At 36.0% G+C, this 144179-nt stretch overlaps 1 protein-coding gene across 4 annotated transcripts; it reads left to right on the top strand.

Annotated features, from left to right (window-relative positions):
* The first annotated feature begins 32457 nt into the window (after positions 1–32457).
* LOC131038928 (uncharacterized) lies at positions 32458–120745 on the top strand. 4 transcript variants are annotated; one of them, XM_057971530.2, is made up of 8 exons: positions 32458–32862; positions 67727–68102; positions 68300–68434; positions 68690–68755; positions 68871–68924; positions 69031–69135; positions 90259–90343; positions 120367–120745. In XM_057971530.2, exons 2-8 carry the CDS (start codon positions 67755–67757, stop codon positions 120579–120581), a joined length of 1008 nt encoding a protein of 335 aa, XP_057827513.1. In that variant the 5' UTR covers positions 32458–32862; positions 67727–67754; the 3' UTR covers positions 120582–120745. The 4 variants fall into 4 exon arrangements, with proteins under 4 accessions (XP_057827513.1, XP_057827511.1, XP_059073017.1 ...); XM_057971528.2 differs by having other exon boundaries at positions 90259–90349; XM_059217034.1 differs by having other exon boundaries at positions 67727–68106; positions 68304–68434; positions 90259–90349.
* Positions 120746–144179: the final 23434 nt, after the last annotated feature.

Genomic DNA, 144179 nt, shown 5'->3' with positions numbered 1-144179 from the left:
CCTCATATTACAAAAATATCCAATAACATCATCCTCATGGGTTTGCTAAAGATTGGACAACAAGTCTTGTGGTTCCTCTTTTCAAAAGCAGCGATGTTAATCACCCCTCCAGTTATAGGACTGTAATGATCAATCCTTTGTTTGCTAAACTTTTTGGAAGCATGATAGAAAATAGAATCAGAAAATGGGTAGAAGAAAATCATAAACGTGCAAAGGGTCAAGCGGGTTTCAAACCTAAACATTCCACAGTTGACCATGGTATTACTTTGAGACACATCATTGAAAAATCTTGGGAGAAAAAAGAAAGAAATCTTTTGTCTCTTTGTTGATTTCAAGAAGGCTTTTGACACGGTTCCTAGAGATAAGCTTTGGCATAGAATGGAAGAATTCGGTATTCCGGTTCATCTTAAAGCTGGTGTTCATAGGCTTTATGAGGAGGTTAAAGTGAAAATCAGAACTTCAGATGGCATTTCAAATAGTTCTAGAAGTGATACTAGGGTCAAACAAGGGTATCCTCTATCTTCTACTTTGTTTGGCTTATACATTGACAAGCTTGAAGAATGGTTAAACATGCAGAATGGCGAAGGTACTCGACTGGGTGAATTTGTGATAAGGTTGTTCCTTTATGCAGATGACCTCATTTTGATTGCTAAATCTATCCTTGGTTTGCAAGAGCATTTATTTGCCCTTGAGCATTTTTGCAATATGGTAGGAATGCAAATTAACATCAACAAGACGACATTCATGGTTTTTTCAAATAGAAGGAAACAAAAGCAACATAAATTTTACTTTGAAGGAAGCATTCTTGAAGAGGTTACAGATTACAAATACCTTGGGATTGATCTTAACAAAAATCTTAGTTGGGAAGGCTGCAAGAAGAAAAGAACTTTAGGAGGTTGGAAGGCATTTTATGCTCTTCAAAATAAGTGCAGGGAGGTAGAGCTTTGGGACTGGGGTACCATCCAAATTCTTTTTGGGCTTTGGGTGGTGCCAGTTGTTTTTTATGGATGTGAAATTTGGGCCAACAGTACCTCTGTCTCTCAATGGAGGCAAATGGAGAGAATTCAAAAACGTTTAATCACAAGCAAGTTCAAAATTAAAAGTACAGTTCCATATGATATCATGTTAAGTGAAGTGGGAGCTGCCCCTATTGAAGCAATTGCTATGGTGCGTCTCATTAGTTATTTAAAAAGAAACAAGCAATTAGGCCTAAAATTGTTGTCAATGACTTACTGTGCAAAAGGAAAAAGACGTGGATGCAACAAAACATCAAATGGTTGAAAAAATGGAACATTTATTTGAGTGTGTGCCCCAAAAACAACAAGGAGATAAAGGTCTTCGTTATGGATAAGTTCTAAAAAAAAAATCTAGGGTATTGGGTTAGGAAGAAAGAAACAATACTATATCAATGAGTTCAACCCCAATTATGATCATCTTCAAAAAGTCTATATAGGGGCTAATATATCACAGAGAGCTAAAATTATCATTGCTTGGCTTAGAACCAACTCTCACCAACTTTGATGTGAGACTGAACAATGGAAAAGGCCAAAAGAGAATTGGGAAAAAAGAGTTTGCTCGTTTTGCAACACCGGGAGGGTGGAAACTAAAAAACATTTTTTTTTTGGAGGATGAAGCACTTAAAGACAACAGGGACAAGTTTGTCAATATCTTAGCTGATAGCACATGGTATAATTTATTTAGCAAGGACCATATCGAGATGTTGGGCACACTCATCATCAACTTGCATAGGCAAAGATCTAATCTTCATAAGCTAGTTCAGATTGGGCAGGTTGTCCCATAGGCTATTCTTGGCCTCGTGGACATTAAAATTCTTTCTTTCTTTCTTTCTTTCTTTCTTTCTTTCTTTTGTAACTACTCCACTCATATTTCGTAGCTTGAATTAATTTCCCCACTTAGTAGATGTATAATGAAAAATTAAAGAGAAACATAATATTAAATTTATGAAAGAAAATTTCATCTAGATTATTACTACTTGTCTTATTGCAATGAATTTTTTTTGGGTTGTTAACTAGTTATTAAAAATATCTATTTCAACCAATTGTAAAGAAATGTTTTCTTCTTTATGTCCTCTACTGACTATTTATTACAACCCTCTAAAATTTTCACATTAGAAGAGGATAATCTTTAGATGTTTTGCAAATGTTTAGAATTTATTTAGTTTTTTAATATTTTTAATACAAATTTTAGAAACTTTTGTTGATTCCAATATTTTTAAAGATTTATGGTAATTCCATGACCAATATATTTCGTGTTTTAATTTTAGTTTAGGCTTCTAAATGTTACCAATTATTTTTGAAGAATAGATTTAATGTGTTGGTAAACAAATTTGTCACTATGAATTCTCCTTCAAACTTGACCCTGTTCGCCCGAAGAGCAATGACAACCGTCCCAACAGTTGGAGAGATTGTGGTGAGGCCACAATCTTCCTCTGCATTTGAGAGGGGCATCTCCCTCATATGATGGGGGTATTTTTGGGATTTTTGTGTACTTTTAACCTGAAAGTACATAAAGGAAGGAAAACACAAAACTAATGAAAGTAGATAACAAAAACCTCAATGGCGGACATATGAATACACACTGAGATTCCACAATTGATAACTATTACAAGGGGGTTTGAGCACAAAATATGTTTGATATGTAAAGAAAAAAGAAGGATAACAAATCTCAACCTACAAGGAAACAAGTCATCTTATCACATTCAAACCAAGATACCAAGGTATGACTGTGTTTCATCAAATACATATATAATTTGAACTATAGATCAATTGATTGCACAAGTACATAAATGAATTATCAATTTAACATACGAGAAATTGATAACAATAATTGAGAAGTGTTGTGCTCTGTGAAGTGTACCTGTACCTGCAACCACAATGCACTCAATAAATCATTACAAGCAATGGTTAGTAAATTGAAACAATGAAAGACAAAACCATAGCTAATCGACTTATTGCTTCCTAGTAAATGCGAGTATGAAAATGCTCTCAGATCTGATTATGCAAATTCCAGTGACTTGACTACACTTAGATGGAGGATTTGAATGATGAAAATGCATGATCTTAGCAAGAATAGCATGATTAAGCTATATGATTTCATGATTATTCTAGAAAATGAGCTAAGATTAAGATACAATTAAGCTAAAATTGAGCATGATAACATTGATAAGAATGATAAACTAAAAGCTAGATGCCTATAGTAACAATGCTTGAATGCAAATGAGATGAATTAATCGATATGCAAAAATGATATGAAATTGGGACCCTTTGTGCTCCAAAATGAGGTCTATTTATAGGATTTCCAAGGCTAGGGGTGAGGTGGCAAGAATCAACGGTCAAGATTGATCTGAAGATATCAATGGTTAAATTGGAGGAGGATGGCAAAGGGGTTGGATTAAAGGGAACATTTGTCATCTCTATGGTGACAAGTGTCAAGAGGCTTCTAGAAGAAATTAGATGAAAGGGAACACTTAATGACAAGTGTCGCAAAGGTTCTAGAAGATATTGGATGAAAGGGGACATGGTGGTAGGTAGAATGGGTTAGGTTTATGAATGGTTAGGTTTAGGAGTGGTAGAAGCTAGGAGAATTTAAATTTAAAAATTCAAATAATAGGAAAAGGCTAAGTAATTTCAACAACTCATAAATTTGATTTCTTTTAATTAATTAGGGAATTAGAAGAAATGATTTGATGGGGGGAAATAATTAATTTGAATTAATTAATTAAAGGGGATTATTGAAATGAACCTATTAAATAAATCCTTAGATTTATTAATAAGTAGATGAAAAGGGGAATTTAATCAAATTGCTTAGTGAATTTAATTAAATTGGGGAGGAGGATTAATTAAATAATTGCTTATTCAATTAATTATCTTTAGACCATTTTTAGGTGTATACATTTTGCCCCTCTTTGAAGCGAGGTGTGATGACGCGTTGATTCAAAGAATAATCTCATTTTGATGATGGTATTGATTTGATAGGATGCCCCAGCTCTTGATTGCTAAATTCTAGTACGATGATGCCCCCTCGGGAGATCAATTGATATAATTGATCTTTGGAGTTTTGCGAAATTGATATCCCAATAGATTTGATTTGATTTCTACAACTGTGTTTGATGAAAATGTGAGTTCTTCGATTAGCTTGATTGCTTAGATTGATAAGATTGAAAAATCTTGATTGATTAGATTGATAAGATCGAGATTCAGTCTAGTTTCAGGAAGGATACATCCTGTATAAGACAATGATGATCAAAGCATCTTGTTTCGGGAAGGATTCATCCTATATAAGACATGATCGGAACGTCTGGTTTCAGGAAGGATACATCCTGTATAAGACATGAATCAGAATTAGATCGTCTGGTTTCAGGAAGGATACATCTTGTATAAGACATGATAGAATTGATTAGGTTTGATTGATTGATTTGATTTGATAAGTTTGATAGATAAAGAACTAACATTTTGTTGATAGCAAGTTGCTGAAATATTTGGATATGTTGATTGTTAATTTTGTTGAGGGAGATAGCATAAGATTTTCACTGGGTCAATAATATCATGAGAGAGATGAGTCATTAGTTTGATTGTGTATACACTTGTGATGATACTTTGATGATTCCTGCGATAGATTTAACCTTGGATAAAAGGAGCGTGCAGGATCCCATGCAAGAATGAAATGCAAGCTAAAATGCAATGGAATGCAAAGTATGACCGGACTAGTCACTGGATTATTTTGCGTTTTTGTCATCATTGAGCTTTTGAATTGTGGAAAGTGAGTGCAAACATCGCTGGTATAATTAAACCATGATGACTTGAGCACTCCTTTCCTGGATTTTGATATAGCAAGTTAGCACAAGCATCGAGGTATAATTGAACCGCAATGACTTGAGTGTTGCTTGCATAAAACAAGCAGTGTTAATCATTTCAATATACAAATCAGAAATGTCTTCCATGATATTCTGATGATCATGTCCTGAGACATATTTGTACATATTAATGATTAATTTTCAGACAATGGACAAGGAAAATATCATGTTTCTTCCTTGTTCCTCTAGTCAATGACATCCTAGAGTCACTCAGAAATCATGATAGCGAAAAGCAATTATAGAAAAGTTGAACAATCATGTTAAAATCATTATCCATTGTAAAGTGTGTGATGTGCTTGGATTGATTTTGTAATGATAGTTTGATCTCGTGTTCAATGTTGGATGCGTCTTAGTTTTCGCTTGATAAGAGTTGTCTAACTGTTTGTTCTACCTGTTTGATTAAGCTCAAGATGATCCAGAGTTTTTCCCCGGGCTAAGCGTAGGATTTTGCCCCAAGCCTAGAAACAAAGTCGTTATGATATACTCAATGATCCAAACCATGGTGAGAGAGCAGTTGCGTTGTCTGCATATGTACAAAGGCTTTATGATGGTCAGCGCTGATGGAAGATGAATGCAAGCAGAAAGAATGCATGAATTAATAGATGGAAGAGCTAGCTGACAGATAGCACCTGTTTGCTAGGTTTTCACCATCTATTTTTATTGCACTTTTTTTGATATTTGATTTTTTTCTTTCTTTTTCTTTTTCACTTTTTAGGATTTTTCTGTTTTTTCACTATTTTTTATTTTTCTGATTTTTCAGACATAGAATTTCTTCAAATGCACTATTGATAGGTTCCTCGAGCTGATCTTTGTCCTGTGTTGATAGCTGATATGCTCCTAATCCAAATACTGATGTGACCACAAATGGACCTAACCAATTTGGTTCAAATTTTCCTTTCTTTTCTCAATCTTTCTAGTTGTGTGGATTTTCCTTTAGCACTAGTTCTCTCATTTGAAAGATTTGTGGTTTAACCTTATGATTATAGTTCCGACACATTCTTTGTTGATATACCTTTAGATGATCAAAGGCATTGTGTCTTCATTCATGGATTAGTTCTAACTCTTGCAGTCTAGATACTCTTTGTTCTTCATCTGGGATGAGACCTTTTAGTGATACACATAGAGAGGGTATCTCTACTTCGATCAACAATATGGCTTTTGTTCCATATACAAGAGAGAAAGGTACGACACCTGTTGGTGTGCGGATATTGGTATAGTAAGCCCATAGAGCAGAATTCAGTTGAATATGCCAATCTTTCCCAACATCATTCACTGTCTTTTTGAGGATTTTCAGAATAGTTTTGTTAGATGCTTTTGCCTGCCCATTTCCCTGTGGATAATATGGTGTAGAGAATCTATGATGGATTTTAAACTTCTCACATAGCTCTTGTACATCTTGATTCTTGAATGATCGCCCATTATTAGTGATAATGGTCATTGGGATTCCATAGAGACAAATGATATAATTCGAGATAAATGTAGCAATTTCTTTTCCTGTGATGTTGATGAGAGGTACCGCCTCAATCCATTTTGTGAAATATTTTGTAGCTACTGGGATGAATTTGTGACCATTAGATGAAGAAGGATTTATCTTTCCTACCAGATCAAGTCTCCATTGACAAAAAGGCCAAGATGTTGCTAAAGCATGAAGTTCTTGTGCTGGTGCATGAATCAAATTCCCATGGATCTGACATTGTTTGCATGTTCTTGCTATCTTAAAAGAATCTCGTTCCATAGTCGACCAATAATAGCCCAAGCATATGAGTTTTTTTGAAAGGGTAAGACCACTTGAATGAGTGCCACAAATGCCATTATGGACTTCATGTAAGGCCTTCTCAGATTCTTCTTGTTCGAGACATCGTAAGAGAGTACCGTCTAGACCTCGTTTAAACAGGGTATCTGTGACGAGAGTAAAATGAGAGGATTGGTGAATAAAGTTTCTCTTTTGGTTTTTCGATAAGTCAAGAGGTAAGATATTATCTTTTAGGTATGTGTAAGTTTGGCCATAGCGGGAGGAATCGTGTCCAATAAGTTGACAGATGGTTTGGGAATCAGGACAATTATAGGCGGGATGAAACAACTCTTCAACCAGGAATTCATAACGGTGTTGATTTTCCTGTGTCTGCAATAGAGAAGCAAGTGTAGCCATGGCGTCTGCTGCTTTGTTATCATTTCTTGGAATATGTTTAAAAGTTATTTCTACAAAGTACTTCTTGAAATCATCCACCATCTTTTTGCAAGGCATGAGTTTGTCATCTTTTGTTTGATAGTCATCATTGATTTGATTAATGACGAGCTGAGAGTCTCCAAAGACTTGAAGTTGTTTAATGTTCCATTCTACAGCCATTTTGATACTTGTAACCAAAGCTTCATACTCTGCAGTGTTGTTTGTTCACGGAAAGCTTAATTTGTATGCTTTCGGGATTGTATGCCCTTGTGGTGTGATAAATAGAATACCTGCTCCCGATCCATGTTGTGTTCTATTATTGATATCTGCTCCTGGACTGATATTTGGGTGATGTATTGAAAGATATGGATCGAACCCTGGAATGTCTGTATATGAACAGGTAAAATTGACTTGCCATCTTTTGAATGGTTTCAAGTATTTTTATCTTGCTAGTTCTGATAGAGAGATTGCTGGATGTAGATCAGGTGTGCCAATGATAACTGCCTTTGTTGGTTCTATTAGGATAGATAACTTCTCTTGATAAAATTCAGGTAAGGTGTTACATCTCCCATCTTCCGGCGCCTCGAGGAGGTTTTCACCGTTAGATGCATCCTTTGTTTTTACTTTTTTCTGATCTAATGTTGCCAATAAATGGTTTTTAGCATTAGACCTGATATTGTTTTCTTTGTTTTCAATTTTGCGACTAGGAGATTTGACACCCATTTGACTCAAAGATACGTTAGCAGAATCCTTGGTGAAAGTTGTTGTGGGTTTGATTTCATCAAGATATAAGGATATGGCATGGTCATTAGGTAAGGTATCAATGTCAGTATGTTCTTCATTTTCCCAGTCCATAGGTTCAGGATAGCTTAAGGATAAAGGATCTTTAGGTTGAATAGTTTCAAATATATTAGGGGTCATGATAGAGATGTCAGAGCTTTCAGTATGTATTTCCATGTCTAGAATGATGCTCTCATCAGAATGACCTCGTATAAGAAAATCCTGATTGTCCTCGGTTAATTCCATGTCAATCGAATGTGATTCTGATTCAAGTAGGTTAGTTCCTGACGTTTGTTCTGCATACATGTGAACTATATCGACTTCTACATCTGCTTCTTCATTCCTCTCAATTTGAAGTTGCTCTTGTTTGTTTTTCCATGATAGAAAATATTCTCCGATCCCTTGATCTCTTAGTTGTATTTGTTTTTCCATGTTTGACAAAATTGATGCAAATGATTGTTCCTTAGATTGTGTGCTTGAAGCTGCTACCTCTCTGTTATGTGAAATAATGACCTCTTGAGCTGATTTCTGATTATTACAACACTGCAATGGATTTGAGTTTGCTGATATTGTGATTTCCTGTCTATTGTATGGAAACTTTAAGCAGTGATGACATGTTGATGTAATAGCTTGTATGTCCTGAATCCATGGTCTCCCCAAGAGTATATTGTATGGTAGGTCCAAGTCTAGAACTTGGCATGTTGTGTCTTTTTGCAAAGGTCCCACTCTGAGGGGTAATGTCACCATTCCTTTAGATGAATGCTCTTCTTCATTATGTGCTTTGATTTTTATCTTTTTTGGGGGATCAACTGCATCTTCTGAATAGCCTAGAGCACGGACAAGATTCATAGAGCAAATGTTCAAGCCAGCTCCCCCATCTATTAGGACTCGCTTAATAAGCGTTCTATGAATGAGGACTTCAATTTGCAAGAGAGCATTATGGGGATTTTGCAATGACTCGTTTAATAAGCGTTCTATGAATGAGGACTTCAATTTGCAAGAGAGCATTATGGGGATTTTGCAATGAATCAATGCTTGGACACGAAGGAGATGAGCTTTGAATAGGATCCTTTAAAATAGGTTTGATGGCAATTATGGATATCCCTTGGGGAACTTCATCTTTGGATGTATTCTTTGGTGATGATGTTATGGAAGATTCTTGCAAGCTTTCAAGAGGTGTAGGAATAGATGCCTTTGGAGTGTCAATTTGCTTATGGGGGGATGAGCCATTGCTAGATATAGGTGTGTGATTATGATCTTTCTCATCCAAATCTTTTAAGGATCTTTTGAATAGTTGCATAAAAGAGCCACTTTTCTTTGGATATGTGTTTTAATCCCTGTTAGGTTTTGACATGATTGGATTTTGATTTTGGACTTGTTTTATTTCTCTGATATGTTGGTTTGTTATGTGTTCTTGTCTTTGGTATGTCATGTTGATATGATATTCAACTATTTCAAATGTTTTTGTTTCTGTTTTAGGGGTTTGATTGTCTAAAAGTTGTTTTGATAAGTGATCAATTGTCAATTTCAAGGCAATAGAGTGATATGACACTAAAAGAAAATTCAAGTGTTTAAAAGTTTGCAATTTTTTTGATCTTCAGTTTTAGAGTGCAATGATGGTGATTTGATAAGAACCAAGTCCAGTAGGAATGATATATCCTACGATGTGGGACAAGATTATCCTAACCAAACGTTTTAGTTTCGTGATAAAGGATGATTGATCCTGATGAGAAAATATGTTTGAGTGATCAGTTTACCAAAGAGGGTGATAATGCACTTTGAGATGTTTAGATCTTGAACTTGTTGGGGGTGCGCACTTGAAAATCTTGAGGTGTATATTTTCTAAAGTCTGATTTTGACGGATGATAACTTGACCAAGTGAACCAAGGAGACAATCCAAGCACAGGCTGACAAATAACAGGTGTTTATGCTTACTACAAATTGATCAGGAAGAAATGACAAATCTGAAATAGGCATGTAGGACACAGCTCTAGACTGACAAATGTAGAGTTTCGTACGACATAAGATTCAACTAAGGACGACACAAGATACAGAGCCATATGATAGAACAAAATTTTTCATATAAACAGCAGTAACTTGTACGACTTGGGATTATAGACTATACGACAATACACCTATCTCGTATGACACATGATAGCAAATAGTATGACAAATGATTTTATACAAGTTAACTTGTATGACAGAGATTATGACTCATGTTACAGAGAATTAAAGCTCGTACGATAGGCTGTAGAGAATGGTAAAAAGTGTTTGTTTTGCTGATGTTTTCCAGTGTTTAGGTGTCTGATTTTCTCGTTTAGGGATGAATACATAGCAAACACATGATGTGATAATTGACTCCAATCAATATAAACCCTAAGGAAGTTGGCTGAGAATGAAAACCTTTGCTTGCTGACTTAGGTACACACCCAATAGTTAATCAGAATACGGTTGCTGAGTCTCACACAATGGATTCTCAACATCGTATTATCCGACTCCAAAAGCTAATGGGGGCACGATATGGCAAGTGTCTTGGGAGAGTTACTATCTCTCTTGCATAAAGATTATCACCCTTTCGGAGGTGAATCGGGTAGCTTCTATTTTAACTAGAACTAGTAAGGGATATGTTCGGTGTGTCGAGGTATAAACTCAATTAAGAGGTCTCCTAGCCTTGAAAACCAAGGTTTGATATACCCGAAGGTACAGAGGAGAGATATTCCCGAGCACTGTCGTTGCTTTGATTTTCATCAAAAACACATTTATTTTATAGTGGGTTGGATTACTTGTTGTTAGTCATTCCCACTTAGGTCATTCCCCTCTCACCGGCCTTAAGGGCTAAGAGTTAATAACTCCTCGGGAGGGCAGGCCTGCTAAAGAGATGCACTAATGAAAGCAAAAGATGAGTCTAGCTTTCTGATCACCTAAGAAAGGTGAGAGCATACTCGCCTATCATCAAAGACACATAAGACATGATAATTGTTCATTTCTTTAAGCCCAAATTGAAGTGTGCCTAAAAATCTTAAAGAATACACAAAGTTTTTGTTGAATCCTTAGGCAACCTGCAAAATAGATCCATTAGTAGTCATGATTGTGTTTTGAATTTGTCTTTGACAAGCTTCCTGCAGAAAAGAGTTAGGCTGCAAACATCTCATAAACATATTAGAGTTAGTGTTAGAAAATTTCGGATTAGAATCAGAAAACCCTAAAATGTTGTCTGTTAAAAAACATAGAGCCAGAGACTCGTACGACACAGATTTTCAGTTAGCACGACATAACTTTAGATTTCGTATAGTATCCAAAACAGGCTCATATGACACAGGATCAGCCTAGTACGAGTAAAGAATTTTCAAGAAATATACTCATACGACACAACTTTAGACCAAGTACGAATAAAGAATTTGCAACATAAAAGCTCATACGACACATAATTATACCTAGTACGAGTCAGGATGAGGTGTCATCCTAGACTAAAAGGAAGTTCGTACGATCTGAAAAGGCAACTCGTACAAATATATGAACCAGAGCTGAATAGAGAAGATGTTTGTTGAAGATTAAGAGGCCAAAAGTGATGATTCCAGCCCCACGGTGGGCGCCAAAATATCGTGCTTTGTGAAGTGTACCTGTACCTGCAACCACAATGCACTCAATAAATCATTACAAGCAATGGTTAGTAAATTGAAACAATGAAAGACAAAACCATAGCTAATCGACTTATTGCCTCCTAGTAAATGCGAGTATGAAAATGCTCTCAGATCTGATTATGCAAATTCCAGTGACTTGACTACACTTAGATGGAGGATTTGAATGATGAAAATGCATGATCTTAGCAAGAATAGCATGATTAAGCTATATGATTTCATGATTATTCTAGAAAATGAGCTAAGGTTAAGATACAATTAAGCTAAAATTGAGCATGATAACATTGATAAGAATGATAAACTAAAAGCTAGATGCCTATAGTAACAATGCTTGAATGCAAATGAGATGAATTAATCGATATGCAAAAATGATATGAAATTGGGACCCTTTGTGCTCCAAAATGAGGTCTATTTATAAGATTTCCAAGGCTAGGGGTGAGGTGGCAAGAATCAACGGTCAAGATTGATCTGAAGATATCAATGGTTAATTTGGAGGAGGATGGCAAAGGGGTTGGATTAAAGGGAACATTTGTCATCTCTATGGTGACAAGTGGCAAGAGGCTTCTAGAAGAAATTAGATGAAAGGGAACACTTAGTGACAAGTGTCGCAAAGGTTCTAGAAGATGTTAGATGAAAGGGGACATGGTGGTAGGTAGAATGGGTTAGGTTTAGGAATGGTTAGGTTTAGGAGTGGTAGAAGTTAGGAGAATTTGAATTTAAAAATTCAAATAATAGGAAAAGGCTAATTAATTTCAACAACTCATAAATTTGATTTGTTTTAATTAATTAGGGAATTAGAAGAAATGATTTGATGGGGGGAATTAATTAATTAATTAAAAGAGATTATTGAAATGAACCTATTAAATAAATCCTTAGATTTATTAATAAGTAGATGAAAAGGGGAATTTAATCAAATTGCTTAGTGAATTTAATTAAATTGGGGAGGAGGATCAATTAAATAATTGCTTATTCAATTAATTATCTTCATACCTTTTTTAGGTGTATACAAGAAGTACATTCAAGACACACAAATTAAATGCATTCTTGACTATTCTTTTGAAAGTATACAAGTTCAAAAGCTTTGAGTACAAAATACAAAATCCAAAAGTTCTCCAACATATCCCCTTTTGTAAGAGTCTCTCCCTTTACAAATGAAAAAGCCTTGTATTTATAGGCTTTCTGAATAACTACCTCATAACTACTTTTGTAACCACCTTAGGCAACTACTTTGTGTAACTACTTTAGGTAACTACTTAGAATGTCATAACCCTCCCTTATCACTTTTAATTTGATGCAATTTCTATTATATCTTCTTTTGGTTGAACTATTAAATATGGTTGAATAAATATTATAAAAGGTTAAATAATGGAACCACATACACACTTGGAGAATATAATTTAAATAGGCATTATTTATTTTTCCCATTCCCAATTATGGCACATGTTGTAGGAGAAATTAGAAGCTTCTAGAGGAATCTTCATTCTTTAATTCCCTTGCATGCAACTCCCCCACTAGGATATTAATCAATTTTGCATGGATCCAATATTGGAAAAAGAATCTCATTTTCAATTAATTCCTCTAGATAGTGGAGTTAAGCGGTTTTTCCTATATATTGTATGCAATTTTCAAAAAGAGGGAGTTGATTATTTTTTTGAAGAAAAGTTTTCTCAAGTAGTAGTTTTTTTTTGGTAGTCACATTTTTCATTTATAGAATTGTTAAGTTTGTTTTGAAGAAGTTTCACCAAGCTTGCAAGGAAGGATCAAGGAAGGCTAGCTTGAAGATTTGGAGGAGGATTCAACATCAAAAGGCTTCTCCAGGTTCCCTCCCTTTTTAAATTTGCTAATTGCTTATGTAAATTTCATATTTTCAAAAGGAAATATCTCCTCTTAGATTCTTTTATTTGTATATAATTTTCTGAAGGAAATTATTTCTTAATTGTTAGATAGATTAATTAGAAAGGAAAATCTATTTTTCTTTAAAGAAATGCATTGATAAAAGTACTTTTCAAACATGCAAATGCAGATTTCTTTTTATTTGTTAATTTCTTTAGAGAAAAGAAAGAAATCAGACTTCTACTTTTTTCTGCTTTTTGAAATCTAGAGAAAATCTTGAATCTGGAAAAATCGTGCTTTTCAACATCTCTATTTTTTTTTTGAAACCTCAAGATTCTTTTATCTCTATAAATAGTTTCTTTCTCTATGCATATAATCATTTGTATCGAGAAATCTCGCTATGTGAAATAGTATTTCAAATATGAATTTTTTTTCTCAATATTGTTGTATAAACTCCCTGTGAAAATATTATCTTTGTTATTTATTTTTTTATTTTTTTTCAAAAATCTCTCTTCTTGTGAATATTAATTTCTGACAAACTCATCATAAAAATTTATGTTTATCTCAACGTAAGGCAAATTTGTTGAATATGATCACTGTGAAATCGAAATTTATACTTTTACTTATCTCTGAGGTAATTCAGTCCTCTGTTGTATTGCTTGTCTCAACTTCAAGCACAAAGTATTTTTTTTTGGGGCAAACATCTTAAACAATTTTCTCTATTTCTTTCATACCTGTGAATAGATTCTTATTTTTATTTTTATAATAACATTTTTATATATCCCTCTTAAATTGTTAATAAAATTGGAATAATACCATATATATATATATTGCAATATTAAACTTATACGATAAAAATAAATAAAAAATAAAACAAAGTAGTTTCGAAAAATACTTTTTTTGCATTAAATAAATTTAATGAGGGGGGGTGGAGTTAATATCACCGTTGGGGAGTGGTACTCTCCACTACCCTTGCGGTCACTGTTACGACAGTTGCCGCAGAGGGAGTGGAGGGGCCCACGGTTGTCCCCTCATCACTGCGGGCCTACACCTGCAGGTCTGCAGTGGTGATGGGACCCGTGGCCCCCACTCCCCACTTGATAATAAAAGCATAGTTTCATATCATTTTTTTTTTAAATTTAGATTTTATTTTTTTTCATATTAATTTGCAAATTGGAATTTGCTAATATTCTCTTTAATTTAAATTTTAGTTTAGTAAGGTTAAACTTAGAAAAATTTATAAATAATTTGGATCATTGTTTAGTAAAATTATAATTGTAAATTAAAATATATCTAATTTTATAATTGGAATCTTTCAATCTATTTGAGATTTATTGGGTTACTTAGTTGGTATTTTAGATTCATTAAAAACATTTAATTCATATTATTATGATTTGATCCAAAATTTGTCTAATGTCTAAACTAATTGCTTATTTTGAACTAGTGACTCTATAATTAATTATTCTCGTGATAGAAATAAACATTGCTTAATCTTGCATGTGAATTACACTATTCTTGCATCATGCAAATTACTTATACATAATTTGCATTTATTGATGAGCGAGTTACATTTTCATCATCTTCATGCAAGTTACACGTTTAATTATCAATATGCGAGTTTCATAATTGTCATTATTGTGCAAGTTACATTACAAGTTTTGAATATTAAATAATTTAGTTGTAGAAGGATGGTATTTTTTTTCAAGTGGTTCATGAATCCCATAGAAGTAGTTATTTCAATTAATTAAGCTTTGCAATGTCTGGTTATGCACGTTCATTTCATAATTGTTTCAAGCATGATGCTAATTAAAAGTTTTCATAGCCTCTTAGTTAGAAAACTAAACAAAGGGAGTTGGAAAAAAAAACCTAGCAGCATTTGGTATTTACGGTGCCTCTGGATCACACTTACGGGTAATGCCATCGTGTTGAACTACTGCACTTAACGCCTAATAAAGCTGCATCAACGACGTCTATGGCATCGTCCCTATAAATTGTCGGGGAGTAATAAGGGACACTTGGAAGTTAAAATCCAAGGGGCGGGTAATCCCCCTTGGATCGATAATCTAATAAGATAATCCTTAAATGATTTTACACCCACTATGTTAAACCATAGTAAACCCCTTTAGGGTTGATTGAGTGAAATGCTTTTATAAATTTGACTTAATCTCGAAGAGTTATTGGTGATTGACAATTGGGTCAAGGGTGACGCTTATGATAGGATTAGGATCTAGTTGTTTTAGGCCACAAGCAATAGGCCATCTTGAGCCTTTGCTTAAGTGCTACCATCATGGGTAGCAACTGCAAAGAAACTGTCTGGGACATTGACCCTAGAAAGGGTTGTGTACCCAGCAAACGGTTTACATTAAACCATAGATTAGAAAATAGAACTACATACTTTACACCTTCATCCCGTGTCGAAACAGGTATGTAGGCAGTCTAGGGACGAAGTTGTCCCTAGTACTCAGGCGTTCGTGGATGGGGTCTAGGTTTGGTAAGAAGAAGGATTGTGAAGAATCCTAATTTGAAATATAAGTGTAATAAAAAAAAAAGTAATTCAATGCATACTCGGAAGGAATCCCGTATGGATTCGCTTGACTTCCTGAGGCTTTAAGCCAAATTCCGAGGCGGAATTCAAGCTTGCATTATGTTATTTTGATTTCTCCTAAGGACGGCGACCTTGCTGCACTCCTATTAGAGGAGTGTAGTGCTTAGTGAGTGGCTTAGGACCCGAATGGTCCCGATGAATCTAAGTCTCTGGCTAGAGTACCTCCTATCCCAATTGGATAGATGCCTACCCTGTACGGGTAGATGCCTATCCCGTATTGGATAGATGAAACCTTATGTTCCGTATGGACAGATGCCTAACCCGTATGGTTAGATGCTCATCCTGGATGGATGAATGCCTAATCCAAATGGATGGAAGCCCAGAGTATGCGATTGAATCAAACACAAATGATTAAATTAAATATTAAAAAAAAAAAGAAAAAAAAAAAAGAAAAAAGAAAAAGAGGTCAAAAATTTCTTGGGTTAAGTATAGTGGGTTATTACATACAATAACCACTTTTAGTAACCACTTAGGATAACCAACCACTTAGGATAACTACCTAAGTTAATACTTCTAGTAACTACCTTTTTTGAGACAAGTTAGGATTTACCTAACTTTTACAAAGTTAAATTCAAAAGGCTAACTTTAATTACAATAAGTGACATAAGTCACTTTTTCAAAAGGCAATTTGAAATCCATTACATTGAAGAAAGAAATCGATGTCGATTTTGTCGAGGTGACCTCCATGTCTTCATCCGCATCTTTTGTCTTTGTAACCATTTCATCATCAACTCTCTTCTTACAGTGCAGAGTGTAGCTACATGTTGGAAAATACTTGGCATATGTTTCTATATGATCTATCAACACCAAGCAAACATGTACACACAACCACCACTGGTTTCACTGATCAATCACATAAATGTTATAGATTATGTGATTAAAGCATCTTCAGCTCTCATCCACCGCTTATAACACAAACATAACTTATAATGTCGAGCTACATTAATTCAATGATTTTGAGAGCTTTCTTTGCAAAATGTATTTTGTGCACTCACTGCATTCATTGTGGTCCATGTGGTATCGTTTCTTTGAGGCGGACTATTAAACAGTTTGCTTGTGTCTCATCTACGCTTTGACGTGCAACTCAACAAAATGGCCGATCAACTTCATTTCTTCGGTGCTTGAAGGTATTTATGTTGAACAATTCATTTGTGTTGTTCTTTACAATTCCATATTGCATACATATCCATCACAAGCTATTGCAACTCAAACATTTGACAAAACTTCTTCACTCATATAAATTGTGTTTAAACTTCCATGTGGGAAATATGAAAGCTTAATCTGTGATCCTGGCACAACATGAGATGATCTCACTTTGTATCATTTTGACACGAAGCTCCCACACCGGCATAAGTTGTTATGATATTGGTAAGAGCCGTGTGGATGAATTTTGAAATAGTTCAAGAATCAATTATGATAACTAACTTTGCATGGATGCTTTTGTTATCATGAGTCGCGTACCATGCAAAATTTAATTCTTTTCAAGAAAGTTAAACTTGAACAAGCTACTTCAAATTAAGATGAATCGTTTTCATTTAAAACTCGCCCAAGTTGCCGATAAGAATGGATGGTGGAATGATTTGGCTTGTGAACTGATCCTCAAAAAGTACCTCAAGTTGCTGATATGTAGACTCTTACTTTGAAATGAAACCCAAGTGCATTGGCTCTTTTATTAACTTGGCCAACTTAATGCAATGGCCGATGGAAATTTAAAATTAAAATAAAACTTGTTGTTTTTGGTAAGTTATGAGTATTTGAAAATCACTGATTTGAATTGACTTGAAACTCATTATTCTCCTTGTTGGCATTCTGAACAACTTGAGCAACTATGCGAAAGGACCAATCATACATTTAGCAAGTGTTTCAACTCATTTACAAATTATGAGTGATTTGAAGAACATCCACAACTCCATCAATATTTTGATTGTTTGTTGAACTTAGTGAGATATCCTATTTGATGGCTCCTTCACTTTGGTGGAAACAAGAATATATGCAACTTTATTTAATTTGTTAAATAGCCTATGAGATAGGAGAATTAATATTTGAGAATTATAAGACACCTTTCAAATCAACAATTATTGTGCATGAGATTTTAAATACCAAAAAGTTAAATATTGCCAAGTTTAAAATAAGGGTAACATAATGTGACAATTTAAAAATAAAATATTAATACTAGAGTTTTATTTATATTTATATTAATATAAAATAGAATATACAATATTCATATATGGGAATAAATTTTGGCCACTTTAAAACTAAGCCTACATAAAATTCTCCTCTCAGCCCACAAAAAACATCAATCACATTATGCCCCTTACATCCTTATGAAATTCAATTTTAGAATATACTATGGCACTCTTTTACTACAAAATAGAAATACAATAGTATATGTAAAATAATATGGATTAGGGCTGTTGAGATTTATTTTTTTAAACAATATTTTGTTTTACATTGTATTCATGAAATACAATAGTATATGTAAAATATGCAATTTTTTTCTTAATAAATTTTATTTGTATAATATTAGTATATTGATATCTACCATATATTATATTGGCTTGTTTTTCTTTTGTGTGATTTTATGAAAGAATTTTTTTAAATAAAATAATTTTCATTCCATTTTACTTGTTTTATAATGAGTCATTTTTATCTTTTATTTTGAAAAGAGTAAAAAAATCAATAGATAATCGAAATTTATAATAAAGTAATTTTGATATAAAAACTAATGTAAAAAAGAAATAATTTTTCCAATAGATAATCTAAATTTAGTAAAGTAATTTTGATATAAAAGCCAATGTAAGAAATAAATAAATTTCATAAAAGTAGTTATTAATATTAAATTAGAAACAGTAACATATATAAAAGTATCATTGGTAATACAAATTTATTGAACAAATAAAATCAACCATCAATTTTAAATATGAATCTATTATTTTTTTCCAATAAATATGAGTCTATTATTATGTAAATGTTAAAAATTTAAATAATACAATACACTATTAAATATTAAATAGTTTAAACCTACAAAATAATAATGATACATATTATTGAACTTATTTCAAAATATTATATTAACTTCAAAGAAAACTTTCTAATAGATAAACTAAATTTACAATAAAATAATTTTGATATAAAAACTAATGTAAAAAACCAAATAAATTTCATGAAAAAATTACTTAACAGATAAGAATTAATGATTCATATTAAAATTGTTGAAATATTTACTCTTTTATAAACGAAAATAATTAGCTGATAGGCTTTTCTATGTGGGAACTCCCCACCGAAATTGTCTCACGTCAGAGTGTTTCACTTGTCAGGAAATTTTGTCGTTCGCCGGTTTTTTTGGTCACAAACGCTTGAGGACAACTGTCAAGATTGCCAATGTATCACTAATAGTTGAACAGCAAATATGTCTTGCATTGTGGCATTGGGACCGGTTCCCTTGTTTTGGGCTCCTGCAAGTCTCTTTCTATAGTGGTGGATCAAAAATGTTCTCCCGTCAGAAAGATTGTGGGGAAAAATTTGGCACACAACTCAACATCCTCCACTGCCATCGCCCACCGCCATCCTGCATTGCTCTTTCACCACGTGTTCTCAAGGAGAGACTTTTATTTGGGTAAAAAACTCCACTCTTTTATTCGAGCTCAACAAGCATTGTACATTCCACAATAGAAGTTCCAGCTTGTGCCAAATTAAGAGCTTTGGAATCAAGCATGGAAATACATTAGAGTATAATGGGAAGGAGATATTTGTCAGATGTTGTAGTTGCAAGTGCTCTTAGAGACATGTATGCGAAATGCGGAAGCATATATACGACACATGAAATATTCGACAATATACCTCAGAGAAATGTGATCTCTTGGAATGCTATAGTTGTTGAATATGCACAAAAATGGTTTTCTTGACAAGGCATTAAAAAATTGCAAATTTATGCCTAAAAGAGATGTGGAATTCAATGATTGCAGGATACGCACAAAATGGATATGCTGAGAATGGATGATATTGTTACCCTCCTCATTTTCCTGAGGCATTTTATTCTCACATTATTAAAAAAAATGAGTGTTTTATTTAGTCTGGGTTTGTGTAAGTCTTGGTTTTTGTTTTGTTGCAGTTTTTCTTGAACTGAACCTCTCACTTGAACCTCATCTAAGTTCAAGGTTCAAGTTCAAGCGGATTATGTTGTATCACGACCTTGTTTTTAAAAGAGTTAAAGGTTTTTGTAACAATTGTCATTGAACTTGAACTATTGAACCTTTTTCAAAAAGTTCAAGGTTGGGTTCAAAGTTAAAGTTAAAAGTTCAAGGTTCAGGTTCAAAGTTCAAAGTTCAAAGTTCAAGGTTCGGGTTCAAAGTTCAAAGTTCAAAGTTCAAAGTTCAAAGTTCAAAGTTCAAAGTTCAAGTTCAAAGTTCAAAGTTCAAGGTTCAAAGGTTCAACGCGTAGGAGAATGCAAAAAAAAAGTGATTAATGAAGCATACTATGGGCGATATCTATAATTTTGAACCTTTTGATTGAACCCCATGGTTCAAGGTTCAATGGTTCAACGGTTCAGTCTAATAATCTAATTCTGCACATATATCCGCCAACCAAAATACTGTTGCAAATTTTCAAAATCTAAAAACAACCCACCTAATATTTTGGTCTTAAATGCTCCCAGATTTAATTTTGTGACCATACAAGCTCATATGATATATTCTTTTAATATTTTCTTAGTGTAGCATTGTGGTTGGCAGGGTCAGTTTACAAAGGAAGTACCCTGATTTGTCGAGCTGTTCAGAAATGGTTAATTACCCATTTGTAATTTTAAATATCATAACTACTTGTAAATTTTCATGGCTCCAAGATGCTCAGTTAATCCGAGGTGAATTTAGTAAAAAGTGGTTGCAAGAAAAATTAAACTTTCTTATTTATTTATGTATAATATTTTAAAACATTTTAAGATGTATTTAATATATGTTTGAGAGAATCAATTTCATGGGAATGTGAATTTTATTCCATTTATCAAGAATTGGTTATTGATAACTGAAAGTCTCTTAAAAAAAGGAGGCTATATATATGTAATGAAAAGAAAGAGCTGAGGATTCTTCTTTTTTTTCTGCTGTAAAAAAAAAAGATAGCACCATAGTTTTCTGGACTACATAGTTTTATTTTACAGAGGTGTTGAGTCTGTGAGCCCACATTTTGGCATTGATGGAATGAAGAAGATTTTGTTGATCTATGCATTTGTCAATATTTTCTTTCGATTACAATGAGCTTTGTTTCTCTTGTGATTACCTTTCATTGTCTTTTCTGTTAAATTAAACTATGTATGCATTTAATTCTAAAACTTTGATTTCAAAAATAACTTGTATATTGGAAAGAAATATGTTGTTAGCTCTTTGCTTGGGCATTCTGATCCCCCTTGTCCTTTGAGGCATGAGAGAGACTCGATCAGAGTCCAGAACATTTTGATTATGTTGGAAAGGGTATTGTCGTGGGTGTGGGTAATTAAATAGTGTTTTCTTATCTTCATTCACTTCATTTTAAATCAGTTTTTCACATCTACTTTCATGGGTATGGGTAGATGTTAGTTTTCCTTTATTGCTTTCTGGTTAAAAGAATATTAAAAAAACATACATTTTATCCAACGAAGGGAGTTGTACCTTCATATCAAAAGTCAGAGAGCACTTGCACACACTATTGCAAGTGACTCAATTGTTGGTTCTTTTTTGTCTTTCAATTTGGGCATTTGTGAGTCATTTTTAAAAGGTATTTAAGAAGAACAAATCTATTAACCAACAGATACAAAACAAGGTATAGACATACATCAAGCCATAATCGAAACCAGATTTTTATCAACTGTTGCAGTTGCAAGTGCCCTTGTAGATATGTATGCAAAGTGTGGAAGCATACACATTGCACCTGAATTGTTTGACAAAATGCCATTCAAAATGGGTATTTCATGGAGTACTACGATTGGAGGATATATGCAAAATGGTGTTCTTGATGAGGCTTTAAAGATCTTATAAGGAATGCCTAACAGAGATGAGGTTTCCTGGACTGCTATAAGTGCAGGATATGCTCAAAATGGGTTTACCAAAAAATGCAATTGGCAAGTGTAAAGCCAGATTCAATAACCTTTGCTAGCACCCTCCCTACCGATGATAAAATGGGAGCCTTGGAATAGGGTATGAACATACATCAAAGCATGATGAAGGTAGATTTTTGTTAAGTATTATCGTTGGATATGCTTTGGTAGATGTGTATGTAAAATGTGGAAGCGAAGGTGATTTTTGTTAAATATTATCATTGGAGATGCTTTGGTAGAAATGTATGTAAAATGTGGAAGCACAAACAAGGCATGTGAATTGTTTGACAAAACGCCTCAAAAAGATGTTGTCTCATGGAATGAAATGATCACAATATTTACAAGAAATGGATGCCTTCAAAAGGGTTTAGAAAATTTCAAACAAATGCAATTCGCAGGTAAAGTTGCAAAAGTATTAAGGGGTGACTTTTAGGTTACCATCTATATTAGGAAGCATTTGCCTTCTCATCATCAATTATGGAAAAAAGACACTATCTCAGGAAAATCATTTATCCAGCTATTGTTGTGAGGGGGAGAGAAGAAGCCTGCTTAGACAATATATTGCTTTTGTGCCTTTTCTCTGAACATGTTGAATTTGAGAGCCTCAAAACTTTAAGAGGCAACTAAGAGCTTTAAAAAAATAAGCCTCAACTTCTAATTGTTTGGCATTGTCTTAAAAGGAAAAGGTTGAACCGAAAATTTTCATATTGGATGTATAACTTTTGTTAGGCAGCTTTAAATTGGTTGCTAAAGCCATCTTTCTATGTGGGGTCTCAACTTCTAATTTTTTCACATTGGATTAAGAGGAAAAGGTTGAACCTGAAATTTTTCATATTGGATGCAATAACTTTTGTTAGGAAGCAATAAAGCCATCCCTTTGTATGGGTAATGCTTTGTCGAAGGTTATTGGAGGCAATTCCTAGAATCCAACAAAAATTGAAAATAAGATATACTCATGGTTCAGTTTCATCTGGTTTGCTTTTTAGTTTAGTTGAATATGTGTTCTTGTTACTTTATGGATAACGCCTACATTTCACATTGGTATGGAGTGCTTACATAAGGCTTGATTCAATTGATACTTAAACATAAATGACATGAACATCTTTTCATCTTAAAAATCTTGTTCAAAAGTATAAGGCCCACTTTTAGTTTGAATGTAAACTTAAAAGAGTTGTATGGTAGAAATTTGTTTATATGAGGTGAAGTCTAATCAATTGAGTATCCAATTTATCAACCAAATGAATCATGTAATAGTTTTATTAAATTTTTATCTATTTTGACATGTTACTATGTAGTATTTACAACCTACAACCTAATGCAATGGACTACATGAAATTTTCTCATATATTCTCTTTAAACAAGAGCTTTAGAATAGGGATAGATATCCACCAAAGCATCATTTGAAGCAAATATTTGTCAAATGTGAATCTAAAAGAATCCTGTCACAAATGAGGTAGCATATCTATTCCACACTTATATAAATGGGAAAAATGTGGTTCCTCTATGAATAAACATAAAAACTCCTATTAGACATAGCAACAAATGCTATAAGTTTTAGCACTATTTAGAACCTTATTCATTTAATCATGTACATGTATTTCAAGTAGCTTCTTGTCTCTGTATTCATATATGGAGTATGGGGTAGTCCCATATTACTATAATCCATCAATAGACTAAGAATAGATTATACGTGACTATAAAGGGATCCACTTTTATTTCCATTTTATTAACCTTGAGTCCTCAAGTGTTATTGGTCCAAATGCACGAGGAAATGAACCTAGTTTAAAAGGAAGCCAAATGAAATATAAAATACAAACACCTAATACACCAAAAAGAAATATGCATATTTAGATGTGTGTTAAGCCAAGCTAAAACACATAAATATCTTCATTTTTTTAGAGAAGGCCCTCTAATTTTTTTGGCCATCGCTTAAAAAGATACTAAAATTATTGTTTTAATTATCACATTTTCCATTTTCATGAATTTTAGACTAAATTTCAAACTTGATAGTTGAATGTATTTAGAGACATAATTTTGAATTTTATAATCGTTCAACTTATAAAAAATCCAATTTTGCTAGCGTGTCTTTAAAAATTTTCAATATTATATGTTTTTGTTTTGGAAATCGTAGTAATCTATTTTTATTTTGTATGTTAAAAGTAGGAAATTATTCTCATAGTCTACTTCCATGTGGCTACTACTAATTAGCTTAATTTCATGAGCCTACCAAAGGAAGAGCCTAGTCCCATGTGTCTCGTCGGTGCTTCCATTATTTGGAAGCATGTCTATAGTGGATAATGCTAGCAAAGGTTGTAAAATTTGGCTTTACACATGCCAATATTATTATATTATTATTGACTATCAAAATAGATAAAATATTAATTTGTAATGTCAAACTTTAAGAAATGTTGCATGTAATTACACCCACATTAAGTATCAGTCATAACATTTAATTTACCTTATTAGGGTACTATGTTCTGCAATCTTTTGCAAGTTGCTTGCCTACAAAAACAAGTGAAGAAATTAATTGTGACTTAATCATTGACTCCTATGAGGGTGTTCATAGATGTTTAATTGTACATTTAATTTTAAGAATTTTGTTCGGTGAAACTCAAGGTGTGTCTGAACTAAGGTTCTTGTGTTGTGTGACAATTACTTTTTTTTTATTCATTCATCCTACTATGATATAGATCTGTAATTATACAATATTGTCGTATTTTTGTTTAAAATTAAGTTTATCAAAATTCATTTTTATATGTACAATTTTTTTTTACAACTTTTATTTTTGAAACGTGTTGGCACCACATGTTTTATACTGTGTGCTTGGTCTTTGCAGTAGTTTTATCTACAAATTATTAAAACTCTCTTTTCTTCTAATTAAGGAAGTTGTCCAAAAGGGTTGTTAGATAACAAAAACAAAGTTTTTCGAAATAGAATTTGTTACTCTCTTTTCTTCTAATTAAACATTCAGACATTTAAGGAAGCTGTCCAAAAGGGTTGGTACATAACAAAAGAAAAGTTTTTAGAAATAGAATTTGTTACTCTCTTTTCTTCTAATTAAACATTCAAACATTTAAGGAAGCTGTCCAAAAAGGTTGTTAAAGAACAAAAGAAAAGTTTTTAGAAATCGAATTTGTTTCCTTCTAGTATTATACTTAAGGAACGACTTAGACCTTTTCTTTGGGAATACTGAGGATAATAAGAACTAATAATTTAAGGTAAAAAATCAGTAAAAGATTTATACACAAAGTGGTTATGTAGCAATTTTTTAGAAAAAAAATTAAACATAATTTTTTTTTAAATCATTATAAACTACACAAAAGCAACCATTTTTCAAGCTATATATTTTACTTCTAATAAGAATTATATTACTTTAAAAGAATAACCAGTTGCAAACAACACACAAAAAGAATACATTGAGAATCAAAATGTATTTTTATTTTAATCTCTTTCCAATTAATATAGTTATATTTACTCTTTTCCATCTTACATTACGTTTTTAGACACCCCACCGTTAATAAATTGAATTATAAATACAAATATATAATCAATCCAATATATTATGGAATATTTGCAGCTCCATGACCATAAATTTGAAGATAAAACAATGACGAGTATTAAATATGATTCAAAGTCAAAACCATTATTACATTCTCCATACACAAAATTAGAATTCCCCTTCACCATTTTATGTAATGTTCTGCATATATCATTTGATAATTGCATCGAATATATTTATATATTTATAAATAGAATATAATTAATATTTGATTTTATTATATTGTATGAAATAGAATTTATAATAAATCATTAGCAATTTGTAAAGGTAATTCTGATGTTTACAAAAAATTGTAATAACCCACTTCACTTAATCCAAAAACTCAACTGATTTTTTTTTTTTTTAATATATATAAATATTGATTTCTTATTCTTACTTATTCTTATTTACTTTTTATTCAATCACATACTCAGGTACATCTATCCAAACGAGATAGGCATCCATCCAACCAGGATGGGCATCTAACCATACAGGTTAGGTATCTATCCATACGGGTTAGGCATCTAACCATACGAGTTAGGCATCTGTCCATACGGGACAGGAGGTTTCATCTATCCAATCCAGGATAGGCATCTACCCAAACAGAGTAGGCATCTATTCATAAGAATAGGATATGCTATGGCCAGAGAATTTAGACTCATCGGGACCATTCGGGTCTCGAGCCACTCTCTAAAGACCACACTCCCCTACTAGGAGTGCACCGAGGTTGCCGTCCTTAAGAGTATTAAAATAATTACATAAACAAGCTTGAGTTCCGCCTCATTCGGCCTAAAGCCTCGGGAAGTCAAGCGAATCCATACGAGACTCCTTCTGAGTATGCATTGAATTAATTTTAACCTTTCAATTAGTATTTGCACCATTTGAATAAAAGACCAAGGAGCTTCAAGAACCAACTACTCACCCAAAACCAAATCCTAATCCCCATCCCTGAACACCTGAGTACAAGGGACAACTCCATCCCTAGACTACCTACATACCCGTTTCGGCACGGGATCAAGGTGTAAAGTATATAGTTTTGGTTTCTAACTATGGTTTAATGTAAACTATTTGGTGGGTACACAATCCTTTCTAGGGTCAATGTCCCAGACAGTTTCTCTACGGTTGCTACCCACAATGGTAGCTCTATAGCAAAAAGGCTTATGGTGGCCTTCTGCTTATGTCCTAAAACAACTAAGTCCTATTTCCTATTAAATACATCACCCTTAATCCGTTATCATCCATTGAAATCATCAAGATAAAATAAATTTTAAAGATCTTCACACACATCCAAATGCTAATGGGGTTATCTAAAGTTCAACTGATCCGATGTAAATTCATTTAAAAATAATCTTTTTAGATTATCTATCCAAGGGGGATTACCCGCCCCTTGGATTTTAACTTCCAAATGACCCTTATTTCTCCCCGACGATTTAGAGGGACGATGCCACAAACGTCGTTATTGCAGCTTTATTAGGCATTAAGTGCAGTAGTTCAACACGATGACATTACTCGTAAGTGTGACCCAGAGGCACCATAGATATCGAACGTCGCTAATTTTTGGTTTCAACTCCTCTTGTTTAGTTATCTAACTAGGAATTTAGCTTTGAATTCATGAATCTTAAATGAAGCAATATACCAATACAATTATGAAAAAGAAACTATTACATACAAGGAATTATCGCTTGAATTTAAAAACTAAAGTATGAATTTTATGTAATTGAAAGGAACATAAACAAATCGACTTCTTTGAATAGTATTTCCTCCGAAGGAAAGTTATGATAATTAAAAATTCGAAAACTTGAACTAAATACATGAAATTACTAATTGCTTGGAAACCATGATACTTTCAAAGATAACTTATGAAAATGATTTGAATTACTTGCAAGTTATAATTGTTTTGGACAAACCATTACACAATAAGTGTGAATCCTAGTACTGATTTGCTTTAAAGAAAATTAAATGATTGAATAGCAAGAATTTGGAAATGAATTTTAACACCTGCTTGTTTGAAGTGAAAAGTACTTAATAATAATCCCAACTAATTCTTCCATATGAAGTAATACGAATTTCATCTACAAATGATAACACTGCTTTAAATGTGAATCCTAATACTTGAAAGGTACTAAATTGCTTGAAATAGAATTTAAATTATCAAATAATTATACTTTGGAAATGAATTTAATACTCACTTGTTAAAGGGAAAAGGAAACAACTATTCAACAATAAGCTTCAAATTAACCACATTATTCTTAGTTACTAATTGTTTGAAAAAGAGATCAGACAAGAGTGTAAACACTTGCTAGTTAACGAAGTAAATAATACTAAGTCTCCTAATAAACAATTCTAATCAATAAACTTTTAGTTTCTTTTGAACTAATACCTTTGCAAGATTATAAAGTGATATCTAATTACTCCTTCCACTTGAAGTAACGTTAACTTTATCGTTGGATAAATTCTACAAATAATAACTTTATCTATATCCTTTATTACGAAAGACAAAGATACTAGATTTGGAAATTAATATTTGGATGACTCTTTGACAATATCTATGATTAGATATTATATGAAATTTGATAAGTTATAATGACTCCCAAATCTTAAATATATAAACTTAGGTACATAATCCACACCATATAAATGTATAATATTTTTTTTTTCTTTTACATATATCTTACCTCTAATATTTCTTTTCCATTATATTTATAAAGTCATTATATTTATTTAAATGATATATTCCCTTGCCCACAAAAAATTACTCTTTTTTTTTTTTATTCTCTTTTTTTTAATCTTTAATGAGGAAATAAAGTAATAATAATATTCAATTCTATATATAAATAAATCAATTTCATAATCCCCACCCAATCATCATGATTTTTATTTTTAATGCAACCCTACATTACTTTTTCTTTGTGAAAAGGGGAAACATTTTAAAAGAGAAAAGTTTAAAAGAAAAGGGAATTTATTTATTAAAAAGGCAACTTTATTCTAACATGCCATGTGAGAAAGAATGTTTTTTTCTAATCTTAAAATTTATTTTGAAATTATCCCCACTTCACTCCCCTTAAATTTTATAAGATGAAAATAAATAAAGCCTTTAATCATTTAGTAAAAAAATAAAATAAAATAAAATAAAAAAGAATGTCATTCACAAAAAAGTCCAAGGAAATATTTAAAAAAGAAAAATAGCATTTCCTTAAAAGCCCTAAAAATCCTTAAGGATTTCCTTTACTTCCCCCTTTATTTTTCTTGTGAGAATTAGACAAGAGGCAGCAGCCAGGGTTCTATTGGTATTGATCACCATGACAGGAAGAATTTAGCTATTAAGAGGAGGCTATTTCCACAACATGGGTGCAAGGAAAAAAAAAGTATTGTTGTTTTCTTTGTGAGATTTTTTTTTTATATATAATTCCATTTGCCTTAACATTGTTTCTTTGTGTGTTTTTTTTTAAAAAAATTGGTTTATCATGATTTGCTCACTCAATGTAGATCTATAGCTCGCAAATCCAAAGATTGCACATTTTAGAGGCATGAGGGAGGACAACAGGAAGGAGGAGGGATGGTGCCGCTACAGGAATGACATCAATAGTAGGGTCAGAATAAAATAAAATAAGACTTCAGCCAGAGGACCCTCTTGTAACCTCCAGGAAGGAAAAGAAAGAAAAAGGAATTGGGTTTACTCTTGCATCTTCCTGTGGGTGATCAAAAAATTCCTAAAAGTAAAAGTATGCTTTATTTTTCAAGTAATATACAAATACCCACTTCATTCTTTCACCATTTACTATGTTCATACTAAGAACATATACATTTTTTTTTAATCTAATGTCTGTACTATCAGATGATCAATGCATAATACATTTTATTTAGCATCTATAATGACAGAGTTTTCATTACTGAATGTCACTATGAAATCTTATCCACAAAGATATAAGCATATGTATGTAGGGAACTACTAATGAAAATGTAACTTATTTTATCCTTTTTATTAAAAAAAAATCAATAAACAACTTGAAAGATTTTTCTCTTTATTCAAATTCTTTTCTAATACAGAAAAATAAGTGAAAGACTTGTAGTTCAGAACATGAGATTTTCTCACACATAATAAGTTCATAACTATTACATTAAGAAGTAAGTTTTCAAACCCATCTCATTCTGTATTTTCTATCAGCAATTGTCCATCTTACTACAGTCTTACATCCCTTTCGAAGATACATGACAAAATACTCTAACTATTTTTTTTGTTTTTACGAACATAGTTACATAGCATAGTATTTCCGCTTGACAAGGATATAAACATAGCTTTCTATTTCCTTCCACATACATGAGACCTTTGCCTTACTTTGTTTTCAACATGGCTTTCTTACAACATTTCACAAGGGCTTCTATTGAATTATAGTTTTAATGTAAGCTTTAATGTGTCACTCATATATATATATATATATATATATATATATATATATATATATATATATATATATATATATATATATATATATATATATATATATATATATATATATATATATATATATATATATATATATACTCTCTAATATTTAACTATAATGACGATTAATATTTTGTGTTTTATTATTTTATTTTATTCTACTATATATGTTTTATTAATCTATATTTTGTTTTGGAAACATAAAATAATTGGATTAAATCAAGGGAGATATTCTCATTTGTATACATTTTTTTTTTGGAAGGAACCCTACTAACCTATTAATTCAACATGAAGGCAAAATATACATATTTATTTCATACAGGCATGTAGATTTACTCTATTAAAAGTTGGAACATGGAATGATACATGCATATGTGTTTTTTCTCTATAAAAATCCAAGAGCATGCAATGTATTTCCTTTATCAAAATCTGAAAACAATGAAAGAGATTTCTTGAAGAGAGATGAGAATGCAATTTCCTATATTAATTAACCCACCCTCTTTCTGATTTAAATAAAATATCAAAACCTACATAAAGTTATTTCAAATAATAAGCTTGCAAATAAAAAGTAATCCTCCCGTTCTTTTCTCTACAAAAAAAAAAGAACATGCAAGTAAGTAGGGAAGGAGGAACCTGAATTTGTAATCAAATGAAGACTTTGTTGTTGATCACCTTCTCTTTTCCCAGCTATCCTTCTTCAATCCTTTCCTTGTAGACTGGTAAGGATTCTCCAAAACCTCTAAAATCCTGCAATACTTCTACGAAATTTCTCCTACAACTATCATGATATTGAAACCAATTTCTTAAGAAATCAAAGACTATTTTATCCCCCCCCCAAAAAAGAATGAACTTCCCCATTTCGAAAATCTAGTAGTCAATATATAGAAAAAGAGAAGTATTTCCCACTACCAAAGAATTAATTGATTTCCATATTCTTTTTCCCAAAATAATTCCATGCAAAAGTGGGGGTTACATGCATATTAAATTTGAATTTTCAATTCATTCATGCAAGACACATTCCTTACAACTTGTCATAGTGGCGGTTACATTCGACCATGCATTTGAAATTTGAATTTGAAATTCGTTTCTAGAATCTTCTTAGTTCTCCTACACCATGTGTTCAATTAGAATATTGAGAAAATAAATAATTTCCAAATAATTTTATGACCTCATGTGTCTCACGACATATTAATTCTTCTTTTTAAAATAAGTCCATCCTTATTCAATTTTTCATCTCTAACTAACATTACTCATAAGATTAATAATAATAATAATAACAATAGCTAGTCCTATCAAGAGGGTTATGACAAAAATAATTTCCTTAACGCAAATTTAAGTTAATAAAGTAAATATATTTTGTAAGTAATTATTAGATGTAGGTAAATGTAAATCTTAAATTAATTTGTAGTAATATTTAGGTAGATTTTGATGTTGAAGCAATGTGATAAATGTGAAAAGGTGTTTTAATAATATTACATGTATTTTTAATAATTTTGGATTGAGATTTTAGGTTAATGAAATTAATTTTATCACTCTTCTTTCTTAGTTGTCAATAGTGTAAGAGTACTTTATTATCTATTCTTCTCTAAATTGTAAGTTTTCTCTCTCTCATCATGGATTACCTTCTTGTCAAACTACCACAATGATCTTAAGAGAAAATAAAATACATCAATAGGCATGATATCTTAGAACAAATCTTATGATTTTGTTTTTGCAAGATATAGAGATACTCATGTATAGAAATGATAAAGTAGTTCTAGACTAAGAGTTTTGAAATTAGATAAACAAAGGTATGGAGAAGATTTAAAACAATGGAAGGATATCACCGTTGTTCCCATACAACATTGACATAAGCCCTTAAAGTTAATACTCAACTTAGGGACTGGAAGAGAAAACTTAAAAAAAGACATGGAAGCAATCCAATAGCGAGATAACAAGAATATTGTATCAGAGATTCTTGAATGCAATAATTATGATAACATTTGCTTTGGTTACACAAATTTCAACCTTTCTTAGTAATTAAATTCTATTTGAATCTAGATTCCCTTGGCAAAATTTAGAACTTCGAGTAAGATATAACCATTTTGATTGCAAATTTTAAATCTCTAAGTGTAATTTAATGTACATTTTAATTCCGCGTCAAAATTTCTTTTACAGAGTTTACAACTTTACATATAGCATAACACATATTTTGATCTATCATGTTTTTGAATGCTTCTAAATAAAATTTCTAATTTAGTATCAAAGATAATATAAGTTCTGTCCAAGTAGAATGCAATGTGATCAAACATAGATACCTTTGGTATAGCCCTTGAATTAGAATGAAAATAACATTTCTTTTTATGTTTTTTTTTTAATAATATATTATGTGCATATACATTAGGTATATAATATTTTCTACATTAATAAAGAAAATTTATACATTATGCAATTCTATAACCTACAAAATATTATTCAAAGTGTATAATACTATGGTTTTACATTGGACCTCCTTTGGATACAAGTGCTAATAGCCTATATATTACTATTAGCATAACCATTACACCTCTAGTATAGATTTTTTATTTAAGAATTAGCCGATTTAATTTGCTTCATTTAACTAACTTCCTTCTGGTTTCTTAATTTGTCTTCAAACTGCCTATTTTTTCTCACAGCAGCAACGCAGCATCTGTAGGGAGATTGATTTCGCAAATTTTGCTGCGGACTCTACCCTTTTTTTTCATTGGCGTAGTTTTGTTTGGAAAATCAGATTTCGTTTACTGTGTACAGATTGAAGGAGCAGCTGTAGTGAATTTGGTTTTGGTTCGTCTCATTTAAAAAAATTCTGCTGTGGTGGGTTTCGTAAATTCTTCTGCAAACTCTGCCCATTATTTTCATCCTCGTCGTTAACAACACGACGCAATTTGTGCACAATCTTGAGGTAAGTCACTTGCCATGGTTTAAGTGAATTTTATATTTTGAAATCTTTACGCGACAGGACCATTTCTCTGGTTGTCTTTAGTTTCATTCTAAAACAATTCTGTCGTTATTTCTCGGGAAAGTTGTCTCTCACTAGGAAAAAAACAACTTTTAGGCATTTGTAACATTCCTCGGTCCACGTCCGAAAACAAATATTAACTCACAACTAATATTATCGTTTAAAGGGCTTGATATTTTCAGATGCTTAATTGAGTGTTCAAAACTTGGGCGCATCGACATTTCGTTTCCCTCTGTTTTTTAGGGTTTGTAATCCTATGGTTTGAAATTCTATGATTTAATTTTTTTTGGATTTTGATCATGGGGTTTAAATTTTTTAGGATTTTACTAATGTGGCACTTTTCTTCTATTTTCTTTTAAATGTGATGGCAAATGAAATCTGAAAACCTAGGATTTTGGGTGGAAATATTGTAGGATTATCACGGCTCTTGGCGTGAATGTGTACTCTTGGCGTGAGTTTCCTCAATTACTGCTTTTCAATTTACCCATAGAGCTCATGCCTGCCCTAAATCCTGCTACAGCCAATCCAGCTAGGGTTCAAATTGTTATCAGGAAATACCCCTCGGTGTTGTTCCACTTAATTTGGTGAATAATGTTGCGGAGGCCCTTTTGTTTGGGATCCAATCTGTCTTTGCCCTGCGACGGATAAGGTTCTAAACCAATATTAAAAAAAGGATTTAGCAATTTATATTGTTTTGAAGATTTGTTATTTTTTTGCTGTTTTTGGGTTATGTAATATGAATCAACCCCTATCTTTGCCTATCAATTGAATGAGTGTTGTAGATAAAATTTGCTATGATCGTATTCAGCATCAAGGAGGTCCCAATGATGTTGTAGTCCATGGGGTACAATCTTTAGAAGCTTCTTAATGTGTGATTGCCAATAGGAGACGATTATTTCAAAGGGTTGAAAATTGTAGCTAGCTCGGATACCTGACTATTGAATTTTAATGTTGTCAATGACAATTAAAATTCCTATGTATTATCTCTCATGCAATCTGAATCATTTAGGGCTGGACCCAAACACATGTAACGTGAAGGCAAATGATGTAACTTAGGGCTGGGCCCAAACACATGTAACGTGAAGGCAAATGATGCAACTTAGGGCTGGGCTCAAATACATGTAACGTGTAGGCAAATAATGTAACTTATAAATAGCAATGTAATATAAACAAATTAATATGCATGCCGACTTTGGTGATTGGCGCCAAAGGATGGATAGATATAAAACAAACATCAAATGAAGTCATTATTCATCATCTTATGCGAATGTTATCTGCTCTCCAAACAACGATCTCTCCTTCACTTATGCGAACTTGTCCAAGTCTATTGTGCGAATTCATTAAGGCTGATTGTGTGGCGAAGTTGTCAAGATCATCATTCGAGTTTTATGAAGACTCTTCTTGTGCGAATCTGATCAAGTCTTCCTTAGCCATTTGCTGCTGATCTTCCTTAGCCATCTACTGATGATAAGGGCTGCAATCTTCATTGTTGTGTAAAGAAAGATTGTGATCTGCTAACTCACTGATTGGAGAACAATTTGAGATAAGTTCACTGCCTTGTAATTGCCTACATTTGAGATAATACATATTGAATTTTGAGGCTGGGTTTTTCACCTCCAAGAGGGAGGTTTTCCCAGGGTATTGGTGTATTCTTGTCTTGTGTTTTCATTGTTTATTTACAGTCTGTTATAATCTGATTGCTTAAAATTAACATGATTACAGTCTGTTATAATTTGATTGCTTAAAGTTAACATGGTATCAGAGCTTTATGTTCATTCTAAATAGTCAGATTATTAGTTGTCCTTCACTTTCAGTTTGCTGTTTTAGTTTTGCAAGATGGTTACAGGTCTGAAAGTAGAGGACAGACTTGAAGGTGCCCTCAATTTTACATCATGGAAGGTTCGTGTCCTCCTTGCTCTTGATGAATTAGAGCTGTTACAGTTTGTGGAAGACAAGGATCTGACTGAACCTTTGGATCCGAAAGAACTGAAGCAATTCAGGAAAAATGCTCTCAAGGCAAAGAAGTTCCTTATTGATTCCGCAAAGGATCATCTTGTTCCAGTTATCTCCAAATTGAAGTCAGCCCGAGAGATGTTTAAACATCTAGAACGGATGTATGAGATCAACAACATCAGCCGAGTACTTACATTGAGGCAGCAACTTCTTCAAGTCAAAATGAGCAAAGGAGATTCAGTCATGTCCTTCTTCATGAAGATTTCAAAATCAAAGGACCAACTCAGCGCCATTGGAAGCGAAGTTGTAGACAAAGATATTGTCAGGATTGCTTTGAATGGTCTTCTTGACTCTTGAGATCCATTTATTCAAAGCATAAGTGGAAGAGCTGAATTTCCTTCCTTCGATCGCCTCCGATCAGATTGCATTCAAGAGGAGTCATGCCTTGCTGCCAGAGGAATGCATAAAGGCTCTCATGGAGGAGATCAACATGTGCTTGCATCTCAACATGTCAAAAGAAAGGGAGGCCATTGGAAGAAGAACAACTTCAAAAGAGATAGAGACTTCAGACCTCCTGCTTATGATTCAAGGAAGAAGCCAAGGGATCTTTTACGTGTCCGTTGCTTCAAATGCGACAAGTTTGGACACTATGCTAAAGAATGTCAGAATCCGCCCATGCAAGGAGAGGCCAACCTGAATGAAGTTGCAAATTTAGAGGAGAATGAAGGCTACCTCTTCATTTCTGCCTTGTCCAGCAATGTGCCAACCGATAGCAACACTTGGTTGATAGACAGTGGTGCATCTAGACACATCACGGGATATCGAGAGCATCTCTCAAACTTGATGGAGAAAGAGTCCAACCTTCATGTGGTAATTGGTGATGATGCCCAATATTCGGTAAGAGGTTTTGGTAACACTTCTTTAAATTTGGAATATGGCATGTCCTTGCATCTTAGTGATATTTTATTTGTTCTTGGAATTAAGAGGAATTTAATTTTTATTTTTGCCCTAGAAGATAAAGGTTATCAAATAGCATTTTCTGAAGGTAAAGTACTTGCATGGCCTAAGAAATCTAGTATTAAATTTGCTCGTGTTATTGGAAATAGATATGATAGTTTGTATAAGCTTTCAGCTAACCCCATTCGAGCACTCATTCACAAAGCTTTTGAATCTAGCGAGCTATGGCATAGAAGGCTCGGCCATCTTCACTATTAGGCACTTCCCTCACTTGAAAAAATGGTTAAAGGTATGCCTAAAGTTAGTCAATTTCTGCCTAAAGTTAGTCAATTTCATGATGATACTTGCAAAGGTTGTGCATTAGGTAAAGTCCATTTCATAAAAGTGAAAGTAGAGCTAAGGAAAAATTAGCACTTGTTCATTCTGATCTATGTGGACCCATGTCTGTTCCTTCACCTAGCGGATTTCTATACTATGTTACATTTATAGATTATTTTTCTAGAAAGACTTGGATTTACTTTCTAAAATCTAAAGAATTTGATGAAGTGTTAAGTAGGTTTAAAGAATTTAAAGCCCTAGCTGAAATTGTCTGGTAAAATGATTAAAGTGTTAAGATCTGACAATGGACATGAATACACCTCAAGTGGCTTCAATGACTTTTGTGTAGAGACAGGAATTAAGAGGGAGTTCTGCATCCCCTACAACCCTCAGCAAAATGGTGTAGCTGAACGAAAGAATAGAGCCATTGTTGAAGCAGCCAAACCTATGATTCACGATCAAGACCTACAGACCTTCTTATGGGTTGAAGCATCCAAGACTGCAGTGTACATTCATAATAGATGCCCTCACCGTGTCCTGAAGAACATAACTCCCGAGGAAGCTTTCATTGGAGTCAAACCAGATACCAGCCACCTAAGGATCTTTGGAAGTCCTGTCTATGTTCATGTGCCAAAGGAAAAGAGGACTAAGTTAGAGCTTTCCGGGAGGAAGGGTATCCTTGTTGGATATAGTGAATCTTCCAAGGCATTTCGCATCTACATTCCCGATCAAAGGTATATTGAGGTAAGTAGGGATGTCACCTTTGAAGAAAATATTGCTTTCAAGAAATCTAAAGGTTCTCTTATTGATAATGATAAAGAAGTTAATGATAATCAAAATATGGATATTGATACTAACCCTGAGATTCAGAGGGAGTCTATTGAGCCTCCCGAACCTATTGAGCATGATGATTCTCCCGAGCCTCTGGTTCCAATCGATGGACCTAGAGATATTGCAATTAGCAAAAAAAGACCACTTTGGGTTAGGAGCACAATTCAAGATGCAGAAAAGTTTGCAGCTCTTAGTGGCACTTTCAGAGAAAGTAAGAGACCTCAGAAGTTCTCCAACTATGTTGCAATGATTTGCAACATCATTGAGGCTGAACCATCCAACATAAAAGAAGCTATGAACCAGCAAGCATGGAAATTAGCTATGGACGAAGAGTATCAATCCATCATCAAGAATTATGTCTAGGATATTGTGCTTAGACCTAAAGATAAGTCTATTGTTTCTTCCAAATGGTTGTTTAAAATTAAACAGGCTGCTGATGGTAGTATAGAGAAATATAAAGCTAGATTTGTAGCTCGTGGTTTTTCTCAAAAATAAGGCATAGATTATGAAGAATCATTTGCTCTTGTTGCTAGATATACTTCCATTAGAACTATTATAGCTATTGCTGCAGCCAAAGGTTGGAAGTTACATCAGATGGATGTAAAGACTGTTTTTCTTAATGGTGTTATTGAGGAAGAAGTCTATATTGAACAACCTGAAGGTTATGAGATTCATAATAGAGAAACTCACGTGTGCAGACTGAAGAAAACTCTCTACGGCCTCAAGCAAGCTCCTCGAGCTTGGTATGAAAGAATTGATAAGTACTTGGTTAGTTTAGGGTTTTGTAAGAATGATGTCGATCCTAACATTTACTTTAAAGTATTTAATGGTGAAATGCTAATTCTGGTTTTATATGTGGATAATTTATTCCTAATTGGTGAAGATAGTCTCATTATTAGGTGTAAGAAAGAATTAGCTACTGAATTTGAAATGAAGGATCTAGGTCTAATGCATTACTTTCTAGGGTTAGAAGTGTGGCAAAGACGTAATGAAATTATTCTAAGTCAAGGAAAATATACTATTGATATATTGAAAAGATTTGGTATGATGGATTGTAAATCTATGTCTACTCCTATGGAAACTAACTTAAAGAAGTTGAGTATTTCTGCAGCTAATTCTGATTTTATAGATCCTTCAGAGTACAAGCAGTTGATTGGATCCTTGATGTATCTAGTTAACATTAGACCAGATATTTGCCATGCAGTGAGTGCACTTAGCCAATTCATGAACCAGTCAAAGCATGTTCACTTGGTGGCAACCAAGCACATCCTGAGATACTTGCGTGGAATAGTTGGCTATGGGCTGAAGTATCCAATCAACACAGTGATCAATTTGGAAGGTTACTCTGATTCTGATTGGGCTAGAAGTGTTATTGACAGGAAAAACACTTCAGGAATTTGTTTCAGCTTGGGTTCCGCTATGATCTCTTGGGCGAGTAGGAAACAGTCCTCAGTTGCATTGAGTACTGGAGAAGCTGAATGCATTGCTTCAAGTGTGGCAACCAGAGAAGCAACTTGTCTTCGCAAACTTCTTGCTGAGTTGTTTGGACAACCTTGGGAATCCACTGTTATTTATTGTGATAATCAGAGTTGTATTAAAATGTCTAATAATCCCGTGTTTCATGACAGGTCAAAACACGTGGAAACTCATTATCACTATGTTCGTGATATGGCACAAAGAGGTGCCATCCAGTTGAAACATATCAGCACTGATAAACAGGTTTCAGATGTTCTCACCAAGCCTCTAGCTTGAGTGAAGTTTGAGTACTTCAGAGAGAAGCTTGGAATTGTGGAGAACACAACATTGATTGAGAGGGAGTCTCAATCTTAGTGATGCAATTTAGTTTTCATCTTCCACCCTCTGCGGGCAATGCAAGGTGACATTGTATCCTTCTCTGGGAGAAGGTTGAGGAGTTTGCATCTTCCACCCTCTGCGGGCAATGAAAGGTGGATCCATCCTCTGCGGGCAATGCAAGATGGACATCATGAAATGAGTTCATGATATTTATGTGTTCTATTGTAGGTATACGATATGGAGCTTATACATTCATCCTTGTGGGCATTGCAAGATGAAGGTCATGAATGGATCATGACAAGTGGCAGCTATCCTCCCTAGCTAAGAGGGAGTGTTGTAAATTGTAGCTAGCTCGGATACCTGACTATTGAATTTTAATGTTGTCAATGACAATTAAAATTCCTATGTATTATCTCTCATGCAATCCGAACCATTTAGGGCTGGACTCAAACACATGTAACGTGAAGGCAAATGATGTAACTTAGGGCTGGGCCCAAACACATGTAACATGAAGGCAAATGATGTAACTTAGGGCTGGGCTCAAATACATGTAACGTGTAGGCAAATAATGTAACTTACAAATAGCAATGTAATATAAACAAATTAATATGCAAGCCGACTTGGGTGATTGGCGCCAAAGGATGGATATAAAACAAACATCAAATGAAGTCATTATTCATCATCTTATGTGAATGTTATCTTCTCTCCTAACAGCGATCTCTCCTTCACTTATGCGAACTTGTCCAAGTCTATTGTGCGAATTCATTAAGGCTGCTTGTGTGGCGAAGTTGTCAAGATCATCATGCGAGTTTTATGAAGACTCTTCTTGTGCGAATCTGATCAAGTCTTCCTTAGCCATCTGTTGCTGATCTTCCTTAGCCATCTACTGTTGATAAGGGCTGCAATCTTCATTGTTGTGTAAAGAAAGATTGTGATCTGCTAACTTGCTGATAGGACAGCAATTTGAGATAAGTTCATTGCCTTGTAATTGCCTACATTTGAGATAATACATATTGAATTTTGAGGCTGGGTTTTTCACCTCCAAGAGGGAGGTTTTCCCAGGGTTTTGGTGTGTTCTTGTCTTGTGTTTTCATTGTCTATTTATAGTCTATTATAATATGGTTGCTTAAAATTAACATGATTATAGTCTGTTATAATTTGATTGCTTAAAATTAACACAGTTCACATATCTCACCTATCTATGAAGTTAGCTTTTATGTTTTTCACTTGCTTCGGATGTTCACAGCATTTGGTTATGTTGTTATCCTTATTGACATTTTAAAATTAGATCTGGTTACTTTTTGATGTTTATCAGAAATTTTTATACTACATAATAAAGACAAAGCGCAAATCTGAGTATCTGATTTACTGGAAAAGTATAGTAAACATTAGAGTCAGGCTAGAGATGGAACATACAAATGCAATAATGTCTGCAGATTATTGAACCTCAAGCTTTTAAAATAAGATATGCAGACTAACACACCTGCCCCAGCAATGCAAGCATAAAATTTGAACCCCCTCATGAAATTCAAGTCATTTGAGACAATCGTTAAATGCCAACATTTTGATGTTATGTATTAAGTGGTGTTTTTGTAGTGTATCAAATTATGTAATAATGTGTTGGCATTTCTGCATAGTTTCAAGTCAATCTTCATTGGTTCATATTATATTATTATTTTCAAATCTAGATGATCTGTGCTCAACTAAATAATGATAGCCAACTTTTACACATAAGTTTAGATTAAATCATATGCATACAAAATCATTGTTCTAATGCAGCATTGCAGCTATAAGTACATCAGTGTTTGATTCTTAATTTCTCAAAAGCCTAAGCATGTAGAATTTATGAAATGAAAAAATTGTACCATGCCACTTAATTAGAAATTAAATGACAGTCAAGAGAGAGAAGAATAAAGAACATTATATTTACCCTACAAACCCTCTGAAGAGAGAAAAAGACAGACTCTGGCAGTGGCAATTGCCTACTACCTATACTATGTAGGAAATTGTCATATTAAATGAGTGTACAAATGATTGGATACAATCTGCCCCTTTTTCTATTCAACAGGACTTTGGCTATGGATGCAATCCATCCCTTGCTCCATTAGCTGTCTATCTCTATTGTTTGCCTATGCTTCCATGGTACTTTCCTTTTGCCTCTCACCTCTTGGAAATACAACATAATTGTTCTCCTTAATTCTTAAAGAAGAAGATAGAACATGCAGTTTGTTCCCTCCTCCATCCTTCCAGGAAGATACAACATAAATTGTTCTCTCATGCCCATTTCGCAAACCGATACAACTTATTTATAGATTCCCATGCACAGCAGAGTTCTCCCAGGCTCAAGAAGAAATTCCATCAACACAGGAAGTTGTCTTCACAGAGCTGATGCACTTGCAGATTGGAACATAAGTAATTTATCTCTTTGTGAGTGGATTAGAGTGTGCTGTAAGAGGGCACTGTGTGGAAATTGAGAATTGGTGATTATGAATTTTACATACAATCTTCTGTTTGGTAGTTCTCCAAAGAAACTCTGGGAGTTCAAGAAGATTAAAATCCTGGATATGAGAGGCAGCAGTTTGTATGGTGAGATTGAACCTAGCATAAGTCTTTGAGATATTTGTGAGCTTTCTTTAGACAGCAATGTTCGGTCAGGGAGACTGGTAAGTTATCTGGGATTGCTTTCTTGTTTGAAGATGCTGGAGCTGGGATCAAATTTTTTTAGGGAAAGCATTCTTGTAGTTCTTGTAACTATCTGAGCTACAGTGCATTGACTTTGGTAGGCAATAATTTCTCTGAATCCATTCTATCGCTGCTCAGCAACTTGGAAAACTTTGTCTTTCTTAATCTGGGTCACAAAAAAGTGTAGACTAAAATGAAAAGAGGTAGACATCTGATGCTATTCTCTACTGTAAAGTACCATGCAGCCTTATAATTGTTCATACAACCTTTTTCAAAGGTATGATTTCATGTTGTATCTTCTCTTAATTCAAGTTCTTTGATTTACCAGATTTCTACTTTACTCCTTAACTCCCAAAACTTTGTTACAAGTATTAGATGTGACTATAGTCCACCAGTTATACAACCAGGGCCTTAAAATGTATTCTCTAATTGTAATCAAAGGACTTTTGTTCTTCATTCAATTGAATAATCTCAAAGAGAAACATGACCAAGTGATTTATTGGACACCTACATGACTAAGAATAGCAGCAAATTATTGTGGGTGAAGCCACAACATTTTTTGGAAATCAAGATGGGACGAAGAAGATCTTGTTGGGAGGGTCAAAGTTCGACAGAATTCTGAGTTTGTTCATGATATAATTTTGTTTAAGTGTAAAACTGTAGAGTCTCTTAGAGGGGCTAGCGCTGTTTTTTTTGTTCTAATTTCTCTCATTGACCGGTTGAATAGGCCCCCCATGGTTTTAAGTTGTGACTTTAAGTCCTTTAAATCATCATGATTACCGGCCCCTTGCGCTAGGTTCCCATTCGCCTAATTATTTAGACCGGATATATTCTTTTGTCCTAGGCAATGAGCCCCTTTACCCCTCAATGTTTACAACTAAGTCTCCACGTGCATTTTAAATTCACTTAAAGTGCAAGTTGCACCCCGCAGCTCCACAAGGTTTGACTTTGGTGAACCTTTTTGGTGCGGGATAGCGGGCAAGAATAAGTGTATTGAAAGCGGTTAAGGCTTAGGACCTCGTGGTTCTGCAAGCTTGTTACTAGGTACTCCAGGTTTGTTGATTTTATAGCTGGGTGTGACACACTAGAGAAAGTTCAAGATCATATGAAGAACATATATAATGTGGAAAGTGGAAGACTAAGAAACTTTGATCTTGAAGGATATATGAAGTGTTTGAGTACTACAAGATTAAAAAGGAGACCTGTTGTGACCTTTTCAGTCACCGCCCCATTGTAAATGGGGACCCCCTCTTTTACTTAGGTGTCTAGTTGTTTTATAAGGTTTTGTTGATTTGGTAGTAAATATTGATTTTCAAAAGCAATTCAATTTCAGAACTGTGCACTCCAAGCTAGCTTAGATGAAGGGTAGAAGCGATTGTGCAATATTGACAATTTTGTCAAATGTTGTCAATTTTAAAGTTGTCAAAATTGTCACGTTTCAAGGTTGTTAGGAAAGAGGTCAAGGTGAGCGAAATGAGAAACTTCCTTCTAGGGGTCGTTTTTCCACCTTTTGGAGAGTAGAGGAAACCTAGTGTTAAGTGATAGAGTTTGTTTCAAGGCTTTTGAAAATTCGAAATTTCCTTCTACCTATCAAATTTCCAATCCTAGAAATTGAGTGCTAAGTGAATGAGAAGTTGGAAATTTTCCTTGTGGAGATTGATTATCCACTCAAAAAGAAAAATTTTAAGGCAAAATTTGGTGGAAATCAAAATCTTCCTTTTGCTAGTCGATTTTCCACCCTTGGCAAATGGAGCGAGTTATCAAGAAGGAAAGGGAAGTGAGGGTGAAAATCTTCTTTCTAGGGGTCGATTTTCCACTCTAGGCAATAATTTGCTAGTGAATTGGAAAAGAAGTTTCAAAAACAGAGAAATTAAAATCTTCCTTCTACCTTCCAAATTTCCACTCTTCCTTCTAAGGGTCGATTTTCCACTCTCAAGCAAATGGTGAACAAAATGCAGTTAAATTTGGAACAAAGAAGGTCAAAAAAAAGGAAATCAAATCTTCCTTCTCCATGTCGATTTTCCACTCTTCCTTCTACATGGCGAATTTCCGCCCTTGCTCTAAGTTGAACGATGAAAAGAAGAAAGTGAAATTTTAAGGCAATAAAAAATGGAATCTTTCTTGTGGAGTTCGAATTTTCACTCTTCCTTCTAAATCAAGCCTTGAGTGAGATTTTGAGGAAAGAAAATCTTCCTTCTTCCTTGTGTTTTTCCACTCTTCCTTGTAGGGTGTGAATTTTCACTCCAATTTTTGAAGAAATTTTCAAGAGCAAACCTTCCTTGTGCGTTGTGAATTTCCACTCCTTCCTTCTAGGTTGCGTTTTTCCACTTCTCATTTTGGGTGAATAAAAGATAGATCTTGAGAGAGCAAAACCTTCTTTCTAGGATGCGATTTTCCACTCCTTCCCTCTTCAAGTCGAATTTCCACCCTTCAATTGCAATTGAAAACTTGAAGCACTTCACATTAATTGATATTTAATTGCAAAATTGCATGGAGGATGAAGGATGCCGACTTCACAAGAAAGAATTTGAATTTTATTTGCAAAACAAAAAATATGTATAGGCAAAAGTCGGCTTTGTAAGGAAAAGAATGGGTGTAACTTCTTATGGCAATCACTATAAAATAAAGGAAGAGCATTATTCATTCAAAACAAATTTAAATCTACTAAACAAATTCACATCAAGAGAAGCATTTCAAATTCGCATTAAAGAAGGTCTTCTAAATTCGCAGTCAGCCAGCAAAAAGAATTCAAAATTCAAACAATTTTTAAAACATTTAAAGGTGAATTTTAAAGCAAAATCGAATTTTTGAAAAGAAGGAAAGAAGCCTGATCGAATGCCAATGCCTAAGTCGTTTCTTGTCAAAGAAGAGCAATTGAATTTTAAGGCACACTTGCAGCATTCAGATTTACGATTAAACTTTGTCAAGTATGGAATGCTAGACTCCATATTCAAATATTGTAAAATTCATGATTCAACTCCTAGAATTATCATTTAAAAAGTTCAATTCTGATTTTAGGATTTAAATAGAAGATTTGTAAGCAGAAATCAGAACTTAAATAATTCTTCAATTGTTCGTCCAGGTTGTCACTGATTATCCTTGCCCAAGCCACGATCTTTATTGCATCCATCCCTTCCTCGATGAAGTAAAACATCCATGGCTTTAAGATGATTGCCTGTGGACATCCCATGACTCGACTCATAAGCATCATGAGGTCACTGTACTCTTGCTTGAAGTCCATCTTGGTAAGTTGCTTAGGCATTTTGGAATGATGGAGCTTTGGCTTCTACATCCATTTATGGTTGATGATACCCGTTCATTCATCCACTTTGGAATCATAGAGCCTCGCTGCCCTCTCTTTTGTATTGTATACCATGGAATGGTATATGGGAATTCCAAAAGCTTCAGCAATTGCTTCAGCTATGAGATTTGCCAACAACTTGCCATCAGTAGCTACAATTGATTATCACTTGGAGTTGTAATATTTTGCACATTCAATGATTAACTCTGGGTACAGTATGGCAGGAGGGAAACCAACTGCTGCCACAATTCCACTTCGAGTTATCTTCTTGGCTAAGGCAGACGGAGGATGTCCTTCATGACTAAACATTCTTTTCCTGAATTCGTCCAAATTGAAGGTCCCCAGGTTGGTGTCATTGACTTCCTTCCACTTTGATATGATTTGTGATTCTGGGAGAAATCCCTTGAGTTCATTCTTGTCATCTTGGATTCTGCCATCTAACTTCTTGCAAAATAAAATAACTAACATTAGAATAATGCCAAGGAATTTTAAAATTCATTATGAAAAGAATCCATTAGATAGATAGATGATTGCATTTCCAGCCCCTATAAAAAGCTAAAGGCAGTGAGGATTGATATTAGAGTAAAAGAAATTTTAAATTTGCCATTGCAAGTGGAAGAGGAAATATGAGCAATGTTCTTTGTAAGTGCAGTTGCTAGTGGAAGAGGAAAAATGAATAATGTAGTAGCATAATCACCGTTGTAAACTTGTAGGTTCGCTAATAGAGTCTAAACATGTAGAATTGCAGATAAATCAAATGCTAGAGCAAGTTCATACATGTGATGCAAATATGAATTTGATTGTTATAACAACATATAGCACTCATTCACAATGCTTAACGTAAATAAAAATTAAAAAAAAATCAAGCAAATGATAATTTTTAATGGGCAAGGGAGAATGCATTCAGGGATTAATGAAAATCTAAGTTATTGGTCCAGGTTCGGGTAAGTGAACCCGTTTCGTGGGTACAGGTAAATTTTTTTTACCCTTGGGTTTATAGGGTTGGGTTTGTCTGAACATGTATACACACACAGATACACAATGTACAAAAATTCTAAAACTAAATACATTTGATAGTATGATACTTAATCATTGATCAATGCCAAATGCTAATTGATAGTTCAGAATTTCAATATAATCATATTTGTCATATGCCATTTAATATATACGATGTATCATATATGTCTAGGTTCACGATTGGAATGGAAATCATTACAATTACAAAATTGACAATAAAAAATAATGATTGTCTTCTATCTTCATCAATCATCAAAAGGATCTAGATCAAAATCATCATAGTTTGCTTCAAGTTCAAAATCATTCGAACCCAAAACATTGCCACTCCCACTAGGTGCATCGTGTGTAGGTATCTCATCATCATCACTCTAGTGACTCTAGCAAGATAATCAATAGTTGCATCCAACTTGGTACACTTAGGGGTTACATCTCGATGCTTTGTTGACCCATCCTTGTATTGTTATGCTTTATGTGTGTTGACGTGTATTTTGTACACAATCATACACAGAATAAAATACCCAAGGGTACCTTATCCTCTCTTGAATAAAGTCTCTGATTGCTGAAGATATCGCAAAAAAGGATCAATCAGGGTGACTCCAATGTTCTTTTATGTAGGGTCTCTACATGTGGATAAGCACCAGTGGTCGTTGTGATTGCTGTTTCATCAAGGGGACTTACGTATCCGAATTGCAGGAACAAGATTTTCCTAATACTAATGAATTCCAAAAAAAAATCAAAAGGGGAGGGTTTGCAAGAGATAAATTCTAATCTAATCCTAAGAATGACTCAATGCGGGCAGGACTTGGTAAGATTCTACCAACTTCAGTATCACCAAGGAATTACAACTTTACTGAAACTGATGCGATCTTCTAAGGTGAATAATGATTTTTCAAATCATCAAGAATCATAAGTACTACCATGAAGGTACATATCAATGACTCAATAATGAATGAAGGTTTATGCAATCCAAATATTTCCAGTCGACCACACAAGGCGTCCTTACACTCAGTAAGAATCTAGTGGTTTGGAGTATGAATCTCACCAAAGATCTAGCCCAACACTCGGTCCTTCAAATTTAAATACTACTTTGACTGAGAATGATTCAAGAAAGTAAACAACCATGAAGATAACCACAAGAATTGCAATAAAACACCATAACTTCAATATTTTATTGATCTCAAAGCCATCATGAACAACAATTGTTTGAAATTCCTTCTTCAAAGCTCAATCTTGCTACAAAATAACTTGCTTCTCAAAAACTCTAACTATTTCTTATTGCTCTCTCTGAATTCTATATCTATCTATCTCTATCTATATCAAAATGAAAATGAATGAGGGTATAAATAGCATCCTCAATTACAATGAACGGTCCAGATCAGAAGAAGATCAATGGCCAAGATTATGACACCTAAACCCTAATTAGGGTTTATTACAAATAGCCCCCTTTTTATTGAACAATATTAAATGCATAGCCAAATATTAAATTTGGCACAAAAACCTAGGAGACATAGACCAATGAAAATTAAGGTGCCACATCATCTATAACAACCTTTCTTCTAGAATCTTATTCCCTTTCCAATGCTCTTTCTTAGCATATGCAATGAATCTAGACACGATTCCTTCGATCTCAGCAATTGGAATCTCAGGAAGATTCCTCATTCGTTCTTCCAAGTGGATGACCTGATCAAAAGCCTTGAGAAGAGCAGCGTCCCATCCAGGTTCAAGTTCCTTGATTTTCTCAATCAAGAGCATGGTAGCAAACATCTGATCCTGTTGCTCATCTGTAATAACATTCTCATCTTTGCAAAAGATGACCTTGACTCTATCTTCTAATTCTTGCAAATCCACATCTGTCTCAACTGCAATCCTCCTGCCAAGAATAGTACATAATACTTCAAACACTTTGTCCTGGATCGGATGGATAATCTCTTCAACTTGATTGCATTTGTTACTGATGTCCTCAAAAAGGACTTCCTTCATCTGGAGTAAAGTTGACCATTGAAGTAAACTATGAGGTCCTCCATCCATTATCTTTTCTTGTGCTAGGACCTTCCTTGATGTTTGTCTGATTACTTGCAGGATAGGAATGATAACATCCTTAGTATGAGCAAAAGCAGCTACAGTTATCACTAGGTTGTGGATGATCTCAAGAACCTGAATAGTCCGATGAATAGTCTGCATCATTCTTGTTGCAAATTCAATAGCAACTGTATGGGATTTGTCAATCCAAGAACTCATAAGCTGGACCAAACTCCTGACTCTCTCTGCCTCACCAATTGATTCAAAGGGAAGTGCCTGCGCAGGAGATACTGCTGGATCCTGACGCCTCAAAGGCTGATTGAGATGGCTAAAGTAGCCTCTCCAAGCACTGACCTCTCGCTCAAGCTTTCTATTTTTCTCCATTTCTTCTCTAAGCTTGTCCTTAAGTGCCTCAAATGAATCAGTGGCATCATCCAATGTCTGCTCGGCTGTGAGTGGACCAAGCTCAAATGTCTCTACATTATATTCTTCTGCAAGGATTTCACCTTCATACTTGTCCACTGCTGGTGTAGCTATCTGTAATTTCCTGGATCCTGTCTCATCTCTGATCATCTTGGACATCTTAGTAGCTTTCCTCTTTTCTGTCACTTCCTGAGAATTTCCAACAAGGCTCTCTAAATCAATCACATTATCTTCGTCCTCAATCACAATCACCCTTGTTAGTCTCTCCTTCAACCAATCTGGAATGGCAGATCTTGTTTCTCTAACTTGTATCTCCTTAGGCAATGTTTCTTCTTCTCTGAGAGGAGATGTCGCTTCGTCATCATTCTTGTCTTCATGTAACTTATTGACTTGACTTGACTTGACGAACGTTGAGGTGCCTGTCCTTCTTCCTGTTTATCGTTCTGTACCATTGATTCCATAGATTCCTCCATTTCAAGTGTCCTCTTCTCTTGTCGAGAAGATGTGCCGGATGAACGATCTCGATTGGCCTCTTGCTTCTTCTTGGAGGATTCTCTTTTTTTAGGTCTCTCTTTCCTCTTCGATCCTCTAGGATGAGGATTGCCTTCACTTACGCTTCGAAGATTGCCCTCACTTGTGTTTCTGGGATTAGGATTACCTTCACTTACACTTGCTCCTCCTTCGCCTGGCCTTTCTTCTAAAGTAAAAGTCATAGATATGCCCTACTCTCTCAACTTTTAATGTTGCACATCAACCCATCTGCGAGTACAAGACAAAACTGGAGCCATCAAGGTATCTAGATCCAAAATTTCAGGTTCATTCCAATCTAGCCTCACTGCTTTGCTTTCTCAGTCATAAGATCATTGGAGATGTCTACCACTGTCCTGAGCTTGATCGGCCACTCTGTAAATTTTGCATTTCCTGATGAAGTCTAAAGGCAATCTGGAATGCATCTTTCTTTTTACTTCAAAATCATCTGAGAGATTCATCCAAAAGTCCTCTACCTGAGATTCATGTTTGTACTTTCTACCAACTGTCTCCTCTATATACCCATAAGGATCAAAACTCTCTCTCATGGCAAAGAATGAAAATGAATATAAAGCTAACTCCCTTTCTGCCTCATCCATGGCTAGAGCATTAGGACATACCTCAACTGAATTTCCTAGTATGATAGGAACAGGAACTCCATTTCCATGTCTGTGTCTGAATGCCTTCGCATAAGCTGCCAACTGTCTAGTTACCTCAAGTAACACAATTTTGTCTGTCAGATATCTCGGCAACATATAGGGAGGTGAAGGACATCCATGAACTCTAATATATGTAAACTTCTGAAATTGGATGAACCAAGCACTGTACCTCTTTACAAGCTCTTGTGCATCTTGAGATAGCCGATTGTGAATCCCGCCTTGCAATGTCCTAGTGATGTTCATCGTGAAGGTATCATTGACTAACTTGTAGTCACTTCCTGGAGGATGATGCAAATGAACATAGGAATCCTCTTCCGATCACTCCTCTGTGAGGTAGTCCTGCATATTCAAAACTCCTGATCAAGGCATATATGATGTATGAACTCATGTAGAAAGACTTGGTAGCCTTCAGTCTTCTTAATTGCACGTCCAAGCAATGGCTAATCATTCTAGCCCAATGAATTGTTCCTTTTCCTTGAACTATCACTTGGATGAAATAGAACATCCACTTCTCAAAATAGAAGGCTTGAGGAGCCCCTGTAACTCGGTTGAGTAATGTTATCAAATCTCTATACTCCTCCTGGAAGTCGATCCTATGTGGAGTGTTCGGAATCTTGCTCAGGCGAGGGCGACTCTTGAGTAACCAATTCTTGTTGATGATGCTCAAGCAAGTGTCTGGATCATCTTCGTACATGGACCTGGCTCCTTCTAAGCTTTTATAGATCATATCTTTATGTTCGGGCAGGTGAAGAGCTTCACTGATAGCCTCCTCTGAAAGATAAGCCAAAGTGTTTCCTTCCTTGGACACGATCCATCTGGATTGTAGATCATAATGGCGAGCACACTCGATCATCAACTCATGGCACTGGATTGCTGGAGGGAAGCCGGCCGCCTTGATAATGCCACTTTCAATTATTCTTCTTGCGACAAGTGATGGCTTGCCAATGTAAGGGACCTCTCGAAACTTCTTCACACTGAAGTTTCCCAAGTTGGTATCTCCAATGTTGCTCCATTTAGACACGATCTTGGTCTCCAATTCTTCGTTCTTCTGATGTTCCTTCATGAACGACTGGTAGATGCTCCTGCCTTTGGGGTCGCCATCGTGAGACCTACACAACATTTCATAATGAGTAATAGATTTTGCAATATAGAAATATAGACTAGATTAAAGATAGAATTTAGGAAACTTCATGATAAGTCTTTGAGTTATCATTTCCTAAATACGATTGAGCTACTGGAAATTCAAAATTTCAAAATTCAAAATTCAAGACTGAGACTAGGACGATTAAAATTCAAAATTTGAACAAGGGAACTTCGCCATACCTCACTTTGAGAGCTAACTCTAACAAAAGGATGCAAAATTAGGAAATTCGCCTAGGCAAAATGAAGATTGAAGTCTTCAACGTGAGCTTCCTCTAGCAAATGCGTCTCCTTTATTAACTTCACCACCTTGAGGGCAAATTCGCTCCACCATAAACAAAGTTCGCACTCCTCTTGATGAGATCTCGCACTTCCCTATTCGCCTCTCCAAATCGCATATGAACAATGATTGAATGATGGTTAAAACATGCTCACATACCTTCATTATATAGGCACTCACCTCTTTGCAATCCCTATAGGCCGACTTGGAAATAAGGCAAATAATAACAAAATTTAAATAAAAAGAGGAGGCCGACTTTTGTAAAAACATTAAAATAAAACCCAAGCACTCTCTTTTTATTTAATTTAATAATTAATTAATTTTAATGCCTTTGTATTTAATAATTTCGATTTTTAAAAAGGCTAAATTAATCATTAAATGCCTCATGCGCTATTTTTAAATGCTAATTTAATTAAATATTTCAAGTTTTATCGATTTTTAGCATTTAATGCATTTCGAAAATATTGGCGCCTAATCATGGGAGGATTTTGGAATATTAACAATATCGCTCTAGTCCCTGGGAGAGGGACAGGAGCGAACTTTGTGTTTGAGCTCAAAATTGTTGACTTTCGACGTTAACCCCTTGTTCATCATCTTCCTAAAGACATTTTCGATCTTGCATGTCCTTGCCTTGACGTGGTCTAGGAAGGAAATGATTGTTTCAATGAATATCGCCCTGGTCCTCTAGTGAAGGACAGGAGCGAACTTTTGTTCCTTGTGCTAATCCTTGATCATATCAACTTTCAATTGCTTTCAAAATGTAAAATAGTGTCTCTTATTCCTTCTTGAACGTTTGAAACGGAAGTGACACCTCAAAATTGGACACACTTGCATATTTCGCTCTAGTCCCTTGGAGAGGGACAGGAACGCCTTAGTCATTTCTCATCACTTTTCGTGGTCTCTGTAACCTTGCTTTCCTTCGAAGCACCTCCAACATCTTCGCCACCTTGTGCCTTGGCTTGGATCCGACCAAACTTGGAAGGGATGACTTGATAATCTATATTTCGCCCTAGTCCCTGGCAGAGGGACAGGAGCGATTTTACCTCTATAGGCTAAGTCATTCATTGCCAATGTTTAAAACTATCTTCAATGGATTCATTATGCTCCCCTTCACTCATCTCCAACATGAAACTTGTTCTAACTTTGTGGGAAATTTGCTTCATGAGGAAATCGCTCTGGTCCCTTGGAGAGGGACAGGAGCGCCTAGGACAAAATATGTTTCACTTTGCATCTTGCAACCTTCAAAATTATCTTCAATAGAGTGGTTATGCCTTCTTTTATTTGCCTCAAACCTAAAACTCACTTCACCTTCGCCAAAAACTTGTCCTTTAAGAAAAATCGCTCTGGTCCCTTGGAGAGGGACAGGAGTGATCTTTAAAATTCTCCTTGGTCCCTGACAGAGGGACAGGAGCGATTTGACCAATTTGGATAAATTTTCTCCATGGTGGCCCATTCAAGTTATATTCAATGGATAAAGCATACTTTCCTTGTTCTTCTCAAATCGCGAAATCGTTTAAATCTTGCAAGGATAAGGCGGTCTTGGATTTCAAGCTCTGGTCCTTCAGTGAGGGACAGGAGCGATTTTGTCATTTTGGCACATTCCTTGTTTGCAAATTACTTCAAATTATATTCAATGGACAAAAGATGCCCTCCTTGATCTCTTCCAATCCAAAAATCGTCTTGGTCCTGCAAAGACAGTGCAATTTTGAAAAACAAGCTCTAGTCCTTCAGTGAGGGATAGGAGCGATTTTTGTCCTTAAGGCCAAATGTTCAACTTTCATTGCAAATGACTAAGTCTGGATGCTCCATTAGGTTGATTTCATCTCTTATTGCGTCCTTGATGCCTTAATTTGATCAACTAAGACCAAAAATGGTCTAAGTAAGCCATTTTGCCTTGGTCCCTGGGAGAGGGACAGGAGCGATTTGGCCTTATACCTTGAAAAACTGACCAATTTCGAGTCCCAAAATCTTCAAAACTTCCAATTTACACTCGACTGCATCTCCTGGCGACCCTGCACAAGACAAATGAAACAAGTTAATAACCAAGAGGTATGAAATACCAACTTCGCCCTGGTCCTTGACTGAAGGATAGGAGCGATTTTACCCCTATAGGCCAAAATATCAAGAATTTAGGCTTTCAGTCACTTCACAAGGCATTATTAGGTCATCTCCAAGGCCAGGGGTCAATTATCAAACTTTCCAAAATTTGGTCAAAATTCACCCGGACAAAATTGCACAATTCCATCACTAACACTTAGGCAAAATTTGAACTTGCTTTCAAAACCCTGACTGGACCCAGACGGACACACCTGACATCCTGACAGACTCGTCTTATTTCAAATTGCAATCTATGCGAGAATGCTCAATAAACTTCCAAAAAAAAAAAAAAAGTCTGGACTTCGGCTTGAAAGTACTAAAAAGGAAACCCTAAGGCTTAGCCCTAATCCAGATGACTCACTCACTTACTCAAAACCCTAAAAGCAGAGAGAGAAACAGGCAAAACTGAGCAAAAAAGAGGGGGTCCCCATTTTAATGGGGCGATGTGTGAAATGGTCACAACATCTGGCGACACCACTGAGAAATGTTGAAAACATTTGGGAATCAATCTTTCTTGAAGAAAACTCAAAAAACCTCCCTTAACAAAACCAGGAGTTAAGAAACACTTACAAGAAGAGACCATCATATTGAGACAAAGTATCAAGTCCACAATTACCCATGTGTGTGCAAATGAGTTAATTCCCCTCGACAAGACAATCACGATCTCCAGGTTCCCCTGTGATAAGCTACGTAGTTTATCTGGACTCCAAAAGCATCCTAGATAGAGCCTCGCTGCCAGTCAGACGTCCATAGTCCCGACGAGGTTATCGCCGCAAGCTCACGAACATTGCTCCATTGCTAGCCAGGCGTCTATAGCCCCGATGGAGTTACTCGTATATTCCCTTTTAGCCAATTTGATAATTCTTTGTCAGCTCATTTTTCTTCTTTGATTTTTCCTCATTTTTATTTTCTCATCCCCCTTTTTTTTTTATTTTTTTTATTTGATACTGCTTTTCAATTCCGTCAATTCTTTTGGCTTGTGAGCAGTAAAGCTCACCAGGGTTTGAGGATTGCGGTGGCGCTGAAGTCAGATTTTAGATTTTTCACCGATCACAGCTTTGCCTGGAAACCATAATGACTCGGAGATTATAAGTGTGAAAAGATATAATAACTGGAGGACAAAAATACGTAAGTTCAATAAGCTAATCTTGCTTCATTGCAAATACGGCCTGACTCAAAGCTTTATTAAAAGAAACCACCCTTTGTAATTCCAAAAGACCTCATGATTGGCCAAATGCAACCAACAACCTAGTGAGAAGTCAGAGTGTTACATGACAAAATCACCCAATTTCAAATGGATACCCCTCAGGGCAAAACAACTAACCTAAGACAAAACACCTAAACTAAGAACGAAAACAAAGCGAAAGGCAAACCAAAACGAAAGAAAAGCAAACAAACGAGAAACGACGAAAGCAAACTAAACTAGCTATGTACAAGGGAAGGCCTTTGGGCATCCTAGGACTGGAAATAATGTTTGAGATACCTCCCATTGACAGGCAATGGGATGTCTTCTCCAGTTAAAGTCTTCAACCTAAATGCATTTTCTCCCAAAATCTCTGAAATTTGATAAGGGCCCTTCCAAAGCTTATCAAACTTGTCATGTTCTCCCCTTTTCTCGTGCGCTTTATCCCAGTACAAGACAAGATCTGAGATCCAGAACGCCTTGACTTTAGCTTGTCGATCAAACCATCTTTTCACCACTCCTTGGTGTTTTGCAAAATTTTCTAATGCTTGATCTCTCTTCTCTTCCAGATTCATTAATTGTGTTAATCGAGCTTGAATAGCATCAGTGTCTTCCATATATTCTTGAATAAATCTCAGGGTCGGGATCCTGAGTTGCATGGGGAAGACTGGGTCTTGGCCATAAACCAGAAAATAAGGCGAAATCCCTAATGCGTTCTTGGTCCTGATTCTGTCTGCCCATAAGGCGAATCTCAGTTGGGTATGCCATTCTCTTGGACGTCTTTCTAGCAGCTTCTTGATAACACTGAGTAGGTTCTTGTTAGTTGACTCAGCTAACCCATTACCCTGAGGATAATAATTTGATGAAAATTTGAGGGTTATTCCATATTCAAAAGCCCAATTCGAGAATCTCAATGATGTGAATGCCGAGCCATTGTCGCAAACCAACGCATAAGGACATCCAAACCTTGTGATAATGTTTTCTTCCAGGAATTTGATTACAGCTTCAGTGGTGCATACTTTGAGTGCTTGTGCCTCCGACCATCTGGTACAATAATCAGTAGCTGTGATGATATACTTGTGCTGTGCCGAGGATGCAGGGTTGATGACACCAATAAAATCCATTCCCCATTTGGCAAATGGTCTTGCTTCAATCACTGGATTCAGTGGCATAGCCGGGTTCCTTTCTCTGAAGGCTGTGACCTGGCACGTGTGGCAAGTCCTGATATGATTAAATGTATCTTTGAAAAGTGTAGGCCAGTAATATCCTGCCCTTAGGATCTGGTGAGCTGTAGCGAGGTTGGCTCCATGTCCGGTCCCAAACTTGGAATGAAAATGTTCAATTATCTGTTTGGCCTCATCTTTACCAACACACCTCAGATATATACCTTCGTGATTTCTGCGATATAGAACAGATCCTTGAAGCATATAATGTTGACACTTTATTCTTAATGCTCTTTTCTGCGTGGGTGTCATGCGAGCAGGATGTTGGGTCTCAAATCAACAGATTGGATAGGTTCTAAGGAAATGCCAACTCCTATGATCAAACCCTCCAATTGACTTGGCCAACTTATAGAGTGAACCTATTAGTTACTAACTCTCTCTCTTTAGGCTCTGCAGGACCTAGGCGGGTATACCTATTCACTGAATGTCTCCAATAAACAGTGCTTTTTATAGCAGATATGTTATCCTATTCCGATATCTCCTGATCTTGAAATGGCATGAGTTCCTTGAATGGAGATATAGCAGACGAGTTCAAGATTGTTATTTCGCTTTGTGTTTCTTAATTACTCCTGTAGCTGTCAAAATAACTAATTGTGAAAAGAAACGATGAGTATAACTCGAGATTTAAGCCAGTGCCTTCTTCATTACATGGGTTACAGAGTCATTACAATTTTCTTCAGGACTTATAGTGCGAATCTGTGAGACAGTTTTTTAACTCATCCCTTATGAACCTGTCAGTTACTATTTCTTTCAAAACCAAATAAATGCTTATATTATGTGCTGATTGAGTGAATTTAACCCTACCCTTAAGGGACCAGTCAATTAAGCTTTGCAGGGAACAATTACAATCCGCAAGCAAAACTTTTGTTGCAACATTATAACATAAAGCATAGATTTGATCTTAAGAATATGAATAACCCTATCTTTATCAGATAATATCACAGACGATTGCCAAAAGAAAATGAAATAATCCACAACACATATGCAGGGAAACAATTGATTAAGATTTGTATTCCATTGAAGTTCGTACCCAAAGCTTACAGGCTGTCGTTCTTTCGCTCATAATCCTATCTAATAATTCTCTCCCTTACATTACAAAAAACATTCTCATATATATATGAGGACGCAAGCTTTTCATGAAGAGACACGACTTTTCAAAATATTAGTCGTCAACTCGAGTGTTTCTAAACTTAAGCAAAAAGAGATTCAAAAGTCCCAAATGATGAATGTAATCATCGTCTTTGAATGTTCTGATTCGAGGCGTTTGCTTTTTTAATTCATCCCCTAGCGTCAGGTACTTGAATATCATCTGGTTGACGGTAGGGGCCATATCCTTACTCCGATCAATTTCTGACAAGGCCCAATCCTTGACGCTGACAAGCTCCTTTCGCAAATCCTCCAAGGTTATTACCTCTCCTTCCTTGTAGACGGAAGGCATTCCAACGGGTCTTTCATCATCTAATTCTTTTAGATCTCTTCTCAACATATCTTCGAGTTTGACATGATTATCCATATACGCGTTACCCTCAGCCTTTTCTTCTGGCGTCATGGAATCGTCATTGCTTAGCACCCCCTGCAATCGTGCTCTCAACCGCTCATGCTCTGTTAGCGCTTTTATGGTTCCATTGTAAACTATCCAATATGGTTCGACCTGTAAGAGCATGGTGTTAAACCGATGTCCTATGATGTCATTGACCAATTTATCCATTTTTTGCTGGATATTGTCTGCGCGTTTATTGGCCTTCTCTGCCTGATATTTCCAGTACAGGGCATCAGAGACGTCATCCAAGCTGCGTCCTGCAGGGTATGAGGTGTATTCGCTGATAGGAGTCCCCGTTTCTAATTGCAATACCTTTGCTTGCAGCTTCTGGTTTTCCTCCTTGGATTTTTCATATAATCCCTTGTATGTAATGTTTTCTCTGACCAGAAACTCTGTCTGGTCCAAGTTCAATCTTGCAACATCCAGGTTGAGCTTCGCAGTGACCCTAGGATCAGTCTTTCCAACCTGATGAACCATGAGGTGCCCAAAGGTTTCTTCTATATCCACAATGATTGGCCTCTTCCCTTTTGGATATAGTGCCCACTGTAGGAGAGCCTTTTTGTCTGGATCATATCCAGAGCTTAGGAATAGTTTATCTACCTCCTGGGGCAATACCTGCTGATTCAGATCTTGTTTCTTCAAAAAGCCATCAAATAAGAGTGCTGAGTTGATATCCCAACCAGAGAAGATGATCACACCGGCCTCTTTTAATAATTTCCTCCCTTTTTCAGGAGTCATATCTTTCATGAGGACATCAATTTCATCCTGTAATCTCTTCATCTGTTCTTCCTCTGGTTTTCCAGCCATGCTTCGTTTGACATGAGCCCCTTTGTATTGATATAGAAATGAGAGGAATTCCCTAGAGGAGGCGAATCCATCATCAGCAATGAAGTCCTCATGCTCAGTCATTCTTATGTCAACAACATCTTTGATGTTGATTTCTCCTGTGTCCATGTTCATTTCTGTTTCGAAACCAGGAGGATAATCCTCTCGAGGAGAATCAGGTGGGATACTACTGGCGGTTGATTTTGGTGACATGTGAGCTAGGGGCTGACTGTCTCTTTCAGTATTAATGAAGCGAAGGAATTGTGAAGGAACTCTCTGCATAATTTCAGCTTCATGTTGAAGCAGCCTTTTAGCTACCTCTAGAGGATCTTGGAGATTTCCAATTAGGTCTCCATCTATCATTCCCCTTGCCCTCTTCCATTTGTAGGCCTCCCAGACTAACTCACTCTTTCCTTTTAAAACTTTGGCCTCCTCTCGCTCAAGGTTCTTAATCAGGTCGTCTGGCATTTTGGCCATATGCATCCCAGCTTTGAGTTTCTGTGAGGCTCTGGCAGCTCTTATATATCCTTCGGGATCAAAATTCTCCCTAGGCTCACCCAGAGTCATGCCATAGTAATTTAATTTATTCTGTAATAAATGATAACTCTTCGAACTTTTGACAATGAAATCAGAGAAAACTAATAGACCTGGAACAATAGATTGTTTACCAAAATCAGTTAAATGTTTAGCACTGGCAATAGACAATTGCCTTATAATCTCCAAGCTAGCCACTCTGTCTGGCACCGTAATTGGAAGCATGTGTGGTTGCCCTTCATATCCAAATACCCTTATCTCTGTGTGATTATCATGGCAATACCAATCACCCCAATTATGTTCAATCTGTGATTCTGGAGAGAAATCCTTTGGCCTGAGGAACCTCTTAATTTCAGGGGACAAAGTATAATCCCTGCGTTGTCCAAAAGCTGCACTGAGGGGTTTCACAAAGTATTCTTGAAAATGCCAATATTGGTTGTTCATAAACCTCTGGTCCCATGCTGATACCCACAACTGAACCGGCTTCTTCAGACCATTCTTATCATAAGACCTGATGCTGAACTCATCTGGCCAGAAGTTAATTTCTTGTCCACAATAAAGAAGAATATGCATTAGCATGGAGTATAATGAGAAGTGAACATTCACAAGGTCTCCTTTCATTTTTTCCAGCCCATGATTCAAGGTATCCGCAACATAAGTAGCAAAATCAAATGACCTAGGGTCTTTTGATTGAATATCAGCACACAGAACCATAATCCCAACATCCATGAGTGGATGAGCCTCTATACCTAGTACTTGGGCTGCAGTATAATACGTATATTTGAAATATGGATGGAAGTGGTTGACATCAAATGGCACCTTGTCACTTTTGCCAAACTGAACAAATGACCCACCCACTTTTGGCTTGTGAACAGGTAGCCTCCAAGTCCTGTAGATATTTTCCAAACTAAAGAATTCCTGTGAAAGTTTCTTCATATCGATGCTTTCCTCGACTTCCCAGTCTAGATCAAAAACCATATCAATAGTCTGCTTGTTGATTACTACTAATGTATTCCCTCTGTAATCACATATGGTTTTAGTTCTCGGGTTGTAGCAATTTACCAGAGCTTTCATTAATTCTACGTCTACAAATACATTTGGAACTACTAACTTGCCTAAGTTCCTCTTCCACAGATTACTAATGGGTTCGGGTGCATCCCTTCTTTTGTAACCAAACAAAAATAACTCATGCCCTCTTATCTCAATCCAAATGTCTCCTAGATTTTCAAATTTGTCCTCTAATCCTTCCTCTTCACTTTTAATCTTTTTGGACCTTACACTAGACGATGGACACTGGTCTAATAGGTCCTGAGTCAAAGCTCTTCCTTCTTTCTTCTGTCTTTTGGGCTTCTCTTCAGGGTTTAACTCTTTTCCTTTCCTACTCTTTTTAGAAGAAGAAGACGAAGGTTCCATAGTTACAGTAAATAAGAGAGACAATACTTACTTGGTAGAATGCTCAACTCTTCTGGTTATCGTTTGCAAATCTCTGCAAGTTCTTCACAGCTTTCAATCTCTTAGCATCGATTTGATTCTTACGAAAATTCACTCAGTTCAACTGTAATTGAATGGGCAAATTGTGTACAGTTAATGCTCTGCATCTGTAACGGCTACTCAAGTGTTTTAAATTTAATTGCAGATGTGACACTTTTCAACTGGGCCTTTAATTCCTTCGCGGGAAGTACATTCCGCTCAAAGTGCGCGCGTTTCAAATTATCGATGAAACCCTTGCCTTCGGCCGAGTGTTTGAATCTTCCATCGAAAGCTCATTTTCTTCGATAATATTGTTTCGGTGAAAAACTTACGTCGAGAAGCCGCTTTTAAGACTCATCGAAATCACTTTTTCATCGATAGTCCCCTTTTCGACAAGTTGCTTGTGAGTTTCATCGATGTCATACTTTCGATGAGTTTCTTTCTTCGATGAAGGCTTATGAGTGTTCGTCGATATCCCCTTTTTTATCGATATCCTTTTTATCGATGAAACAGATTTTATTTTGTTCGACACCACGTTCATCGATGAAACTTGCATTTCGATGAATGTCTCTTGAGTTTCTTCGGTAGCGATATTCCTTCGAAATCACCTTTTGCCTTTTCGCTTTTTGCTTTTACCTTTTCGATGAAACCTGGAGTATCGATGAGCCGTTTCTTGCGTTCATCGAAGGTAACTTCTTGCCGAAACACCTTTGCTTAATGCTTTATATGCCCTGTGTCGATGAAAACGCTCTTTCGATGAAACTTCTTCTGCAGTGCTCGATACAGCCTACTGGCCGAAATATCCATTAGTCTTCATGCTTATGGAAACATATATTATTATTTTTTATTTTTATTATATTTTCTTTTTTTTTTTTTTTAAAAAAATAGTGCTCAACACAGGACATTTACTGTTAAGCAGGTATGTCACAATATCTTTGTACCATTCATCGGGGGTGACATCCTCTAATTCATAAATTTGTTGGACTAATCCTGGTCCGTCAATTGCCAATGTCTGCGCCAAAGCTTGTCCTCGAACAAGTTTCATAGGCTGGATTTTGATATCGAACTCTTGGATAATGGCGACCCACTTGCCTCTTCTTTCTCCTAGTTCATTTTGCATGAGGAGAGTCTTGACTGCTGCATCTGGTACCATTGCATAAATTTTGGCCCTTAAGAGGTAATGTCTGAACTTTGTAACGGCCTTTACCAACACGTATGCTTGTTTCTCAATATTGGGATATCTGAGCTCTGCATCTTTCAGTGGGGTGCTCATGAATGCAATTGGATTCTCGTCCCTTTCTTCACTTCTCTGGGTGAGAATAGCAGCACAAGTGTAGTCAGAAGCGAAGGAATACAAGTAGAAGGGCTTGAGGTAATCTGGATTGATCAATACTGGCGCTTCTGCGATTGCCGTCTTTATCTCCTCGAATGCCCTTTTTGCCTGTGGCGACCACTCGATCTTTGCATCTTTCTTTAGCATTTCGTGCAAAGGTCTGATTATCTCAGCAAATCCGGTAATGAATTTTCTGACAAAGTTGATCTTGCCGAAAAATGATTTGATTTCCTTCTTACTAGCCGGCAAATTGATGGTGGATATAGCCTTTACTCTTTCAGGATCGATGGAGATTCCTCTCTCTGAAATGACATGTCCTAAAAGTTTTCCTTCTGTTACCCCAAATATGCATTTCTTCGGGTTGAGAGATACACCATATCTTCTGCACCTTTGGAAGACTCTTCTTAAATCATCCACATGATCTTCTCTTTGCCTGGAGAAAACTGTGATGTCATCCATATATATAATAATGCATTTTCCAATTAAGTCCCTGAAAGCGATATCCATGGCTCTCTGGAATGTGGCCCCGACATTGATAAGTCCAAAAGGCATTCTCTTGTATGCAAATGTTCCCCACTTGGTAGTGAAAGCAGTCTTTAGTCGATCTTCCGGCTCGACCAGAACTTGGTTATATCCTGAGTATCCATCCAGAAAAGACATCATCTGCGACCTGTTGACAATCTGTAATACCTCATCTAGCGATGGTAGCGGATAATTGTCTTTTTTTGAAGCCTGGTTGAGATTTCTGAAATCAACACACAATCTAATCAGTCCGCTTTTCTTTCTGATAGGAACCAGGTTGGCGACCCACGTCGAATGCCTTACTGGGAAGATGATCTTGGCTGAGAGCAGTTTCTTAACTTCTTGATATATCAGGGGTTCCAACAAAGGATTGACTAGTCTCTGCCTCTGCCTAAATGGCTTACTTCCTGGCTTCAAAGGGATTGTGTGAGTAATAATTGCGGTGTCATAAGTCTTGAGATCTTCATAACTCCATGCGATGACGTCTGGGAAATCTCTCATGTTTTTCAGGATTCCATTTCTTTCAGCTGCGGTGCAGGATTTTCCAATAAACACATTCTTAGTTTGCATGTTGTCACCTACGTTGATCGTGTCACACATGTTTCCTTTCATGCTGTGGTTCTTCATCTCTTTCAATTTGTCAGGATCAAAAATTCTTTCTAATTCTACCATCCCCTTTGGAATAGTGTTTGTCTTTAGATTCAAAACTCCTTAGGCATCAAATTCTGCTTCTCCTACTTCTTCCTTGTCAATGATCTGGGCAATGAAGACATCTGTGTTGGTTAAGAAATCTAGTATGTGCTTGTCATCTTCGAAAACTTGAAAATTAGTGATGTTATCCGGGACCGAAGGGACTGATGTTAACTCAACTGTGAACTTCTTCAATCCTTCCATTGCTAATGGTATCAAAGAGCTAGCGGCTTGTGCAAGGGAATTAGCCACTTGATTCTGATGCCTGTATATTGATTGGATGTTGAAGGCCTCAAAACTTTCGATGAGGTCCCAGACTCGGTTCCGGTATCTGGTCAACCTTTTGTCATGGCAGACATACTGTCTTCTGATTTGTCTTATGGCTATTTCTGAGTCTCCATACACTTGCAGTATTTTTGCCTTCTTTTTGATAGCTAACAATAACCCATGAATCAAGGATTCATATTCAGCCCACATTGTTGGTGCAGGGAAATTGCAATCTGTTAGCGGCAAGGTAAGCTTCTCCTGTCGGGCTAATTAATTCATAACCTGCTCCAGATCCTTGTTTAGATTTAGACCCATCAAACCTTAATGTCCATATTGTATTTCCTTGATCTTCCGTCTCTAGGTCTCCTTGACTTTCGGTTGATGTGTCGGATAAAGTATCATCTTCTGAGGAGCTTTCCACTCCTGAATCTTGAACCTCTTCTAAAATCAAATTGGAATGAATATAAACCAAGTCTTCTACTTTTTTTTTTTTAAGCCAACTGGTTACGCTTCATTGAGTGTATAAAGGAGTATGTACTCCAATTTCGTTCAGCAACAAAAGAACTTGCAACTTGCTTCAAGTTCAAAATCATTTGAACCCAAAGCAGTGCCACTCCCACTAGGTGCATCATGTGTAGGTATCTCATCATCATCATCTTAGTGAATCTAGCAAGATAATCATTAGTTGCATCCACTTGGTACACTTAGGGGTTACATCTCGATGCTTTGTTGACCCATCCTTGTATTGTTATGCTTTATGTGTCAGAAGACGCAAATTGGAATGAATATAAACCAAGTCTTCTACTTTTTTTTAAGCCAACTGGTTACGCTTCATTGAGTGGATAAAGGAGTATGTACTCCAATTCCGTTCAGCAACAAAAGAACTTGCAACCTGTTGAACTTGCAACTTGCTTCAAGTTCAAAATCTTTTGAACCCAAAGCAGTGCCACTCCCACTAGGTGCATCATGTGTAGGTATCTCATCATCATCATCCTGGTGACTCTAGCAAGATAATCAATAGTTGCATCCAACTTGGTACACTTAGGGGTTACATCTTGATGCTTTGTTGACCCATCCTTGTATTGTTATGCTTTATGTGTTAGAAGACGCAAATTGGAATGAATATAAACCCAAGTCTTCTACTTTTTTTTTTTAAGCCAACTAGTTACGTTTCATTGAGTGGATAAAGGAGTATGTACTCCAATTCCGTTCAACAACAAAAAAACTTGCAACCTGTTGAAATTGGAGAGAAAACCAATCAAACTTTAAAAAAAAATGCAAAATAAATTAATGATTTAGTGCTTAAGTCTACAATACAAATGTTAAAAAAAAAAAGTAAAAAAAAAAAGTTGTGATAGAATCTTGATTGCAAGAGGTTGGAGGAACATATAATCTTGACCATGGAGGTAACACCATATAGTAGCATCCACATTGGATTGGTCATTAATAGCACAAGGACTGATTTTTTCTCGAGATAAACAAGCCAACTCTTTCCTCACAAGATCCACTACTTCAGGATGTGAGAAAAGTCTAGAGAATGCCCGCTTGTACCTAGAAGCAACTTTAGAATCTCGATATGGTGGATTTCTCCTTGGCAAGGAAAGTACATCATTGCTATAGTACTTGGCAGATAATGCATGTGAAATGAGGTGCAATGGCATGGTCATCTTGTTGCAATGATGAAGAATAATTTTTTCCCCCCTTTGAAAAATATTTCTTGGGGGTCATTCTCTTTTTTTGCAATTATTACTTTATTGTTTTCTATCCTGGTGTCTATCCCATCATAGTTTTCCCTCAAATATGCTGTATCTCATTCTCTTTTTTTGCTATTATTACTTTATTGTTTTCTATCATGGTGTCCATCCCATCATAGACTTCCCTCAAACATGCTGTATCTGTATCAATAAACTTGATCATACTCATGATAGGCTCGGTGAAATTCGAGACATTCCACATGATCCCATCAATAGAGATCCAAGATCAATGACCTAACCTTTTGGGCCCTCTCTGAATTTGACTACTTCCAAATACCTCATTGGTTACTAATAACTATGGCACTCAATGCCTCTTTCACCTTCAAAAGTTGTCTCATCACTATTGTATGTGATACATATCGGGTCTCAACAACCTAGGATCATGTAAAAAATGTCAATAACACATTAAAAAATACTATATACATATTAAACATGGCATAAATAAAATTAAATAGATAAATTAAATTTACCTTCAGCAATTCCAACATTAAGAAACTCCTGAAAATGTCTTGTGACATATGGTGGTTTGTCACAAACATTTGGATCTCCTCACCCTCTTGGTATATTTCCTTCACCCACTCTATTTGAGTGCCAATTGCTTGCATCACCAAGTTAAGGGAGTGTATGGTGCATTGTATCCAAAAATTGTGCTCATATCTTTGCTCAACCAAAGCACTTGCAGCCTTGCAAACTTTTGCATTGTTTGTAATGACTTGGACAACATTTTGATGATCCTCCATCTCTATGGAATCAATAAGGATTTTGGGGATGAACTTTGCATCTTTGAGTTGCCCCTCACAATCAAATGCCCTCAAAAACATTGCCCCTTTGGGGGACATTGCAATAACATTTATTAATGGATGGTTTTTGCATTTTTCTATTCATCCGAAACAATAGAAACACCCAATTCAACCCAAGAATCTCTAATCGATTTGACTGATGTCTCTACAAAATTATTTTTTCTTGCCAATAAGGTGGTGCACACCTTTCCAAACCCAGGACTTGTGAAACCAAAAGGTGCACTATTGATTGCCACCATCGTCTCCCGCCAATATGGTGATCTCACCAAGTTGAAAGGAAGATCCTTGGCATAGATGCAACGTGCAATTTTTTGCTTTGCAATATCTCTTACTTCCATTTAAATGCCTTGTCCAATTGGTCTCTTTTGCATGAAAGATTGGGATTTTCTACTCCATCTTGCATAGAGGGATGTTTGGAGGCCTTTATTGGTAGTGTTTGATGATCTTTGGGTAAGAAAGTCATTGGTTTTTTGCTTGCGGATGGATGAGCTCTTAGTTTTGCTCTTTCTAGAGCTTTATTAGCTTCTTCTTGTTCTCTAATGAATCCTGCTATTTGTGTGACAGACAACCCTTGCTTATTTGACCCTTAACACATTTTAATCCTTTTCTCAGTAGGACCATAAAAGTGACATCCCACTCGATAATACGAGCACCTATAATTGGTTTTACAAAAATTACAATTCCATTCATATCCCCCACCTCCTAGAAGTTGTTGAAGCATTGTAGTATAATTCCATAAAGGAGGTCTTCTATCAACTAAATAAATGCAAACTTACACATTTGTAAAAGCTAATGAAAGTATGGAAAAACATTATAAGAAATAGTAGAACTTGTTTCTCTTTTTCTAAAAAATTAAAAATTAAAAAAAAACTTGAAAAAATTCTTCAAAACCAAAGAATAGGGATGTTTTAGGGTTTTAGTGAGAAAAGGTAAAAAGTATTTTTTTAATGTTTTAAGTCACTTTTTAAGTAACTCCTAGTGGCAAAGCCTAGGTTCACGCTTGGGTTTGCTTGGGTGTGGCCTGGGTGCGCCCCAAGGGCCCCGAGTTCGATGTGGGTCCATGTTCATGGACCCATAATGAACCTGGGGAAACTTGGGGTGCACCCATGCATACCTAGATGTGGATTTGAACCCAGACAAACCCGGTCTGGGCACTACAGGCATATAGCCAAACCAGGTCCGGGCACAATGAGCATATAGCACAAACTCAGATGAAAATTGATTTTTTGAAACAAATAGCTTTACAAATTTTTGTCTTTTTCACACCTGCTCTAACCATTGAGGATTATGTATGATTACTTTCAAAGTCATCCATTCTCTCCTAGTAGAGTGCATACTTGTGGCCTTAGTGGTAGAGCAAATTCCCCTGAAACAGGGCATCTTCTCTTCTAAATATATTTTTGGCTTGCATCACTAGGGTTTCTTGATGAGAGAGTGGGTGAAAATAATTTTTACCATAGCAGCTTTTGTTTTGTGAGCCTTTATAGTTGTAGGTTTAACTTCTTGACCATTGTTCTACACCTAAAAAGAGTAAGAAGTTTGATAGTAGGAACAACTGATAAAACATAATTACATGCACATAGATTTACAAAATTCTTTAAATATCCCTCTAAATTTAGAGGCTCAACCACAATGGGATTAGGGGTACAATAAATCTGTAAAATTAGAAACTTGATAAACTAGTTTATATATTAAAATTAAATATATATTTTTTAAATTATGGAAAATAATTTAATAGATTTATTTAGGAAGCATTTTATGGAAGAGATTTTAGGATGAAGGATATGTTGGAAGTTTATACTGGAAAATAAGAGCCCTTACTTTGCTTATGGGTTGAGATGGAAGTTCCCTCAATATAATAGAATCCTTTGCCACATGTTTTGCATCTATAAATTTCTTAGCATTAACTGTTGCTAAAAAAAATGATGAGATGACCAACTTTCTAAATTTCTAATCGTAAGACTTCAAACTTATCCAGCTACCATAAAATCTACGAAACCATCTACTTGTTAAATACTCTAAAAAATTCAGTAATTGCTAAAACATTTTAAGAAACACCTGCTGAATTCAACTATAAATCTTCTGTCAGATTTATAGGACATTCTATATAAATTATAATTGGCGTAACCATTGCACATCCTTTCGGTGCAAGTCCTAGCTAAAATTATATTTTGAAAACTGCTAAGGAGCATTGAATGCATTTAAATGAATTAATTGTGATCTCGATGTTAATAAATTTACTGGAAATGGAATCAAGTATCTTTACTCTGAGGGCATCTTTCATTTGCTGAGAAACTGAGTAAATTAAACAGTTAATCACATTTTGTTCTCTGCATGTTTCAGAGCCAGGATTTTGTAAGTTTCTGTGATTTTATTAGAAACATGTGTGAGAATGTTTAAAAACCGGTATTTTTTATTTCTGAAAATGTAGGACTAATAAAATTGTGTAGTATAACAGTAGCTTTCATCAGAGATTAAAGCATGAACATATTATGCAGTTTGTCATATTGTTACTAACAAGTGTGTGAGTGGGGAAGCTTAATTAAACCTTGCTTAAATTTGTTTGCAAGTGAAAAGATTATTGAGCCATTTCTAGTCTAAATCAAAGCCGATAAAGTTGGTCAGTCACCCTCATTAACAAATCAACAATGTTTGTTTTATGTGCAGATTCTGGGAATTTTAATAAGCCACAACAATGGGAGAAAGGAAGGTATTAAACAAATACTATCCTCCAGATTTTGATCCCTCCCAAATACCGAGAAGAAGGCAGCCCAAGAACCAACAGATTAAAGTGCGTATGATGCTCCCCATGAGTATTCGCTGCAATACTTGTGGGAATTATATTTACAAGGGTACAAAGTTCAATTCTCGCAAAGAGGATGTTATTGGAGAGACATATTTAGGCATCCAAATATTCAGATTCTACTTTAAATGTACAAAGTGTTCAGCCGAACTGACCATGAAGACAGATCCGGAAAACTCCGATTATGTTGTGGAGTCAGGTGCAATGCGGAACTTTGAACCTTGGCGTGCTGAAGATGAGGTAAGTAAGATCCATATATATATATATCTATGTATATATGTATGTATGTATGTATGCATATGTATATGTATATGTATATGCTGTGATTTCTTTTTTTTTGTTCACTTAAAAAAATCAAAATTAGCATTGGGAATATTTTCTCATGTAATTGAAGTTAGACGAACAATCTATAATTTACTAATACTTTTACAATGTAGGAAGTAGACAAGGAACAGAAGAAGAGAGATGCCGAGGAGATGGGTGATGCAATGAAGTCACTTGAAAATCGTACCCTAGATTCCAAAAGAGAGATGGATATACTTGCTGCTCTTGATGAGATGAAATCCATGAAGGTAGAATCCACTCAGTGTGTTTATATTTCAGTGTTCGTCCTTTTTTTTTGCATTGAGGCTTCAAAGATTCAAATGATATATTGATCATAAGATAGGAGATTAAATTTTTCATTTATTAAATCATAGAAATTTAGAATTTTAAACTTTAAGTGCTTTGAATTGGTAATTGTGACTTATTTGGGGGTTCTTTAGTGCTTTAGTTTTGCATGTTGCATTATATTTGTGTAATTTAAAGTTATTTTGAATTTGTTTCAGGCAAGGCATGCAACCATTAGCACGGATGCAATGCTAGAGGCTCTGCGGCACACTACAGAAGAAAAGGTATATGTTTTGTATGTATAATGTTTCAATGATTATATGCTGAAATTTATTATGGACTTGGAAGTGGCCAATTTTGTCAAATCTGCTGATGTGTTGCTTGCTATTGTTTTGGCAGGAAAAGAAACTGGAAGAAGAAGATGAAGCCCTTATCAAATCTTTATTTCTCCAGGTTGGAATCTTGATTAATCCTATTGATTTGTATGATTTTTGTTGTTTGTCTTCTTGAATCAGAATTCATGACTTACAATGAGTTCAACTAACATATAGTGTGATAGGATTCTAAAAACTTTGTGCGAAGGATTAATGATGATGATGAAGAGGATGAGTACGACATTGGAAACACGCAAAAGTTGGAAAAAAAAAATGCCCATGAACTTAAGGTAAACTCGTAACTTTCCCCATCTTAAAATCTTTTTTTTCCAGACTCAGATACTACAGTGATGTAAAATTCATTCCCCAATACCTGGTTCAAATCTAACACTAATTGAAATCCACTGCAAATAGTTTGTTCAAAATGTATGTTTCTCTAACTTAATAAATTCTTAAAACATTTCTTAGCATAAATATTAAAAACTGATAAACCTTTCCATGTTTTGGAGACTAAAGACATTTGACAATCAACACAACAAGGTGTTAACAAAATTGACATTTTTATTTTCTGTATACGGATTCAAATAATTGAATGTTTTATCCTATATCTCCAGTATGTTTTATAAGATGTATGATGGAATTTCATTTTTCCGAGTCTGAACCAATATTACATGGGTAGGGTTTATGCTTTCTCAAGTCAAAGATTCATTTGACGAATTATTAAGTACATCTACTATTTGCTGCATGCTTTACATGGTCTATCTATCAAGCATTACTAGAGTTTAGAGGAAATTTGAAGATTCCTTAAGTGGAAAACATCATCTGACTTGTGGGACCATCTATCTGTGAAGCCAAACTCAAATATGGATGTTTAATACCTTTGAATGTGTTTCAACCAGTATTTCCAGAAATCAAAAAATGAGCAAGGGTCATGGTAAGAGTAATGGGCACTGGAGGCTGAGAAATGATCCAGTATGGAATAATAAATAAAACAAAAAGGAAAAATGTGATGGCTGCTAAAAGTAGTAGTTGGGGATCATGGTTCTACTTCAATTGGTTTACAGCCCTGAGTAAACCATCAAATGGGCAGATGCATGCGTGAGAGGAGAGGTGCACTTCTATAAAGAAGTGAAAATGTTGAAATTGTATCCAATGTTTTGGTGCATGCCAATGCAAGCAAGTCTTTGAGTTATATTTTTATTGTCCAATGTTTAGGCATGTGCCTAATGTGTAACACATGCCTATACATAGAGTTCATCACAAAAAAATGTGCCAAAGAAATGAGGATGTGTCACTAGTTCGATTACAGGTCTTCATCCATTCAATGTTTAGATGCATTTAAAAACTCAGGCACATGTCACAATAAACAAGAGTAAGTTTTGTTGTTTTTCCTAGTGTTTAGGCATGCACTAATACAAAAGTCTGCTCAAAATTCTTTAAGAATGCATAGTGTTGTCCTCATTTTTAGCTATGTCACAAAAATAGGATAACCCCTACAAATTTTGTCCAATTTGTAGCTTGTGCTCTAAGCATGCTTTTTGAGGTAGTCTTTATTCCCCCTCATGCATGATTTGTGACCCTTGATTCTTGATTCAGAGGTTCTAGTTTTTTTTTTAGGGTCTTTTAAGTTAGTTTTTGTGTTTTAGTGTAAATTGGGTTCACAAACCCGAATTGCACCTCTTTTGTGCACACAAGTGTAAATCGGGATTACAAACCCGAATTACACTTCCCTTCAAAATTTTATAGTCTAGTGCAAATCGGAGTTGTAACCCCGATTTACACCACTTCATAGCCATGTGAAAAACTCATGTCAGGTGTAGGTTGGGTTTATAAACCCGAACTACACCTAAAGCCTAACAATCTTATTCACACTTGTTTTTGGTGTATGGTGGGGTTACGACCCTGATTTACACCAAGTCCTTCCCTTTGGGTGTACCCCGCCTTACACCAACGCCAATACACAAGGAAAACGGTGTATATAAGGGCCGTAACCCCGATCTACACCAAGACTCCCCTTCTTGGTGCATATTGGGGCCATAACCCCGATCTACACCAAGTCCCTCCTTCATGGTGTATGGCGGGGTTATAACCCCGACATGCACCAAGCCCAACATTTTTTCCTTTGTTGTTTTTTGTGGTGTAAATCGGTTTTACAAACCCGACCTACACCACCTTTTAGTATGAACCTTTCAAAGTGTAAATCGGATTTGTAAAGCCGATTTACACCAATGTGTTTTGTAATCTATTCCCAAATGCAAATCGGACTTATAAGTCCGAAATGCACTTCTTGAACCACACTTTTGGTTTTTTTTATCTAACTTTGGGAATTCTTCAAAATCCATTCCTACAACTCCATTTCAGACATCAGATTCCATATACCAAGACCTGGGAATTTCAAAGTACGGGCTACCAAGACGAGGCTCTAGACACTTAGTCATTTTTGTGCATCTCTAGTTTAGTGGCATTTTATAATTCCAATTGACACTTCAAGTGTCATTTTGCATTCAAATTTTTGCATCTAGAACATGCACGAGTTCTAAGTCAAATAGGACTCTTCTTTGATTTAGTCATAGTTTCCCTAGATTAGCTCATTGCACCTCACCTATATATATGAGGTTGCTCATTGTAGTTTTTTATCTTTAATCTTATGCAACAAAACTATGCCGAAGTGAAGAGCAAAGTGAAACTTTGAGTTCATATTGTTATTTTGCAAATTTGATCAAATAAGAAGACATCTTTGGCATTCAAACTTTGTGTTGGATTCATTGTGGTTTATGGTGAGAGTGTTCTTACGTCATTCTTATGATAAAATCATGTTGTGATTAAATGAAAGCATTTTGTTGAAATAGTATTAAAGAGTAGAACAAGTTTCGGTTTGTAAACATTGTGTTACATTTCAGCGCTTGTTAAATAGAATTAGTAATTAGTACAACGGATAACGATTTGAAGACTTTGAGCTCCTTTCGTTATTTTGTGAAAAGCTTATCAAAATATTAATAGGATATCAAGATAAAGACTTTGTGCTTTACTTTGTTATCTTATTAGATACTGTGGGTTACAAAAACTATTTGTAAAAGGTTGATAGGATTATAGTGATTACAAGACTTTGAGCTTAAACACTGTTTTCTTGTCCCAGAGAAGCAACAAAGGACTTTGTGCCTTTACGGAAACTTTGCTTCTTTATTTGTATTTTTCATTCACATACTAAGTTATTTCTTTGTAACGTTGAAGTTATATTAATCATTAATACTCCGCATTGTAAATTCTTTTCTGAAAAAAGAGGAGAGAATAACATCTATTCTAAAGAGAGAATAAGATGATGTACCACCCAAATTTAGAATAGGATTCATAGTTAAAAATTGTGTTTCAAGTAGAGAGAGTAGTAAGTCAAAAGGGGAGCCTTCCCTTATAATTAGGAGAGATTCAATCTCGCACATTGTGGCTGAAACCACAATTTTGTGAACTTCCCCAGTTTACAAAATTTTCATCCAACACATAGAAGCATGCTAAAGAATTGAAGCATACCACATTGAAGAGCAAGAAATTGTGGAAATTTTGAAGCTAGTGTATTGGCCACCATTGGGCTTAGGTGAAGACTACTACAAAGAGAACCTCATTGAAATGTTTTAAGCACTTGAAGAAGGAAAGGTGCATGCAGAATGCTTGCCACATGTCAGAGTTAGGGGATGCGTAAAAAATTGACATTAGGTGTGTGTGATAAATGAGATGTACACTCAAAGAAAGAAAGATAATTTTTGAAAATGTTTGTATTTGGTGTTAGTAGGTACATGCCAATATAAAAGGGATCATTCATTCAAGCATTTTCTAGTCTAGGTACATATGCATGTTAAGGAACAAGGACATGCTTCTACAAAGTTGGATAAAAGCATTAAAGTAATCCTTATTAATATAATTAATAATGCATTTATTAAGAATAATAGCAAGAATGAAAATATATTAGAAGCAATATATATTAATTACTTATCATTCCAAGGTATCGCTAAATTGAAGATAGGATAAACAAGTCAACAAGATAAGTATTTCTATGTATTGTGCATCATACAAAACACCTTGTAAATATCAAAGTCTGCTGATTTTCTCTCTTATTAATTCTGAAATCAGATATTTCTCTCTTGATCGACTGACTTCCTTGTCTTCTTTGATGCCCCTTATTTGGGTTTGATATGCTTCTTATACATCTCTTCATGGGATGGAAGGGTATGTCTTTTCCTGTGGGAATCCTTCTTGCAAAGGTGGTAACCCTTGATTATATGTCCTTTGCCTCTAACTAATAATTATCATGATCGCACCTCCTCAATAATTATTAATAATTCCCGTTAATGTAAATAGTAAACATAATTTATCATCTCTTCTATGCATTCTTTATCATGCTATCTTGTATGTGGATCGCTGCATTGTTGTCGATGAAGAGAGGATCACTGCCTGCATTGAGATAGATTTTCAAAGGATTGCTGCCATCTCACCTTCTCTGATAAGAAAATTGTAAAGTCTTATGTTTAAGACGATTTTGCAGATTTTTCCATTGTCTTCCATGGCGGGGGCACGACAATCCACCCCCCCCAAGATTCCTTGTTCTCAAGCAATTTTAGATTTGGATGTTCGAAGATCACAACTCCCTCCCAAGTAGCGTTCTTTGTAGGCATGCCTTTCCACTTACGAAGTACTTGAAATTAAACTTATTCCTCAATCTCTTCTCCCACACATCAAGAGCAATTTCAAGTTCCAGAATTAACTTGCCCTCATCGTCAAGTGGGTGTAGTTCCACACATGGGGTAACATGTTGCCCTACCACCTTTTTGAGTCGGGATACATGAAAGATTTTGTGGATTTTGTTGTTTGCCAGTAATTCCTATTTGTAGGCTACATTGCCTATCCATCTTAGAATCTTGTATGGCCCATATAATTAGGGTTTGAGTTTCTTAGCTCCATTGACCTTGATTGAAGATTGCTTGTATGGTTGTAGTCAATGGAAAACCAAATCCCAACTTCAAATGTCCTTTAAGTTCTATTTCAGTTGGCATAGATCTTTTGTTGGTTCTATGCATGGTGTAGATTGTCCTTGAGTGTGTTCATAATATCAATATTTTGCTGCATGAAGTCCTTGGCCCTTGGTACATGGCTTTCTTGGAGAATCAAACTTCCAAATGAGGTCGCCTCGTATCCATACAAGGCCTTGAATGGGCTCATTCCAATTGACATATGATGGGTGGTATTATAACAATACTCCCCAAGGTGTAACCACTTGATCCATGCATTTTGTTGTCTTGTTACATAGTTCCTCAGATATCCCACCCATTTGTTTGCAATCTCTGTTTGTCCATCCGTTTGGGGATGATAACTTGTGCTTGGAGTGAGTTCAGTTCATGCTAGATAGAAGAGTTCTTGCCAAAACAGGCTAAGGAATCTGTTGTCTCTATCATTGACGATGTTCTTAGGGAGGTCATGTAACTTGAAAATTTCTCTGAAGAAGATATTGGCGACTTGGGGTGCCATATAGTCGATGGATATTGCCATGAAATGTGCATATTTGGTGAGGCGGTCCACTACGACGTATGTGCAATCCTTCCATGTACTTTTGGTAGTTTGGTTATGTAGTCCATAGAAACACTCTTCCATTTTTGGTTAGGGATGGGTAGTGATTGTAGGATGCTTGTTGGATGGCTTTATTCCTTTGGCAGGTTATACATTCTTAAATATGTCTAAGGACATCTTTCTTGAGGCCCTTCCAAGAATATTTTTCCCTTATTTGCTTATAGGTTTTGTAGTACCCTTGGTGGCTCGCTTAAGGATTGTTATGATATTCTCTAATGATTTTGTCTTTCATTTTTTATCTTGGTACAAGGAACACCCTATTCTTGTATAGAATAAGTTCTTCCACTATATTGTATTTTTCATTTGGTATATTCCCTTATATGATGTCATTGGCTTGAGGATCCTTTGGTCTATTAGGCAACAATGGCGTTCTTCCATTTCATAGAGATGCTTGTCATGGAGCATAGATGGGGTCGCTGTGAAATGGCATTGGCTACAATGTTCTATCTCTCCATGTATTTGATATCAAATTCATAAGCTCGTATTTTGCTCACTTATTTATGTTGTCTATCATTTAAATCTTTTTGGTTAGGAAAAATCTTAGACTATTGTGATCAGTTTTCACAATTAATCTCCCACAAACTGGGTATTGCTTGAATTTAACTAAGACATGCATGATGGCTAGCATTTATTTGTCATATATGGAGTAGCTTCTATTGGCTTCCTTTAGTTTTCGGCTTTCAAGGGCTATAGGATGTTTGTTTTGCATCAATACGGCTCTAATGCCTTCTCTGGAAGCATCACTTTCTAACTCAAATGGTAAAGAAATGTTTGAGATTGGTAGGAAAGGACAGTTCATGACTTCCTTTAGTCTCTCAAAAGCTTGTTGTGCTTCTTCATTCCAAGTGAAAGTACCATTCTTGGTCATGTCAGTTAAGGGGGCTGTTAACTTTGAAAAACCCTTGACGAATCTTCTATAGTAGCTACAAATTCCCAGAAATCCCCTTAGTTGTGTTAAGGTCTTTGGTTTTGGCCAACTCCTTATGGATTCAATCTTTTCCTCATTGTCACTGACACTTTGAGCATTGATTTTATGACCAAGATGTAAAATTTCCTCCATCCCAAATCTCACACTTGGGTAGCTTGGCAAATAAGGATTATTGTTCAAGTATTTCCAAGACTTCTTCTATATGTCTTGAGTGGTCCTCCCAAGTTTTGCTATAGGTGAGTATTTCATTGAAGAATATAAAGAGGAATTTCCTTAACTGTTTCTTGAAGATGTGGTTCATACAAGATTGGAAGTTAGTAGGGGCATTTGTTAGTTCGAAAGGTAGAACAAGAAATTCTAAGTGTCCATAATGGCATTCAAAACCTTCTTGAGAACATCTTCAGCTCTTACCCTTATTTGATGTTATCTTGAATGTAGATCAATTTTTGAAAAATATTCTGCTCCATGAAGTTCATCGATTAGCTCATGACTCATCAACCCTAGGGATGAGATATTGGTTTTTCATGGTCTTTTTATTAAGTGCCCTATAGTCAATGCACATTCTCATGGTGTCATCTTTCTTTTTCACTAGGACAATGGAGGAGGCAAAAGGACTAGAGTTAGGTTGGATATGTCCCATTTCCAATAACTCCTTTATGGGTTTCTCAATTTCCTCTTTATATCCTTGTGTATGACAGTATGACGTGGTAATAATAGGTCTTGCCCCTTCCTCTAATTCAATAGTGTGCTCAAAGCTTGTCTTTGGTGGCAATCCTCACAAAATGTCTTCAAACACCCTTTTGTGCTTTTTTAAGATAGGTTAGATACCAATATGTATAGGGTTTCCTTGGGATGCCCATTATCCTTGTTCACGCCTAAAATTCTTTTCATTGTTTTGGATGAGACTACTCTTAGAGATCCATTAGATAGCACTCACAAAATGACTTCTTGCCTGTCTAAGATGCAACGTCCCTAAGAGTGCAACCATGGGGTACCTAGAATTACATCTGTATCTACCAACTTAACAACGTAGAAATCTTCTTCGATTAGATGTTTCTCCAAGGTCATGCTTAGTTGTGGGTTTTTTTAGTACTTGGGGCAGTGGTTCCATTAGCCAAGGCTACTGTAAAAGCCCTTAAAATCCTTAGTTTCCAACTTATTTTTTGCTACTAAATTCAGTCGATAAAGTTGTTGGTTGCCCCACTATCCACAAGGGTGATTACCTTTTGTCCCTTAGAATACTTTTAATTCGAAAAGGGTGATGTTTGGATGGTTGTGATATGGCGGCTAGGGTTCCATGCTCTTCCTCTTTTTTGCCTTGTCTTCTTTTGCTAGGATTTTCCTCCTCTTTTCATACTTCTTCATCGCACAATGCTTCGATATTACGTGCTTGACTTTCCTTTTTGCATGTGTCCTAGCCTCCATTCTTCCTTGCATTTGAAGCACAAACCTTTCTCTTTTAGGTCTTCTTGTCATCTTTTAAGTTTTTCTTGATTACAATTGTGCTCATGTTCCCATGTTTCCTTGCATTGGAAACATGATCTTTTTTTCATGAACTCCTTTCTTTCATTGTAAGATAGAGGGGTATAAGGATTTTGATGTTTATCATTTTTGTAAAAAGGGCTGGTATGAATGTTGGAAGGTTGATTCTTTGTATGGTATTTGTCCTTTTTAGGTGTGATGTCTAATTTTAGTGCCTTTTGGATCATGTCCTCAAGTGATGGAGGATCAAAGGCACTTACCAAGCCTCAGATAGTTTCTTTTCATCCTTTGACAAATAGGTATGTGTAATGTGAGTCTACTTTGAGACACCTCTGGTACCATTCGGGGTGTTTTTGATCAAGCCTTTGGATATGTTTTTGAGTGAATTCATCATGAGTCCTTATGTGTTGGTGGCCTTTGGTAATAAGTCCTTCCAAGTGTAGGATGGCGAATTTAATGGCTTCTTCCTCTGTCACGGGGCTAAGTGTGAGATAAGTGTCCATCTTTTGGACCCATGAGTGTGCCGTGACTTTTTCGAATCCATCAAAGCTGGGTAGAGTCATTTTATTTATCCTTTGCCTTAAAATTTTTGTTGGGTTGTCCCCTCTTCCTTCTAGGGATAGTCTGAGTTTTAGCATCACAATAATCCCTAAAGGAGACATTTCTCCTAACTTTGGGATCTAGTCTTGAGTATGCTTCAGCAATTTCATCAACATTGTCAAGGGGTGGATTATTTGCTTCTTCCTATATTGTGTGTTCTCCCCTAGGTATGAAGGAAGGTCTTGTTGGCCTAGGGGTTGATACCTTTGGTGGGATGTTGTTATTTTTTGAATGGTTATTGGTATTGCTCCCATTGGTTTGGTTGGGTCAAGGATTATTGTTATTCATATTTTGGATGGCTTGGAGAAGTAGTTGGATTGTTCTATCATTTTGCTCCACGAGAGCTTGAGTTGTTCGCTCCATGAAGGTCCTCAATTCGTTTCCCGTTTGTTCCCTTTTGGCGTAGGCTTATTGCTGCATGCGGGTTTTGTCCTTTTTCTTTCCAAGGCCCTTTGAGCCCTTCAGCTAAGTTGCATCAACTATCTTCCATCCTTTAGGCTGGCAAGAACGGTGCTTTGATACCAATTGTAATGTCCCCTATTGGGATATTCCTATATTTTGCCCTAGAATCACAAATTAACTAAATAAGGAATGAAGTATATTTAAGAAATACAAAATTTCCAACTTCAAATCTTGATTTAGATCTTGCAACCAAGTAAGTTATCATTTCTAATATAATTGATGATGATGACACTTTCGGGACTCACTTGGACTCAATGAGTCTTGAGCTGGGTGACCTTGGGCAAGTCCCAAGGGCCCAAACTCGAGCTTCTCTGAGTCTAGAGTAAGACTCGCCAAGACTTGTGACTCGCAGACTCGGCTTGGACCCAACGAGTCCCAATGTCGAGACTCAACCAAAAGCAAATTTTTTCTTTTAAATCTCAAGAAATAACAAAAACAGACATTTTTTGACTTTTTTTTCAAAAAAATATTTGCATCCAGAAAGCCTAAAATGTCCCTAAAAGCATCATCTTGCCCAATACAAAGATCATTTTGCACCCCTTTTATCTTTGTGTTTTCTCACATCTAACACCTTGTGCAACTCATCATTGGTACCCCTCAAACTATAATCTCCCCATTTTTCCAGTGAAGACTTAGGAGTCATAGATTGATTTGTTAGCCATCTCCGCAGGTGAATTTAGTGGACAGCATGATTTTGGGTGCAAAAAGGTTTATACTTAGCGAAAATTGGGCTTGAGAGGATTTATATCATATAAACTTTATAATATCATGTTATAAAGCTACTTTTTCTAAAAATAGAAAAAGTTTATTTAAATGATGTTTTAAAAAGTAACTTTATATTAAGTTACCTTGCATGCCTCCCTAGGAGATTTTAATATTTTAAAAAGTGGTCAAATTTTATCATGATGAAATCACCCCTTAAGGTAGGCGTGGGTTTTTGGAGGAGAAGATTCCAGTGGAATCTTAGAATCTTCCTAAGAAGGTTCGAATTAGGGTTGAAAGGCATAAAACCAAGGAGGTCGTGGCATTTTGGGTATTGTATTGATGTTATTTGGCATTTCTTCTTCCTTCAGCAGGTCTGCAACATTCTGGCAGAGGTCTGGGAACAGAATTGGGAACGAAAACCTCCAATTTTCAGGTGATAGGACGTAGCCCCTCTCACGGTACAGCAATTGGTCTACAGGGGAAGCTCTATTCAGGCCATTGGGGGCCCAATTCAGGAGCAAAATTGATGATCATAGCACATTCAAGGTTCAAATTTCTGATCTGAGCAGAAAATTCATAATTTCCAGCAAGTTTATCCTCCATTCTTGCAGACCGTACTATTCCTAGTTGGACCGTACCACTCATTTTGCTTGGGAGTTCAAAATAAAGAAATTGAGGGTTTTCAATTACCCTACTTGATCCAGATTTCATTGTTGGTGATTAATAAGGGCAGATCCACTATTATTCCAGCTACAGTGGCACTGGATCGTATCATATGAGCATTCTTTTGCGGAAAAGCGTCAAAATCTTGGAGTCTTGCTTGGAGGCTTTGTGTGTTATGCAGCATATTTGCATAAATTGTTTTTGGTAATTCTTTTTAGGACAAATAAAACTCATTGGTGCTGTTAGTTCATCCTGGAGGCACCTATATCATCATTTATTGCAATTCAGTCAAATAAAGAAGCTCAACCAGGCAAGGTCTGGACCCTTGGTATGCTATTTGAGCCTTTTGTGGAATAAATTAGTCATTATTTGTCTTTTGTTTGCTGCAATAAAGAAATCAGAATTCTGAATTCAATTTTCAGTATTAGATTGGTTGTATTTTGCATATCTCTTTCATTGTGCAACATTCAAAAATGAATAACACACAAGCAAACCTCAAAAACTCTTCAAAACCCAAAACATCTACTCACTGGTCAAAGAATTCTATTAAAACAAATCCTTCAGATTGAGCCAATATTCAGTTGGGATCTTTCAGTGGTTTCAGAGCAGAGATCCTGCCAGACTGAGGGTTTGGACAAATTTCATGTATCCTTGTAGGACAGGGCCCTATAGGTATTACACGCGCAGAAGAGCACAAGGTCACCTGGACTTCGACATGGGTGACACACTTGAGGGAAATAGGAGACCTGAGGGAAATAGGAGCCCTCAAAGGGAGGAGAGATAAAATCCCCCTAATCTTGATGAGATTATGAGGAGCTCGGTTGATGCACAACCAAGAATTGTTCAAGCATTAGGCATCTTACAGGACATGTTGGATAGGACGAACTTGGGACATCACTAGGGTAGGCATGATAGTCGCATCAGGTCAGTTTCAGCTGTAAGGAGACATTGCAGCAGTAGGGCTCCTTCGTTGGGCAGTGCATCCATCTCACCTAGGCATGACAAAGCCCAGATCGGGATGACTGAGAGGCCTATGCACCCGCATTTCATTCCTAGAAATGAGCCACCACCAGTTGACCTACAGGAGGGCATAACATTCCAGGATATGGTTATGGCAGCCAATGATGAGTGGGCATGTCTCCTGATACATGTTGGAGATGCCTTCCCATTACACCAATATTGTATGCAATGGAGAGATAATATGAGATACTGCAATGATAGAGGTCCTAGACATCAACAGCAAAATAATGAGTTGAATCGGGCTACCAATAAGGATACTTTGCCCCTTTTTGATGGCAGTGGTTTGATTAGTGCACGTGCCTGGGTGCATAAGCTGGATATTTTCCTGTCCTTGAAACCAATGCCAGAAGATTAGGCCATCCAGTTTGTTGTACTACACTTAGAGGGTGTTACATATGATTGGTGGCACCATGGTTTAGTCACACAAAACCATGCACTCGTACATACCTACACCGAGTTCACAGAGAGATTGATTGCTAGTGTTGACAAGATGTAGAGTTATATTACATGGACCTCGCTTTATTGAAGTAGACAGCTTATGTTGAAACTTAGATCAATGAGTTTCAACGAATTGCAGTCATGGTTCCTAAGATGCCGGACAAATGAGTGGTTATGTTATTCATAGAGGGGCTCCATGATAGGTTGCGTGGATTGGTCAAGGCTCTCAAGCCTAAGACCTTACAGTAGGCCATTTAGACCACCCTTGACCTTGATACCACTCCGCCCTCCTCTTTTCAGCAGAACAAGAAATCTTTTGAAGGTTCCAAACCTCTTCAGAGTTCTTCTACATAGCTACCGAGTGCACCACCTCCACCCCGAATGGATCAAGAATCACTGAATGAATTAAGGAGGAAGAAATTGTGTTTCTCATGCAAGGAGCCACGGGAACCAGGCCATAGATGCCTTGGGAAAGGTAAGGCACACCTCATTGAGGTCTTCTTTGATGGTGAGGATGAGCACATACAGGATAGAGGTACTGAGAGTGGCGATGATGAGGATGCATTGGTCACTGCCAATGTTATGATTGCTTCATTGTTAGGAGTACCCTAGTACTATCCCTTTTGGTTAAAGGGAACTCTTAAGGGGCAACCTGTGGATTGTTTGGTAGATACTAGAGCTACATATAATTTCCTTAGTGAACAGTCAGTTGAGAAATACAGATTACAGGTTGAGAGATTCTCAGGATTTAAGGTGACAACTTCTAGTGGCGGTACCTTGAGTTGCACTACGAGAGTTCCTCAGCTTAGGCTTCAGTTGGGAAGTTATCTCTTGAATGATGACTTCTATGTGATCATGTTAGAACAATACGTTGTGGTTCTAGGCATGCGGTGGCTACAATCTATTGGCAGGTATACATTTGTCTATCACAAGATGCAAATGAAATTCTTAGTGGATGGAAAGGAATCGATGTTGAGAGCTTCATCTAATGGCAAGCCTAAAGGAATGACAACATACCAGTTGGAAGCTAGTGATAATGCATCTTGTAGTAAGTCTGATTTTTTGCATTTTGGGACAGCTGATATAGAGCAATACTAGAGGATGAATGAAGGATGGTTGGCAAGAGCTAGACAAGCCAAGTTGATAGCTCATCAAGCCAAGCTTCAACTTCAGCACATTCATGATACTCATCACCATATTAGTAAGGAGAAACAAGAGCTATCTAATTTTGAGTTTTCAGCTGAGATTGGTTATCTTCTACATGGTGATGATGGAATTGATAATGAGGCTCATAGTAGACCAGCCCTAATGAGTTATCCTTGATTGGCACAGAAGGTGTTCCTAATGCACCTTTGATTTTGTCACCAAATCTTGATGATATAGCAGCACTGACGTTGTTGATAGTTGACTTCATTTCAGTTGACTCCATATGGATTAGCCGCTGCCTTAGTTGGAGTTACGTTGCACTCCTTGATCTTTCATGGTCCACGTCAGCTATCCAGTTACTTGGGAGTGTAAGGAAGTATGTGTATGGGATGGACTTGGAGTTTGAGATGGGTTTCCAAGATTTGCATTGGTTTGATGTTATGCTTGAGGACATCTATGTTGCTGGTCAGAGTTATGACAGTGAGGTTTGGGGGCCTTTTGTGCTGGTTTATAGGCATACGAGAGTTCACTTTTACATTGTCATGATGTCCTACTTGCATGGATGGATACCTCAGGGTGATTGGTGGACAAACTTCTTTTACATCCCATACAGCAGATTCTTCATTTTGATATGGGATCCGGGAATTGAATTGCTTGGTACATTATTTATCAAGAATTCTAGAATGTTGCTTCATGGTTTGTGTTGCTTGAGTATTCTTATCAGTGTGGACTGTGGAGCAGCAGGTTGATTGGTGTTGCTTGAGGGCAAGCAATCCTGGGAAGGGAGGATTGTAATGTCCCCGTTTTTCCAGTGATCTCTCAGGAGTCATAGATTCATCTATTAGCCATCTCCGTAGGTGAATTTAGTGGACAGGAGATGATTTTGGGTGCAAAACGTTTATACTTAGCCAAATTTTGGCTTGAATGGATTTATATCATATGAACTTTATAATACTTCATTATAAAGTTACTTTTTCTAAAATTAGACATATGTTATAAAGTAACTTTATAAAAGGGGTGTTAGATTTGAGATACTTTATGTCATTATAATATAAAGTTACTTTTACCTTAAGTGGCAATATTACATTAAAAGTGACTTTATAAAAGATGTTTATAAAGTGTAACTTTATATCATTAAGTGACCCCCAACTTGCACCCCTAACTAGGCAATTGCAACTTAAATAAAATGGCCCCACTTTAATAATTATTACAACCTCATGAGGTACACCCAAGCAAAAAAGAATATTCCTTTGGAATAATGAATCCCTAATTTGGATGTGGGGTTTAGAAGCCATAAAGGAAATGCACGGGAAAGTATTGGCATCATTATTGAATTCATTTTTACAAACTTTCAGCATTGGTGAGGTCTGCGACAACAAACCACCATTGGAATCCAGGTTGGGAACGAAATCTCTCAATCTTTTACAGTGTTTGGACTTAAACCTACATACTTGCAGCATTGAAGGATCCTCTTTCAGGCCATTTGGGGCCAAGATCTGGAGGAAATATCACATTTACAGCAGGACTGAGTTATGTTTAGCAGATTTGAGAAGTTTGGGTTACAAGTTGAGAAATTTCCGGGTTTTAGGGTGACAACTGCTAGTGGTGGAACTTTGAGTTGCACTACAAGAGTTCCACAACTCAGCCTTCAGTTGGAGGCCTATCTACTGATTGATGACTTTTATGTGATCAAGTTTGAACAATATGATGTGGTTCTAGGCATGCAGTGGCTTCAATCCATTAGCAGGTACACATTTGATTATCACAAGATGCAGTTGGAGTTCTTGGTGGATGGAAAGGAGTTAGTGTTGAAAGCTTCATCAGATGGCAAGCCTAGGGGATTGACTTCATACAGATTGGAAGCCAATGATGGTGCATCTTGTAGTAGGACGAAATTCAGGCATTTTGGGACAGCAGATATAGGACAGTCCCAAAGGTTGAACGAAGGATGATTGGCGAGAGCACGGCAAGCCAAATTGATAGCTCGTCAAGCCAAGCTACGGATCCAGCACATTCATGATATACACAACAAGCTTGGTAAAGAGAATCCAGAGTTATTTAATTCTGATTTTTCAGATGATGTTGGTCAGTCCCTATATAATGTTGATGGAATTGGATATGACACTAAAGCATGCTTGTTAGCACCAACTTGGATGACTCCAAAAGTATGGTTACAAGGGAAATATTCAGTCCTGATTTTCAGAATTATAAGAGCAGTGATTCATTCTTCTTTTGTCATGGTATTGATGCATGCTTTGATTTCCCTCATGATGGCTTACATACTACAACTTTGAGGTTACCACCAGCTACTCTTAATGTGGCAGCGTTATCCTTGTTGTGTGATGATTTGTTTGATTTTGCATTCTCCTACTTCAACTCCTACAACAGATTCTTCATTTTGGTATGGGATTTGGGAATTGAATTGCTTGGTACATTATTTCTCAAACAATTCCAGAATGTTGCTTAATGGTTTGTGTTGCTTAAGTATTCTTATCAGAGTGGAGCAGTGGGTTTCTTGGTGTTGCTTGAGGGCAAGCAATCCCAATTTATGCAAATATGCTGCATAACCTACAAAGCCTCCAGGCAAGACTCCAAGATTTTGACACTTTTCCCCAAAAGAATGCTCATATAATACAATCCAGTGCCAATGTAGCTGGAATAATTGTGGATCTGCCCTTATTAATCACAAACAATGAAATCTGGATCAATTTTGAACTCTCAGGCAAAATTAGTGGTACGGTCCAGCTAGGAATAGTACGGCCTGCAAGAATGGAGGATAAGCTTGCTGGAAATTATGAATTTTCTGCTCAGATCAGAAATTCGAACCTTTAATGTGCTGTGATCATCAATTTTGCTCCTGCATTTGGCCCCCAATGGCCTGAATAGAGCTTCCCTTGTAGACCAATTGCTGTACCGTGAGAGGGGCTAGGTCCTCTCACCTGAAAATTGGAGGTTTTCGTCCCCAATTCTGGTCCTAGACCTCTGCCAAAATGTTGCAAACCTGCTGAAGGAAGAAGAAATGCCAAATAACATCAATACAATACCCAAAATGCCACAACCTCCTTGGTTTTATGCCTTTCAACCCTAATTCGAACCTTCTTGGGAAGATTCTAAGATTCCATTGGAATCTTCTCCTCCAAAAACCCACGCCTACCTTGAGGGGTGATTTCATCATGATAAAATTTGTCCACTTTTTAAAATATTAAAATCTTTTAGGGAGGCGTGCAAGGTAACTTATTATAAAGTTACTTTTTAAAACGTCATTTAAATAAATTTTTTTCTATTTTTAGAAAATTAACTTTATAACATGATGTTATAAAGTTTATATGATATAAATCCTCCCAAGCCCAATTTTGTCTAAGTATAAACCTTTTTGCACCCAAAATCATCCCCTGCCCACTAAATTCACTTGCGGAGATGGCTAACAAATGAATCTATGACTCTTGAGTGTTCACTGGAAAAATGGGGACATTACACAAACCCATTAGCATCTCCACTCCCAAACCCCCACTAGTTAGTGGGACCTACCTTAGATGCCGTCATAGGATGGATGCAAGATCCTCTAAGCCATAGACTTCTAGTTATTGTTCTGATATTTGTTTGGAACATTTGATGTCATGGATTTCATATTCCATGAGTTTTGTACACATTTGACAATATTTAAATATTTAAGTGTGTAATTTTCTTCAACTATAATTTGAGTTTATAATTATGTGATTGATGTATACTTGTGTATGTGATCAAATTAGCTTCTACTTGACGATGTTATTGTGTCTTTAAGGTTTATAAAATAAAGGGTGCATGAAACAAGTTTTAAATCCTTAAAAATCACTAAATTTCTTGGGTTTTTCACTTGTCGAGTTTTTTTTGCCTAGTTTCGAGTCCCAAGTCGAGACACCCTCGCCGACTCGGAGTCTTGTTTCTATGATGATGATTGTCCAATATCCATGAAAGATTGGAAAACATATAATCAATAATATTGTAAGGAGAATCCTAATCCTTACATCACGATTGCAAATTAAATGATGTGCATGTGGAATTCAATTAAAGACTTTCCCTAACAACCAATCCACACTATATAATTTTTTAGAGAATCACATAAGGTGTCGGGAGCCTGTCCTTTCCAATCAAGCCCAAGAGCATGCAATTGTGATATCCCCTACGATATCACCTGATGTAAATTTATTAAATAATATTAATATACTAAAGAGGAAATAAATCATTAAATATTGATTAACTAAATAAGGTTAATATAAATAAATGACTAAAATGTTAATGTATTTAATATATAAAATAATAAAGAAAAAGTATTATTAAGTAAATGATTAAATTGTCAATGTATTTAATATATTAAATAATAAGGAAAGTATTATTAAATTAAAATATTAATACAAAGTGATATAAACTAAAACTACGAACTACGTAATACAAGGGAGCCATCACGACTACCCTCCCCCCCGCACGAAGTGGTGCGACGGTAGTCGCAGCCTGGGATGTGACCACCGTCACATCCCTTCGTGCGGAAGGGACCCGTGGAGGGATGCAACCCTTCCCCTCCACGGGGTATAAGGGAAGAACCTCAATGCAAGGAATGGGGAGAAAAAAGGAGGAAAAACAAGGGAACTGCAGCTGCGTCAGCAGAGCCGGTAATAGGGGATTGGCATTAGCGCTACATGTACGTATATGTGTGTGGAAGTGTGTGCCACACACACATATATAGATATGACAGTATTCTTTTGGTAAATCTGTCTCCAATCTCGTTCTGCAGAATTATATTATTATGATGTTGTATATTATAGAAGTATAGCATGATTATAATGTTGTATGTATGCAATATATTCATATGTATGTAGGATTAATAATGGGAATGAAGAAATATATAAATGTAGGCTTAATTTATGGATTAAAAAATGATAATGAATTGTAGAATATTATATGAATAATGTGGCTATATGATGGAGGCTATTGGGAGGAGATTATCATAATTCAGGGATTATGATAATCCCTCGTAGGCAGTATATATTGAATATCTATATGCATATATGTTATGGCTTGGTTGACAAAGTTCATCCAAGAAGAGACGGATCTGGCTGGTCCTCTCTGGTAGAGTTGGATGATGATATGCATCATCCAAAGCAAGGAATTGATCATATATGATGGTCTTCCTTAGTATGGCTTGGGTGTAAGAAATTACATCCAAGACAGGAATCGAATTAACCTTCGATTTCCTGGTATGGCTTGGGTGTAAGAAATTACATCCAAGACAGGTTTCAAATTAACTTTTGATTTCCTAGTATGGCTTGGAACCAAGATGGGTTCCAAGAAGGCGAGCTTCACAGCCGCCTAAGGACATGTCCCAGTACTGCACTCGTATCCTTTTTATTAAATAAGAATTGAGATTAGTGTTAATTAAGTAATTGAAGTTTAATTGCAAATTAGATTAGTTATATATATATATATATATATATTTGTTGTATTGTAACAATCTGTTTTGTAGGGCAATGATCTCTAACTAGTAGGGACATTACAGCAATGAACACAATCTTTTGGCTTGCGGGCCCCACCTAGGGGTTGGTGTACTTGACGGGGGACTCAATGCTGCTGCCTCCTTATCATGTATTTCATCCTTCACTTCATAGTGGGATAGTTGGCTGGATAAAATCATTCAAGGAATCCTTATTAATATAATTTATTATGCTCGTATTAAGAATAATAGCAAGAATGAAAATGTATTAGAAGCATATATTAATGTAGTGGAGGAAATTTGTCACCTCAAGGATGATAAACCCAAGAGGACAAACTGATCCTCCAGTACCTCACTTATACTGGCGCTAAGGGTGAGCTAGGGGATGAAAATAACAAACTAAGCTAACAGACTATAAACGAGACTCTCGGATGACTCTGTTGAGTCTCTGTCCTTGGGACGAGCGCGACGTGCTGTTGTCCTGTACGGACGAAACACAAAAGCCGTGCGGAAATGATAAAAACAACTAAACTAACTGACTAGACAGTTGGAAAATGAAATAAATGAAATATTGCAGAATGCAAAATAAAGGAACAAAATGAAGGAAAATGATGGAAACTTACAAACGGTCCACGATTGAAGCCTCCTGCAAGACAATAGCTTCTCTACCACTGCAATCCTACACACAAGCAAGAAGGGAAAATGTTGGGGTTGTGTTTTGGAGTTTGCCTAAGTCAAACCCCCGTTTTGGTGTTTCCACCACCACGGACAACCAAGAAAGATAGCCATGGGAATGATAAAATTATAAAGATAAATAGAGAATTGGAAATTATATTTGAAATGGACGAATGTGAATATGTAAATGAATCAAAGAAAGAGGTGAGTAAACTCCCCTTCTACGACTCGTGAAGATGGCACTATGAGCTGCTCGAAGGTCTGCAACAATGGTTGTTTGTAAGGTGCTGGAAAATTTGTAAATAGTGCTCAAGAGGATCACCAAGAGCTCCAACTTGCAAGAAAATGTTCAAAAGTATCCAAAATGCCAAGAATCCTTCAAAATGCCTTCAAATGGGAGAGATATAGACTTTGGACGAAAAATTGACGTCAGTGGGTGCATGCGGGGGCATTACGATACCTTTCGAGCATAGGCGTAATGCTCAAATGGCCACCTACTGACTATCAGATTCGTGGGACGTTGACCGTTGCGCGGACGTCTCCACGCAACGCTAATGTCCCGAGGACGACAGGTTGACAGAGGATGTAGGATTTCAGTTTAAAGCTGACAAAGCAATCTAGGTGGGCAAAAAGACAAAAACAGTGACACACGACCTTTGATGACGTGGAGGAAGGCTCCATTCATTGCACTGAATTGCATAGGGTGTGATTTTTGATATTACAATTAATTACTTATCATTCGAAGGTATTACTAAATTGAAGACAAGATAAACAAGTCAACAATGTAAGTATTTCTATGTATGCATCATACCAAGCACCTTGTAAATATCAAAGTCTGATAACCTTCTCTCTTATTAATTCTGAAATCAGATATTGCTCTCTTGATCATTTGACTTCCTTGTCTTCTTCGATGCCCCTTATTTGGGTTTGATATGCTGCTTGTATATACCTTCATGGGGTGGAAGGGTATGTCTTTTCCCTTGGGAATCCTTCTTGCAATGGTGGCGACCCTTGATCATATGTCCTTTGCCTCTAACTAATAATTATCATTATCGCACCTCCTCAATAATTATTAATATCACCTGTTAATGTAAACATTAAACACAATTTATCATCTCCTTAATCCATTCCTTATCATCCTATCTTGTATGTGGTTTGCTGCATTATTGTTGATGAAGAGAGGGTCACCGACTGTATTGACGTAGATTTTGAAAGGATTGCTGCCATCTCACCTTCTCTGATAATAAAATCATGAAGTGTTATGTTTAAGATGATTTTCTGGATGTTGCCATTTTCTTCCATGTCAGAGGCATGACAATCATCTCCTCTTGCAGGGCTTCCATCCAAGATTAACACTTTAAAAGAGCTAGTTTCATTCACCTATCTAGGTTCATTGTTAGTGCATTATAAAGCAAGTACACAAGGAAAACTGGTGGGCTGTACTTGTTAATTGATTTATATTGCCTTGTGTAAAAGCTTCCATTGTTCTTCTAAACTCTTTGACTGTGTACAATTTTCTCCATTTACACCCTTGTCTAACTTTTAGTTCTTCAATATGTGTGTCTTGCTTTTCAATTTCAGTCAAAAAAGGATTTTCTTCTTCTCTATTTTGTTTGGCTGTTTCAAGATCAGAATTAACTCTAAGCGCCTTGAAAATAATATCTTTAAAATACAAAATTTTCAAGGTTAGAGGATTCCAAAGGTTATAACCCTTTAGCATTTTTACCATATCGAAAGAAAATACATTTTTGAGCATTAGAATCCAGCTTGGATCATTTTTCTCTAGGCACACGAGCATAAGCCTCACAGCAAAAAAATCTAATGTGTGAAACGGAAGTTTTCTAACTTGTCAACACCTCATATGGTGTTTTATTAACTGGAGCAAGACAAATAAAACATACTCCTATCACATTTCCAAATCCTAGGATAGATTTTTAACTATGATCCATTATACCTTTTTCTAGTTATTTTGTGATTACAAAGTAGCTTCCATTAATCTATGAGGGATTCTTAAATTGAGATATGGGAAGTTCAGTAATTTGGATTTTGTATACTTGATGGTGTCTTTTGTCATTTTCACTTTATCTACATCATAACTATTTTCAGCTTTCTTACCATATTTGACAGAGAAGTAGAGTTTAAAGTAAGTTTGTTCTATTTTTGTATCTTTTCTGTAATATATTTATTAAATTTATTTGATATGTGAGTTTTGTGCAGAGGAAAAGGGATGTAAATTCTGACGATATGGAAAGCAAAGAGAATCCAGCTAGTATCTTGACAGGAAGCAGTACTAATCATGATGGTAAACGTAAGAAACTTCCTAATTTCATTTAATTTTTTCAAGCCTTTTTATCACAGGGAAAGAGTTAGGCAATTGGCTAAATGCTGAATTTGTAAACTGACATTCTCTGATGAACATTTTTGGATAGCAACAGTAAATAAAAGGTTTCATCATAATTTATTAGTCTTTGTGCTATATAAGTAAGAAAATCCTCACATATGTCAAGTGGAAGTAAACCTTTAAGCAGTTGGTCTTGGTGGAAATGCATGTATTTTATTAGAAGCCAAATCTAGGTGATACTGGAGAGTTTATATCACCACAATTATCTTAATCAACTTATGCATCTAGATGTGCTGTAACAGGCCCTCATCCATGCTAAATACTTAGATGGTGTAAACTGTATAGGGAGTGCTGATAAAATCAAAATAGCTATCTACATATTTTCTAACATTCAATCTATAAAGCCTTCTTTATATTTGAAATTTCAACTAAGTGGAACTGGAAAGGATCTTGTCCTTATGTTGAGACCTCATGCTTCCTTGATAGGCAGTTAAATCCAACAGATTTTCACTTAGCTTGACTGGAATGTCTCATGGCAAAACTCCACAAGCATTCCTGTAGCAACCCCCATTTTGTTGGGGATTTACACCCCTGTTGCAGACAACCATTAAACTGGGATAAAGAAACCTAAGATTAGGTGAACCAAAAATAGTTATAAGTATTTTCAAAATCTAACTAACAAGATTTTGCAGAAGCAAATAGAACAACATGCATACACAGGATTACACAAGACGCAAAGATTAATGTGGGAAACCCTTTTGGGAAAAATCCACTACTAAAAATTGCCCATAGTTATATTATTCAAAATGAAGGATTCATTACAAAAGGGTCTGTTAGAGAGTCTCAATCTACAACATTACAACATAACATTCTGCAATTGATGTAATGTCCCCTACCTGGTTAACATAATTAATCTGTTTCGATATACTAAAATTGTATGAGAGACTAATCATGAAGCTAGACATTGGTATTCTTCAACTTATTAGATATTAGCAGGTGCTTATTTATTTTCCTCATTAGATGATTAATTTCATTATTCATCAGTGTTCCACAGGCGTTGGGGATGGGGGGACGCAGGGATGCGTTTCTGGGACGGGGGGACCAAGGGCCTAAGTTTGGGGACGGCGGGGGGGACGGTGGTGGGGGGGTGGCGGGTTGGTGGTGCTGGTATAGTTATACATATACATATAGTACTTGAAAAAAATAGTTTTGAAAAGATGTATGACAGTATTACAGTATAAGAATTACATTTCAAATGAGACTATTTTGAAATGCTAAATCTAAATGCAGATTTCTTCAATGCTAATTGTGTTGTTATATGGAGCCTAATCAGACTCGGAGGTTAAATTTTCCCTACTTCTATCGGCGCGGTTTCCCCCTATATTTTTCAACAGGGATTTGGGGGCAGCGCCCCCAAGTTGAGGTCAAGGGGTAGCGCCCCGTGAGGCCAAAAATACTTTTATTATTTTCTAAAGGCGTCAGGTGTTATTTTTCTATTGGTCCATGTCCAATTAGGGTTGCCCCTTAACCCCCCAAAAAGTCACTTTTTTTAAAAATTTTAATTTTAAACATTGCATATACATGGGGGCAATGGGAGACATCTAGGCGTCTCCCTGTCCTTCGAGAGACGTCTGCACGTCTCTCGGAGCCCGTCTCCGGCGGCGCTTGGGTGGCGGTGGCGGGACGGCGAGGGACGTCGCGTCCCCATTCCCCCGTCCCGGAGACGTCCTCATCTCCGAGACACGGCCATAAAGGGGGGGGATGCGTCCCCGTGGAACACTGTTATTCATAGTTCTTAATATATATATCAGACCCTGCTACTACTTCAATTTTAAGGAAGAATGGTTTATGTATGTTACCAAAGTGCTTAGAGACCAAATACAATAGGCTCCCTCAAAGTTTATAGATCCAAGCCCTTACCTATCTTGGGTCTATGCCCTCAAGGCTTATGGGTCGCTGATCCCCAACCTATCTCGGGACTTAACCTATTGCTTGGATTTAGAGTCCCCCTCTTTGGAACATCTCATTCCCATCTTAAATACTGACAGTAATAACATGATTTAGACCATAAGTATACTACCTTCTTATATATTATGAATATATATATGAAATTAAGTGCAACTATCATACATATTGCAGTTATATTAATATTACTATTAAATTCTGCATAAGGACATTATCAGACTTCATAAATTAAGCATACATTTTAAACACATCCCCATGCATACCACCAAGAACAAGGATGCTACTGCCTGTAACTTAATAACAGTTCTGATCTAATTGATGGTGATGTTACTAGATGCTTTTGGTTCCTTCCTTTGTATCTCTCAATGTGAGGGAGAGGTCACACCTTTTCATCATGTATGTTCTTTTGCAAGAGACACACCCTTTCACCATTAGCACCCTTTGAAAGAGTGCAACTCTTCATTCTTTCTGCCCTTTGAAAGGGACACAACCTTCTACAATTAGATCTGCACTTCTTATTCAAATCAGATCTGCACTTCTCATTTTCCAAATTCTCCCCCCCTCAAATGAGGTTCTCTTCTCCCTTTTATATCTCACATTTGAGGGAGTCACAACTTATCATTTCATCCCTTTTGACCATTCATTAATTATAATCAAATTTTAATTATATTTAATTATATTCTTTTATATTTTAATTTAATTTTTATATTTATTGTTTTGTATTTTAATTTAATGATTATTATTATTATTCAATTATATTTCAAAGTAGGGAGATTACAATTGACCTCTTGACATAAAGTGCCAGTGTTCAAGGGTCAACCTTTTGTTCCACCCATCTGTCTTTGACCAACCTTGGAACATTCACACAAGAGGATGCCGTCATCACAGAATGCGAAATGCCTAACTACAACCAGTCCATGGAATACCAAGAATCACACAACTATATTCCAATTGTACCATGACATTAGCATACCCACATATCACCAAACACGATGTCTTCATGTGAATAATCATTGTGTATAAGTAGCTGTCGCTAAACACTGTTAGTCAATAGTTACTCATTAAACAGTGTAGGTAATGTTTTTCAGTATAGACACCACTACCAGCTCCAAGCTTTTGGTAGAACATATAAACATTACATCACCTCTCTAGTTTAATGTGAGGAAAAACCTTTCGGGTATAAAACCTCATACTCCAAAGCATTGAACCAATAAATTAATCTGCAACAAAAACATGTTACAATAAAATTGTAAGCTCAAAGCCGTAACATGAGGTCTACATCTTTCTCCTCTTGAGAATACTCAACAGCATATCTTTGCAAAGAAAACTTGTCATTTCTTTCATCTCAAGCCCTCAATATATGGGCCCATGGAGGTCCAAAATATTAGAAAATGTAATGACATAGAATGATTACCAAAATAATTGATATTAGCAAGTATAAGATCGACAACTAAGAAAAACAGATAAACACTAAAAGAATAAAAAATATTTCTGAAGTATATCCTAACAACTTGTTTGATCATTATAACTAAATATTACAATAATAATTTAGCACCCTCCCTTGATGATCAATTTGTCAATTGCACCAAGCTTGTCTTGAAATTTGACAAATTTGTAAGGACTCAAAGACTTGGTAAGAATGTTTGCAGTTTGGTCCTTTGTCAGAGCATACTGCAACATCACCGATCCATCTTCTACAAGTTGCTAGATGAAATAACAATGAAGTTTAACATGTTCTTGATTATCACAAAACAAGGGTGAATGCCCTGCTTGATACATTTGGATGTCTAGAAGCATCCTTCGTAGCCATATTGCCTCACATGATGCTTTGGCTGTTCCGCGATACTCTATTTTTGTCAAGGAAAGAGCTACTGCCTGTTGCTTCTTATTGGTCCATGTGATTGCACCCACACCAAGACTGAAAACATACCCAGAAGTGGACTTCCCGTATCAACTGAACCTGCCCAATTTGAATTTGTGAACCCAACTAGTCTAGGATCTTTGTTTCTACTATACAAAATGTCAAAGTCGAGTGTCCCTTTGACATATCTCAACAACCTTTTCACTACAACCCAATGTTCTACCTTAGGTGTTGTCATGATTTGGGAAATTTAACTCACAACATAGCTCAAGTCAGGTCTAGTGGCAATAAGATGGATAAGGCTGCCCTATAGTTGCTTGCAAGTTGACTTTTTATCACCTTTGAGTTTGTTTTGGCTGAAAGCTTCAATGCTTTCTTCATATGTGTAAATGAGATATTACAATCGATCATTTTGAACTTTTCTAGAAAACTCTTGGCATATTTAGATTGGGAAATGAAAATACTACCACCTATCTACCAAGCCTCTACACCTAGGCAATAATGTAGGAGGCATAAGTCTATCATGTCAAAAACCTTGCTCAAATTCCATTTGATGTGCTCAATGTAAACGAGATCTTACAATTGATCATTTTGAACTTGTCTAGAAAACTCTTGGCATATTTAGACTGGGAAATGAAAATACTACCACCTATCTACCAAGCCTCTACACCGAGGCAATAATGTAGGAGGCATAAATCTATCATGTCAAAAACCTTGCTCAAATTCCATTTGATGTGCTCAATCAAATATGCCTCACTACTTGTTATGATGATATCATCCGCATAAATGACTAGAAGGATGATGCCATTGCCTATGCTTTTGATGTACAAGTTACGGTTTAAAGGACTTCTTTGAAACCCGTGTTCATCCAAATACTTCTCAATCTTTATGTGCCATGCCTTGGGTGCTTGCTTCAGGCCATAAAGAGTCTTCGTTAGTCTATGACTTTGTACATCCATCAAATTTGTATATGACTTTGTACACCCATTTGGCTTCCATGGCCTTTTCCCATTCAGATTTACCTTTCACCTCTTCAAAATTTTGGGGCTCATGAACACTCTAAATGTTAGCCATAAGAGCAAAGTTAACTGTGTTTTGCTTGCTCTTGCCTCTAGATGATCTACTTTGATCATTTTGTCATCCCGAACATCACCAATGAGTATTTTCTACCACTTATATCTCTTTGAAGAAACCCCTCCATCCAAATTAGTGTGGTCATCATTACTTGTGTTGGCTAGTACTATATCATCTGGATGCTGATCCAAGTTCTCCGGAAGAAAATCTTTTGGCATAGGTACTAGTATCTCTCTGGGAGATTCCACATGTTCTGAATTATTAGAGTTTCCCCCTTTAGGTGTAGCTAATGGAAGCTGGATGCTCAAGTCTTTAGCCTTCAGAGCCTTATCTATAGAACTCTTGACATTTGAAGAGAGTTGAAAATGAAGAGCACGCGAATATACTAAGGGGGAGGGGGTGAATCAATATATCGACAAACTTTCAAATTTCAATTTGATAGATACAATAGCAATACTTTATAAAGCTTAATCTACCACACATGCAAATAAGAACACAAAGGAACACAAGTTTTACATGGAAACCCTAATGGGAGAAAACCATGACAAATTAATATTTTTATGGAATTCTTCTTTTACAAAGATTGTAGGCACCAACTCCTTATTTAATTCGTGAGCACCAATGCACTAAAGGCACCGCCAACCCCTTGATCACTTTGTGAGCAGCAACTCACTAGAGGCATCAACCTCTTGATCACTTTGTGAGCAGCAACTCACCAGAGGCACCAACCCCTTGTTTACTTTGTGAGCACCAACTCACTATTTGAATTTCCACCTTGTCAATGTTGCTTCTACAATGGATGATGGATGATCTTGATCTTCACAAGTTATGCCTTGGTTCTCTTCTTCAATTTGTTATGACTACCTTCTCAAATTGATCGCAAATTTGTCACTAAACTTCCTTGTCAAGTTTGCTATTATTTTGCTCTTATTACCTTTGAATCTGCCCCAAAACTCACTTCACAATCAGCTATGAAGTTGCTCTTATATCTGCTCAAAATAAGCCTTCATATATGTGCAATAGTCTTCTATAACATCCCCATAAATTTGTTCATGCAAGTCTTTTTAAATCTTCAATGTTCCTTCTCATCAATGTCTTTTCTGCATATGATTGTAATCTTTAATGCTCACACAACACACATCACACATCATACCCACTTCAAAAATGATTTGGATCTGCTTTATATATCTCCCATATGCCTCTTCAATAAAAGTTGTGACTCTTCAATGTAGAAACAACTATTGATTGGTTGTGTCTTTTCCTTATGAAATGAGATTGTATTTATTAATTTCCGATTTAACAAAATACAAACTGGTGCCTTATAATCACACCTCTTTGTTTATTATGTGTTTATTGCTGACTTGTATCATCTCTTTTGCTTGACTTTGATTTGTCTTAGTTTATTAATAAACACAAGTGTATAAGCGCTGCTTTCTATAATGAAATTGCTGCCTTCACAAATTACTTATAGCTTTTTAAATAATCGCTGCCTTGCCTTCACAAATTCATCCATATTTTAATTGCTGCAGTTCTTATAAGGTGAGCATGAAGTTGGCTTATATTCAAATAAGTCATTGGATGGGACATTATCATTGATTGAATTTTTGACTTGATCTGTAACAGAATATAACTTTGCCTTTTCTCTCAGGGTCCTCATTACTTGCACATGATGTATTCTTCAAGAATTCATCTCCAAGGGATAATCAAGAGTGTGAGTAACAATCCTTATAGCAATTCATCTTCAAACATTACTTGCACATGATGTATTCTTCAAGAATTCATCTCCAAGGGATAATCAAGAGTGTGAGTAACAATCCTTATAACAATTCATCTGCAAACATTACTTGCACATGATGTATTCTTCAAGATTCATCTCCAAGGGGTAATCAAGAGTGTGAGTAACAATCCTTATAACAATTCATCTTCAAACATTTTTGACATCAATCCTCAAGACATCAATGACAATTTATTAACAATCTCTCCCTTTGTCATTGATGGCAACCTCTCAATGTTCCCTCTTTCTCCAATTTCTCCCCTTGAGCTCATGTTTCTTGTAAAGCACTTAGTGAATAGATGAGAGTGATACTACTCTCAACTACGGCCTTAGGTACTCAAAAGTCTCTTTCAAAAGAGGCTTTGGGAAAATGTTTGCAATCTCCTCCTTAGTCATAACATACTCCAACTTTACTTGTTTCTCAAGTACTTGCTTTCTTAGGAAATGATATTTGATTGGAATATGTTTTGTTCTCGAGTGCATATCTGGATTCTTTGATATGTTAGTAGCACTCGTATTATCACAAAGTATGGAGATGGGATGCTCATATTCAACTTTAATGTCTTCCAAAGTTTGCTTCATCCATAAAACTTGTGTGCAACAAGCTGTTGCTGCAATACTACTTCGGTCTCTACAATCGATAGGGAAACTGAAGCCTATTTCTTACTCAACGAGGACACTAGATTGTTACCGAGAAAGAATGCTCCTTCACTTGTTCTTTTTCTATCATCAACACTGCTAGCCCAATTTGCATCCTTATATTATTAGAATAATATCTTTATTGTTTATTCTTAATGGTCAATTATGTAATTTATTTTACATATTAGGTAGTTTCTATTTTTCTTCAGTTTACAATTCTTTCGTAATAGAAACAGTGTCTTCATGAATGCTATATGTACATCTCTATTATTTTAATAAAACTATCGCATTTCATGAACATGGTACTAGAGCAAGAAAGAATAAAAAAATTGTTTTTTTAATTTCAAAAGAAATTCTTTTCTGAAAAGCGAATTTCTTTGGGTGACTTTTTTTTCCTTTTTTCGTGTCTTTAGGGCACGCAATTGCAGAACCTGTGAGTGACTTATGCCCTTGCGTTTGTTCCTGTTTAAAAATCGCAACAATTTTTTTCCGTTTTTTTAAATATGCGATGATATTTTTTTTCTAAAAACCTGCAATTTCTGTGTCCGAGCAACAAGTATTTCTTCCGCTAGTCGCGCAACATTGGCTTCTTCTTTGGACGAGTTGTGACCTCCCCAAATCTCCTGTGATCACCAGCATCTTTGCATGATTTTGTGCACCATTTCCTGTGACGCGATTTCACATTTTTTCAGTGGATTTTTGTTTTTGGTTTGTTTTCGTGGATTTTCATGCATTTTCAACACACGACAGGCCTACTTTTTTGCCATGAAAATGTTTTTTTTTCTACGACCTGGTTTTAGTGACGACCAGGGTTTCGGCTTGACCCTGCATTTTCTAGGTGTAACAGATCCAACCTAGGTTTTTTTATAAAATCCTCATTTTTTTTTTGTTAGAATAAATTTTAACCTATAGGTTCCTTGTAGGCTTTTTACAAAGATTTCTGGGTACTCGTCAGAATTTTTTGGGTTTGTTGAAAATTTTACATCAGGATTCGCGTCGGTTGTACTTCTCGAAGTTTGTACTTGAACCTGCTTTTGTTTTTTGCATTGGGATCCGTTCCTCAGAGTTTGTAATCATTTTTCACCTCTTTAGAATTTCTTGCTTTTTGTGCCTAGGGTTTTTATAAAATCCTCATTTTTTTTGTCAGAATAAATTTTAACCTACAGGTTCCTTGTAGGTTTTTTACGAAGATTTATGGGTCCTCGTCATAATTTTTTGGGTGTTGTTGAAAATTTTATATCGGGATTCGTGTTGGTTGTACTTCTCGAAGTTTGTACTTGAATCTACCTTTGTTTTTGCATTGCGATCCGTTCCCCAAATTTCCTAATCTGTTTTTCACCTCTTTAGAATTTCTTGCTTTTTGTGCCTTGAAAAGCATGCATGATGTCGTCTTTGACCAACATAATGTTGAAGGCAGTCAATGATTCAAGAACAAAAATTATAACACATGGAAGCAGCGGATGATGACCATCTTTGAATATCGCCACCTTGATACCCTCGTTTTGGGTACGGAAACTCGTCCTAACACAACTGGACAAGATCAAGATAAGTTTGACGAGCGCAACCGGAAAGCAGTCATGCTTATCAAACTTTCAGTTATTGATTATCAGTTGCCACAAGTGCCATCCGATAGGATAGCTACAAAGATATGGACTCTTTTGAAGGATCTACATGGGACATTAGATAAGAGTTGTGTTTTCTTCCTGAAGAACCGGCTATTTTCTATAATGATGGATGAACGTATGTCTTTACAGGAGCATCTGACAAAGATTAAGGACATTTGAGATCAGTTGGAAGCAATCGATCAAAAAATGAAGAGGATATGGTAGTACTCACCCTGAAGAGTCTACTTAAATCCTATGAGCACTTCATAGAAATGCTCAACATTACTTCAAAGAATGTTGACTTGAAGTTTCTAGAGTTGTGCACCAAACTTCTGCAACAGGATAGTTGGAAACAACAGTTTGGTAGCAGTGCTACTTCGTCCTCCACCAAACAAGCCTTCGCAACCCAAATCCTTTCACAAGGATAAATGCAAATCTTAGTCTTGTTAGTAGAAAGGCCCCAATCAGTCTCAGGATAGCTCAAAGAAGAAGAAAATGCAGTGTAACTATTGTCACAAATATGGCCACTTGATAAAGGATTGTCGGAATCAGATAGCTTCTGAACAACAAAAGCAAGGAACATCTCAACCTAAGGCCAATGTCGCAGAGCACTCAGAGCAGAAAGAATGTGCATTCTACGTTTTCATGGCAAAGCATCCTACAGATCATGTGAAATCTTTTGCTTGGTATATAGACTCCAGTGCTTCTCGACATTTCACTCATCGGTGTGATTGGTTCACACAATTCTCACCTTTCACTGATTCAGTCATTTTTGGAGGAGGAGAAGAGTATACTGTTGTCGGCAAGGGCAACGTTCAGATTCAGTTTGGTGGGAGGAATCTCATATTCCTCAATGTATACTACGTTCCTGGCATGGAACTAAACCTTCTCTCAATGAGCCAGATTATGTGGCACTCTCCTTAGCTTGATGTGATATTCAGTTCACACAAGTGTTCAATAGTTGATTGTGTGACTTGCACTACTGTGGTTGTTGGCATCGAGGATCATGGTCTATACAGACTTGTGGATACGGGTGATTCTCTAGAGCATGCCTTTGCAGCTAAATCATCTTCTATCAACAGTCTCTTGCACCAACGGTATGGCCACTTGAACATTCATCACCTTGCTCAACTTGTTCGAGAGGATCTAGTTCTTGGCTTACCTAGGATTTAGACTCAGAATCACTGAGTTCGTGGAGCTTGTCAGGCTGGGAAGCAGCACAGGACACCATTCAAGGATGGTGACTCATGGCAAGCCTCAAAGGTATTGCATTTGGTTCATGCTAATGTATATGGTCCAATGAATATACCTTATCTTACTGGTTCCAGGTATTTATTGCTTTTTGTTGATGATTTCAGTCATAAAATGTGGGTGTACTTTCTTAGACAAAAGTCGTATGTGTTTACTGTATTTGAGAATTTTAAGGCCTTAGTAGAGAAAGAGTCTGGCTGTCCCATAGTCACTCTTAGGTCAGATAATGGGGGGGAGTTTTGTTCTATTGCTCTCTCCAACTTCTATGATACACACGACATCAAACGCCAGTTAACCACACCTTACACTCCTCAGAACGACATTGTAGAACGTCGCAACCACACTATAACTGAAATGGTTAGGTCAATGTTGGAACATAGGAATGTTCCTAAGAAATATTGGGCAGAACAGTATACATCGCGGTCTCTCTCCTTAATCGGTCTCCCACATAGACTTTTAAGTGGAAGGCTTTTGAGGAAGCTTGGATTGGTCGCAAACCTAGGATCAGTCATCTGAAAGTCTTGGGCTCTTTAGCATATGTATGGATTCCAGATGCCAAGCGCTCCAAGTTGGATTCCAAGGTAAGAAACTTATGTTCACAGGGTATAGTGACAACCACAAGGCTAACCGGCTAATTGAGGTAGACACTGATCGTCTTATCTTCAGTCGTGATGTTGTCTTTGATGAAGAACGAGTACCTTTTTGAGCTATCCTCGTCTGAGCAGAATATCGAGGATCAGCATTTGAAGGCTATTGATTTGGGTGTTTGTCTCCCATTTGGTTCACCTGATGGGAAGGATGATGTAGAATCTAAATCTGATGATGCACTACCTGAATTTCCTCTGGATGATGCTAATCTTCCACCTGTTCCAACTCCAGTTCTAGTTATTCCTCCTACATCTGATGTTGGCTATTCTACTCTCCAGCCTAAGTGGTGGGCTAAGACCATAAGTGATCTTCATCCTGATGAGCTCATCGTGGGTAGATCTTCCATAAATAAGAGCAAGCGACAAAATACAGTCAACTTTGCTCTCATGGCCAACATTCATAGTGTTTTTGAGCCTCAAACATATTTTGAGGCTAAAGGAATTCCTGAGTGGGAAAAGGCTATGGAAGCCAAACACCAAAGTCTTTTGAAGAATAACACTTGGGTCCTTTTTGATCTTCCACTAGGGAAGAAGCACATTAGTTGCAAATGGGTGTATAATGTTAACTACAAAGTTGATGGAACCCTTGACAAGTACAAAGCTCGTCTCGTTGCTAGGGGTTCTCACAGAAGGAAGGCATTAACTATGAGGAGACTTTTGCTCCTACAACCAAAATGAGTACCATTTAGCTTGTCCTTGCCTAAGCAGCTCAATTTGGCTGGAAAGTCCATCATATGGCTGTTAAGAGTGCATTCCTCAACAGTGAGTTGTAGGAAGAGGTCTACATGATGCAGCCTCCAGGGTTCAAGGTTGCTGGAAAAGAACATCAGGTGTGCAAACTAGTGAAAGCACTCTATCGCCTGAAATAGGTTCCTTGGGCCTGGTACATCAAAATTGACAAGTACTTCACAGATAATGGCTTTCAAAGGAGTCCATTTGATTCTAATCTGTATGTTTAAAAATAGTGGTAGTGATATTTTTATTCTTGTTGTCTATGTTGATGACCTCATTATTACTGGTAGTTCGACACTTTTGATAGATGAGATCAAACAGAGTTTGTGCCAATCCTTTAACATGACAGACTTGGGATTTCTGCACTATTGCTTAGGTGTTGAAGTTTGGCAAACTGAAGGTAGTATCTTCATCTCCCAGTCAAAGCATGCCCATAGTCTGTTGGACAAGTTTCGGGTGCAAGACTCAAACCTGCATCCACACCTATGGAGAAAGGGCTGAAGCTGACAACCAAATCAGATTCACCTGTGGTGAATGAATCAGCATTCAGGCAACTGGTGGGCAGTCTCATCTACCTTATTGCTACTAGGTCCGATCTCAGTTTTGCAGTGAGCTAAATTTCATGCTTCATGACAGCCCCCAAGGCTGATCATTGGGTAGCCACAAAGCGTGTGTTGTGTTATGTGAAGAGCATTTTTGATTTTGGTCTTCTTTACAGCAGAAGTCACAATCCTAGACTTATTGGTTTTACAGACTCAGATTGGGCAGGTTCCATTGATGACAAAAAATTAACATTTGGGTATGTTTTCAGTTTGGGATCTGGTGCAGTCACATGGACTAGCAAGAAGCAACAAGCAATTGCTCTTTCCTCGACAGAAGCAGGTCCTACTTCCCTTTACTGTGACAATCAAGGGGTGCTCAAACTGGCCAAGAACTCCAGTCTTCCACGAAAGATCCAAGCATGTTGAATTTCATTGTCATTTCGTTTGGAAGTTGGTTGAAGACGGATCAGTTCAATTGCTGTATGTTCCGACTGCGGATCAGACAACAGATATCCTCACCAAGTCTTTGAGCCCGAACAAGTTTGTAAAATTTAGGGGGCAACTTGGTGTAGTTGATCGATTGACCATTAAGGGAGTGTATTAGAATAATATCTTTATTGTTTATTATTAATGTTCAATTATGTAATTTATTGTACATATTACGTAGTTTCTATTTTTCTTCAGTTTATGATTGTTTCGTAATAGAAACATTGTCTTCATAAATGCTATATGTACATCTCTATTCTTTTAATAAAATCATCGCATTTCATGAACATATATGTGGTAGCTCAATGATGAACCAATAGTACCAAACCGGTACTGAGAGGGGGGGGTGAATCAATACAAACAAAAATACAGTCCAAAACCGGTTTGACAGCAAATACTCCAAATGACTGGCAAGCAGTGATACTAGTTGAAACAGAGTGCAACCGGTAAGACCCAGAATAACTAAAACAATCATAAACCGGTCACTCACTAAGCTTTCCTCTTAGCTCAATACTATAGTACCATTACACCCTCATGCATGAACAGGTAAACTATCATCTGATCTTCACAACAGTTAGTTCAATATGTTTTATAGACAGGCATAAAACACAGAACCATCATATGCTCAACAGGTAATAACAAAGCATCACAAGATAAAAGCATCACACATGACACACATATTTTTCACGTGGAAACCCAACTGGGAAAAACCACGGTGGGGATGAATACCCACAATCTGCTTTTGAACTGTTTAGGAGTTCGCTTTGTTAGGAGCCTTGTCCGGTTAAAGACATTACAATAGGTTCTGCTAGGAACCGATCCCGTTAGGGATCACTCGGTTAAGGGATGGCTACAATACCTGGTTAAGGGTTAAACCCGGTTGGGGTTACCTTGTTAGAGGATTTCAAGAACTCAATAGCTAAAGGATCTCCAGAGCTCTATAGCTTCCCAGAACTCATTAACTTCAAGTTACCCTGTTAAGGGATTTGAATCAAGCCGGTTAAAGCTACCCTGTTAAGGGATTTGTATCAAGCCAGTTAAGGCTACCCTGTTAAGGGACTTGACAACTGTTGAAGTGGTTAAAGATCAACAGGAATTACAATGATCTGGTAACAACACTCAATGCTAATGCAGATCCGTTTTGGCTCCTCTTCACCTTCTGCACATTCACTTTGTAGGTATCTCTCCTCTCCTTTGGTTTGGCAAGAATCACGTATCACTTTCCTTGGATACACACACACAACTTTTGCCAACAACCTTAGAAAGAAACACAACATCGACCTTATAGGAAACAGACAAGTCGGTAGCAAAAACCCTAAACCCTAAACCTGTTAGGTTAAGCAATTCAAGCGGTTCAATCCTGACCGTTGAATCATACTGCATTAAATGCAACAATCTTGAATTGATCTCAAGACATTCTCCATCGTCCATTATCCACCGATTTCATGGCGGTTGATAACCCATCACACGTTATCACCGTTTGACAAACTTCGCACATTCCCGAGGTAGATAGGAATAGTCTTCTTCATGCAAGATCCTTCACGCGCACAGAGCTTACGTGGCAACACGACCTGTTCTCCATTATACTGCTAACTCATCACACAAAGATCACCGATTGAGTCACACAGGCTTGAGGTACTCTAATCGGAAATCCTGAAGTGGAAACTACCTACCAACCAGTAGTCACACAGTGCTTCCATGTGCCGGTTCCCATAACTGCATGCCGGTTCATCTTGAACAAATATTCCGCTTCACTTTGGCATATATACCAGTTCACACATAGCCGGTTCTCTCTTCTCACATATCACATATTGACATCAATGACAACATACAATATCATTATGTCCTTATATCGGTTCACATAATGCCAACAATATGCTATGAGGTTGAAATCTTCATTTCTTGGATACCACAACCCAAAATCCATAGTACCTTCTAGATATTTGAATATCCTTTGGACGGATTGCACGTGTGAGTTTCTTTTGGGGCTGCTTGAAAGCGTGCCACCAATCCTACTGCTTGCATAATATCAAGTCTTTTAGCTATCACATATAGTAAACTTCCAATCATGGACCTGTATAGGGTTTCGTTAGCCTCAAGGGACTCATCATCCTTAATTTACAAACTGTGACCATGGGAGTACTCATTGGATTGCAGTCTTCCATATTGAATTTCTTCAGCATTTCCTTAGTATACTTGGTTTGTGAGATAAATATGCCATCATTTGATCGAAAAATCTGCAATCCAAGGAAGAAAGACAACTCACCTGTTAAATTCTATGATCAGATTAGGTGATTCAATAATTCACACAAAAGCACAACTATTGCCCTGGGAAAACCTTCCTCTTGAAGGTGAAAAACCCAACAATTAAATTTGACTTTATTATCTCAAATGTGTCAAGAGATTTTTACAAAGGAATTTGCTTCACTCATGAAGCTATATATATAATAATAGTTCAATATGGAGAATATCTGATCTGCATTAAGGAATAGGAATTCCTTTGTTGATGCTCAACCTGCTGTAGATAGTCTTCTATCTGCCATACACTATCAATGAACTATTATACGAGTCTTTGATCTGCTACAATATTCACGGAATGTCTGCTATACAATATCCACGGATTGTGTTATATAATATCCACAGACTTTGTGATCTCCACGGACTATGTGTTGTATGATATCCATGGACTATTTGTTGTATGATCATGTTTGGAGAAGGATGCAAACCTTCATATGTATCCCTAGTCGAATGAGCCTTCAACCATCACGAATTCCTCCAAAAGTCGGCTTCCATTCACAAGTTATAATTTTGCATTGGTTAAGTTAATTACACACTGGTTCCTTAATCATGACTCCTGGAGGTTGACGGGATTTATATAACTCGACATATTAATGAATGATTACATTTAGATTTATGGAAATCGTGTTTGCTCTTTTAATCATTTTATATTCAACGATTTAATTTGTCTAAGGTCGATAAGCCAATTCGGCAAATTAGTTATGTCATTAGTCTTGAAGGATATCGACTGAAGCTATTTCATCAACACTCCCTCTTAGCTAGGGAGGAATCCTTCTTGATAACTGAGTCACATAGTGACATTCACCATGGCTACTCTCAGAGAGTAAATATGGACAAGTGCAAGATCATGACATCCACCATACCTACCAGCAAAGGGTGGATCCACCATGCCTACTAGCAGAGGGTGGAACAAGGGCTGGAACCTCAAACTTCTCTCATAGAGAAGAGGGCATGACAAGGGCTGATACCTCAAACTTCTCTCACAAAGAAGAATGCACAACAAGGGTTGATACCTCAAACTTCTCTCACAGAGAAGAATGCACGACAAGGGCTGATACCTCAAACTTCTCTCATAGAGAAGAATGCTCAACAAGGGTTGATACCTCAAACTTCTTTCATAGAGAAGAATGCTCAACAAGGGCTGATACCTCAAACTTCTCTCACAGAGATGAATGCATAACAAGGGCTTGCACCTCAAGCTTCTCTCTCAGAGAAGAATGCATTATAAAACATATCATGTAATCACTGATGCTGAGACTCCCTCTCAGCAAGAGCTTCATTTTCCACAATTCCAAGCTTGTCTCGAAAATGCACAAATTTCACTTTCGCAAGTGGCTTGGTGAAAATGTCATCCCTCTGTTCCTCAGTACAAATGTATCTCAATTGAACATCATTCCTTTGTACCATATCTCTGATATAGTTGTACTGAATCTCTACGTGCTTCGTTCTGTCATGAAATACTGGATTGACTGAAAGCTTTACATAGCTTTGGTTATCACAATGTATGATGGTAGGCTCCAATGATTGGCCAAACAAACCTGCAAGAAGCTTACGAAGCCACACTGCTTCGTGGGTTGCTACACATGCTGCAATGTATTTTGCCTCTGCAATGCTGAGAGCTACTGAAGACTGCTTCCTGCTACACCAGGAAATCATAGCAGATCCCAAGCTGAAGCAACAACCAAAAGTGCTCTTCTGATTAGTAACACTCCCTGCCCAATCAGAATCAGAATATCCTTCAAGACTCAGATCCATATTGGAAGAGTATTCCAAGCCATATCCAATTGTGCCACGCAAGTATCTCAAGATATGCTTGATTGGAACTAGATGTATCTGTCTAGGTTCACTCATGAACTGACTAAGTGCACTCACTGCATAACAAATATTTGGTCTGGTGTTAACTAGATACATCAGGGACCCAATCAATTGCCTATACATAGTAGGGTCCACAAGATCTGAACTAGCTGCAGTTTCCCTTAATTTCTTCAAGTTAGTTTCCATGGTTGTGAACATATATTTACAATCTGTCATTCCAATTCTCTTCAAGATATCGATGGTGTATTTACCTTGACTTAGGATAATCCCATTGGGCCTTTGCCACACCCTAGAAAGAAGTGCATAAGTCCTAAGTCCTTCATCTCAAATTTTGAAGTCAACTCCTTACATCTATCAATGAGATGATCTTCTTTGGTAATAAATAGGTCATCAACATAAAGTACCAAGATCAACATATCACTATTGAATACTCTGAAGTAAAGATTTGGATCAGCATCATTTTTGTAGAAACCCAAACCCACTAAGTATCTATCAATTCTTTCATACCAAGCCCGAGGAGCCTGTTTAAGACCATATAGGGCTTTCTTCAATTTACACACATGAGACTCTTTCCCATGAATCATGAACCCCTCAGGTTGCTCGATGTAGACATCTTCTTCAATCACACCATTGAGAAAAGCAGTCTTCACATACATCTGATGCAACTTCCATCCCTTAGCTGCTGCAATAGCAATGATGGTTCTAATGGAAGTATAGCGAGCAACAGGAGCAAATGTTTCTTCATAGTCTATTCGTTCTTGTTGGGAGAAACCACGAGCCACAAATCTAGCTTTGTACTTTTCAATGCTGCCATCAGCTGCATGTTTTATCTTGAACAACCACATGGAAGATACAACAAACTTCCCTTTTGGTCTAGGCACAATATCCCACACATTGTTCTTGAGAATGGATTGATACTCCTCATCCATTGCATCTTTCCAAATTTGTTGATTTGAGGCTTCTTCTACACTAGAAGGTTCAGACTCAATAAGATTACACTTTAATGCAACGTAACCAGAGAATCTTTGTGGTCTTTTGCTTTCCCTGAATGTGCCTCTAGGAGCAGCAAACTGTTCTGCTTCCTGCATAGTGTTTCGTGCCCAAAGAGGTCTCTTTCGAGACACAACAATATCCCTAGGCCCATCAGTGGGATCCAAGGGTTCAATTGGATCATTACTTATATCAGGTCCTGTAGACTCCCTCAGAATCTCAGGAGTATGATCACCATGTCTTGAGGAGTCTCATCATCTATTTCCATGCATGAGCCCTTTGATTTCCTGAATGCTTTGGAGGTTTCATTGTAGCCTACAAATATTCCTCTCTTGCCAGAAGGCTCCAACTTGGTTCTCTTGTCCTTGGGAATATGCACATATACAAGACAACCAAATATTCTCAAGTGGCTAATATCAGGCTTGATACCTGAAAAAGCTTCTTCAGGAGTCATATTTTGTATTATCCGATGGGGACATCTATTCTGAACATACACTGTTGTTCTAGAGGCTTCTGCCCATAGGAAAATTTGAAGGTCTTGATCATGAATCATAGCTTTTGTGGCTTCAACTATGGATCTGTTCTTCCTTTCAACAACCCCATTTTGTTGGGGATTGTAAGGAACACAAAACTGCCTCTTGATCCCTGTCTCAATACAGAAATCACGAAAGCTACCCGAGGTGTACTCACCTCCATTATCAGACCTTAAAATTTTAATTTTCTTTCCAGACAAGTTTTCTACAAGAGCTTTAAACTCTTTAAACTTACCTAGGACTTCATCAGACTCTTTAGGCCCTAAGAAATAAATCCGAGTCTTCCTAGAGTAGTCGTCTATAAAAGTTACATGGTACAAACATCCACTTAGGGATGGAGTTGACATTGGACCACACAAATCTGAATGTACAAGATCTAGTATTTCTTTAGACCTACTTTCACTGCTATGAAAAGGACTTTTAACATTTTTACCCATAGCACAACCTTTACAAGTACCATCATTTATATGAATAAGTTTAGGAATACCTTTTACCATCTTTTCCAGAGATGGAAGTGCCCTGAAGTGAAGATTCCAAGTCTTCTATGCCGGAGTTGGAAGAATCATAAATAAGAGTTTGTATAAACTCTCATGTCGATTTCGGATCACACGAGCAGTCTTGATGTTGGAGTTCTTAGGCCAAGCAAGAACACTCTTCCTTCAGAAAATGTAATTTGATATCCCTTATCCTCCAAGGCTGAAATAGACACAAGGTTCCTCTTGATCCTTGGTACAAACAATACATCACTTAGGTGTAGAGAAACTCCAGATTCAAATTTTAGAGATGTAGCACCAACTCCTCTTACAGCATAGCGAGCATCATCCCCAATGATGACTTGAAGATGTGATTCCTTTTCCACTAGATCAGAAAGGTACTCCCAATGACCGGTGATATGTCGAGAGGCTGCACTAACAATTAACCATGTATCACTGTCTGTAGGAACATTGCTTGATAATGCTAATATGAAAAGAAAACCATTTGAGTTATCTTCATTCTCCTTCTGAGATGAGACTTCATTGAGGTTTGCTCCTTGATGATTAGGTCTTGTCAAACAATCCTTTGCAAAGTGACCAAACTTGTCACACCTAAAGCACTGGATGCGAGAGAGATCTTTCTTCCTCTTCCTAGAATCAGGTGTAGAATCTGATTTGAAAGCTCTATTCCTTTTGAAGTTGCCCTTCTTCCAATACTTTCATTTCTTGGTAGATTGAGTGGCAAGAACATGTGTATCTTCATTTTGAGAACTCTTGACGATTCCTCTAGCAGTCAATCTTGATTCTTCTTAAATACAATCTGCACGGAGTCGATCAAACTTAGGTAATTTTGACCTTCCACTTATGCTTTGGATAAATGGCTCCCATGAATGAGGCAGACCATTCAAAGCTAGCATAACAAGATCTTTATCTATCACTTGATCCCCAATTGCGCATGGTTGATCTCTCAATTCTGAGATTTTCATGAAGTGGGTGATGATTGAATCTCCTTTTGCCATCTTCATTTGGTGGAGTTGTTGTCTCAAGGCAAGAGCCCTACTTACGTTGTTAATCTCATATAAACCCTCTAAGGTCTTGAACATATCTCTTGCAGTTGTCATCTTGGAGATGAGAGGCACCAGGTGATCCCTCACGGAGTCGATTAATATCTTCTTCACCTTGATTGCATTCTTCTTGAATTGCAGTTTCTCCTCATGATCTTTAGGTTCGAATAAGTTCTTCTCCTCTATGGATTGAAGAAGATCATTTTCTTCAAGTGCAATAAGCACTCTAAACTTCCATGAGGTGAAGCTAGATGCGCCTTCAAGCCTATCTTCGACTTTAAGACCGTTCACCGTTTTCGAGACTTAGAAGTACTGCTCGATGGAGAGAGAGGAGAGAATGCTTAGAAGTTATAGAGAATCTGATCACGATCTTCTTTCACTGTGGCTCTGATACCATGTTAAATTTTATGATCAGATTAGGTGATTCAATAATTCACACAAAAGCACAACTATTACTGAAAACCTTCCTCTTGAAGGTGAAAAACCCAGCAATTAAATGTGACTTTATTATCTCAAATGTGTCAAGAGATTTTTACAAAGGAATTTGCTTCACTCTTGAAGCTATATATATAATACTAGTTCAATATGGAGAATATCTGATCTGCATTAAGGAATAGGAATTCCTTTGTTGATGCTCAACCTGTTGTAGATAGTCTTCTATCTGCCATACACTATGAAGGATGCAAACCTTCATATGTATCCCCGATCGAATGAGCCTTCAACCATCGTGACTCCTCCAAAAATCAGCTTCCATTCACACGTTATAATTTTGCATTGGTTAAGTTAATTACACACCGGTTCCTTAATCATGATTCCTGGAGGTTGATGGGATTTATATAACTCGACATATTAATGAATGATTACATTTAGATTTATGCAAATCGTGTTTGCTCTTTTAATCATTTTATATTCAACGATTTAATCTATCTAAGGCCGATAGGCCAATTAGGTAAATTAGTTATGTCGTTAGTCTTGAAGGATATCGACCGAAGCTATTTCATCAACATCACCAAGCATTGACATTTGAAAGTCCTTTTGCATATTTGAGGCGAATTTTTGGCACATCATGTCTTTGCTACCACCAAAAATAATGCCATCCACATAGACAACCACAATTAACAAATTATTTTCTTCATTTTTGATATACAAGTTACTATCCGCAATTCCTTTTTTGAACCCTTGCTCTTGAAGATAGTTGTCCAAGCTCCAGAATTGATGTACCATTCATAATACTGGGAGTGATCCGCTGGTCATTTGGCCATAAATGCATAGATGGCTGACTCCTGCTTAGAATGCTCTATGACATGAGCCTTTAGTTAAGGCCCTCTTTGGTTGAATTTTTTATCAGCCAATCTTTTGTACAGTGCTTCTTCATATGACCACTCCTGGTTGGAATGCTCTGTGACATGAGCATTTGGTGGAGGCCCTCTTTGGTTGAATTTTTGATCAGCCAACCTCTTCTGCAGTGGTTCTTCATATTACCAAGTTTACGACAATAATGAGGTGATAGTCTTTGAAGTATCTTCCTTTTGCCCTTGACCTTTCTTTGGAGGCCACTTGCCTTTGCTCTTGTCCATGGCTGCAAAGTCCTGTAATGTACTTGATGAATCACTGCTGCTACCAAACTGTTTCTTCCATCTGTCTTGCTACAAGAGTTTGTTGCACAGATCATCAAAATGTAGGTCAACACTGGTAGACATGAATTCAAGTATTTTATGAAATGCTCACAAGACCTTGGTAAGCTTTTTGATCACTAATGTCACTAATTTCTTTGATCTTTATCAAATGATCTTGCAAAAACAACATCTCACCCATCATGATTGAGAATAACATATTCTTCAAGAAGAACCCCCTCCCTGAAGAGCACTCAAATAAACTGAGAGGGGGGAGGGGGGGGGTGAATCAGTTTATTAAGGATTTTTTAATACTTTTCAAAATGATAGTAAACTATGCTGCTACTCAACCATCCATAAACATTTGCAAGTTTCTTGTGGAAACCCAATTAGGGGGAAATCCACGGTAGATGAATGTTTTATAAATTTCTTTTACATAACTTTAGAGGCACCAACCCCTTACTTGATTTGTGAGCACCTACCCACAGGAAGCACCAACTCCCCAAACTGTTTTGTGAGCACCAACCCACAGGAAGCACCTACTCCCCAACTTCGTAAGCACCAACTTAAAGAAGCACCAACTCCTTTGTATAAATCTGCTATAATCTGATTCAAAGATGACCACCACAAGAAGCATCCACTTCTGATCAAGCAATAGATTTACAATACTGCTGCAAATACATATGACAGCTCTGTAACACAAATCTGATCCCCTTCTTTAAAAATGAACATAAACTCCAGACTATATATTTTTCAATATTTGCCCATATCTTATTAATCTTCTGATTATTCTGAATTTTAATTTCAGAAATATTCTTTATATTCTGAACATTCTACTGCTCGTATATACTGATATTCATGTTTGTCTTCACAATAGAAGTATTCTTCTTATAATATTATTTCGGTATTTATTACACCACACACAATATCTTATATACACCACTACCCGTTTATGAGAAATTCTAACACAGCATTACTCACACTTATATACTGTAGTTTTCTTTTTCAGAATAATAATCGCAGCACACACACATTACATCCTATTCACAATATGATTTTATACTTTTCAACTTCCCTTAAGAGTTGCCTTTCTTCATACAAGCAGTCACCGCCTTATATACAGTCACGACTGTCTGACTGTAAATGTCGCACCCTTATACTTGCTACGATTTGTTAATATTTAATACTAACAAGTGTTAACCACCGTTGTTATTTTAATCACTGAAATTATCCTTTGTCCACAATCATTTTACTCTTATGACTGTACATAGACGATCTATTATGTTTTGATCGTATGAACCTTGACCACATAGAACCACGATCCATTATTTGATGTCGAACTTCCATATGTATTAAAAATGCAATTTGCTGTAATATATCTGCATTTGTTATCTCTAAATGATCTGCCACTGGTTGCGGACATGAATATAATCTGCATACATATGAAATATGACCTGCCACTGTCATCGTATTATATATGGCTGTCTCTATATGGCCTGCCACTGTTATCGTATTATATATGGCTGTCTCTATATAAAGTAAAACATATTCTGTTTATGTATTTATACAAGTATGACAATAATACTGTCTATATACATTACAATATAAAGTATTTTGTCTGGATATGATCAGACTGGACCTATATCAGAATTGTTGTCTATATATATATATATATATTTCAGTATAGATTATACTGTCTGTGTATGATCAGACTGGGGATTGTACAACTGGACTGTTGCATATTGTCATAGGCTTATGTATATAGAATCATGAGCTGTATATCTGTGGGTGTACACATACTGTATATATATTTCTGAGTCGTCTTTATGCTGTGACCTGTATATACTACAGTCTTCGACTCTTCTGTATGCTGAATCGTATATATATATATATATATATATATATATGGGGATTGTACAAGCAAACATAGCAATTACTTTGACATCAATGACAAGTTTTCTGTCACTCCCTTTATTTGATTTCTCTTGCAGATCTCGAAGGTGTTTCTAAATCTCTTGAGAAGATTTGCTTGAAGGAATCCTTGGAAGCATTTCATCTATGATGGATAATTCAATGAGCATAGCAGCTTCACGATTATGCTTATCGAACTTGTCATAGTCTTTACCCATAACCGTTGGTTGGGTCTTAATCCTGAGGACAATTTGATCAAGACACCTATATTTGAACATAGTAAGCATCCTCTTTTTCCAGGTGTTGTAATTTTGATCAATGAAGCCATCCCTCTTGTAAGTAAAAAACATGGAAAACAAGAAACTCGATGAAAGAGGAAGGAAAATTTTAGGATTTTTTTTTTCAAAACCCAAGTTGAGAACAATGCCCATAGTTTTTGTAAAATATCGTAAAAAAGTTTGCAAAACAATGCTGGAAATTGCAGTGCAGTTTGCTGGAAACCTTAGCTGCAGGCAAAACTCGTGAGTTTGAAAAAAATCATGCAAAAAACAATCTCAACTCGTGAGTTTGAAAAAAATCATGCAAAAAACAATCTCAGAAAATTGCCTTTTGCTGTTTGTTGTGCCAGAAATGCATGTGGGTGCAGCCCTAATATCAGTTGCATGGTCCTAACAGGGAGAAAATTCCAAAAAGATTTTAAACAAAATTGGCAAAGCTTTTGTAATCACGTCCCCTAGGTAAGAATCTTGCTGTGACCCAACGATCTGCAGAAAATGATGCAAAATCCTTTGCATAGGTTGCATCCAGAAACCAAAACAAAAAACCTGCGAATTAATAGAGAATTTTTGAAACAAGCTGAAACAAAGATGTAGATATGCAAGCTAAGCTCAGAGATAACAACACAAATTTTTTCTCGTGGAAAACCCTTTTGGGTGAAAAACCATGGCATAAAGATTTCTTTTTATTTCTGAAAGGATGGGCACCAACCCAGATTACAAGTGAACACAAATAGAGAGAGAAACAACTCTCTTCTCATCTGAGATCAATAGTGGCACCAAGCTCACTGCATAACTGAGCACCAACTCAAACCAACAAAGTTCTGAAGCTAATTCACAGCATCAACAATCTCAAAAATAAAATATCCAGTAACAACCAGCACTTCAGATATATTCCATTAGGCACCTTGCTCTTTTTACTGGATGCAACCACAAAACAGCAACTCCCGATGTCTGCAACTCCACAAGACTCTGTGTATATAATAGTTTAAAAAATGGCTCCACACATTGAACCAACCACGATATATTTCCTTTAAACACCATGCCATCACACCAAATATTCCTTATTTTAATCAGCCAGCCAACACTTTTATACACCAAGTCACAAAAGAAAATCACACCCACTATAGAGAGATCAAAACACACGCCTCACTATTATGCACACAATATATATCATAGGCGCAATGTCTGAATATCTCTTAATGTCCCCGAATTTCAAAGCTTCTGCGAATTTTATGAAGCACGTACACACCACACAAAGTCAGGCAAATGGTGTTATGACCAATTTCTTTCCCATTCAGAAAGAAAAGCATCATTCATTAAGATCAATGCATTCAAGGTGAAGCATAGAGCGAAGGACTTTTTACCATAGTAGCGTATCTACAGCATGATAGACTCAATAGTGAAGAATAGAACAATCACTTGGAGGATTGAGTTACACCAAGTGGCAACATTAAGATGCTCAAGATCAAGGGAATCAAGACATTCAGGAAGGTTAAATCATGCAAGGATAGACTTCATGATGCAAATGAAGGTGTTTCAACCACAACAACAAGGACATCTCAACATTGCAAGTGCAAAGGACAACATCAGAGATACAAGTGTTCAAGGGAATCACACCATTCAAGGCTTGCACTACAACTAAAGAAAGACTTCATCACATGAGAGGAGGTCGAGGCAATGTAAAAAAGACAACGAACACTTCAACAAGGCAAGGAAGATCAATCATCATGTAATGTCCCTACTAGTTAGAGATCATTAACCTGCAAAATAGATTGTTAGAATACAACAAACATATATATATATATAGAAGTAATCTAAATTGCAATCTAACTTTAAAATACTTAACATAATCACAACTTTTATCTAATAAAAAGGATACGATTGCCATACGAAAGTATGTCCTTAGGTGGCCGTGAAGCTCGCCTTCTTGGAACCCATCTTGGTTCCAAGCCCTCCAGGAAGTCGAAGGTGAATTCGACTCCTATCTTGAATGTAATTTCTTACATCCAAGCCCTCCAGGAAATCGAAAGTTAATTCAATTCCTGTCTTGGGTGTAACCTCTTACACCCAAGCCATCCAAGGAAGACCCTATGTCAATTCCTTGCCTTGGATGATGCATCCCATCATCCAAGTCCTCAGAGGGGACCGGCCAGATCCGTCTCTTCTTGGATGAACTTAGTCAACCAAGCCATATATATGCATATAGATATTCAGTATATATTGCCCTCCAGGGATTATCATAATCCCTCCATTAGGCTAATGGAATTCCTTCCCTATAACCTTCATCATATAATCACATTAATATTACATTTTATAATTCATTACTGTTTTCCATTCCATAATTTACGTCTTCATTTACATATTCTTTAATCTTTCTAATGATCCTAAATATACATACATATTCTACATAGATTCCTATCTTTATTGCTACATTCATATAAGTAATCATTAGAGATATATGTATTCATAAAAATGCATATGTGTGTGTGTGGCACACACGTCCACACACATATATACCTTAAGACTTCTTAACCCCTCTTACCTGTACGCAGATTGTAGCCTGCGGTTGGAGTTCGCACTGTAGATGTCGCCTGTAGATTGGGAGGCATACCATAAAGAACACAAATGTTACTTCCTGTAACTTGATAACAATTCTGATCTGATCTTATCAATGGTGATGTCACTAGATGCTTTTAATTCCTTCCCTTTATATCTCTCAATTTGAGGGAGAGGTCACACCTCTTCATCATGTATGCCCTTTGGCAAGAGACATACCCTTTCACCATTAGCACCCTTTGAAAGAGTGTAACTCTTCATTATTTCTACCATTTGAAAGGGACACAACCTTTCATAATCAGATCTGCACTTATTATTTAAATCCAATTTGCACTTCTCATCACCAAATTATCCCCCCTCTCAAATGAGGTTTTCTTCTCCCTTTTATATATCATTGTTGAGGGAGTCACAACTTTTCCTTTCATGTCTTTTGACTTTTCATTAACTTAATTAATTTTTTATTAATCATATTTAATTATATCATTTGATATTTTAATTTTATTATTATCATTTATTATTAAATTCTATTTCAAAGTGGGGATATTATTATCATTTATTATTAAATTCTATTTCAAAGTGGGGATATTACACATCAATACAAGGATCAAGGTCAAGAGTAGTTAAGGTGAAGGAATCCAAGGTTGAAAGGTGAGACAATAATGAAAAAGGATAGGTGAAAGTGATCAAATCAGATAAGAATGATGCAATTCGGGAATATATCCCACTATCATCACATTCATCAGGGAGCAATTTGAAATGTTAAGTATCAAGAGATATTGCTCAAACACATACACTTTGTGATGATCTACAAGATGAACGAGATGAGGTGGCACCTAGTCAAAGATATTGCTCAAACACATACACTTTGTGATGATATACAAGATGAGTGAGATGAGGTGGCACCTAGTCATTATCGACCCAATCACATCATTTTAAATCAAGGCGTCCAGGTTCAATGTACTTGACTCATCCAATGAGGAGGATAACTACCACATGTGGGGGCACAAAGTTCAATGTACCTAACCTCATCACTCATTGGTTGGCATTCAAAGGAGGACATGTGCCCTATTCATTGCAATTATCTCACTGGTCAATAAGGAGTTTGTTGTAACAAGCCCTCATCTGGGTTTTTATTATAAGATCTTGGCCATTGATTTGAGAATCAATCTAAGCCATTGAAATGTATTGAGCTCTCTATGTAAGGCTCGGGTCTCCTCATTTGTAAAGGTTAATAGTTAGTAGCAGAAGAAAATAGTAGTAAGATAGCAAGTAGTGTAGAGTAGGAGGAGAAGGTAGAAATTGTTGCCAAGGCATGTACTAAACATACTTTTTATTGAATTTATGGAGAATAGTGGTGTTTCTTCTACATATTGCATGGTTTTTTGTTATATCCTCAAAATTTTAGATAAAGTTCATTGATTATGATGGAGAAGTGTGATGATATTCGATGAATCCTTCGGTTCATACTAAACATACTTTTTATTGAATTTATGGAGAATAGTGGTGTTTCTTCTACATATTGCATGGTTTTTTGTTATATCCTCAAAATTTTAGATAAAGTTCATTGATTATGATGGAGAAGTGATGATATTCGATGAATCCTTGTTGATTGCAAGTTGTAGTGCATGGTTAGTCTGGACCTAATTATCATTGTGGCTAAGTTTGATTGTGAATACTTCATTTGGATTGCACCAGTGTTGGATATTTGAATGGATTGTTTACAATATGAAGATCTTTCACTACCTTAGGAGATTGCACTCTTTCTATGGCATTGTGAGCTATCTTTGGTTAAGTAGAAAGTAGTTTAGGGAAGAATTTGTCTATCAAAGCATCATTCATTATTGTCATTGACCTTAGGAATTAGGAGTTAGCATAGATGCTCTAAACCCTTTCCCCTTTTGTCCTTTTTTCCCATTTGAGTTTGAATTAGTTTAGGAGAAGAAGCATCACATGATTAATACATCCAATGTTCATGTTCCAGTTGTAGTTCATAAACGTAAGCCCCCTTGGATTACCAGTAATTACATCAACACACTGAGTCTATCCACATATAAAGTTGAGACCTGACTATTGGAACCCTGGAGTCACTTTGTTTGATCACATAATTTAGCATCCGAAAGGTCTTTGTTCAAGAAAGGATAGAATACTCAGTATTTTATTCTGTGTTGTAAGGTGTCATAAAAAACACATCAACAATAATGACACGGGGAATGATTATTGAGGCATTCTATATTAACAAAGGAGCAAAGTCTCCTTAAATAAGAGACGCAAATGATTTATCCAATAAGGATAAGATTGACAACTAAGAAAAGCAGATAAAAATAAAAGAATAAAGAATATTCCTGAAGTCTATCCTAACAATTTATTTGACCATTATAGCCAAATATTTCAATAGTATTTAAATACAAAATAGCACCAAAAAACATTACTATAGGTGTAATTAAACAAGGTCCAAAAATACCATGGTATGAATTCTCACAGCCCACACCTAAATTTGACTCATTATTTGTCATTTACTTACTTTAGAAAGGTGCTCTATGATGCGTCATAACATGCATCATAAGTTGGTCAAGTTTCTCGGTCTACTTTGTAACTCTTAATAATCAACCTCTTACAAATGTCACAGAATCTGCATAAGTAACCATTGCATCTTACAATGCCGTGATATTAGATGCTCTTACAACTTCTTACGAACAGCACAAGGTGCTAAAACATGGCAAGGAGTACCACCTCAAAGTGGGACATCTCACTTTCCATGCGAAGATAAATAATAAACAAATACAATAAAATTATTAAATGCTAACATTAGGAATGCAAGACTAAGACAACTTTTTTCTAAAATTGCTTTGAGAATGGGATGAAGCGGCCAACTCAGGGTGTTCTTCTTTTTTCAAGGAATCAATAATTTAATATGAATCCCCCTTCTACTATTATATTCTGGGACCCTACGGATAAAACTTACATTAAACCAGCAAGAGGCACCTCCCACTCAGCTGCATTGTTTGTTTTGGTGCCTGGATACTGAAAGCTGCCTATCACAAAAGCCCCTGAAGCAACTGTCACCACATAACCAGTACCTGCGGGACCTGGGCTACCATGGGAAGCACCATCAAAGTTAAGCTTGCCTCCCCTCATCGGAGCTTTCCATTTTTCTTGTCCTCCAATATTCTTAGGGATTTAACCCCTGAATGGAGAACACTTGCCTACTATTTATCGATATTCTGTGTCTATTTTGCATTTTTTCCTCTTGTCGTATAGAGGTCATATTCACTTCTCTATTTCTTTTTTTAACTTGTATAATCTTTTTACTACTTTTGATTGCTTTTTGGTTGTTTATGGACATTACTACAATTTAATAATTTATAGACTTTTGCTCTTTTTGTTTTCCTTTATTTCATATTCCTCCTTCAAACTTATGATCATTTTTTATTTGTCTAATTATAAATCTAAATCTTTTGAATTGTTGCCTTTTCACTTTCAAAAAGTAGAAATGCTGCTTCCTGCTTCTGTTTTTTTCTACAACTCTGTTTCAATGCCTTACATTTGCTGTCTAACATGTTTCTGCTTTATTTTTTTTCAAGTAATATTATGAACCAAAGCAACAGTGCCATTCGGTATGGTAACTTGAACTAGATGGAAAAATGTATATTGCCCGTCAATACTGTAACTTGAAAGGAACTGCTTTCAGTTGTTTTGATTTATTTAGATTTAAATAGTACACAGTAATATATGTGAAAACACTGTTATTACTTAACGACATTAGGTTTCCACAATCCATAGTTCTGTTCAATGCTGTTATAATGTTATTACTGCTTTCCTGTGTTTTAGGTCAGCCTTGTTCTGCTTCTGACTCATTTTCCTTGACAATAAATTATCAGGAGAGAGCAATGGTGGTGGCACTTCAAAAGCAGGATTTGCATTTAAAGCCAGTCACGTGGCCTTCTCTGTAAAGAAAAGGAGTACAGAAAATTCAAATGAAGCTCAAAAAAAGGCAGTGGAAAAGTCCAATTTAAATTGCGTAACTGAAGATAGTACCACAAATACATGCTTGTCCTCTCTTTGTGCAGCTTATGGTAGTGACTCAAGTGAATGAAATGAGGCATATTTGTGTACTTGCACAGAGAAGTCATTTTCGACTACAGTGCATCATGTTGTAATTTTATAGGCTTGGAAAATATACTCATTTTCTTGGATTGTGCAAACAAACTACATACCAACAAGAAAATCAATTACAGGAAATGTTTCTGAAGTTAATTATATTTGTTCGTCTTATTGGCAAATTTATTATGGATGGATTTGCACTGATAATCTCTGCAAAAAGATATGAGCCTCATGCAAGTTTGAACTTTGTTGCGTGCATTCATTTATTTGAATTGACATGTACCAAAGTTTGGACTTTAATAAAATTGTGAGTTCATTACGATCTCACTTAAAAAGTATGCATTGCATACTATTTGTGCAAGTTGCGGTTAGTGGATGGGAGAAAATCTTTCGTCACAACTGATACTTCTTGGTCAGCAAGCTTCTATGCTTTAACTATTGAATAAATCATGGAGTAATGTGGCAATGACAATAGCCACAGCCACATCCTTGATTTTTTTGGGTTAAGGTGAATTTCTTCAATAGCAATCAATCAAGTTATCATGTTTCAAGATGACTTGTTTTGATATTCACTTGTAATTTTTGCAGGGTTAAGAAATTGGATACTCATGAATATTTTGATTGTAATCTTCTAGTGGAGGAATCTAGTGCTATCCCACATTTAAAATACTAGTATGCCTATATTGTAAAATACTGGTATACCTATTTGTGCAAGTTGCAGTTAGTGGATGGGAGAAAATCTCTCGTCACAACTGATACTTTCTTCTTGGTCAGCAAGCTTCCATGCTTTAACTATTGAATAAATCATGGAGTAATGTGGCAATGACAACAGCCACAGCCACATCCTTGATTTTTTTGGGTTAAGGTGAATTTCTTCAATAGCTATCAATCAAGTTACCATGTTTCAAGATGGCTTGTTTTGATATTCACGTGTAATTTGTGCAGGGTTAAGAAATTGGATGCTCATGAATATTTTGATTGTAATCTTCTAGTGGGGGAATCTAGTGCTATCCCACATTTAAAATACTAGTATACTTATATTTTAAAATTTTATGTAAAATACGCCGAAATATGTCATTTGTTCATTATTTCATTTAAATTATTATTATATGTCACGGTTACCTTGAGTTTTTCGCACAGTGGGTGATGGCGGGATGCGTCCCCAAGTCCCTGATTTTTCAAGTCGCTTGAGGGGATGGCTAGGGGACGACTATATAAAATATGGGGACATTTTAAACATTCATATGAAAACATGGATAAAGCATGTATATATACATTATATTCTTATGAAAACATGGATAAAGCATGTATTGACAATGAATTTTGAACACAAATGTATATGTTAAAGTTCTACAATGTATCAACACTACATCAAAATTAGAGTCCTTTGAGTCATTGTCATTGTCATGGTCCACCTCATCCAATAGAATCCCTAACCAATCACATTGGTGTATCCTCCTCATCTACTTGAGCGATGTCTTTGGGATCATCTCACCATAAAGCTCGAGGTTGTCGATAATTTAGAGTTTAATGATCTTGAAGTTGAAGAGCGCTATGCATAGACATTAGTTTCTCTACTTGTTTAGAGGTAAGCAAATTTGTCTTGATGGAGTGAATAGAGTCATATGAGGACCAATTCTTCTCTGTAGTAGAGGAATTGGCAGCCTATGCAAGGAAGTGAGTGGCAACAATCTTCACTTGTGGTGTATCCTTTGCATGCTATGCCCACCATCCAATAGGGCCAATTTGAGCTATTATAGCTCTATCCAACCTCACCTATGGTTTATTCAATGTTGGACCATGAAGATTTGCAAAGTCAAGAAATTGTATGTGAAGTAGTGAAGCCGGCTTCTTTGGGTACATCTTATCAATGGCTCGTGTGAACCCATTAAAACTTTTTGGTCATCACACAGAGGCACCCATCCATCCTTTGGTGCATACCATTTGGGATTTACAACATAGGCTACCCTATGAGGTAGGGTGTTCATTGTGTTCCACCTCTGCATCACAATGGGCCTAATATGTTGCTCTTGTAACCCCAAAATAGGATCCTTAGCTAAAATTGTTTGCTTTATCTTCTCAAGTATACTATCAAATTTCTTAGATATCTCTCCAAGACTAGGAGAGTCTATATCAACAAATCTAATGACATTTAAATGCAAACAAAAAGTTCCAAAGGATTCATTGACATGTTTGAAACTTTGAAAATTGGAACATTGGACAATAAATTTAAAATTATAAAATAAAAAATTTAAGATGAAAACCAACGATTTTATATTTAATTTTTATTAAAATTAACATTGTCTTACCTCATAATGGACCACCAATCATCATTTAGGATCTTTTGTTTAATGGATTTTCCTTGAATAGAGCTTGAATTAGACCAATCTAGTCCACTTTGATTTCACTATCATGAATTGTAGAGGTACGTGCACTTCAAACTTCCTCTCCAACAAGATGAAGTGGCATACCTATATTCATTAAAAACAATATAAGGCTTAATATATTTGGAATACAAACGTTTGAAGTTTTACAATTTTAATTTTTTAATGTTTTCATATATTAAAACAAAATGATTTAAATGGCATACCTTGTCTCAACATGTTTGAAAAATTCCTTTGAAAATGACTTGAAGAGAGCAAGTGAGGTGTGGTGGCTATAAATGAACATTTGAATTTCTCTAGCTTCTACAACCATTTGCTTCATTCAATCTATTTTCCCTATGTCTCAATATGGGCTCCAAAATATGTGTTTGTGAGAACCCTCCACCATTAAACCAACTATTTTGCGCAGACATGTTGAATCATTGATCACTTGTACAAAATTTGAAGGCCCAACCTCCTTGATGGCATCTGCCCACCCATCCATCACAATAGAACAATTTGTCCTCAATTTGCCTCATGTCCTCCATAGCACATTAACCTTGAAATACTTTTTGTCTAGGAGGTTAGTGCATAGCTTATGATCTCCAGGGGGTATGAATGAGGGATGAATTGTGGCTACATCTTTGATCATTTGTTTGAGGTAAGAGGAACGAGCCACATAAAATGGGATGGTGTGAGCAAAAAAGAATTTGGTAATGGAATACTGTAGCTTTTCATGTGTGCACATTAAATATTGCTTCAATTGACCCTTGTTGTCACTACTCATCTTCCTCTTTCATCTTGTGCTAACTTGACTACTACCAATCATGGATGATGTAGGCAAAGATGATTGTGCAGTTGCAAAAGGTGTCAACATTGCCACACTTGGAGTCCCCATTTCCGCCTTCTTGTGCAATCTATGAAACTCTATCTTCTCATCTTCTTTTAGTGTTGAATAACCTTTAACTCCATGGCGTGTAACCGCCCAAAACGAGACTTCACCCCTATGTAGCTACCTCTAAAATCTATCAAGCAAACATGACAATTCTACACCTTACTCCCCTCTGATTTTTTTTGTTTTGTTTTGATCCTGAGGTGTAACATATTGGAGAAGAGATTTTTTTTTGTTGAAAGGGTCCTTTGCATACTTTTTTTTTAGTTTTTGAAAGGCACTTAAAATAGGTTTGGTTGTTGTCCACTACCACTCTCAACACTTGCACTTGTTCATGTTTTTTTGAGATTGAATGCAATTTTAAACTGAAAAAAGAAAAGCAAGAAATAAAAAAAATGACATTTCATGCTTCGAGGCTTGAAAAAAATAGGAAAAAAAATGAAATGATGAAACTTACCTCTTTGAAGGATTTGCAGACCCACTGCCCTAGATTGTTCTCTTTTCCTTCTATCCATTGTTGTTGCTCCTCTTTCAATGGCTTGCTTCAAACCATACTACTGCTCCTCTTCAAATATTCAAATGAATCAACATGGTGAACCTATTTCCTTTAGGGCAAGTTGGGAGGTAGGGGTCCACAAAAGTATAAAGAAAATGTTTTTTTGTTTTAATAAATCAAGTGAGTTTTTTTATTTATTTAATGGTTGCCTGACATTGAGGATGTTCGAGACATCCCCTGTCGTCTCGAGACATTCAGATGTCCCCGATGTTGTCCCCCATTATCTGAGATGTTTTTGGTTCAGTTTGGTGGACTACGTCCCCACATCCCCAAGACAAGAGTTTTAGGCCTGATATGTGTCCCAAATAACATAGTTATATATGATTATATTATTATATTTTAATTAGTGAAAATTGGTGACCAATAAAATGTAAATTGCAAGTTTGACCAAGCTAACATGATACTATATTTAATGGCTATGTAATTAGAAATGAATGCATGATTTGTGAACCTAATTTAAATTTATAAAAAAAATTCTAATACCAATTAATAGTGTCAATGATGTATGATTAATATTCTTCATAAATTTTCACATTACATATAAATAAACTAGGGTAAATTAATGGAAAGTACAATACGTATTTAATGTATATCAATTAATTAATAATGTTTTGAACTTTATGTATATCAATTAAACTAGGCTTCTTTTTCCACCAAAATTCAGCAAAACTATTATTTTTACAAGTTGATTTTGTTCTATATAATTTAGTTTAAAATTGAAAATATATTTATATAATTATTGTTTATCTTTATTTAATATTTAGATTTATTTTTTGTAAATTTTTTATAAGAAATATTAATTGAAATTACAATTTATCTATTTTAATATTTTTTTTTCTTTATTGAACTACTTTTTATCAAATATTTGATGAAATTTATAAAATTTCATCATTTTTTAAAGATAAGTAATAGTAGAAATATTTCTTAATTTATAATTAGAAAATTAAGAAGGTTGAAATCTAGAAGATTTTTGCAAAAGTAAAGAAAGGTTGAAGAGGTGTCTGATTGAATGTATCTTTGAAGCCATGATTGCAATCGCATATTTGAGGGAATGTTTGAACATTGAACTATAACATTTAAGGATCATCATATATTTATGTTCTAATGATTTTGTTTGCAAGTTAATAAAGGGATATTATTGTGTTTATATTTCTATTTTTCTTCTTGGTTTAGTGGTTTGCCAAAACCTTTGAGCTTTGATTTGCATTAATTCTGGAATTATAATATTTTTTTGAATTTTGAGGTGAGGATTTCACTTAAATAATCTACCATGTAGTACCACATAGAGTATTCAAAAAATGATTTAACTCAAGATCATTTTGGGTAAAACAATTACATTTATAACTTTATTTTTCTTTTCAAATTATAATGGAATTCTCTACTTTTATCTATAGCTAAAATTAGAAACAAACAATAACTCATGTCTTTGTAGTTTCTTCATACAATGTTTGATCTATATACACATGGCCAAATAATTTTTTCTCTTCATATTGTCTATATAATTGATATATTGAAATAATTATAATTTGATATATATTAAAAGTAAATAAAATTTAATATTACAAATCATATTAATTGTTATAAATTAATTTGAAATATCAATTTATAATATTGATTGATATCAATAAATTTAATATATGTCAATAGTTGATATTATTTTTGATATCAGCATGGTTTTGGGTTATGTGTTGATGGTTTAAAGTTTAAGAATCATTAGTTTAAGTTAATGTCAACCAATTTAAGGTTTTAATTGTTTGTGCATACACATATATGCTGGAGTAATTAGGACATATATCTATTTTTTTATTAATTAGGTCCTTTATTACTTTTTCACTTAAGCTAAACTTAGGTGCTTTTTTGTTATCTAGAGCTAGAAAATAGTTGAGTTTAATCTAGCTCCTTTTTGCATTGCTTTAGTTCTCCTAATTTTAACATTAGCGTTTGCACCTAAGGTTTTGTTCATCCTTTATAAGGATTGATTCATTCATTGTAATTATATCTACAATCATTATTTGTGCAATAATACAAAATTCTCTAGTAGTTATAGAGCATATAATCTTTGTTTGATCTTTTTTGTGACAAGTGTTTTTCTTGCAGATGAATCTTGGCTCCTATGGTTGATCATCAACTTCTACATGGTATCGTAGCTTTAGATTTGTTAAGTTCTTTTCCACATGCTTGAGGGATCCAACCTTGGGTGAATTTTCTATACACATTAGGTTCAAACGAAGGTTGCCATCACATCCACAATGTCAAAAAACCCAAAGATTGAGTGTTGTTTCATCAAAATCAAAACAGTTAAAAAAATGAGTCAAATTGATCAAGGGAACAAAAATCGAGGCAAAATTTAGGCGCTTTGGCATGAAACAGAGATCAACACGTGCTTAGGAGGCCCAAAAACTCTACAATCACCTATCCAAATATTCAAATTTGACCAGGGAGAAAATTTTGACCATATTTTTGAGGTTTGACTATGTGGTATGGAACATCCGTATGGGTACGAAATGCAAAAAAAAAATGCAAGTTTGATAATTTTTCCTCTCGGTGCTATAAAATCATGTTTTGTCTTTAGGCATTCATCTTCGAAATTGGAGCTTTGTAATGTCCCCTTTCTAGCACATATTGTATGAGGTTGTCGTTAACCTATTTCTCTATGGTCACATAGGCTAACCAAGACATTTAAGGGATCTTGAGGATATCTAACTTAGACAGTTTTAGTTGCAGGTGATTCTAAGGTGTTTTGGTGTGGTTTAGGGGTAGTTACTATTTATAATAAGTCAATTGGGTTAGGTCAGGATCATCAGTGATTCATGAATAATATCATGTTGATGGTAATTGTTTTTTATTAAAGAAGCAACAAAAACAAGGGTGTTGACCCTTAATACAACAACCCAAAGACGGTAAAAACAACTTACAAGGGTTCAAAACCCCAAAAAAACAAGGCTAGACAGGAAAGCAAGACCCTGCCAAACCAGAAACAACCCAAAACCCAACTAAAGAATGGGGGGAAACACCTAAGCCATGACCAAGAGGGTTTTGCGAGGTGGGAGAAGATTTCTCTTTTCGTCAGCGACAAACCATAGTCCAGGAAATGCTATCATTAGGCTCAACAAAAGGAGAGTCAGACAAGGAGGGATCCGCAAAAGGCTGATCAACAACAGTGTCAATGCTTATTCAACTTTTTAAATTGAATCAATCGAAAGTGAAATATTTGTTTTGAATTTTGAAATGATGTAAACTAATAAAATTTATATTGTTTTGTGTATTTTATGTTTGTAATATTAATTAAAATTTTAAAAAAAAATTGAATATAGTTTTGTAAAAAGTAAACACTATAATTTAGTTGTTGATAAAATGCTGAAATTGAAGTTACACAAGCCACCACACTTTATTTAATAAATTTTAGCTTTTCTCTTCAATTTTTTTGTGTATATTGATAACTTGAAACTTTAGTTCATGGATATATTTTTTACTATTTTTTATAAATATATATTTTTCAATAAATTTGTAAAGTTGTAAGTACTGAAATATAACTCTTTCCATTTGCCACCACCTTTTTTATTCATTATTTATCCAAATTAGAAAATAATTATATCATCTTGACAAAGACTATTTTCTCTAGTGCATCATATTTTTTTCAAAATTTTTAAATAAAGTTTAATATTTTTTCTTGTCAAGATAATCAATCTTATACTTTAATGACCTACTTTCAATAAAAATAAAATGTAAAATATAAAAAATAATTAAAATATTAAAAGAGATGTATTTTGGGAATATTCACTTAAAGATCTATAAAAAAGTATTTTTACATTTGAAATTTTATTTTTTTATAAGAGGAGGAGTTGTTGAAACATCAGGGTTTTTTGTTTTTTTTGTAATTAGACCCAAAGTGATATTGTTGAGACATGAAAATAAGCCACACCTCTCGTATGTTGGTGTTGGAAATAAGCCACACTCGGACCGACGATGGACTGGTCCAAGAGGGGCCAGTAGCTTAGTGGTAGAGCACTCCAGCAGTGTATGGAAGGTCCTAGCTTCGAGTCCTAGCTAGACCATGTCTCAACATGGCATCAGAGCGAGGTCTAGGCTAGAAGCCCCAAGCACACGAGAGGTGTGGCTTAAGGGGGGGTGTTGGTGTTGGAAATAAGCCACACCCAGACCGACGATGGATTGGTCCAAGAGGGGCTAGTAGTTCAGTGGTAGAGAACTCCAACAACATATGGAAGGTCCTAGGTTCGAGTCCTAGCTGGTCCATGTCTCAACATGGTATCAAAGCCAGGTCCAGGCTAGGAGCTCCAAGCACACGAGAGGTGTGGCTTAAGGGGGGTGTTGGTGTTGGAAATAAACCGCACTCGGACCGATGATGGACTGGTCCAAGAGGGGTCGTAGATCAGTGGTAGAGCACTCTAGCACCGTATGAAAGGTCCTAGGTTCGAGTCCTAGCTGGTCCATGTCTCAACAGATATAAAATATACATTTAGTAGACACTTCCAATTGGAAAAGTTGTGGTCCATATATAACTTATCTATAATGAATCTATATAGACCATATGTTTGACTAAAATTAATTTCTAGTTAGAAAAAATTAAATTCACTTTTGCTGATAAGTTGGTCTAAAACGTGACACAATATTGTACTTTTATAAAGGGGATGTAACAACAACAGGGTGTTGCAGAACATCGTGAGCAGAAACGACTAGAGGAGAACAACGCTTCTGATCCAGAGAAGGAATCGCAAGGACGAAGGATGCAACAGTCGGTGAAGTGAGAGGGTCCGAAGCATCAGTAGCAAAATCATCCTAGGAGGGGGCGTCACCCTCCTAAGAGGAGCCCACAGAGTTAGAATCCAAAGCATTGATTGTCAAGTGTTCAACAATTGTATCTTTCCACCAAGTAGCAACACCTTTGTGTCAAGGTAGCAAACAATCTGAAGCAAGATGACCCATAGCGAAGCATGTCCAATAACGAAAGGGGAGGCCCTCAAAGTCCAATGATTGGATCTAGGGCCTGTCTCCAACCATTAAAACCACATCCCCAGGGAGAGGCACATAAATGTCAATATCCACTAAGATGCGAGCAAAAGTGGAGTGGCCCATAAAAGGGGTAGCATCGTCAACCATCAAGAAATGCCTAATAGAGTTGCCAATGGCCTCATAGCAAGAGTGCTCCCAGAAATGAAGGGGGAGATTAAGAAGGCGGACCCAAACTGGACGCACATTAAGCGGTTTAGTAAGATGGTTAAATGAAGTTGTCCAGGGTTTAATGGAGAGAGAGTGGTCCCCCCAGGTCCACAACATGCCCAAAATCAAGTCCCGATCATGAGAGGAGGTAAAGGAAGCAATAGAAAAACCCTTGGCACAAGGAAAAAGCTCGATGCTATGCACGACCAGTGGCTTCCAAGAGTTACTTATCCAAAGGTGAAGGTCCGGAAGAGAAGGTCAAAAACTAGCAAATCTGCACACTAGGGTGCATCGTTGGTAGAAGTTGGTGTTATCCACAACATCCTATCGACAAACCACCACCGGGGAGGAATTGGCAAAGGGCAGAGGTAGGATCCCCTTGGAGGGATGCACCGCAGAACGAGCCACACAAGCAAAGTTGCGTCGACTAGAAAAAAAGGTTTTGGGAGCACACACAACAGGATCACCAACGACATCTATAGAGGTGGGGGCATTAGCGATCAATGTGGGGACCTCCAACCCATCTTCAATGGCAACGCCAGAAGCAACAACCTCCATGGGAGCATCCAAGGGGGGGAAGTCACAACAGGGGCAATCTGGGAGTTCAAACACACTTGGGCAGGAGAGTCGTTAACAGGGAGAGCCATTTTTACTCTACTTATAGTGAGAAATTTTTATATTGATGGTAATTGTTGATATGAACTAGAGATTTTAATAATCGTTTGTAATTATTGATTTATTTATCAATAAAGTTAAGTTAAAAAAATAAATTAAAATATTTAACTTTAATTATATGAAGACTTAAGTTACAAGGAAAGTTATTTAAATATTAAAAATTACCCTTCATTAAAGGTACTTGGAGACTTGAATATTAAAAGGGAAGTATTTATATTTATCCCACATTGGTTGAAGCTTGTGGGAATGTTATAAAAGACTCTTAAGAGTTCATTTTCAGTATGCCAGATTTAAGAAATTTATGAAATTAATTGGAAAAGATTATCTTAAGGGCTTGGAGGATGAAACCCCTCTTTGCTGAAAATCTCTACGCTTCTGAAAGATACAGTTTGGAGGTTTAGATTGAAATTCGCATTTGAGATAAAATCTAATTGTAAGATTTAGCTATTCATTTCCCTTCGAAGTAGTTCCAGTTATCCAGGAAATCGATAGAGGAGGATGAGAGTAATATTTGGATTAATAATGTTAATAACAACTCTCCCTAAGCTGGTCGTACCTATTCATCTTCTGTTGTGAGTTTTGTGGGAGTCGTACAAGCTTGGAAATGTGTCGTACTGACCTGAGACACCACTTAAGGGTGTCATACAGGATTGAATGTGCCGGTGTGGAATTGATTGGGAAAGGGGTCGTACAGGTCTGAACATTATCAGGCAACACCGTACAGGTCTGAAGCTAATCAGAGGAGTGACAAATCATTTGGGAACTGCACATGGAGGGCTTACACTATCATTTCTGGGGATTAGAGACTGTTGTTGAATATTGATGAATGCTACAACAGATATAAAGATCTTGAAGGCTTGGAGTTTTGGTCGTACTTCTTCCTTTGTTCATGTGAAGCCAAGTTTGGACGCTACAGTAATTCTGGGTACTTCTTGTTGTCTTTGAAGACATAACAGGTCGGCATTGACATTTACCTCTAATTATAATGTTTAAACAAGTTCAATGGTATCTGAAATAGTCTATTGTTACCAACACTTTATTTTCTATAATTAAATGAGTAGTATCAAGTTCAATGTATTGTTCTTCATCTTGAATGCAATATGGAAACCATAATCAGCACACAACAAACCAAAAACAAAAACAAAAAAATATAAACAGGACTGCCCATTACAAGCTTCTTCATTATCGGGGATACATCGTCTCTTCTTTTCTCTCTTATGGAGAAATATTGATTGTACTTATGTGATCGATTCAATATTTGGGGGCACATCTTGAGTCCTTCATGCTTGTCACATTTACTTTCTTTTTCATTTAATTTTCTCTCATTTGGAGAGGGGTTTTTCTCACTGGATTTTTTTCATTTTCTCTAATTGTGAGAGTTGCATTGGTTTGTACATGAGTACCTAATTAGGCTTAGTTGTCAGACTCATTCATGCATGCATTGATATTAGCGACACAAACTTAAAAAAAATTATTAACTAATTGATATATATTAGGTACTTATTGCACTTTCCATTAGTTTATCCTTGTTTGTTTATTTATTTATATGTGATGTGAAAATTTATATAGAATATTAATTCTACATTATTAAAAAATTTAATTGGTATTAGAATGTATTTTAGTAAATTTAAATCAGGTTCAGACATTATGGCTATTAAATGTAGTATCATATTAGTTTGATCAAATTGTAATTTACATTTATTGGTCACCAATTTTCACTAATTAATTGTGAATAGATACAATGGATTGGTTATATTTATGCACTAGAGTGATTAATTAATAAAATAATTTAATGAGACATTATGAATAATTAATTACAAGAATTTCTATATGAAGAAATACATTGTTATCGTCTAATTTCATAAGCTATAATGTTATTATTAAGAACATTTTTTTTAATAAAAATAAATTATTTATCTCTCATCTTTAAATAATAAGAGAACATATATAAAGAAAGGAAAAAATATTTGAGAAAGATATTATAGAATACATTAAGAAAAGTGGTTTGTAACAAATTAGAGATAAATACTCATTTCTTATTAATATACATCTATAACATATAATAAGGGTTGGTGTTTAGATTAAATTTTAAAATTTGTTATAAAATTTATTGATATTAAGATTTTATCAATAGTAATATATATGATATCATAAATCTGATTTAGAGAAATAAATATGCTTGAAATTACATCAAAATGAAAATGAGTATGTTTAATATTATGAAGCATTAAAAAATTATATAGATATAAATAATATAACATTTAAAAACTTTGAAATCATTTTAAAAAATAATGAAAATTAAATTATTATAAATTATTTTAATCTAACAAGATTATAATTGTTGCTACTCTTTCTGGATTAGATTGTGTTCATTTATTTATATCAACGTTTCAAATCACACTTTGTGATCCACCATCAATATGATAGAAAATCTCACAAAGCATAAAATAAGACGGTTGCAAATCTACGAGATATAAAAAGACGGAGGAAAGACAAGAAGAGTAAAACAATAAAAAAATAATAATTAGAGCAACATGTGAAATAATTAAAGAAAGAAGACAAAAGAACAAGGTAACACCAAAAAAAAATAAACAAAAAGTAGAAGAGTGGAAAAAATGACAAAAAAATAGACACAAGCATACTAAAGGAGACCAAACAAAGGCTAAAACAATAGAAGACAAAGAAAATAAAGGAAATTACAAATAAAAATAAAAATAAATAGAATAAAAAATAAAACAAATGAAAAGCTATAAAATAAGAAAAGGGAGACAAGAAAGGCAAGATAATAAAGAGAATAAGACAAAACAAGAATAAACAAAAGGCCAAGAAACGAGAGACCAAAGAATAAAAAGACAAAAGCCAAAACACCATAGAAAAAATAAGAACCCTAAAAAATGAAAAAAAAAAACACAAAAAAGGGAAAGGACAAAAAAATGAGAAAAGAAGATAAATAAAACACGAAGATAAACAAGAAATAAAACAAAGACAAAGAATTAAAAGAAAAAATAATAACAATAACAACAACAACAACAAATGAAACAATAAAATAAATAAAAATTGAAGCAAGATGTTGAATCTTCTCTTAGACACAAGGAGTTACAAAATCTAATCTTACAACCCTTGTGCTCAAATTCTTAAGAGAGTGAAGTCAACTATCTCGAACTCCTCCTTTGATGTTGCCACAAAGAAACGTCTTTTACCCACAAAGGAGGTGACACCTCGTATCTATGGGGCCCCCAAGATTCATAAGTTTGATATTCCTCTTAGGCCAATAGTTGACACCATAGGTTCCCCAACCTATAATTTGGTTTTTTTCCTTTCCAAGCTCATTGCCCCATTGGTGGGTAAATCTGATTCATTTATCAAGGATTCCACCCACTTTGTCCATTTTGTCAAAGATAAAAAAAATTGGATTGCGATGACATCTTGGTGAGTTTTGATGTTTTTTCCCTCTTCACTAAGGTTTATATCCCTGATTCCACTGAAATTGTTAGATGCAGATCAAGTGAGGAGATTTCCACCTTGGTAGAGTTGTGCCTTAGATCAACCTCTTTCTCTTTTCATGGTCTTATGTATGAGAAAGTGGATGGAGTGGCTATGGGCTCCCCTCTTTCTCCTGTCATTGCTAATTTATACATGGAAAGATTTGAAGAGATGGCACTGCACTCCTTCCCACTCAAGCCAAGGTGGTGGAAGCAATACGTGGATGATACCAATGTTGTTGGTCCCATGGTCTTGACAAGTTAGAATAATTTCATGCTCACCTCAATAGAATTGCTCCTTGTATATGCTTTACCAAGGAGCTTGAATCTAACAACCAGCTTCCTTTCCTTGACATTTTGCTCATCAAGAAAGCAAACAACTCCCTTGGTCATCGTGTGTTTCATAAATATACCCATACAAACCTATACCTCCACTCCTCTTCTCATCACCATCCTTGTTGGAAAATCGAGGTCCTTAAAACTCTTGCAATGAGAGCCAATCGCAATTGCGACAATGAAAACTTAGGTCAGGAGCTTGACCATCTTCATAAAGTTTTCACACTAAATGGGTACTCGAGCAAGAAAATCTCTGGGGCCCTTAACCAAACCAAGCTTCTTTTCTTTTCCTTAGCCAATTCTTACCAACCTCACTCCCCCATCCTACTGTGGCTTTGCCCTATATTGATGGTGTCTCCCAAAAGATCTCCAAATCCTTCGCAAGAAAGGCCTCCATTGCGCTTTCAGACCCTTATCCACCTTGAGGCGTCAAACACCTTCCCTCAAAGACGTGACATACATCTTTCTTGGTTCCCGTGTCTACAAGATTGTCTGCTCTTGCGGCACTCCCTACATAAGTGAGACTGGTAGATCCTTTAGCACTAGACTGAGAGAGCATAGTGTTGACATTAAGCATGGTCGGGTCCTTAAATCCACCCTAGTTGACCACTCTTTCTCTACCAAGAACCACATCTGCTTGGGAAGCACTCAAATTTTGTCTAAGGAGGATAATTTCTTCAAGTGTAAACTCAAGGAGGCTATTGAGATAAACAACCACCCATCCAACCTCAACCTTGATGAAGGGTTGAGTTTGAGTCCATCTTGGCAACCCTTGTTATCCTTTCTCAGAAATCAACCTCTACATCCTTTAGCTCATCCCTGCGTGGTCCTGTCAGCTTGCTCCCTCCCTTGCTTGTTTCCTTGGTAGTTCTCCCTCCTCCCAACCCCCCTTCCCTCCCGCCTCTCAGGCTTGGTCATCTTTGTGTGTTTTCTCTCCTTTGTCTTTCTAGCCTCTTCTATCTGGTTACTTCCCTCTCCCTGCAACGGGTTTTCTTGCTTTCCTGCTTAGACATCTAGGCTCTCCTTCCCCTTTGGCTTGTCTTCTCGTCTTCCCTGGCTCCTCTTTGCATCTGTCACCCTCATAGACTTGTCTTTTCCGTTCTGACTTCTATTTTTGGTCCCTTGTCTCTTTTTTGTGCTTTCCTCTCTTTTTTAGGCTTTTGGTCTTTGTTTTATTTCATTCAATTTTTATTTATTTTATTGTTTGATTTGTTGTTGTTGTTGTTTTAAATCTTTTTTTCTTTTTTTTCTTTCTTGCATATCTTTGTGTTTTATTTCTCTTCTATCTCATTTTTTTGGTCCTTTCCCTCGTTTGTGTTTTTTTCATTTTTTAGGGTTCTTTTTTGTGTGGTGTTTTGGCTTTTGTCTTTTTTATTATTTGGTCTCTCGTTTCTTGGCCTTTTGTTTATTCTTGTTTTGTCTTATTCTCTTTATCATCTTGCCTTTCTTGTCTCTCTTTTCTTATTTTATATCTTTTCATTTGTTTTTATTTTTTAATCTATTTATTTTTATTTTTATTTGTAATTTCCTTTATTTTCTTTGTCTTATCTTATTTTTGCCTTTCTTTGGTCTCCTTTAGTTTGCATGTGTTTATTAGTTTTGTCATTTTTTCACTCTTCCACTTTTTTTTCTTTCTTTTTTGGTGTTACCTTCTTGTTGTTCTTTCGGTTTTCCTTCTTTAATTATTTCGCATGTTGCTTTGATTATTATTTTTTATTATTTTACTCTTCTTATCTTTCCTCCCTCTTTTTATATTCCACAGATCTACGACTGTCTTATTTTATGCTTTGTGAGCTTTTCTATCATCCTAATTATGGATCACAGAGTGTGATCCAAAACGTTGATGCAAATAAACGAACACGATCTAATCCAAAAGTAGTAGCAAGAACTATCATGGATTGTGGAAAAGTAATATCTTTAAGATTATAATTTTATATTCTAAAGGTGTTAAAAATGTTGATAAGAAATTCTTTAGATATCCCATGTCGTTTTCATTTCTGTCGTGTCGATGTAGAATTTTGGCTCCTCCAATCCTTGGTGATTTTCAAGATGATCATGTTTATGATGATGAAAAAATTGGTAAAATTTTTAATCTTTGTTCTCCTGAGGTATCTTATGTAGTCAGAAAGGTGGTCGGAAGAGTTTGGCTTGTGGAAAATGCAAATTCTTGCATGCGTGAGGTGGTATCTCGTTTTCTCACTGTTTGTATGGATTTGCTTTTGGACTCTTCTATGGTGTGTATTATTGCAGACATGTTCCTCGTGCCCTCATGTTTTAATTTGGCTGATTTGGTTAATATTTTGTCTTCTTACCATTTTGATTATGGTAATTTTCCTTATGGTGGTTTCCTGCCTCTTAATGAGTTATTGGCTAATGGATGGTGTGGAGAAATTCTTTTTGTAATCAGATGTGGTCTTATTTGTGGAAATTATGATGATACTTTGTTGGCTATGGAAAGGTCGATTGATCATGTGCCTCCTTCTCTCTTGGCTCCTGCACTTGAGGTCTTCATGGGAATTCACTTTATTTTTTATCTTTGGGCGTCTATGTTGGTCGCTCCCCAAGTTGTTGAACCTTTACAGGTGGTTCCTCCGCCTCTGGTTGGTGCGGTCCCTCCTCTTTTTGGTGATCCTCTAGATAAGAGTACTAGCAATTGGTTTAGAGGTTCATGAGTTGTGTGGATTTTTTATTGGGTTGGCTCTTTTTTGTAATTCTCTACTTATGTATTGGGGGTTTTTTTGTTGGGTGGTGGATGATTGGGTTTGGGTTTTTTCGATATTAGATGTAATGGGTTCTTTGTTTTGGGTGCATGGGTGGATGTTGGGTAGTTTTGTTTAGGTTTTTTTATGGGCTACAACCAGATGTTTTTTTCTCTTGGTTCTTTCCTGCCGATATGCCCCTTTTTGAACCAGGTCTGTAAATACTTTTATTATATTTTGTTAGAGTTATCATGTATTAGCTAATAATTATTTATTTAATTATTAGTCTATTATCCTCTACACTTAAGCTAAACTTAGGAATTTAATAATATTGTAGGTATCTAATTATTAAATACACATTATCCCTTTAGGGTTTCTTTAGGGTTGCACAATCTCCTTTTATAAGGATTGTATTGTATTTTTGTATTAATTACCTCTCTGAATGATAATCTTTTTCTTCAATCATTATTGTTTTTTTGTCTCCATTCTTCTCTTGTGATGGGTATTTTGTTTGCAGGTGTTCTTGGGATCTCTGAAGTTGTATTTCTCAACTTCTTCATGGTATCAGAGCCTACATATGTTTCTACTTGTTCCTGATTTTTCAGAAGATTTTTTGGAGGCTAGGGTTTCAAGATTTTCAGGGTTTTTATTTTGAATCTGGGGTGCTTCTTTGTTTCTGAGCATTTTGGGCTCAAACGGACTTCATTGTTGAGCTCAGCACACCCAAAAACCCCCATTTTCATATAAAATTTGTCCAATTTGGACAACTTTGGCCTCTAAATTTTTTTGGGGGGTTTTGCCCTTTTCTGGGCACGGATTTCGAGAACTTTAAAATAAAATTATATTGGAGGCAGTTTTATGGCATACCCAGGCCGAAATGCAAAAAATATTGTGAAAACTTTTTTTTTCAAAGCACAAAAGGGGGGGGGGGGGGGGGACGGGGCTCTGCAGGTTCATACGGCCTGCAACAGGTTGTGGACCCTGCAGATGGCGAGACCACTGTCGTCGTCAACATCCCCTTTTTTGTCAGCGACATTTTTTCCGACAGGCCACAGCTTCCAAGCCACCGCCACGGGCATCAGCAGCCCCACTCCGCCGCCGCACAGGCTCCCACCCATAGGATTTTTTTTCCAACCAAGGCCTTTACCGGTGCCCCCAGTTTTTTCCAATGTCAAGAAAATTTTCCGACGGTATTTTTTTGCGGCAAAGATTTTTTTCAGCAGGCAGGGAATCTTTTTGGAATATTTTGCTGACGTCAGCAGTACAGAAGTCTTTGCATGGCCCCTAAGACCCTCTTTGTGCCCTAAAAGAGGGTTTTTTTCTTTTGACCGTAACTTGGGCATACAATATCGTTTTTTGGCAAACAAGATATCGTCGGAAAGTCGATCTCATCTACTTTCCAGATTTGTGGGTTACATCATCTGGTTTTGTTGTTGGTACATTCTATAGCCATTTGAAGTCAGAGGTATTGTTTTCAGTCCCGAGCTCATATCTTTTCACCAGTTTCTCCATTTTTCGCGATTTCTACGGCGTTGGGACAGTGTTTCAGAGCTCTTCACAACCATCCATGCATTTTTTCTAGATTTTACTCTAGGTACATTTTATTCAGTTTTTTGTGTTTTCACACTCTAACGAATTACTTGGACATATGAGCTCGTGGAAACTTCTAGTTTGCGTGGGATGACTCTTTTTTGGCTTTTGTTCAAGTATTTCTAGCCTTTTGTCTTCTTTGAGCATTGTATACATCATTTTGTAAATATTTTCATTTTTGCAAACACATTAAGATAAAGTGCCACTATGCTTTGCATGCTTGGGATCTTGCACATCTTATGTCGTATTGTACTCACACTCCATTATAAAGTGCCATGGGGGGGTTTGATGTTTCCCTTTGTTTACCATCTACCTTTGTAATGTGAGTGTTCCTTCCACGACATTAGCCTCATGATGTGTGTCAAGTGAGTGTTTCTTCCACGACACTAGCCTTTATACATGTTTGTACTTTCTATAGCACTCTCGATGTTCTTGGTTCTTCATCATGCATTTTTTCTTGGCATTCAGTTTCAATGTACCTATCACCTCTCCCTTGTCAATATTATGGGGGGTTTTTCCTGTTGGTTGTTGGTTCTAATGCTTCCTTGGTTCGTTGGAGTGAGCTATGTATTCAATATTTGTTCCTATGTACTAGGCGGATGTAGTGGTTGGTTACCTATGCATTTCAGTGAGATGGATTATTTACCATATGGACACTCTTTCATTCTTTTTTTTTGGAGGCAACCTTCCATCTTCGATTGATCAGCTCTTTAGACTTTGGTGTTTTTGCCATCTGTATCTTCGAGTTCAGTTGTTTGCCTTTGTTTGCCATTTGATTTGAGTAGTGTTATTTGAGCGCACTCGTGCAGATTGCAGTCTTCTCTACCTGATCATCTTCTATTTCAGTGGAGGTTCTTCAGATCGACAATTATTCTTTGACATTGTTTGCAGCTTCATGCTTCAGTGATGTTCTTCATGTTCATCATTTGTTGCTTTTTTCTGGGACATTCTTTTGTTTGGAGGCTTCTTCAGTCCTTCACTTGATTTTCTCTCTTTAGGAGAGGAGATTTTCCCATGAGGTTTTCTCCTTTTCTCCAGTTGTGAGAGATCTTTTGTACTTGGGTACCTCATCAGGCCTAGTTGTCAGGACCCATTGTTACTTTCATGCATTTTGTTTACATGCATTTTTTAGTCCTTAGTTGTTTTTAGGTACTCCCTAAGTTCATCTGAAGGGGGGGTGTTAGAGTTATTATGTATTAGATAATTATTATTTATTTAATTATTAGTCTATCATCCTCTACACTTAAGCTAAACTTAGGCATTTAATAATATTGTAGGTATTTAATAATTATTAAATACACATAATCCCTTTAGGGTTGCACAATCTCCTTTTATAAGGATTGTATTGTATTTCTGTATTAATTCCCTCTCTGAATGGTAATCTTTTTCTTCATAGCCATTGTTGCTTTTTTGCCTCCATTCTTCTCTTGTGATGGGTATTTTGCTTGCAGGTGTTCTTGGGATCTCTGAAGTTGTATTTCTCAACTTCTTCATATTTAATAAAATAAAGTTCAGTGGCTATGTCACTTTTATAAATTTAAATTTTTATTGAGTTTTTTAATACACAAATTTCAATTCCAATTGAATTGGTTGTGCCAAATTCATTTTTCATGCAAAGGACGGCATGTTAAAAAACCTCTCAAAAGTCAATTTTGTGGCACCATAAGACTTATTTATGCCCTCTTTATCATTATCATAGCTCATGTCTCCCTTCCTTCCAACAAATTGACCTTTGCTATCATAGAAGAGAGATTATCCTTCTTCCCCTGGGAAACTGCAGGGAAGTAGGAGGCTTGCGTACTTGGTTGTGTTGCACAATGATAACTTGATGAGGGCTTGGTGAATGGGAAAATTAACCCTTCCTAAAAGTACATCCGAAGTAAAAACTTGAGAAAATGAACAAAAAGAATAAAATGTTAACCAACATTTTGTGTTTGGAGTGTTTTAAAAATGTAAATGATAAAAATAGACACTTAAATTTATCTTTCAAAGTAACATATTTAAAAATTTGTAGCCCAATTTGTAGAGAGTCCCTAAGGTTACTAGCTAGAAAACATTTTTATGTCACCCTTTTTTAAATACCATATCGCTTAGTTTTAACGTCTCATTTCTTTAAATGCGTTGACTCCTTACATTGTCATTCACCTAGCTTGCACAGTGCATTCTTCCTAAGCTTCAATGGTCAACCCTCTTAATGCCACCCTCCTCGCTCTCTATAAAAAGAGTAGGGTTATGATCCCTTATCCTCTCAATAGAACTTGCTAGGTCACCCTTCCTAAGGATATGCTAGCTAGTGGACTTATTCTTAATATCAGCACCAGAAGCCAAGTCATCTTAACCTTGTCACCTCCCATATTCAAATTTCTATAATCCCTTTTCTTCTTCAAACCCCATTTTCTTTAGAAAGACTTTTTACAAACTCCTAGTTAATGCAGGTATAGGGTAGATAAAAAGGTCTGGCAATTGAACTTTCCAGGTAATTAATGAAAGAATTCAAAATATGAGCCATTATCAACATATGAGAAACAACTTCCTTTAGCTCAACCAACATCATTAATCCCAAGGAGTATTGAAAATAGCTATAACTAATGAGAATGCTTTACTAAATGAGGGTCTATCAATGTTAATAATAGTAACCACCAAAAGAGGGTGCAAACTAACATATGAGGTTTAGGAACAATAAAGCAACCAAGTGTCATCCCAAAAGAGAACATTTCTACCATCTCCCATATTCTACATTATCCCTTTTTAAAGGAGATTTGTTCCCTTGACTGAGTTGTTCCATCAGTTAGAAGCACACAAAATGACACATTCAGAAAAAAAGGACAACACCCGTTATTTTCTAAATACTTCACCTTCATAATTTCAATTCATTGAGTCTTCTATTTCAATAACTTCCACCATATTTGGGCTAAAATGACTCTATTAAAAAGTATCAACTTCATAATGCCCAAGCTACCCATTCTCTTTGGATGATATACTTCATCCCATGAGACTAGTGTCAGTCTTCTTGTCTCTTCTACTCCAGGCCAATAGAATCTTCTTTGCATGTGCTCCAATTTTTTAGCAATGTTGTCAAGAACATTGAAAATAGATATTAAGAAAATGGAAATGCTTTGAAGAATACTTTTTAATAATTGCAACTAACTTGATTGGAAGGGAAGGCAGATAAAATAAGGAAAAAACCTCAAATTAGCAACCAAAAATACAAGCAATCCTTTTCCTATTAAGGGGTGTATTATGAAAGAAGATGGCATTCTTCTGATTATTAATCTTTTTCTTATAAACCTTCTCATACTTTTCTAGTAGATTTTTTACTACCAAATCTTCTCACTAGTTTGATATCATACATAATTATGGATATGAGATAGGATTGATAGTTGAAGAAGGGTTAAAACTTATAATATTTCATCTATTAACATAACTGTGTATGAAGCTCCTTCCCAAATCCTTAGCCATGATAATGAAGAGGAAAGGAGATATAGGTTCATCCTCCTTCAACCCGTTACAATTAAAATTGAGATAATAGGGGAGAAAATATAAGATTGCATAATACTTTTTAATTGTCCATGAAAAAAATAAAAAAAATCAAGCACTTTATTCATAGAAGACCAAGAATTCTTGTTGTAAGGCTTGTTTATGTCTAAGTTGAGAATGAAACCTACTTTCTTGGTTTTACCTATAGAGTGAATCATGTTATGAATTGCAATAATAAAGTTCAATATTTCCCTATCATGGACAAATCCACATTGTTGGGCAACCATAATAGATGGGACAATAGGTTGTAGTCTTATATAAATAATTTTAGTTAGAAGTTTTATATAGGGTATTGTTAAGTCTTATTGGTAAAAAATCCTTGAATTCATTGGCCACTAATTAATTTGAACACGCATTAGGAATGTGTTATTAATCTATTTTAGCACTTACGAGAGGTCATAAATTCTTAAACCACTACCTTGTGTTTAGTAATATTCTAGAATCTTTAATATAGTGTAGGTGGAAAACTATTTGAATTCTTAGCTTTACTACACTCAAAAGAGTTGATCACAAATGTAACTTACTCTAAAGAACTAGGTTTGCTCCTTATTATCTATATGTGAAAATTTGGCAAAAATGAGCTCAAGAATATCCCTCTCCAAGGTCCAACAAATTTCTTGATTATTCTTTAGTAACTTCTTACAAGGCTTTAGAATTTTGTCTCCAAAAAGATTTTTTCCTTAGCAGCTAAAGACTGGAAGTTTGTAAGACTTCGACTCCTCATTTATGCCATCAACTTGGACCTCCAAATCCAACTTTTCAAGCTCTACTTTAATTTCTCTACTTTGAACAAAATGTTTTTTATTAAGGTAAGAAGGAATTTTGAAAGGGTCTATATCGTTGTACAAAAAGTAACCAAGAAAAAGATTAAAGAAAGCAAGAAACTAGGGTTTTGACCCTTTACAAAGTTGTCATAAGGAAACACAAAATAGAATCAAGCTCACTAGAAATGGTAGAGAAACAACACTATCAAAAGAGACTAAAAGTTGTAGTCAAGCTACAAAAAACAACAATCAATGAAAGAGTTGGGACATGGCCTTCTATTGAGCATGTTGTTGTTTCCAACTCATTATCCTAGAACTCCTAATAATTAGCTATATTCAATCAATGGGTTCTAAGGTTAGTGACCAACTATTGAGATTCAATCAAAGGATTGAAATCTCTTGCACTTTTTAAACCCAAGGAGGTCACCCTTTACAATATTTAAACATCTTGAACAAATGTCAACAAATATTGTAATTTTGCGAATAGTTCTCAATGGATTTCAACCATGGCAATAAACTTAAACCTTTAATTGGCTCTATTCATGGTTATTTATTTGTATTTGCACTCTTGAGAAAAAATTTCTTCTTCTAAACCTACACCTACAACGAGAAATTAAACAAGATTAATCAATTTAGATCATTTTTGAACTAGATAAGAACATCAAGACAGATTGATGCCTAAATCTTAGGGAAATGGAGTCAATATACAAATCCTAAGCACATTCATGCAATAGAAATAACTCAAATCAATAAGAGATTAACATTTATGCATTACATAAATATGCCAATATTTATCATTTTAGAATTCTACTTACAAATCCCCATTATCCTCTCCAAATCACAAAAATGTGCACACATAATTTATTTCTTTCATTAAAATCAAACCCACATACACGCCACACAATTACAAGGGAAATGTAGTGACAAACCAAAACATGCTTGATATATTTGATTTATATGAAAATTGCAAGTACAATTAGGAGACAACTATGTCATGTTTCCATTTCTTTCAAAAATGATTGAATCTATAACATGAACATATAGACTCTCTGCAACTATCTTCTATACCTCTAGCTAGACACTTAGCTCTATCTACCTGCTCAGATCACAATTTCAGAACCCGTACAAATGGTCTTGAATTCCCCTTTATAGAAACAAGGGAGTAGAAACAAGCTTCGGACCATTGCACATATGTCACAATTTGATTTGACAAACTTTATAACCATAGAATATGCCCAAGGCATCTTTGTAAGCATACAAAACAAACTATTTGCATTTGTAAGAGGGAAAACTACTTAGAAGCTTGAAGCATGTAATCTATTTCTAACTTGACTTTTTTGAATTTCTTTTTCTAATGTGGAATAACTTGAACTGAATCTGGTTGGAGGAGAACCAAAAACAAAAGAAATTGACATTTTGCATTTGAAATTTGAAGACTGAAGCAATGAATTATGATGACAAACCATTGATGTGTAGATTGTATATATTCAATTGCTTTCAATAAACATAGGACACCCA

This window comes from Cryptomeria japonica, chromosome 3 (assembly GCF_030272615.1).
Source record: "Cryptomeria japonica chromosome 3, Sugi_1.0, whole genome shotgun sequence".
NCBI classification, from domain to species: Eukaryota; Viridiplantae; Streptophyta; class Pinopsida; order Cupressales; family Cupressaceae; genus Cryptomeria; species Cryptomeria japonica.
The sequence above is the reverse complement of the archived record's forward strand: the minus strand, read 5'-3'. Positions and strand labels throughout refer to the sequence as shown.

What these genes read in the sequence shown, in the direction of transcription:
- LOC131038928 (XM_057971528.2), top strand. Translation starts at nt 67,755, where the DNA reads ATGGGAGAAAGGAAGGTATTAAACAAATACTATCCTCCAGATTTTGAT. An exon ending in GGCACACTACAGAAGAAAAG is followed by an intron (nt 68,756 to 68,870) that starts GTATATGTTTTG and finishes TTGTTTTGGCAG; the next exon opens with GAAAAGAAACTGGAAGAAGA. An exon ending in AAAATGCCCATGAACTTAAG is followed by an intron (nt 69,136 to 90,258) that starts GTAAACTCGTAA and finishes AGTTTTGTGCAG; the next exon opens with AGGAAAAGGGATGTAAATTC.